The 144,179-nt window shown below is 42.0% G+C and overlaps 2 protein-coding genes across 10 annotated transcripts in view; both read right to left on the minus strand.

The window, feature by feature from the left end:
• Positions 1–36,088: 36,088 nt before the first annotated feature.
• On the minus strand, positions 36,089–90,867 carry stxbp6 (syntaxin binding protein 6 (amisyn)). Of its 4 annotated transcripts, none has more exons than XM_069152505.1 (7): positions 90,439–90,867; positions 81,602–81,817; positions 49,410–49,540; positions 49,020–49,185; positions 46,196–46,294; positions 40,186–40,343; positions 36,089–38,375 (listed from the first exon to the last, which is right to left on the minus strand). In XM_069152505.1, exons 2-7 carry the CDS (start codon positions 81,753–81,755, stop codon positions 38,352–38,354), a joined length of 732 nt encoding a protein of 243 aa, XP_069008606.1. In that variant the 5' UTR covers positions 81,756–81,817; positions 90,439–90,867; the 3' UTR covers positions 36,089–38,351. The 4 variants fall into 4 exon arrangements, with proteins under 4 accessions (XP_069008606.1, XP_069008605.1, XP_069008607.1 ...); XM_069152504.1 differs by having other exon boundaries at positions 90,420–90,866; XM_069152506.1 differs by lacking the exon at positions 90,439–90,867 and adding an exon at positions 82,106–83,541.
• A 15,612-nt stretch (positions 90,868–106,479) lies between these two features.
• fermt2 (FERM domain containing kindlin 2) overlaps positions 106,480–144,179 on the minus strand; it is a 38,400-nt gene continuing 700 nt past the window's right edge. Inside the window, exons 1-18 of one of the 6 annotated variants that reach the window (XM_069152510.1) lie at positions 143,675–143,712; positions 143,503–143,565; positions 142,191–142,348; positions 128,843–129,076; positions 122,000–122,128; positions 118,041–118,073; positions 116,141–116,366; positions 115,931–116,033; positions 115,540–115,647; positions 112,930–113,064; positions 112,309–112,358; positions 111,542–111,666; positions 111,293–111,399; positions 110,990–111,208; positions 108,409–108,429; positions 107,220–107,344; positions 106,919–107,060; positions 106,480–106,703 (exon numbers count right to left, since the gene is read on the minus strand). In XM_069152510.1, coding sequence (XP_069008611.1) covers positions 106,530–106,703; positions 106,919–107,060; positions 107,220–107,344; positions 108,409–108,429; positions 110,990–111,208; positions 111,293–111,399; positions 111,542–111,666; positions 112,309–112,358; positions 112,930–113,064; positions 115,540–115,647; positions 115,931–116,033; positions 116,141–116,366; positions 118,041–118,073; positions 122,000–122,128; positions 128,843–129,076; positions 142,191–142,347 — 2,088 coding nt within the window. In that variant the 5' untranslated portion in view covers position 142,348; positions 143,503–143,565; positions 143,675–143,712 and the 3' untranslated portion in view covers positions 106,480–106,529. Of the gene's footprint in view, positions 106,704–106,918; positions 107,061–107,219; positions 107,345–108,408; positions 108,430–110,989; positions 111,209–111,292; positions 111,400–111,541; positions 111,667–112,308; positions 112,359–112,929; positions 113,065–115,539; positions 115,648–115,930; positions 116,034–116,140; positions 116,367–118,040; positions 118,074–121,999; positions 122,129–128,842; positions 129,077–131,591; positions 131,712–142,190; positions 142,349–143,502; positions 143,566–143,674; positions 143,713–144,179 lie in introns of those variants that run through there. The other 5 variants (XM_069152509.1, XM_069152515.1, XM_069152512.1 and 2 more) reach the window with 5 other exon arrangements.

Consider the following 144,179-nt stretch of genomic DNA (forward strand, 5'->3'; position numbering starts at 1 on the left):
ACTGAGAACCTCGCTGGGCCTGTCAGCTATCTTCCCCATATAGGCTTCAGAGGCTTACAGTCAGAAAAAGGAGAGCGCGAGCGAGACAGACAGAGAGGGCAAGATACAGAGAGATGGAAACATAGATACAAAGGCAAAGACAGTAACTGAGGGGTGTGAGCAAAGGAAAAAAGAGAATAAAATAATTCCAAAAAAAAACATCTGAGTCATGCAAGAGTGGGTAGATAAGCCAGTAAATGTACAAGCATCAGCACAAGTACAAAGTTAAGAATTTTTGTTGTAGCAGCAATTAATAAGCACTATCTCTTTGGGCTTGGGTGGGAGGACAAGATAGCTCCTGATCATTTCAAGTTTGTGGTGGTTCTGGTGGATTTGAGAGCTCAAGAAAAGGATCCGATTCAATCCTCTCGTCAAACCTCATAATTATTTCACACGTCAAACTGAAGTTTGCATTACAAACTGAGTTACATTACTATGTGCATAATGAAAGCCTGTGAGAGCCTGTTTTCTTTCTTCAGCAGTTTTATATTTTCTACCAACTTTAGACAATGGGAGGAGTAAAAACTTGGGTTTAATTTGATTTTTTTTGTTTTTTGTTATCCCAGCTCCTTCGAGTAAACACCTGTGGACTACATAACACTTAATAATTAAGCTAATGAGATAAAAAGATATAATGAGTTTAACAATTATCAAGCATATAATTAGGCTTGCTGGAAATAACAGCGTTCTGTCTCTGCAGCTGCTGACACTTGACAGATAATACAGGAAATAATAAAAGAGTACTGATCTTAGAGCATAACCAGATTAATGCTAATGTTTTCCTGATATTTGACATTATATTTAACAGTCTGATTTTATTGTTTATTTATTATCTGGACAAGCTTTTTTCATACTCCCATTGATTTGTTGCATATTAGTTTATGGGCTAACCCATTGATGTTTTTGAAAGGTCAGTTGATTAATGTATATCACCTCTTATAATTAAACAGAGTGAGACACAATGGAAAAAAGAAGATACATTTTTCAAGTTGTAACGCTGCTTTCATGTGTTACCTATCCAGTTAACTCTTGATATAGTGGCAAATTGTTTCTCTCCTTCTATAAACCAGAAGATATTTCCATTGACTTGTGGGGCATACTCATAAATGTGTCCAATTAATTGTGATTTGGGGCTTGACCAATAGCTGCTGAGACGTAGTAACAGCGAGGAGTGTGTTTGGATTTCATTATGTCTTCAGTAAGCTTTCCACTTTTGTGTAAGCAGAGCTTTACATTGGACTAAAATGAATAGCTCCCAAACCACATTCAATCCTCATGAACGAAAGGAGCCTGTGGGGATTTTGGGTGGAATGACGGTGACCTTTTACCAGGTCAACTCAAGGACCAGGCTGCTAAATACTTCCTGATTCAAGGAATGTCCCCCTACTGGAACACATGATTCTCGTATTACCCTGCTGTAAACAGAATGATAGATACTTTGTCAGCACTTTTGTCACATCATACTTTATTACAAGGTTAGCCGAAATGTCAGCTGTTCTCGCAGCCGCTGCATTCAGTTTTATAGCTACACTGTACTTTGCACACAAAATGTCGCTTCCCAAGAAATGGAAGGAACTTAGTATTTTATCTTCAAAGACTCAAGAATGGAGGAATATGTGAAATAAATAAAAAGAAGTTTATAACTTTGCTTTATGTCTATTACAGATGATAATAATCAAGTAAAAGCTCCATGGGAATAATTTAATGGTTTAGATTGAACTAATTTAAGAAGTCAAGCAAGGTTGGTATGAGCAACACAACCTGCAATAAAACAAACATAATTTGGAAGTTACAAAATGTTTCTGAGGAAATCTCTGGGGAAAAAAACAACAATATAAATATATATTAGGGTGTACAGTGCGGCAGGTTTTAAGCACCATTGACCCTCTGTATAGATCCACAGGTTACTTTATGGGTCTTGTTGGCAGAATACTTTCTATGAGGGTGATTTTTCAAGGGCCCTATCAATAACTATAAGGTCTGAGGGCAGAGTGGTGAGTGATGAGCGCAGCGCTGTCATCAGGCAGGGAAGGCTAATGCGAAGACAGTTCCAGCGCCTGCTCCTGCATTGCATATATGATTACAGATATGCGGTGGGAAGAGAGGTTGTGTTGAATGACAGTTGAAGACAAGAATACGAATTCTCGGGCTATGATGCATCGCCTCAGCAGTATACATGCTGTAATCTGTAGCCTGGTGGTTTTTCATGGAGCTGTAAAAGAGTAGATTGAGTTACGGTGACCTGCCGTTTCCCTGATCTGGCTTACAGTGTGGGTGGGTGGTGTGGTGGGTGGAGGAAGACGAGTGCATATGGGGTTGAAGGAGTCAAGGTTCCCCAGAGAGGGGACTAGATGGTAATGTGGAAACAGGCGTAATTAATCTCCAGATGGGTGAGGGGGCGCTGGGCAACCGAGTGTCTACGTTGCACCTCTCTGTACTGGGGTGTTTCGTGCTGGCCCGCACACCCTCCTTGCCCTGGGCTCCTGGGGCCATCCTTCATTCTTATTTATGAGCTTTCACATGGCCACTCAGCGCTGCTGTACCACCTCTGCATCGATCCCTCAAGGTCGACAAGGAGTTAAGCTGCTGCTGGTGAGCTGTATGCACGAACAGCTCCAGTATAAGAGGAGGGTTTTGTGTTTGTGTGTGGCTTCTGACAATATATCCGTCTGTCCTGTTTAAGAGGGGGTATACCGTCGAGCAGCCGTGCAGCAAAGCCCCGGGGTGCCACACCCAACCTGATGCAGAACCACATCAGGACAAGGGATCTTCACTGGAAACAGTGACACACCCTGCAAAACAGTATGCAGGATTATTTAAAGTATTCTTCTATAGAGGTACCACGGTTTGATAACCTGGTACAAGTTAACAAAGGGTTTCAACATAGGTATCTCTCTTTGATAGATTATCATCCCACTGAAAGGTAATTATGTTGCTGCTAGACTATGAGTGTAGATTCCAGTGCAGCAACTTTATATTACTCCCTGAAATGCCAGATTTGGTATCAAATCATAGATAATGGGTGCATATTTGAATCAGAGGATGGTGGATTGGTTATGGCAGAAAATTAAAGTATGTCAAGCCTAATGACCTTTGCCCCCACCGGCTCCAGCCTCTCTCCATCTTACAACTTTATTTTGCTTGTGTCAGAACTGCAGCCTTGAGCCTGTTTCATCCTTCTGCAACTCAAATGACTAATCTTCCAAAACTTGGTCCTTCTCAGCATTTGCCACACATGCCCGCCTGGTACACAGTGACTTAGGCAGCAAAGTTTTCAGTCGAGCTGTGAGCAAAAGTCTTCAGCATCAGCATCCCCCCTCCCCCTCCCCCTCCCCCAATACAACTTTGTGACCTTTGTACATAACTGAGCTGCTCAAGGTTAGAAGTTAGCAGGATAAGCAGCAGTATTCAAGTCGGGGGAAAATGTCATGACTGTATCCAGGCAGGGAGATTTGAGCTCGGGGTAAGGGACTTCCTGCTCTCCCCTGAGGAGTGGACAGGCACTGGGTGGGTGAATGACGCAGAGCTTATGAAACTCCCTGCAGATGGAGGCGCTTCATTTCATGAACTTACTCACGTTGCTCTGGAGCATCTCCTGTGACCGTCAATCTGTGAGTCACACCTGGCGTTTCCATTTGTCTCAATCTTTGACTTTCATAAAGAGAGATCATCATCTGTTCTTTATTATAAAGCCTCCATTCAAGTGGCCGGAGCTATCACTTCAATGACGATATCTTATAGTAAAATAATTCAGGGTTGAGAATAAAATAAAGATGTTCAGCTGTCAAAACAGAAGAAATACTTAATCTGTAGAAACACGTGGAGGTAATGACCGACAGCAGGCAACAAATATCGCTGGCTTCTTTTCTCACCCTATAAAAATGCACTCGCATGTCCTCTCTTACTATCCCGTACAAGTCTGCTTCCTTTGCCGTTCATCGAGTACTGTAGCCATTTCCTGTATTTTCATTACGTTGCCCACCTTTTTGATTTATAGTGCATCTCAGCTAGAATTGATACTTCAATAGAAAACCATAAATTTGGTCATTACTCTCCCAGCTTACATGAACATGGCTGAGTGGGGCTGAATTATATTGTGTCTTGTACAAAACCTGCACAGCTTTACTGCCTTCCAATGGACTAGCCTGGTGGTTTTAACCCCAGAAAAAAGAAAGAAAAATTGTTTATGGCATATTCTGTATCTAACCTTGCAAAATGTTTCCAAATGAGTGTTCAAAATAAAATGTTGAGCCCTTTAAAAAAAAAAATTAAAATCTTGTCTCTTACTCCTTCACTATGACCATTTGAGGGAAAAAGGATGACACATTTTGGAGATTGATATTTTTTCTTTAGGGTTCTGTAAATACCAACATAAGAGACACACAATGAAGGCTTGTAATTGCCTCACATCATTTTTTTTTTTTTTGAATCATTCATAACCTACTATGCATTTCCCCCCACATTACCAGCATCTGCCTCTCGATGTAAAAACATGACATGTCGTAAGGGGTTTTTAAAAAATGTTTCTGCGGCTCTGATATGGTTGTCATGGTGAGCCTAATTAAACGCAGCTAATTTAAGTCATTCCACATAATTACATTATTGTCCCAGTTCATAATATACAAGGCGGATGAAAAATTCATGACCAAACCACATGAAGGAAATCATCAACCTTGATATTGCCTCCTTCCCCCCACTCCCCACACACACACACACACACACCACAGCGCCAATGGGCCGTTGCTGATGATGTTGCTATTGCTTTAATTCCATTTGCAAATTATCTAGCAGGCACGAAAGCATGAATACCATTAGGTTGCAATTCATGAATCACAACCGTGAAAGGAAATTCTGGACAGAATAAGTTTGGTAGATGGAGGAGCGTGTGCAATCTTACATTTTTGGTGCCTAATTTTGGCAACGGCGTTACTAAAGAATAGAAATAGCCATTGTGTAACAGTAAAAGGTGGCAAAAAGGTGCGATATATCGACAACAACAAGACAAAAAGACAGAGGTTCATAAATGGTAAATATGTGTGGATGCAAGTTAAATTTCAGCCAACATTTTTTTAAAGTGTAAATTTTTTTTTAAATACAGCCTTTAAAAAAGCTGCATTTTTTTATTTGATTTTGGTTCAAATTGAACCCGTCAGGCGAGAAGTATCAATTCCCAGAACTACCATGGGTCAGTGCTCTTTGTCTGAGGCTGACCAAATTAAGACCTTCAGGGGACACATTGTGAAATACATGACTAAATACATGAATCCTGTCCATTCATACACAATACTGTCCATGCCTGCATGTATTCAGTTACACCAATATACCCTCTCAGCAGTATCTGAACAGATCACAATATAACAGCAACCAAAACCAATATGGCCGGCACATTGCATAGTGAAAAGGCTAAGCATGGAGCTTGAAAAGAGCTTTGTGAGGGAAATTGAAGAATGCTGAGAAGAAATGTTTGCGCTATAGGATGTGCCGGCCACAGTGTGCTGTGTTGGTGAATAAATGATGAAGAGGAAGAAGGCCCTGTCCTGCTGAGCTTGTCAGCTTTGGACAGCTTTCTTTGTGTGTGTGTGTGTGTGTGTGTGTGTGTGTGTGTGTGTGTGTGTGTGTGTGTAAAGCTGACAGGATGGCTGGACCTTGGCCCACTTAGATTTGTATACGGGCACGTTTCAGTGTCAACATTTTATGAGGGCTAAAATAATTTCTCTACATATTTGCCAAGTTTCTAAGATTTAAACACTGACTAGCTTGTCCATCCCGTTTTACAATAATTAAGCATCTTATTACGTTTCCTCGTCTCGCTCTATCATTGGGCCATTCATAAAGCAGGGTTGTTTCACATGGTCTGTACAAATGCTCAATTCATTCAACATAACATTGCTTTAGTTTGGAAGTAAAAATATAAAACAGGACTGACAATGCAATGTTTAGCAGGTAACTAGTTCACTAGTTTTTCAGGTATTTGCCCAGAAACAAAAGCTCTGGACAAATTTGAACTTTCTTTGTGTCAAATTCAATACAATTCAAACTGAGGGGGATATTAATGTCTGTGCTAAAGTCCATGGAACATTCATTCAAGTGAAACATTTCATTCGAAATCACAAACAGTAGCGTTAGAGGAAAATCAGGTATACAGGCAAGTTAGTGGGGTTTGTCTGAGAGCAATCAACCTGATGGTCGAGATATTTCATTGAGGACCAAAGTGGTAAACTGACAGGCCAACATAGTCAACCATAGAGCCAAAATCATCAAAACCGTGACAAATAAATAAAACTAATTTTGTTTTTTGTGTTACATTATTATTAAAGACTTTTGACACCAAATTTGTACATGCTCATATCTCCTTGCTGCGATAAAAAGTCTTTGCCACAGAGACAATTGCATATTAGCATGGTTCAGTAATGGGATCAAAGTAGACTCACCAGTTATACATTCAGTGCTTATCTCTTTGCTTATCGTGAAGCATGACAACAGGAACTAGTCAGAGATTTTCTATTCATGTATCTAAAATTCCAAAGAAATCAATTGTTCCAGGACCAAAGTTGGAGATGCTGCCCACCTGTAAATCTCTGATCTGAATATCTGTTATTTCCTTCAAAGTTTCATTACTGAAAGCTGCATTAGACACCATCCTGCTAAGTATTTGTTGCACACATGTGAGGACAGCAGCAACTGTGTTAAACACACATGCTGCAGTTGCTGGTAGTCCACCAGCATCATTAATGCTGCATGGAAACAGAGGAGCTTCTCAAGTGCCTGTCAAGAAGTACAAGGCCACTTAATGTCCTTAATTTATATTCTGAGTCTCTGGAAGCTCTTTACTGTTCAGTCCATGCACATACGAGTCAGGCACATGGTGGTATGTCTTCAAGCCATCAGAGATTCAGTCTGGTGCTCCCTCTGCAGCACATGAAGCAAAGATGCCAGGAAGTCAAGGGCAACATTTCTGAGGTACTGTATGTAGCCTAAACATGCTGCTGATGTCTTCCTATGGCACTAATAAGATGATATCAGAAATGCAAAGGTGACATGCATTAAACACCAAAGAAGTTTTGAACTCTATGAACAGACAAGCACTCAAGTACATTCATACTATGTCACATGCGAAATGCGATTTGATTTTTGCCAAAGACATGATGCACTTGCACCCGCAAGGACATCCGCGTGTACCTACAAAACTGGTGATGTGAATATGTGTGTGTTTGTAGACGTGCAGTGCTGTCATGAGTCATGGAGGCGTCACCTGCTACTGCATGTGGCTGCGTTCCTCTGGTGTTGACAGGGAGAGGGAGGTTATGGGATATGAGTGGCGACAGCGGTCTTTCAGACTGCAGCAGGTGCTGTCAGCCCATTGTGTTCCCTCTGTCTACCCCTTCATCTTTATTGTTCCATACTCCCCATGTCTTTGTCACTTTTCTCTACTTTGCACACCTCACTTCTAAAATATTTTTAGTCTCTCCACCAACATGCATATCAAATTACAGGTGCAGGAACCCTCCAGTGGATAGACAGATTTGTAAGATCTGTGATTGAAGAGTATTTTTTTTTTTTTTTTTTTTACTTATAAATAAATATACTAAAGTGAAGAAACTCAAACAAAATAGGTCCTCAAGTTATTTCTTAAAATGAAATAAAGGAAAAGACTAGCAAGCACAGAACGCACCAAAGTTGAAATCCTGAATGTAATCAAGCAACAGCTGTATAGTGTTATTTCAAGTCAAGCAAGACAGCTGGAAAATGCATGAGATCGTGACGTCCAATGAAAAACAGGCTTTCACCATAATGGCCGAGCAAATGGAAAGCCAGTTGGACCACATGTAACATGTTTAGTACCAGTCGATAAATAAACGAACATGCCTAAGCCTGAATAATCTGCAGTGCTGTGATTTTAAGTAAACAACACACAGGATGCATAATCAGTTTTACACAGTTCTTATGTAAATAAATACTAAACATACCAAAGACCGTGACTTGTGGTGAAAAAGCTGTATGGGGAATAACAGTAAACAGACGATATCAAGATGACAGCTGTCTGTCAGTGTTTTATGCTGCACAAAGGATTAGTTGGTGCATTAACAAACACCTAATTACCCTCAACTGCTTTTCACTCCGATTATATGAATATTTAATGCCAGTATGTAATGACATTGTGTAAAAGTAAATTTAGCAGTTTGGGACTAAACAACTATGCAGAGTAAAAACTGTAATTATCGAACCACGCAGGCCATCGCAATGTGAGACCCTTTAATGCTAGAGTCATTAAAACTTGGCAAAAAATAACAATGCAATAACGGTGGAGGGATTTAAAACATGATGTAGAGTTCTTATCATAAATTTGCTCACTAATTACATTCCTAAACTGCAGTAAACACCAATAAAAAGTGGATGGTAAACACATTATCGGTATGCTAAAACCCTGTGCCGGTTAGTGAAGGAGCTCTTGATGACTAAACTATGCTAACGCTTCACGGAGATGGTATCTTTCAATTGAAAACACGGAAGCCAATACAAGACAATGCGCTTAATGTGAGACGCCAATTAGTGTCTTTTTCTCGTGAAACCAAGAAAAAAAAGGACATCAAAGGGCTTGTTCCCTGATTTTCAGCTGTGTGTTCACATACATTGTCCTGGACAGGTATTGATCCACTGAGAAATGAAGAGGAGGAAAATCAATAGCTTTTACATGAATGCACAACAAGCAGTTTTAGTACGTGTGTGTGTGGCCGTATAAGCCTAAAGAACACTGAAAATGCACATACTGTACACCCAAACACACATTGTATGTGTCAATATGCATACATTCACATGACCGCAAGCTTGGATATGCACATTCATACTCATCGACACATACAACACTTCACTCACTCGTGTGTTGAAGACAGTGACAATAGTGGTTGTTTGGGCCAGAACCTGTAACCTGCTCCAGCACTCATTACCTCTGTGAGGGTGAGAAGTTGGGGAGAGCTGGTCAAGCTCCTCTGGAGAGATTTAAAAGGTTTCTGGATTAAAGCCAGGGATTTCATTTCTCTGGAGAATCAGGGCTGACAGCGGCTTATAGGTTCCAAGTGATACACACATTAAAACCATCAAAATGCATCTCTCACTTTCTGTCTCTCCCCACTTGCTTTCTTCTGTCTAGCTCCCTCCCTGTCTCTCTCTCTTTCTCTCCTCTTTGCGAATTGAGAGACATGCAGAGCAGTCATAGCGCTGTGACAGATTAGGTCTAAATGACTCGTCATTATATTTGACCGATGGCCAATCAAAGGGGGAGAGGGGCAGACAGGCAGACGCCTGTGTAGAGCTAAATCTACAAACCAATATGCCGCCATGGCAAAAAAAAGAGACCAGATCATCCAAAACACCCATTGCATCAGCCATCAGCTGCAGGGCATGACAGTAATTATTCTTCATCACAGATCCTAAATCTCGCTCATCAATCAGATATAAGGGTCAGCAGCTACAATTAAGTGGGTTTAAAATGAAACTATGTCTCCGTATTAATACAAGCAGATTTTGGTTAATAACTACGGTAACAAGGATTACAGCAGAAACATGCGGGCTAAGGGTTTGGTAAAACAAGGGCTTGAATCATCGTGTTTTATCTAGTGTCAACAATCCTTTCTATTACACTTTTTAACAGCTGTAGGTATGGCAACGTTTGGTCACCCACCAGAGAGACATATCTCAACAAGAACATTCATGTTGTCCAGAGGATGAACACGATTGATTTTGTTGAATGACTGACTTATCTGCTCACACCACTATGAGGCTTTTAGTAAAATGCCTAACCAACTATTGGTTGGTTTGGCAAAAACTGTTGTACAGACATTCATGCTTTCCCAGATGATGAATCCCGATGTCTTTGGTAATCTGACGTTTCCTCTAATGCCGTCATGAGGCTGTCATTTTCTCTTATCAGGTAAAATAATCTTGTTATACTATCGACCTACTTGATAAGTTCTGGGCCAAACAGCCAAATTTAGAACAAATTTCCAGGATGTAATTTAAGCAGTTCATCCAACATATTTCTTTCTATGGTTTTATTTTTTTTACTTTGTGGTGCCGGGAGCTGAGCATATATTTGTGGTGAAGGCATGTGCACAGCCAACAAAGTGACACATCAAAAGCTCCTCTGAGTTACAGTAATCGTGAGAGAGCCTCGAATCTGGCAGAGTGTGATTCAGTGAGTAATTAAGCTTTGCTGGCATAGAAAATGGGTGGACAAATGTTTGATTTGACTAATTCCTTCTCTTCATCAGTGTAAACTTGTCAAAATACATGTTGGCCGTTTCTTTAAGAAGTTACATGTCTTCTCTTGCCTGTAGTCTGTGGCTTTATTCTCCCTTTTCTGCACATATAAATGCATTAAAGTGTAGTAATTGTGTGCGTTTAAGTGTGTGTGTGTGTGTGTGTGTGTGTGTGTGTGTGTGTGTGTGTGTGTGTGTGTGTGTGTGTGTGTGTGTGCGCGTGTGTGTGTGTGTGCGTGTGTGTATGTGGTTGGGAGAATGGGTAGTCACTCCAGTTATATTAAGCTGATAAACACATACACACAGCTGTCAGTGTTGAGCGTCTTGCAGCTGAAACGGAGGCTGTCATAGGGACCCAACGTCAAGCAGAGCTGAAGTCAGAGTGTAACCTGAAGGCAAAACCAAAGTCCCTTTCAATCCTGCTTCATCTCTGGTTTCCATCACTTCATTCTCTCCCTCTCTCTCGTGATGACAAAATAAATTTCAACTCGTGCTTGTATTTCCACGATCTGTTTTACATTATAAATCGTTATGATTGGTGTCAGTGCCTGTCCAACTAACAATCTTAAAAAGCAGCTGGTCTGATGAGGGATGTGACAGCGGGGACCATTGCTAAATGTTTCTGGGGGATTGGAGTCTTTTCCTTGGATGTCACGCATCTCAAAACCAATGACCCCCACAGCTTAGTGCTCACAGGGACATTAGTCACTATCGGCACATAAAGCCTGTCTTTCCCCTGCTTTATCAGCTTGGGGAGCAGGATTACATCATATCTGAATCAGATGATTCTTCCCTGACCTTCATGTTCATCTAAATCAAACCAACAACAAGGGTTCAAATAGACATAATTGGAAACACTTGACATACATTGGCTTATTTAATTTAGTTTTAATCTGTTAACTTCTTGAGCAATAATGTGTCTTCCTAAACCACTTTGTTTTGTAAATGCGCTGTACCGTATTTGCCAGTATATGTTACTTATTTATCCCTTCACTACTCTTTCTTTCTCTTAAGAAACACTTTGTCTCCTTTAAAAATATTGACTTTTGGAGGATTTCAATGCACAATTTCATTAAATGAATTTGAAAACTAAAACTGAAGGTTATTTGATCTTACCTATATATTAAATTTAACAGTTTACAGACTACATTGAAAACACAGGCCACAATGTACAACCTCAATGCAACTAAAGTAAGTACACCTATGTAATTTCCAAATTACCACACCTTTCTTGAGTTGTGTCTAATACAACATGGCTCCATGTGCCCTGAACTGTTGCCTGAACCTGTATGAAACCAGATTATAAAACGATGAGAAAGGCTACAAAAGCAGGCTACTGAACCCAACCCAGACACAATTGCAGAAGTTGTTCAGAGGTACATGTGGGGAGCCGTACTACCAATAACAGAAGGTGAGACCATCCTCAAAGAATTGCGCCAAACACAACAGCAAATTGTGTAATGAAACATTGTGCTTTTGACGCAGAACAAAGATGATCTGTTCAACAGGTATATCAGTGACTGTTCATGAAGTTTTTTCACTTCCAGCATTCGGACAATCAACTACAATAAGTTTGTCAGAAATGTGTAAGTTGAATGGCAATATATATATATGAATGAAAGAGAAAACAAATATTAGTGAGTAAAGTTGATCAAATAATTAATGTAGGGAAAGGTTAAGAGGGTTTCACTTATTTGTTGCACTGGAGAATTAAAAATTCATCCTATTATTAAAAACGACATAGTTTTCGTGCTATTATTTAAAAAAAATAATTAAGATAGTTAGACTGTAGCAGCATTACAGGTCAACAGAGACATGTTGGATTAAGTGCCTTGCTCAAGGACACAGCGGACATAGTTAAGATAAAACAGTTAAACCTGCTGACTGTGTGTTTGTATCTACAACCTTGGTGTTGACAAGGACATTAGAACAAAGAACAACCGAGTGAAGATGATCCACGCAAACAATCAGAAGCAGGTGTGACAGGGTGAGGGCAGGGGACAGTGAGATGGATACATGAACCCAACAACTGTTGCCACACTATATTTTAAAGTAGAAAGCTACAAGTAGAGGGTCAGAGAGTCCTTGAGTAGGTTTATAGTCCTGATCTAATCCACACAACTAATGAGGAACAATCATCTTATACTCAAGCCTACAGTACCTGGTCCTGTGTACACACACACACACACACAGTTTTAAATGAAACAACTACAGGAATATTGGCTCAGGAAGAAAAACTCAGAATCTGTTTAAAAAAAATAAAATAAAAAAAAAAGAGTGTGTACATTAACTATCATAATGAAGCCTGACCAGTGACACTGACACTGCAGAGACGTTTCTCCTGCTGACCTTGCAATACAAGTATCTGTCTGATAATTAAGCTTCCAGGATGAAGGCAACCTCCTCTGCTCTCTCCATCTGTACCATGATTATCAGCGGCTTAACAAAAAAAAAAAACATAATTATATCCCTTCCCTCCTGGTCACTGTATTATTTTTCTGCCTGTCACTGAATCCCTCTCTGCTCCATCAAATCCATCTCAGCTCCTTAGCGGTGTGATGAAGTTTCTCACTTCACTACACCTGCTGCTATGATTAAAGGGACATGGGACGCTCTTGTGTGACCTATCCGTCCTACATGTTTCACGCTGTATGCGTGTGGGTGGGGGAGGGGGTGGATTATGTCACATCAATGTATGGTCAACTTCATTTGCAATTTAAAATATCTGTGGAGGGCACAGTAGCATGTGACCCTTTATTAACTCTGTTTTTTATATGTTTGAATATGCACGCGTCATATTTTTTAATGCAAACCTGTGCACACATGCCCTTTGTGTGTGTCAAGCTTTAATCACTGTCAGACAGTTCGAGGTCTTCAGAGGTGACACATGACAAGTGGTCTCTTGTGTAACATCATTTACATCACCACTGATGTAACTTCTCAAATTTTTACATCTGTGTGCCTCAAAATAGTATGTTGTATTTCCCCCACTCCACACTCATAAACCATATTTCTTAATTAGACATTAAACATGGGCACTTCATGCATTAATGGACTTTCCGTGTGGTAAATCTGTCTGAATTCTGTTCTGAGAATTGGACAGAAATAAATCTGCCATTTCCACTCTCTTCCCTGAAATGTCTACCTCAGTCTACTTTCTCTCCGCTTCCTAACTCTGCACGTCTCCCCATCTGGCTGGATGCTTCATTATCATTCTTTGCATCTCTTTTAATTTTCATTTCTATCTGCTTCGTCTCTTTCATTTTTTCTTCTTTTTTTTTTTTTTCCCTCTTGAATCCCTTTTCGTTCACCTTGAGAAGTCTCTTATTCTCTCCTCCTCCCCCTCCTTCCTGTTTGTGAGAGTATCTGTTTCAAGCTAGGAACACATCGAAATGCAGCTAGTGAACTGAACAGAAACATCACCAACACAACCCCCCACCCCACCCCGCCCACCTCTACCCCCTTCCTCCTCTTCACAGGGATCTATGCTGTCGAGATGGATGTGAATGAAGGTCATCTAGTCGCTGACTAAGAGCCAAACGCAGTCCTAGTCCTCCTCAGCAATTCAAATACCAGCTCTGTTTTCTCTGTTTAAGCTATGTATACAGCTGTGTGGACAAACAGCATTGACAGTTACTGAAGTTAAGTGATACAGAGTGTGCATTTGTATGTACATACAGTACATATCTGTTTGCAGTATGTGGTTTCTATGTAAACTGCATAGACCTGTGGTTGCAGAAGGGCAAATCATAATTAACTGCTTAATAGTTGATGTCAAGCAATCACAAAATGGTGGTAGCTACAGGATAGCACGACCCTTATTGATCGTCAGCAGGTAACACCCACCTACGTATGCACAAGGTGGGGATAACATTGGTCCCAGAAACATAAGTGGCAAGTGACTGCAAATTTTGGAAACTGTGAAATGAATCAGTAGCAGTATTGGTGCTGCAAAGCTCCCAATTTGCCTCTCAGCACTAACTATAATGCAACTGTAAAAAGTAAATCCCCAAGTGCAAGTACAGTGAATAATTCTTTCATTTCTATGCATTACTTCGATTTCTTTGCGTCCATGCTGCCACTCCACTGTGGCTGTTGGACATCTTTGCCTTGCCTAATAGGAAAGAAAATTAATGGGGCAAATCGGTCTTAATGAGTCTAAATCCACTAATAAAGAAAATGAGCCCTCAATCAGTCAACCAGTCCGTTTTTATTTCACCCTCTCCTTCCCAAATGCTCTGAAGTAATGTAACAGAAGGCCTCGGGGAGGACTTAGCAGATATAGAGCTTGCTGTATGTGTTCATTCACTTTCATAAGCCCTCTCCTATTTCATACATTTCCGCAGAGGCGTAAAATAGTGCATGTGCTCCACAGGATGTGTTGTAACTCTGTTCTGATATGGATGTTCTACATATCTTGTACCAAAGAACTGCACAGGCTCGGATTGTAACTGCTGCTATGTGAAAATTGGATTTCACAGATCATACAGATTTGTCTCTTTTTCCTTCGTTCATAAAAGGAACATCTACTGACACATCAAAAGGTCCTCTGTACAGCGACACTGCAACCAAGTACTGGACAAGAAATGTGAATTATTTCTCAAACGGGTTCAAACACATCAGATATATACTAACTATTATAACCTAAACACTTTAGACATCTCTAGTGCTCCAAGACTCCACAGGCATGCATTTTGTGGTTGATTAAATCATTAAATGATAATAACAAGGTTATGTATTGATGTGCATTTATGCAACGGGGTCATGTATTGATCTGCCTTTGATTATCATGAGGGTCATTTATTGACGCCTTCCAACCACGATCAATCTGCGCCCTTTAAATGGGTCAATAGTACACTGCATCTGCCTCAACCTCCTGCACCTCTTCATCTTAGTTACTGTACCAAAAACAAAATGAGGATGGGAGGACTGAAAATGTTGGAATTGGTCTAAGTGCTGGAAAAAGAAAAGATTCAATTAGTTATTGAAATGTTGCCAATACAATAACTAAAGATGTTTTCATTTTTTACTGCCTTTAAGATATATGAATATGCTTTTCAACACAACAGTTATTGTTTTATTATTTTAGTAAAATATGACAAACTTTCTCAGTGCATCCGTGTTTACTGTTACATAAGAGCAGAATTCTTTCCTAAATAAAAAAAAATAAAAAAAATGTTATAATTTGGATCAGGAAAAATCTGATCAAAGAATATGTAAAAAGAAAAATCAGACCGTGCATTTGATGTCAGCGTTTGTAACTTGACAGTTTTGTCTCCTTGAATCTAGACACATTTTTGTTCATAATCAAAACATATTAAAGTTTGATACCAAGCCCAAGACAATGTGTGAAAGAGCTGTCGAAGATTTCAAATGCACAAGTAAACTGTGGAGGAAATGTACAGAAATTGTAGTATAACTTTATGAACTATGGCCTACAAAAAATGATCAAGAGTGTGTCTGTGTGTGAGCGAGTTTACTGTATGTCTGAAATGCAGCCTCAGCGCCCGGCTGATGTGTCGCTAATAGGATCCCTGTGGGATTCCACAGCAGCTTTTCACAGGGAACCTGCACACTGTCAGCAGTCAGAGCTGACAGAGCCGGAGCCTACAACTAAAGATGGGACATACTACTCTCCGCATTTTTCTGCCTCCTTCTCTCCTGACACTCATACACAAAAGCTTCAATTGAGTACACACGAATCAGTCATCAAAATGCATGTCAGCTTCCAGAGCAATGTTTTGGAGTGTTGAGATGAGTCAGGGAGTCATAATTATTGTAACTTGCCTGAATGTTTATACCTTTGTCTATCTTGCAGAATAATTGGATGCGTTTTCCTTCCTGTATTCCCAAATCTGTGCTTCTAATGTGATACCTTATTGTTGCCTTATTTTTCCTCTGACACAAACCTGGAAATGGACAGCTATTTAACAAGCTCTGTATATCAGAGATGTATGTGAGTGTTGGTTTCCTTGAAAGGTAAGACGCTGTCAGAATTAGTGAGATTCTTAAAGTTACTAATTGGTGTTTGTGGTCCTAAATAAAGGCAGCCTTGAGGAAAGTAAAAATCTTGTTGGAGGGCTTATTATTTATTCAAATTATAATTTTACCAGGACACATTATTCAACTTTATATTGTGTAAAAGAGAACCATACATACACTTCACCAGGTACCTTTAACCACCTGTTCTTTGGCACAATAAAATGTTGACTATTACATGACTGAAACTAAAATAGGTCCACACAGAGCATTTCTGTGGGCCATTCAGGAAAAAATAGACACATTAGCTGACAGAATCACCCTCCCAGTGTAATATAATATATCTCAGAGCCCGAAGGACTGGCTGGTGCACATCATAAGAAGTAATTAACCAGCTCCTCTCTTTAGCTAATTGGTGATTGGAAGTGTGATAGTCATTAGCTGCTAACATTTTCTTGTCATGACTGTGCAGCACAAGAATAAGAGAAAGGGTGAACACTTTGTGAAAGCATATGCAATTCACTTGTAAATTTCTGGATGCTAACTGAAGACACGAATATAGAGGACAAATTTAGAGGGCATAATAGAGTAGTAATGTATAAATACCATTTTTCTATTGAGTCCTTCAGAGATTGCTGTCTCTGGCAGCTGGATTTCATCCTCACTCACCCTCCACTATAGACCTAATTCAGTCAAGACATTTAGGGTAAAAGTTCAAGTCTTTCAGTGACTGACTGAATGGAGGATAATGGGAAAAATCTAATTAACTCATTTCTGCTTTAAGGTATAGTACATATCATCATGTGTAACATTTTAGAGACTGGTCCTGGTGTACTGATAAGAAAGTGCAAAGTGTTTTGTTAAAGTCAGTTTGTGAATCACAAGCCCTAATATTTATGCTCACTTTTTCAAATTAAGGAGGGTTCCTGGTCCTGGTTAGAAGCATTTTTGACAATCTATATGGTGAATATTAAGTCATAAGACTCGCAGCTTTGAGAATCAACTGCTCCAAAAGGTACAGATAAAGGACGCATCATCCTGCTAAAAATGACTTGGCATGATATCAATGCTACCCAGCTAAAAAAGGCTGCCGCAATGCCTGGGATGATTTCAATAAGGTGCAAATGTTCTACTTATGGAAGGCTTGAGCTGCTTGGAAGTAAAAGTTAAACCATGCCTCCTGTTGCAGTCTTTCTGCCAGACTCTCTCTCTCTGGAGCGGTCAAAAGAGTTTGACTTTTAACTACTAACTAATAATAACCATAATAATAATCATAATAGTCATAAAGTGTATCTGTGTGGCACTTTTTAAACACAGTTACAGTGCTACACAATTGCTCTTACTGTACGATTATATCATAAAATAAACTGATAAAATTAAAGAGAGAAAGATTATAACTGTATATAAAAATACAACAATGAGATTTGGTACCAGTAAAGTAAATATGCATTAAGCAATACACACAACTACAAAATGCAGATCTGCAAATAAGCTCACGAGACCATTACATGAATACAAACACACACACACACACACACACACACACAACAAGGGTAGAGGACTCGCATATCTTAAAAAGTTCGGAAAGCAACCTCACCTTTGTAAACCGTATTAGCAGGATTACAAATAAATTCAAGTGTCATCGAAAATAAATAACTCATAATATAGATATGTAGTTAAACATTCACACGTATGTACTGAACACACAAGAACAAGCAAAAAAACCACATTATCCAAGCCTACATTATACATATTATATTATCCACAAAATACAGTAGCTGTCACTGCATTAGTCCGGGTGCTGTCACATTAAACGAACCTGTATTTCTACTCAAGGAATTTAACATCATTATGTATTCAACATATACCACTATGGATAAAAGCATCAACCTAAAGTAAAAATATTTTGTGCCATGTCTGCACCTGTCTGTGCAGACTGTCCAGTTACATCCTGGAGTCTGACTGTCTCTGGCGGTTTACATCGGTTGCTTCCTTATGACAAATTACTCCTTACACCTTCCATCTTTATTTGGTGACATCCCAGGTCCCTCACTTTTTCAGGTTGTGTGCGTCTTTGTGAAAGTGTGCTTACGGCCCAAGGACATCCATGCGACAAACACACGTCTTGTCAGATGCCTGAATGTATGTGAGCGTGTGAGTACGTGCGTGCACACGCTGAGAGTGCGAGCATATGAAGTGTGTGCTTGTGTGTGTGTGCGCGCGCATTTGTGACATCCTGCTGGTCCTCCTAGCATCAGACACACATCCTCAAGGTCACAAATCAGGCCAGGTGGCCATTTGGAAAGATTAAGGACACATTCCTGAAGAAGACACACATTTGATTTATCATATTATATCTCAACTATAGAAGAGGTTACGGAGCTGGGCTTCAACGGCATCCAAGAGGTTTCAGGCAAGACTCACAATCTCTCCTAAACCCTTCTAAATGTTACACCCCAAAATGACAGTAGTGAAATGGGAGGAGGCGGTATGACGAGGAAAAGTGGGAGAGGGAAAGAGAAGGAAGAGGGAGAAAAAAAGGAAAAAGGCAGAGTGTAAGCAAGACAGAGATATTAAACCGCCACTACCCCCCTATGACAGATGCTAGCTAGGGCGGCTTGCCAGGGAGGCGCAGTCTTAAGGTGACAGGCTCTGCCAATGGTGAACAAAATTGATAATGCCATATGGCTACGAGGGCATCTGTGGATTCCAGTCGCAAAGCCATGAACGAGGAATAATCCTCCTGCTGCTGTTGTAGGACATGGTTTTACTGCCCTGTAAGACTGGAAGGAGGGAAGAGGAGAAGGGAAGGGGATGAAGGTGGAGGAGACAGAAGGGGGAGGGGCATGCTGCAGGAAAGGCCACACTCATGACCCCTCCCCTCCTGTTGTCGAGTGCATCCTTCTCTTATTCTATCTCTCTTATCTTCTCACTCAGTCAGGTTTCTAGATAGTTACACAAGAGCTGACATAACTATTCCTGTGCTACTAAAATCCGATAACACGTGCTTGGATTTCACAGGGAAAGGAAGGCGCCACTGAGCAATCCCTTATGCAGCCGCACTGCAGAGCGGGGATTGTGGTTTTTCACAGTTGACACAGAAGATTTAAAGAGATGGCGATAGCGAGGAATGCAGACTCACATTTACCTTTTCCCCAGGTGCACCGAGGGGCCCGACCCGACCAGGGGAAGTGGTGCGCCTGTTCCGTGGCAAGAAGCAATTAATTTGGAATGTGCAGCACCAGGAGCTGGGAGGTTAGACTTAAATGGAGCACGGCCAGCAACAGAGGCTGGGCTTAATTGTTTGATTGATTGGCCGCGACTGCAAGGCATATTTCTGAAGCCCCTCTGCGCCGATCAATGAGTCAATGAAAGCCTCGCCAAACCTCGCAGCTTCCCGGCCTCGCAATTCAATTAATGTGGAGGCCTTGGTGGCCCCTGCCTGCAATCATGTTACAGACACTGGAGACAAGACTCCCCCCCCCCCCCCCCCCCCCCTTTTCTTTCTCATTGAACTGGGAGCTTATTGCGGCAAGATAGGGGACAGGGTGTGTGTGGATGAGGGGACGGGTTAAGAGGAAGCAAAGTGGGCGGGGAGGTCGGCTTTATTAGATTGGTAACAGACACTACATACTGTATTGGACCCAAATCAAGTTACCCTCCTAATCTGTCATTTAAACAAATTATCTTGGGTGGTGATGCATCAGCAGTATCACTCCTCTCTTGGGAGTTGAGGCAAGGGGGAGGGATGGAGGAATGGTAAGGGGGAGGGACAGTGACGGAGGGCTGAGTCTAATAGAGACACGGGAGAGACTGACACTTGGTCAGGGAAGCAATGGAGGAAGGAAGACATGGTGAATGGTGACATGGGGCAACACTTGAGGAATTCAGGATACAAGCTAAGGTCATTTTTAGACTGATGTCTAAATTCACCTAAGGACTGATAACAAATATCATCACTAAAAAGCCAAATTTCCCAAACAATGGAAGCTTAAAACTTTGCAGTATGCACTGGTGGCATGTGACAAATGCTTGCTTACTAACAATCCAAATACATCGCTCAATAACAAGTGGAAAAAGGAAAGGGCGAGAAATTAAGAATTTATGCAAGACATGTGGAGGAGCAGAATCGCCAATCATTTCCCTTTCTCCAAATGAAGTGAGTCCTAAGGTGGAGAGAGGGAGAGAGACTGGAGATAGAGGGAACACGAGTTGGCTTTTAAAATGGCTGACAGGTCTGACACCACAGTTGTTGTGGAAAAACGCTAATTACTAATTTACTGATTCCTAATTTATGATTTCATACTCACATCGTTACATTATTATTTTTGATACATTTCAATGTACAGTCTGTATTAATGTGTGCAAAATGTGCAAAATATAGTAAATATGTGCCTTGTCTTTATTAATACCAGCAACTCAATGGTTAAATTACTTGGACCTGGAGCTAAATCTCTGATGGCTACACCAATATACTCACCCCGCACTATATTTTCAAATCGTCTAGTGTTGCAAAACATTTCATCCCCTGCACCAAGAGTAAAAAAAAAAAAAAAAAAAAAAACTCTGAAGCCAAAGAGCAAAAATTTTAAATTGCATTTGGTGGTTAAATTGAATTATATTAACTGTTCATTCTGATCTAATCTTTGTTACAGCAATGCCAGACCCCTGTAGCTCAAGGGAGCAGATGGGGCATCAGTGGTGAGGGAGTAATGTGTAAATTGAAGCGAGTTGTTACATAATTTCCACCTGGTTGCTCATAAAGGTCATAAATTACTTAATGCTCCTTAATAAAGTGTCATTACAAAATACAAATGCATTAATACATATTTGTAGGTCTTGCAGTTGTCAAGGTGAGTGACATTCAAATGCCCAGTGCAAATGATGAACATTAATAATCTGCTTCAACTGATTGCATTACTGCCATTCAAGTAATGACCTGCCTTGTAAGATTTTAACATCTGCATGACCATTTCTTTGCGATAACACCCGCCTTACTATACAAGTTATCAAATACGCTCAGGAATGTTTAATGGATCTTGCCAAAATCCAAAAGAAAATGTTCTCATCTGAAAAATACATAAACAAATACAAGAAATACGAAAGCCTATCAAAAAAAAGATTCATATACCTGCAGGGTTATTTACTGTGTATAACAGGCTTTGCAGTTGCTGGTTTCAATATGACTGACTGTAGAATATAAAGAGTGGGTGTTTGCATAAGTTAGTGATTTATGCATATCTGCAAGCAATAGGTGAACAGTGCAAAATAAATCTGAATCAACTGGCATGTGGTATTAATCTGACGAGATGTTTTGGTGGATGAGCTGCATCACTGATTGTTCTAATGCTTCTATAGTGTATCCCCATCAATTTCTTTTACTAAAGCCATATCCCAGTGCATTGTAAAAAAATGCTAAAACGCATCAAACTGCTGACCAGAGAAGAACATGCATATTACATCACAAAGTGAGGCAGTGTGGAAGCATTGACCAGCAGATCGAGACCGGTCTCCGAGTCTCAGCGCCTCCCTTTGACCTCCAACCTCTAGAGCTCCACTTAAAGAGTCCCAACTCCTCCCACCTCCTACATCTTTTGCCCCTTCAGCTCCCTCTGTATGCAGCCACGGGCTGCTGAGTGCACACTATCCAGCTTTGCCAACTCAGCGATGCAAAGGTCAAGGTACAAAGGTCAGCTTTAAATCTACGACCCCTGCGATTTATACATGACACCAGTTTTCTCGGCAGAGCTCGTGTCCTGCTGGGTTCACTGGTTTTTCATGAAATATTAATTGAAACAGCTCACTGTATGTATTCTTCTCAGCATGGTACACGTGCTGTAATGTGCATTCAAAGGATATGACTCAGAAAACACAAACTCAAAAACAGAGGCTTCAAAGCCGTCTTCATTGGGCTTATACAGCTCCATAAAATGAGTGTATACAGCATACAATTGCACACACATTCATGCACACAATAGCTGACTTCTTCCACAGGATTCTTTAAGCTGAGTCATGAGCAAAATTTTGTAAAAGTTATTTAGAGTAAACACACGTGTACACTATGGTTCTGGGATTTATTCCAAAACCAAAGTATTGACCATAAATAATAAATGTTTATTTTTTTTCTTGAAAAACAAGGTACTAGGTACAGGCTACCAAGCTATACATGATGATATGTTTCAGTATAAGAAATTACACCAATACTGGCCTGTAATTATTGAACCGATCTAAAATATAGTAACACAGCGGCGGCAAAATGTTGGGTCATTAAATAGACAAGTAAAACCTAATAATTTCTTTATAATAGCAATTTGATGTAGATGCGTCAGCTTTTAGTAAAGTACCCATTTCCTTGTTTTGTTTAGAGGATGTTAATTGGTTCTTAATGTGAGGTTAATCTCAGGTTAATGGGCATAAATAATGGTAAATAATAGCATGTCAATTGAGAAGGTTACTGAGTTCAATGCAGTTTCTTTTCCAAATAGGTAAACAATTTCTCTGTATTTTTAATTCTACACAGCTTTTAAATCTTTTTCTGGCATAATGTAATCCAAGTGTCTGGAAGTTTCTTTTGATACCAGGGCAGGTGTTTCTAATTATTATTTATCAAACTTGATCCACTGCAAAAGTGCCACGAAAGAATTATTTAAATTAATGAGTACTACAAACTGATACACAACCAGACAGTAGCATGAGTCACACCTTTTCTCTGTAAATGTTACTCACCTCTATTTCTGGAAACACACGTGTAATGGTTGATGGAAGTAACCAGCTGAACATGCTACGTCATCCCTCAGTGATGTCAATACAAATGTTTACTGCAGGAGACTGATTCTTTCCAGCACTAATTTCCAGGCTTGAAACACCCAACAAGACATTAACATCTCAGTTCACAGATACTAGAGTGAGAAAAACGGATTATTCTCCTGATGATATTTGACGCTTGGGACCTGATTTTTTTTTTTCCTTTGGTAATATGGGTGCCACCACTCGAAAATAATCAGCTCCCAAGCCAGAGCAATAAACATCAACTCCTGTTCACAAATGCAGAGATTTCATTTTCTCCTAATTGCTTCTGAGCATTGAATAAATCGGTAGTTTTTAAGCGTCCTGTGGCAGAGTGCAACTCAATCTCGAAATATCATCTTCAGTTTTTTGGTGTGTTTGTGTTTGATGCAGCAGGACTTGTTTTCTAAGTGCTATGGTTAGTATTTATGTGTGTGCATGAGCATGTGTGCTCCTCTCCAAAGAATCTCAGCCCAAGTGGCTGTTGAAATATGAATGCAGCGTGTAACTGCCCTGCTATCCCACTTGCAGTGCTTCTGCAGTCGCAATGTTATCGCAATGAGCTGTGACAAGGGAATTCAGTGGGAATGGGTCTACTTCAAAAGCCATTTCTACTGCCACTAATTGTCTGTCATCCCAAGCTGATAGGCAACAGGCCACTGACAGACAGCGCTGATCGCCGAGATGGGACACAATTGGATTCTGCAAAAAAAGGAGCCCATATAAATGCCTGAGCAGAGTGAAAAGGAGGTGCATTACACTAAGTGTATCTAAACTTACAAATTATTGACAAGTGTGGAACAATTCAGATATTTTATTGCGGTACCAGGACAACCGTATTCTTACCATCAAAAAACTTTGCCTAAAAAGGAGTCATTTATATACAATATTACCCTTGTGGATGATATATCAGTGTTTATAACATTATTAGATTGTTAACAACTCATAAGTAGCAAAGCTACTGTTGCCAGTGGTCAATGTGGAGCTAGTTTTACATATTTCTATTAAAATTAGTTAACTTTGTCCTTTGTGGCAAGATGTCGCCAATCTAGAGGTCAGGCCCTACTGAAGATTAATCGGGTTGTGAGATGATAAAAAGATGAAAAATTAAGTTGTGTTACAAAAATGGATCTTATTTATAAACATTTCACAGTTTCATTTTGTTATTGGAGAATTTCATCTCTTTGAGCCTCAAACACTCACTTAAATAAAACCATATGAGAACTTTAAGTGGGAAATTACTTTTTGGCAAATCTGCTAACAACACTTAGATATCTGAAACGTGACAAGAACCCCTAACTAAGTCACAAGCAAAAAAGGTAGAGGACCAGGGGACCGATCTTTAATAATGTACGATATTTTCAACCTTATTTTGTTTTATGCAAAGTAAGTCTGGAAAGTAATGCCATCTGTTAGATAGATGTAGTAGAAGAAAAATTGTTTCAAAGCACAGTACTTGATTAATGTACTTAGTGGTACTTTCAGCCACTGGTTACCAGACTAAAAAATAAAATATCTACAAATCGTAACAGTGTACAAATTGACTCTTTGTCTCGGTGTGGACACGAGGTCGCGATTGAAGAAACACAACCATTGCATTGTCCCTTTACTACCCATAAAATAATCAGTCATGGATAATCAATTAAGGGTTATTTTTCAAGCAAATGTGCCAAAGATTTTCTGGCTCCAGATGGCCAGAGGTGAAGATTTACTGCGTTTCTGTTTTTAGCTTTGTAAAATGAAAAGGCTTTTGAACCGTTGATTGACGAAAACAAGAAACTTTAAGTCCTTAGCTACTGTTTGTGGAAATTGGGATGCGCCTTTATAGAGCAAACAAGTAGTCAATTAATCAAGTTACTAGCTTACCGATAGTATTATATAATGAATTATTTAATAATAATAAGAAAAAAAAAAAAGCCCTGATTAGATCTCTGGATTCTGAGTAAATACATATTTTGTCGATTGGAGACAACAAAATGCTGTTGCCTGAAGCTTTTTTGTGGAGTCAAACTACCATTAATATGCTCTCATATGCTTTGTTGTCAAGTCATTCAGCCCTCTATATAACTTTAGATATAGGACGCAGAATTCTCCATACGGCATATAAATTATTACATTACATTTCATTTAGCTGACACTTTTATCCAAAGCGACTTACAATAAGTGCATTTCAACCATGAGGGTGCAAACCCAGAACAACAGGAATCAAGAAAAGAGTGAAATTAACTCTAAAGCCCCAACGTCAGTGTTATATTTACACTCGCTGACGCATTGTGGCCATTGGATGACACCGATTCACCTGCTGTGTTGGCGTGGCGCCTGGCTGAGGTGTGAGAGCAATACTGAACAAAAGGATAACGCAGAATGGAAAACACCTGTCTGGCTTGCTTACACAGACCGTAGGAGGCCGAGTATGCACCAAGAGACGCTCAGGTCAGTGTCTGAAAATACCGCAAATATGCCTAATGATAGCAAGTTGGTGTGCTGTGTCTGAAAAGGATGTTATATGTGCGATCAGTATCATGAATATTTCTTTTGGTGAAAGTCTGAAAGTCTAACTTTAGAATGACTTCAAGGTATATCACTTTTATGTTCTTTACTTTCCTCACTTTTTTTTTTGGTTCTATCTTTTTTATTTCTCAGTCTCTCTGTCCGGTTCTTTTCATCTCTTGTTTTATCTCTGTCTCTCTGTAGTGGTGTACCCATGCTGAGACAGGAGTGTGTTTCTCTTCTTCATTTCTTTGAAGGATCTGTTGGTTGGGCAGCTCAGCTGACCCAGTCCAATTCAGATTCTGAAAGCACAGAGGCTTTTTAAAACCCCTCTACACAGGCCTGGATGACAGGCCACCCTCCCTTTGGTCGGATCTGAGAGGAAGACCGTTGCTATCGTTTCAGCTGCATTGCAGTCATCGCGAACACGTCCTTATTTCACTGGGGAGAGCAAGATAGATCGAAGCAGAGAAGGCAGCTCAGGACAGTGCCAGAGCTACAAAAAAATAAAAAATAAAAAGATGTAGGCAAGGAACTATTATAGACATAAAATAAAAATAAAAAAACACTAATAAAGAAACTCGTATTTAATAGGGTTTTGATGTGCCTCATTCATCCCTAATTCAGTAGCCAAGCCACTATTTGTCTTAATTCCCTTTAGACAGAGTCCTGAGAGGGGACACGTGTTGCTCCTATCAACCCTTACGAATGAAACAATCTATGAACTTAAATTTCCCTACCATTCACTTTATTCCTGTTTTCATTTGACTCATCCTGGACACCTCCATTTAACTATTCATGACATTCAGAAAGCAGAACAGCACAGATTCCTGCAGTCTATAATTCGAGTAGACAGCAGGCAGCAACTTCCAGTATTTCTGAGAACTGAGCTGCACCAGGTATCTCATTTTTTCTGACACCCACTGGGAGAGAATTAAACAAGACAGACCTGAAATCGCCAGACAGTTGACCTATAAATCCACAAGTGGGCCACGGGTGGCAAGGGGGGAGGACAGAGAGAAACAGCTGAAGGAAGAGTGAGATAGAGAGGTATGATCAAAAGAGAAGTCCACAGGGATGGGGGGTGGGGGGGTAGAAAGTGACAAAAAAATACAAGAATACAAGAATATTATGTTCTTTTTCCTTTCAGCTGTCAGGCAGGACAAACACCCAGACGGTGAGATATGACACAAGGGTGTGTCCCGTTCGGCCCACTTTCAGTTCCTGTGAATGTCTGGTTGGCCCGGCCCTAATCCCCTCTCCGAGACTGACACCATTCCTGTCCCCCCCCGACACAAGCTGGATTTTTGTTGTCTCTCCTTTGTACTTTTACGTGATAACAGGTTAAAGGAGGACATGCAAAGAATGGGATTTTTCACGGGGATAAAACGTTTTCATTCTTTTGACAATTACTGCAGAGATTTGCCGCAGCCAGGAGCCACAGACAGATGAGGGAAAGTGAGGGCGACAAAGTACAGAGTGGCAGCAGAGAAGCATGATGAAAGAAGTGGTATTTGGATGTTGTGTGCGCAAGTGTTAAAATGGATGCAAGACGCAAATAACACTGAGCTCATCTGTGAATGAGATTAAAAAGTGAATGCTGGGACACATTATGTTTAACCTACATACCCTATCTCCAGTGATTTCCACTGAGAAAGTCCCTCTTATCTGCTAATAGACCTTGGTAATCCCTCAAACACGCATGTACTGCACACTAGCATCTTCTAATAAATACTGAATGAGAGACTGGTCGGCCAGAAACCAAGACATAGTTCTTACGATGTGGAGCTATGTAAAGAAAGTCAATCACTGAGAGACAAGTTCCAGGTTTGTTCACACCTACTGGAACTCATGATAGCAAACCTTCTGGTTTATCAATGACTCGTTGTCACTGAATAACCATGACAACACAGATTGCAAGACAATCTGACCTTCCTTTGCATTGATTAAATACTAAATAAAAACCCAGCTGTTTAAGTCGATGCAAAATTTTCAAACTGAAATATACCATAGTGCCCTATATTACTGCAAGCTTGAATCAGATTTAAATGAATTAAACAAATCATGCCCTCTGTGGCATAAACTGCCCCTGACAAAGACAGCTGACTTGCAAAATAGTGATTTCATCATTAATAATCAGCAGACAATGCAAGCGATATAAAGATTAAACACGCATGGCTTGGTGCCGATCACTGACAAGTCACACATGATGCTACATCAACATAACATACAGTGCTCAGCTTTGCTACATACATTTCACTTGATGGTGCATATACCAGAAAATATTGAATTATATATCCTGGAGTAAATTTCCCTCTTCAAACAAACCAGTGGTATTTGTTGTGCCTTGTAAACTCTCTCCACATCAAATTAGTGTCAATAACTTTATAAGTAATGTGGTGAGGAAGAGAGAAAGTCAACGCTCTGGGGATTTGGGAACAAAATCAGCATGCAGAGAGGGAGATTGTAGAAAACCAGTAGTGGAGATCAGCAGTGTGACCATACCCAGAAAATTAGATTATCTGAATTAGAGGGATTAGATTGACCACTGCTGGATTGGACCTGATGCCTCTAAGAAAAGAGGATGGTAGAGTAAGAAGCACTCGAGTGGGAGAGGGAACAAGGAAAGGGAACAAGGAAAGGGGGATAACCAAGATATAAAGAACTTTCTTTAGGAGTTGGGTGGAAAAGTCATATTGCGGTAGAGAGAGGAGCAGTAGGAGGAGACAGCTCAGCAGATTTAGGTATCCTGGGTAACTTTTAGGGGTTGGCACTGAAGTGAGCAGCTGACGCTGTCTCGGCTGGTGTGTTCTCCTAAAGGTTCAGTCGGGTTCTTCAGCTCCACAGGACTCCGCTTAAGCTGCAGTGCCCCTCAGTGGTTGATTGTGGGGAGAGGTTGAATCTCAGAGCGAGGACGGTCAAAAGAAGAGAGTCTTGAAAAGGATATGAAAGTGCTACACGAATAAACCAACCTCTCGAAAATCAATACTATAATGCTCGGGCTCAGAACCCAAAATCTACAATATGATTATTTCCCTGCGAAACCATACATATCACTCCACACGTAGGAATTTGAATTATGATCATTTGAATGTTTTGGTAGTTATGTGCCATTCCCTTCTCTATGTTATTCTGTCCTCTTGGACACAAGATGATACATCTCAAGGGGGGCCTGTGCTGAGATTGTAAACGTGAACTAAATTTGACCTCCTTTTCTCAAGTCTAACAAAAAAAAAGATGGTACCTTCACTATTTGCTCAGGGCCCCCCATGAGATAAGAAGCCATTATCAGCCCATTATTCTGGGCAGAACTAATGTCACGTACGACTAACAGGCCAGGGTGTGTTTGTCTATGAGTGTATCCCAGAGTAAGAATGGGCAGCGAAGGAAGACGGCACTATAACCAGAGGTGGTGAAGCCTAAATCAATGTGATTAATTCATGTTAATTGCCGCCCCCTGGCGTTTAGCGCCACGGTTGTCGTTACTTTGCTGATACACGCGGTTTCAGGCGCCACCTCTTTGTCCAGAAGATAAATCTCCGAAGTCGATAGAGAGACAGATACAAACTCCTGCTGCTTCACAAGCTTCACGCTGCAGCTCCATCCGGACAAGACACGCAGCAAAAAAAAAAAAAAAGAAAGAAAAAGGAAAAACCCTAGATCCACGCTAACCTCGTCTTACTCCCCCTTCCCAATCCTCTGGTGGAATTTGGAGAATATTAACAAGGCTACGGTGATGTATCACAGACAAACAGGAAGTGATGGGTTTTGTTGTGAATTCTTCCTCCTGCATATTCCACCTTAAATTTAGAGGCTTCGCGCAGCCCGCGCTGCAAAACTGCAGGGCGTTGTCTGCACGCTGATGTCCTGCTCACTCTGAGAAGCGACTCACAGGATCTCTTGATCGTTTCCTTTCCGGTGAGAAGGACAGTCCAGTTACTGCAGAGATATTAAAGGCACTTCTGAAGGCATCACTTCAAAAGGAAACCGAGCTCGATAACGGAGCGTGAGACAAGGATTCAGGCAAATGGAAAATTGGGGGGTGACCATGTCTGAGCCCACGCCTTTCAAAACACTCTCCGCCTTCCTTGTCAAAACTTTTATCGGCCTCTACCCTGCTCTGGTCCATAGATCAGTGTAATCAGAGACAAGCCCGGAGCTGATAAATATATAAGGATGATTAATAGCCTGCAATCAGTCAGTGACATGATTCGGAGGTGCAAGTGTGGCTGCGCATGTGAATCTTATTACACGTCTTCAATCGGGTGAAGGTTAACTTAAGATTGTTTTTTTTAATCAGAGCGTATCTATGAGGCCTAGTACAAATACTTTTTTTTTAATTTTTTTTTTAGATATGGCACAATTACAGTGGGTTGGCAAGCAGATCAACATAAAAAAAAACTTATTAAATCTTTTTTTGGGACACAAGTACAAATATTCTTGCTACTTACTGCAAAATTGTAAAAATGCAAAAACATATGCATTATTTGAAAGTGAAATGTCCTGAATTTCAACTAGGTTTAGTCTAAAAGTTGCATAATTTTGGTCACGAAACAGCTGCATGTGCCCTGAAGCAGATATTTGACATCTGTCTTAAACAGGGGCTGACTGACTCACACAATCACTTCATCCCAACGACAGAGCAGAAGCACTGAGTGCTCCCAGAAGAGGAAAAGATTGCATGTATGTGCTTGTTTAAAGCCAATCCGTTTGTTCAGTCAAGTTAATATTACAACAGCTGGATAAACTAAAAGAGTGGGCTTTTCTATCAATAAGGATGCCACATCATACCACAGACACACAACTGCAACTACTGTACATATAAGATACATTATTTTTTTTTTTCTACAAGGTACGTCCCAAAGGTGGGATGGCCATGAAGAGAAACTGTTCTTGTATTTCACACAAAATGGGCATTTCTTTTCTGTGCTCCTTGTATAGTAACAATAATGCTGCACATGTGAACATAAATGGCATAAAAAGTCCACAAGGAAGTGGGTCACTGCAGATATTTTCCTTCCACCCCCATTTGTCTTCTGAAGCTCATTTCTAGCAGAAGCTTAGGGTGATATTTATACTCAGAAGGGATGTACTCTATGTTTTTCACTTCAGCTCAAAAATGTCCCTTCGGGTTTATCAATAAACAAAACCAATGATATTAGGTATCTTTTCCTAGTCCAGTGCAGAATTACACAGAACAAAGAATTAAAAAAAAATAAAAACTCTGAATACAAAAAGAAGTAAAGTGAGAGAGAACCTTAACAACAATAGGACCAGTAATTGAAAAAAATATAAGTGTTAAGAGTAAAAGTATGTGAGGCAGGCGCACATCAGCATAATGAATGATGATTCCAGCACGGCTGACATTGCACTCCACAGGAGCTCAAAGGCAGAGGGGAGAATTGGGAGGATAGGCTGCTCGATTTAGAGCAAGCAGCTGTTGTGCACCTCGCCTCGCTACACATCTGCCAAGTCACTGTGGGCAAGCACTGAAGTGACCCAAGCTGCACCAGTCTCTGCCTCATCCTTTAATAAAATCCAATTTCTCCCTGTTAAAGATTCAGTGTGTAGGATTTATGCGTATCTATTGGCAGAGGTAGGATATAATATATAATAATTATGCTTTCGTTAGTGTATAATTCCCTTAAACTAAGACTCACTTAGAGTTAGCCCTTCATATCTATATAGGGGTTGAATCTAAATGTCCAACATCTGGACTGGTAGACTTCAGTCATATGTACTATGACGTGTACACCATCATCACTGGCAGAACACTGCAAGGCTATATAAGGTGTTGTAAGACAAACCGTTAGACTACAAGAATAAAAAGCTTTTTGATCACCAATACTTCTTCATATTTCTATATAACGTGATGTGGTTAAATATTATTTCTGACCTGAATCAACCAAGTAATGTTTTGATAAAGTAACTGTTATACACATTTATAATAAGTTGTTTTTTAAAAAAAAAATGTAGGCAACAATCAGAAAAAAAACCCACAGTGCCATGTTCTTACTGCAATGAATTCTGGGTAATATAAATCAGTAGCCTGGTGAAGTCCGCACCCCAAATGAACTCTCTGGACGACTGTAGAAAGCCCTTGAAGACTGGGTGAATTGTGGGTCTGGACAGGCCTCAGCTCTAGCGGCCGCTACACACACGTTCCTGGGATCTCTGCGAGTGCTCAGGGTTTTCTGAAAGATCGCAAGTCCTGACGTTTAGCAACCTCACCACGAGATACCACTGAAACCAACACACTGCTCCTTTAACACACTTTTTTTTTTTTTTTTTTTTCCCCCCACGGTACTCCCCAGTTGAGAATATATATATTCCTGTAGTTAATTGAACAGTTGACAAGGAGCACTATCAATTATCGGGCGAGGACTGCAGTATTGATAGTGTGAATTCCTCCCTCCTCTTTCAGCTTGTTCATGAAGCTGCATCAGATGCCGACTCTGTCCGTCTGTGAGAGCAGCTCCTTTAATTTGGTGCCATGTGACTACGTGTAGCTCAACTTAGCCAAAGCAATCAGTGTGTCTTTGCTGTTGTGTGTGTAGGTGACTGGTTACCCCGTAGATCTCTTGTACAAAGTTATTATGATCCACAGGCACGTCTAAAAGTTAAGACACTTCTAGCGGTTATAAAGTTAATGACAATCCGGTGTCCCAGAGAAGCCACAGTTCAAATGACATCTACGTAAAGTGAGTTGTTAGGATCTGTTGGGATCGATTCAACGGCCGACTTGGCCGAGCAGATCCAACTGTGGACACAGCACTACACCGCACACCCACTTCACAGTGGTCAGGGTTTGAAATGTCCAATCACCGCGTACAGTAGGGTGTGCTCCCTCCGGCTGATCCAACTTAGCACCGACCTTATCAACCTATCCGTTTCTAACCATAAGTGCAGTGTGTTTCCTGTACTGTTGCTATGACTACAAAGCTTACAGAAAGAGTTAGTACTGCACCGCAAACTCAAAAACCGAAAGCATAAAAGCATCGTAATGCACATGCCAAACAACAACTCAAGAAAAAAAAAAAAGACAGCCACTATAAGAAATTCTGAAACTGCTATTTAAGAACATAAACCATGAAATGTGAGGACGTGACAGATCATTTATAAGTCTTTATTTATTTCTGACAAACAGAAATATGAAATTGTCAAATGTTACTGGCTCATTATTAATTCTACTACAGTAGAGTTTCATGCCTGGGTAGTGTTATACAGTAGTTTGAATACATTACTCATTTTAAATACACTTGTTAAGTCAAGCACACAATGGAAAAGTTTTGCAGCACTTTTTTTTTTATTTTTTGGTGCAACCAGTTTGTAAAACTCATGTCTAGACAGATTTCTCTGAATCCCACTTTCCAGAATACCTGAGGGACACGGGCAATATCCTGCTGCAGTTACTAAACTTTGACTTTGAGGTAAAATCCAGTCTCTACTAATAGCACTACTCAGGAATCATTGCAGAGATTTGTATGTGATAATGAGAAATAGAGGTGCAGTCCCAATTCATCCGTCCTCCTAACCTCTGGGTGTAACTTGTAATTACTCCTGTGGAGCTTTGGGAAGGCTTGCAGATTAAAAAAAGAGTTGCCCCGAGGCCTGTTGGTCAGCCAGTTAGTCAGGCAGCCACAGAGGCCCTGCTGAAGTGACACTAACTCCCTGGCTGACAGGAATGTCAATGCACTGATCAAGGTGACATCCCACCAGCCGAGCTGCCCAGTCTTTTGCCAAGATCACCCAATAAATACATTTGTACAGTATGTCACGCGCACAAATGCTCCTTCAGCATGTGAAAATAAATTTGCATCAGCATGAGTCTACATTAAAAGTTTCTTTACTTGAGTAAATCCATTTATTTTCTTTATACTTCCAAGTTTCAATAGGAAATATTCTACTTTTTACTCCACTACATGCATTTAATGTAGTAAGATGCACACTAAAGAAATATGATTCGTAAATATGATTGTCATAGATTAACCTACCCAACAGCAAATCAAATGAATTCAATTTGATCACATTAAAAATTGAATTTGTGCATCAGAAATAACAATTCAAAATGTGATATAATATGTATACAGCAAAAGAGGCCACACACCTGTATATCTCTTTTACATAAATTGTACTGATAATACTTATGTACATTTCTAAGTAGAACTTTGGATATGGTACTTTTACATTTGAAGGAGAGCCGTTATAATGTGGCACTGCTACATTTCCTTTAATAATAAATCTAAGTACACTTCCACGACGTATAATGAGCAACAGTCCTGCATTCAATTCACAACATTTCTCTGTCTGACATTTAGAACTATTAAATAAAATGATAATTTGGACCTAATATAACGAAATACATCAGACAACAGTGAGCTATTTCTATATATATATATATAAAAAAAGGCACTTTTAAAATGTGAATAATGTACTTTTGAGAGCAAATTTGGACTTATTCCTTACAAATTTGAGACATAATGTATCAGATGTTTAAGACTCTTTACTATAATGGGTTGTGGTCAGTCTGCTGGTCAGGAAGATGTTTGATGGCTTAACTGCCCACTTGCTCTACTCTGCCATTAACTGTAGCAATTACCGATATTGAACAGTTATTAATCAGCCTGTAATTCACGCCTTAGATCCCACCCGCAATCAATGTACACATTAAAGTGAAATTACACACTAAAAATCAGTAATCAATAATGAGCCGTGATGCCCAACAGACAGAGTTGATGGTTCTTTCAACAAGACTAATGCACCCTCCTGTGGCGTACAGAGGAAATGACTTTAGACAGCATTCAAACGCACTCGGTATCTGCAAAGAATTTTAAAAGCACGTCTTCACTTTGCATAGAACTTATTTAAAAGCTAAATCTACAACATAATAAAGTGTGCAAAAATTGGAAGGCTCTTCCTATTTTGGAAAATAAATGTAAGTGGTTGAATTCTATTTAAGTGCTCCAATAAACCAGATTCTAATCTCAGAGCAAAAAAAAAATCTTCATTTTCAGGTCCCGTGCCACAGGAGATTGTGTGCGAGTGCCAAATTTGAGGTAAAAACTAATGCATGAACCTCTCTAGAGGAGGAAAGGAGAGATGATGATTTTTTTTTTATTTTTTTTTAAGACAGAGCCAGGAATGATTCACAGGAGTTGGCAGAGTGAGTTATGCTAGCAGAACCCTGTGCAGGGGCTTTAATGAGGTGCTTACTTCCCGCTCTCCGGCACTAAAAGCTATAGATCATGCATTCCAGCTCTGCTACTGCACTAACTGCCATTCTGCATGTCACATCGATCTGCCTCATTAATTGGAGGATTAAAATACTATTAAGCGGGGCGAGGAGGTGGGGAAGGTAACGTAGATGTTTTGATAAGATTCATTCCCGCTTACTTGAGGTCTATATCGGCGATTTGGCTCTGCAGTTTCTTTCCTCATACTGTGAACACAGTAAATGGGTTTAAAGCTCCAAGTCTTTTAATACAAATGAAATGATATGAAAGATATGATTGAAGTTCCACAAATATAAAAATGTTATTAGCTCTATGCTGGTCTGCACTGGATGTACATTATTTTTAATTGTTTTTTGTTTTTTAATTGTCAGGACATGTGAGCATCGTAAGTGTATTTCCGTGGGTATCATAAATTCTCTGTCTATATATTCAAACTTTGCCAACTACATGAACTTGCGTGGAGCCTAAAATATTACCAGTAGATGTGTTCTGTCAGTATTTGATGACAGCACTTCACTCAGTGGTACCGCCACAAGAACTGTGAACCTGAACTCCACCCGACTTCAAACAAATGAGAAGTTGTTCAAAAGCTAAAGCTGTGTCGTGGTTGTATTTTGTGTCTGCTCGTCATGGCGTATAGTGGGGTTTCCTGGGATTTGTCGACTACATATTTTGAACAGAAAGCCTGAATTACCGAGTGGGAACCAGCAGTTTGAAGGATGTGAGCCTCGACCAAGTACGGATCGTCTAAACAAGAGTCGTAACCGTATACCGCAGTGGATTAACTGTAGAAGGCCAACATTTTGGGTAGACAGCTATATAAAAATAATATTTGTCCAAAAAAAAAAAAAAAAATCTTATAGAAACAGCATATTTGATCACACAATCAGTGTTACTAAATTTGCAAGCATTAAACATTACTGGGGTGGGGCCTGGTGTTGGAGTTGGGACACAGATCGTCTTTTTAAACTACACCACATGAGGGCAGTCTTTATACTGCAGTAAACACACACACACACACACACACACAAATTGCAGTCTTGTCGGTAATGAGCTGTCAACACTTGCTGCCTTATATTGTGCTCAAACTGCCCTCTGCAGGTGAAACAGGACAATTTCATGTCGGCCACTTGAAGACACCCCTTAATTTGACTGCAGTGCAGCTGAATCATATAATGTTATCTAAATAGTTGAATCAATGGAACTCAAAAAAAAGTCTTAGTAGTAGCAACAAATTCTATAATGTACTCAACAAACATCACCAGCATTGATCCATAGAAGAAACATCACCAGTCCAGAGGAATCAATTTGCACATGAAGTATTATGTTTATTACTTTTTAAGCAATAAGCTCAAATTAAATTGCAATGTCCCTACTTTCTAAAACATTTTCTTTTTCCACAATAATGTAAATACACACACATTGTAGAACTAGTATCAGAGTTTAAACCTGGTGAAACAAGAAAGGAAATTTTAGCATGCACATAAAATTGAACTACAGAAACGGCTAAAATTACATCAAAGTTGGCATATTTAAAGGTGCAAAATTTGACCAAGAATGAGCCTCACCGTTTTACCTCAACATGCAGTTACTTCTGCATACAGTAACTTTCTTCTGTAAACATTGTACCGATTTCATTCAATTGTAACCAAAACCTAAAGAAAACGTTCTTCATTGAACCTTGGAGGCAGTTTTTTTTTTACCCTGGATTGCTGCATAAAACAAAACAATAGTGACACTAATTTGCGGACTGAAGAGAGACGCTGACATACAAAGGCACTAATAAAGAACCATTCTGTCGTGATTGTGAACTGGACTTTATTTGACATCTTACAGTATTATAGAGAGTTGTGATCAATGTGATGAGATCAGCGTTGAAGCATGAAGTGAATCTGAGCACATCAGACAGAGAGAGTGGCACAATGACCCTCGAGACACTTTAAGCTTTTGGCAGCTTACCGTTTATGAGTAGGGAACATCAATGCGAGTAATACACAAATGCAATAATCAACAAAATAAATGTACAACTTTGGATTCCATTGTTTGATGGAATTGTTAAAGCTGGCTATAAAAAGGACACTGAGAATTCTATAAATTCATCTTCATATATAGATATTTTTTTTTTATTAAAACAATAAACATCCAAAGTGTTAAAGAGAGGAATAAAAGCACACTAAGAGTTAGGCAACTGGAACGTTTCACTGTGAACTCAGCAGTGCTCTGCAAGATAAGGTTATCAGTGCATTGTAACATCATGAATTAAAAAAAAAAAAAAAATCAAAATATAAAAAGAATCAAATACATCTCAAGTGTGAGCGAGGTCTCTTGCCAGTGAGGAAGCCAAAGTTACAGTCAGTGTGAGCGAAAGAGAAAAAACGACCACACTGGCGCAGCTAATTCAGACATTATGTCCTCTATCAGCATACACGTCATTATAATGATAAGCACAACGTAAGACTACAAAGTGTTTAAAGTTGAAATACAGCCAGGATTAATTTCAAAACATCCCGTGTTAAGGGACAAATTAGCTCTACAGACATTGAGATAATAGTACGAGAAGAATTACATGTTGCTTTTTTACAATGCAGAAGCTGGTTTACTGAATTGTTCTCCTTTAACATAAATCATTATACTGAATAATTAATATGCTCAAAAAGCTCATTCTTACAATAAAGTTCAAGTACACTTCCAAGAAATGTTAGCGTCTGTATTTTATGTAGTTTTGGTTGTTTTTGAATTATAGGCATGTCTAACAAGGAACTAAAACACGTCATAACTATTTATGTTATACGGTCACGCAAACCATTCTATTCAGCCTCACCAGCAGCTTATTAATTGGTAGGTTGGGAATATTTTGACGAACACTGTTTTGATACATATTGAAATTGTGGACGGATCAACGTACGAAAAGAGGTCAACGCAACAAAACTCAGAGTTTACTATTTTCTCCACAGATGTGATCATCGCTTTCATCTGACAAAAGTTATGGCCAAAATACCCAGGCACAACCTCAAATCTAGGCTCTTCAACACAAGTTATGTGTTGTATGTTTATGTGGTATACTATCACCCAAACCCATGAGGCTCTTTAACCCATAAATCAGACTGCATAACCCCCCCCCTGCAGTGCTCATAAATAACTCTGAACAATTAATACCTTGCGAGACAAAGCGGTTCGTTGTCTGCTAGTGATTGCTGATAATGACTTGTCAGCACGTGTACAGTCTCATTAGTGTCTGAGCATGTGAAAAGAGGAAGTGTATTGAGTGACTGACGTTATCAAGTACAGTCATAGCTGTGGCTTGTAACTTTCTTTTTGGCAAGGGACACGCGAAACATTCTGTTGACAGCCTGAAGTTGTGTTGTTTACCGCCCCTCCGCTCGATGCTTCACCATCATGAGGAACGAGGTGCACCAGTACAATAACCCAAAACATTAAAATGTTAACATCGTTAACAAATATTAATCATATTAAAACCTTTAAAAAGAATCAAATCTGGAATCCTTCTCCCGTACAGCGACTGGCGATTGCCGAACCCCCCCCAGCCCAGTTGGTTTTTGGCAGTGGTCTAACACTTGTGCTTCATGGCAAGCTGTAGAAAAATTGGGGTGGGGGGAGGGGGTGGGAATTGCAAGACAACACAGTGAGAAAACTGATGAAAGTGGCATCATCGGGTGTAATAACAACTAAATGTACCAAACACTTCACTAAAACTCAGCGGTGAGCAAGTGGGATGATTAAATGAGGAAACAGGATAGAAAGTTGACCACTTCAAAGCTCATGCACAAAGAAGAAAAAGCTGTAAAGCAAGCCAGCGGGGCCCGAAGGTTTTTTCGATTAGGTAATGACAAGGGTTTCTGCAACTTTATTTACTCTGTCTCATTAACAAGGGTATTGGTGAGCTTGACTGGAGACTCACTGAAGAGATGACCACGGCCACAAATCTAATGCAAAGCTACGGGGTGTGAAGACGTGGGGATGGGAGACACACACACACACACACACACACACACACACACACAGATTACAGAGTGAGTATGGAGTATGTTGCTGTAGCATGAGGAGAACTGAAGTCTGCAGATCGATCAAGTGGGGGCAGTAGAGCAGCACGCAGAAATTAGTGGTTTTGATTCAAACCGAGTCAGTGCAGCTGAACTGTCTGCTGTCACAAAGCAAGGCGCAGAAATAGGATTGCAGAAGTGGACAAAGAGGGAAAAAAAAGAATCAAGGTGACCCAATCGCGGTACTGCAGACACTTAAATTAAAATCAGCGGTCCAAAGGTCTACTTGCACGACATGCAGATGAGTTGAAAGTAGGGAAACTCAAATCCTTCACAATACATCTTGTCAAGCCACTCTCAAAGTCATCCTCAAACAGAATGAGGAATTACTTCCTTTATCCATCTCTAAGACTGCGAACTACTTTTGACAGGGAGCTCCAGACAAGCAACAGCATGACTCTTGATAATAAAGTGCAAGACTAATGTCGGTTATGAAGCAAATAATATAAAAGCTAATAGCGTCAAGTGAACTGAGAAACGCAAATAAATGAGCAGCTCTTTGCAGGGTGATGCAGTCATTTTCTCCTGAAACCACCAACGTCAGGGCTTTTTTTCTTTGCTTATCACAGTTTTTGTAATTCATCACAGCGGGGAAGCTCATCTGCGAGCAATGAGAGGGCCATGAAAGGCTCTTCAAATGTCTTTCAATTATCCCACCATCTCTAGTATGGTATTATGCATCATTCAAAACAGTCATTTCAGTAGGCAGTGCATGGCTTGACTATTAAAGCCAATGACATCCAACTTTTTTTTTCCAGGCATACGTCTGTCAGTGAAGGCTATAGCGGGGCTGCCTCATTTTACATGACAAGAATTCAAGCTGCAAACCCCGGAGGATGTAATGCTATACGGCGCTAATAGAAAGACAGCCACTGTATGATGATCACGATCAGGTGTGCTCATTACATAGCAATTGATTTTTTTTTTCCTTAAGTCTAGCAGTAAAAACAATATTGTGCTGATAGTCTCATTAAACAGCATGCAATTAGATTTCCTGACAAACAGGAGATATGGGATTGATGGAGGATGAGGGAACACCCTATAGAGAACTACAACAGTGAGAGTAAATGAGGGAAGGAGGAGGAAACTATTATCTTCCCAGTGCAGAGAGCCCCACTGTTAACGAAGAGGCTGGGGTCAGTGAAGCAACTCTTACACATATCCTTAGGTTAAAGAAACACGTTTCACCTTTTGGCTCCACTTAGGATTTTTGAATTCATGACTGGATGTTCTATAACACACGGGACGGTACTCTGTCAGAATTTCAACGTGCTCTGTCGAAATACGTACAGAAAGCCCACCTCGAGGTTACGCATGCATCTCGCTGACCTATCGCCTCACCTTGTGCGCGGTGACAGAAAACTGTTCGGCACTATTCATCATGTCTGCGGTCCTCTCCTCGGCCCGACCTAATCGCTCGCCGCGCTCGTTCAGAGCCTGGCTGGCCTTCTGTACAGCACTCGTCACGCTGTCTGCGGCTGAGTGTAGTATGCTGTTACCTGCAGATAAGGATGGGAGAGAAGAAGCGAGCCAGACGGAGCAAAGAGAGGCAAGAGAGAGAAAAGACAAAGGGGGGTGGGGGGGGAAAAAAAAGAAATTGTGATTCTTTGGTAAACAGCATATTGTGAGAGACCAATTGTCATGAAACAACCTGTGACATGAGACGCTTGTGGTGCAATCAGTGACCACGAGCATTATTGTTAATGGTGGAAAACAAAATCATGAGAAACAAAATGGCTTACGACAGGTGCGACGTGGGAAGATGGCTAATGGCTTTTTTCTTCAAAGCTGATTTACTTCAAGTAAAGATCAAGTGAAATTAACCTTTCCAAACTTGAAAGTATGCAACAGCCACACAAGTAAGTCTGGATTTAATGCCTCCGTGAGGAAAGCATGTCATTCCTGGAGACTTTCAGCACTGACTTTATTTTTTATTTTTTTACTTTCGGAGTCAGCTCTTCCCTAAACTGTAGAGTAATAAAGGAAGGATATGTGCTTGGCTGCATGGGCCGCCCTGAAGACCCAATAGTGGAGATCAGACCGAGTACACATCTTCAGATAGCTGTGGCAGCCCTGCGGATGTTTCCTCTGACAAGCCATTAATCTACCACACATTGGGAGCGCTGCCATTATGCACTTTGCTAACAACTAGCCTAGGAACAACAATCTTCCCGCTGCTTTCTCTTTGTTTGCAATACAGTCGCATTGCACTGTGGGGGTATAATCTCTCATTTTATAGAGATGTACCTCAGGGCAGAATGCCAGTTTAGGAAATTATCACCTCCTTTTAAACAATATTGTCACGAACTACTCATTTGACCGCATACCTTTGGCTGCCCAAAGTGTCCAATAGAACTTTGTGTCTGCGGATACAAGGTCCTGACCAGTCCGTTTTAATGACAGCCGTGTAGGAGCAGCACAGAGTAAACAATTTTGCTAAAAGACACTATAAAACGTGACTAGAATGACAACTGCACTGTAGCACAACACATTATGCCAATGGAATCATTTGTTCTCCTTTAGGTATTGATTTGGTAATGACCACTACGGCAAATACAAGGACCTTCTTTTAATATCAGACGATACACTACAATCTCTACTCCTTTATTCAGCTGTGAACAAGAGAAAAATAATTTCAAAAAACACCAGAAATACCCAGTGAGAAGATAAACTAGATTTGATTTTCCGAGGTCCATATCCTCAGATACACATTTATTGAGTTTGCGGAAAAGGTACAGACAGAGTAAACCTTAAAGGCACTGAGAGTATCAAGACCTGACAAGCCTGATTCTATCTTTTCCCACAGGAAACTGCAATATAGTAAGTGTATGTCCCCTGGCATCAAGGCAGGTAGGCTGAGTGACAGATAATTGGGAGAGCTCTGCTGCAGTGGATTATATGACAGCCCAAAAGCAGACGGCAAGACCAGCTGGTATTCCTTCAAAAGAAGTTAACTTGATAAAGTCACAGTAATTTATGTAGAGACACACCCGTGCTGCAGACACACAGGCGGATGTATGCATGGATGGTCATACCCACACCTACGCACACAAAAGGAAATGGAAACAATTTTCCACAGATTACATTAAATGAACTACGCTGCACACGGCAAACACATCGGGACCAAAGATAAAACAAGATTCACTTCCTGTTTCATGAAGTCAAAAGTGTAAAAACAACAGAATTTGTCCACAGTCGGACTGTTTCCAAGACAACGAAGGGAACTTAGTATTTACTTTCATTCGCATTAGCAAAGTTCTCGTGTTGTGATCCTGTATTGCCAGTGTGCTTCTGGTTTACACAAGCTAAAACACTTTCCTGAAAATATACTTTGTCTTAGAGGCATTAGGTCCTCAATGCAAAGGACAAGACCTCTTCACCGTCAGACAGATTTCTCTTAATCCTCCTCCTCCAGGGAAGCCCGAGGAGTAAAACTCCCTATCATCCTCGATATAACCCCAACACTCAGAGCCACACCACGCCATACACTCAGAGAACATCTCCATCTATTTGTCTGCCCACCATTTTCCCTTCTCTTGTGCCCCTCCTCTTCTCGTCTCAAAGATCAGTGGCAGGCTGCAACATGGGCTCCCCCAGTGTTGAATGTAATTCGAGAAAAGGCAGGGTGGAGACATTGTACAGGGTTTGTGAGGGAGGTGCAGCATCACAAGCTGAATGGAAAGTGTGGAGGAGTAGATTATGTTATGCGATGCCACTGCTGCTCAGAGGTTTCGATTCAAAGAGGAAGCTGATCAGCCAACACTGTTATCAGAGGGGATAGCAACAGATCTGTACTTTGGATGAGACAGGAGTTGAAGTTTTATGACACTGATGTTGTATCTTAAAGAGGGGCTTTTTGTGAAGCTACGTTGACATTTTTTTTTATCTACTAAACCCATGACACACCTCTCTTAACAATGGAGAAGGAATTCTCCAAAGATACCCAAAGATATCAACATAATCAGCCTCGTTTTCCCAAACAATGGAGTCTGAACAAAGAGGCAAGTGGTTTTCTGGCAACAAAATATTCCAGATAATAGAAACTACGAGCATAGACCAGCATAACAAGGAAGTGGGAGAAAAAAAATAAATAAAAAAAACCCCACTCCACGTCAACCCCTTTTCCAATTCTGCTGTAAGCAGTAAGTTACAGGCTGCACTGCCATGATGCCAAGAAAACAATCTGATGGTTATCAACAGGAACATGTCAGATACAGTTCACAAGAGGCTGACAGCCAAGTCCCATTTAGTATCACAGTGTATGGGATTTATAAGATTGGACGGTTAACTTCAAAAACAAACACCCTGACAGCAAAAATGCATCCAAACAATACATGCTGTAGTGCATTTAATATTCTCATTCTGGCAGCGAATGTGATCATATAATCACTGTGCTGGGATAATGCTGTGGGGTATATTATGTGTGGGTGTTTCAAGGGAGCGAGTGTCTAACAATGATTTATGTCGTACTGTGCACTTATCTGCACTTGAGCAAGTTCCATCAAAAAATGTCCCTTAATACCAAGATATCACGAATTAGGATGGTGTTATTTATCGAAAGACACTCGTGAAACATTCTGTCAAGGATTTTGGTAAAGGATCCCAATCCTATTCATAATTCCCTATATATCCAGAGCCTCATCACTGTGAAGCACACGGCGTTGCACTTATTTTTAAGCAGAATCTTCTTATCCCAGTTTCTGCTATAATGAAAGAGGCCATATCAAAACATTTTATCACTTATTTTACAGCAGATTCATATACTTCCTGTTCAGAGAGGCCACACAACATGATTGGATTTTGCTAATGTTAACTGCAAATCCAAAACGCACGTCAAAGCAGTTATTAGCAGAGAAAAACACAAATGTAAGATTAACCTATCCCATCTATTTACACGAATACAGTCAGCTGTATTTGCAAATAATAAATATTTCTTACAAATTCTTGGTTGATTTTAAATTTATAGTAAACATGTATGTAAAAATGTGGGTGTTCAACATTATGAATATTTTCAACCTAAACCAAACAAATCCTATTTTCCTGATGACAGAAATGAGCCGAAATGGAGGATAAGCAGAGAGTAAACAAGGCTTTGTGATGGCAATATTAAAACATAATCAAATAAATGTCTGTATAATAACTGCTGCTTTCCTAATACCTTTTTCACCCAAGCCACAAATGTATCGGCAATTCATTTTTCGATTCAACTGGTTGTTGTTTTTAAGCGTGACAGCAGCACATTGTGAGAATTGGAGGGAAGAAGCTCTACAGTTAATCAGTAATGTAAATTAAAACATTCTTGTAATACAGCTAGTTTTGCTTTTCTGGTTCAGAGGAAATGATTAACCAAAATCTTTGAGGATATTATATACTTTACATCCTTCTGGATAGGGTACTTACATACTTGAAGTTCATAGTTCATTCGATGCTGTTTGTATACATGTTAGTGTATTTTGCGCAATGGTTAGGTTTCTACAGTATAAAAACCACGATGGCAGGTAAAGCTCTGGTACTTTCAGTAACATTACTGCTACTTTACAATTCCAAAGGGATTACACATAAAAGAATAATGTATAAAATGGGTGGAAAATTCATCAAGAAACAGCTATTAGACATCATAGGGGCCTAAAGGCACAGCTATGATGCTCCAGCTGCAGGATAAAACCCTGCTGCAGTTTAATTAATGCAAATCTTGACATTACCCAAAGCAGTGTAATGAAACTATAGCAGAGGTTCAAACAGAAAGGGCACCACCCCCTGGCTCCTGACACACATCTATTACTTCTCTATAGCCCGTTATCCAGTTACATTTTTTAATCCAATCATTTTTCTACACTTTTCCTGCAGTTTTTTTTTTTTTTTTCAGTGCAGTCAATTCACTTTCCTCTCTTTCACAAGTCACACCAAAATCTCCATTTCATTGCTCCGTCTCCTTTCTGTACATTTCCCTCTTTTTTCTGAGACCACTTGTTACCATGAAATACACAGTATAATCAATTGTTGCACATTAACTCATTAAATCTAACACGGTGCATCAAATTAACATAATTATTCCTTGTATTATTACGCTTGAACATAGCGCATACTGCTCATAAATTCGTTCTCAAACACATTTTTGCACTTATTCTTTCACGTAAATTTTGTATTAATACATTCTTAGCTTTTGTGGTAGTTGCATTTTTCATACTTAGTAAGAGAAAAAAACAAGCATCCATACAATCTATTTTCTAATCATCATGCACTACTACACCAAGGCAAATTCCTTGCGTGCAAAAAGTTACTTGGCAATAAATCTGATTCTGAATCTTTGGCCTTACATAAACTCAATTGCACTCCCGTTTAATTGTAAATGTAAAATGTGTGATCCAGTGCTGGAGTTAACCGCAAACAAACAGTTACTAAGCAATTAATCTATATTGTCTTGAAAACCATCCTGTAGTGAGAAGGATGTGTAGTTAGAACGACTATTCCAATGCCTTTATTAACAACTCAGAGAAAAGCATGACATTGTTCAGCCCCCCAACATTTTATCATGAAGGAAAAGGCTTGACCTTGCTTGCTCATTTGGCCTTTAGTTTAGTCACTGTCACGCTGTTTGAAAATGCTTCAACGAGGCTCTAAAACACTATTGGGGACAAGCATGGAACATTATGTCCTAAATACACCATAGAGCTGTGCCAACAGTGACAGAAAAATAGCTACTAGGTATTCATGAACAGCCTACTCCCAGTGGCTTTAATCAGCAGATAAATGTCAGCGTCACACAATGCATTAAAAAACATAATTTCCATCATTATAGTCAGATGTTACGCAGAAGTACAGAATACTGAGGACATCATTAGCGACGAATCTCTCCATCATTGTATTGCACTCGTACAACAAAATGTGATTTACGTCTGTGCAGTATTTGTCGGTGGCTCTGTAAGCAGTATGACAGTGAGGGGTCAGGTAAGTGAATGTAACTCGTAAGCTTTGGATGTAAACTAAAAATCCCCTTCAGCACGTACTCAACCCCACGGTGACACATGAAAAATGTATGCACGTGTTCACTGGGAAAATATACTTGTTTGCATTCTTGCTGCTGTTAAAGGTAAAATGACCGATTTGCAGATAGTACGGGAAACATCTTTCTAATATCCTTGATTTGGTTGTAATACAAGACAAGAGTTCAAATTAAGTGAAAATTAAGTTTCTGCAAGATCATTTATCTCATCAAATTGAATACTAATGAAACCATTACAGGTTAGTAGGGGATATATATGTTTAATTTAGTCCCAGAAACTGCATTCCACATGGAACTCATCATGTTTTTAGTAAAGGGTATAACATCTCTTTCTTATTTTGCTCTTACCTTGTCTTAATAGATGACCAAGATGTGAAACAAATTCTTTCCTCATTCTGTTCAAAAAGACCTGGCAACGGAAAATGACTGAATCTACTGCTTGGCCTTCTGCGATGAGAAAATATCAGAAATCAAGGTCAGCTTTGATGCTCAAAACTTGATTTTGAAATTGGTTACTTAGTTTTGAAATTAGTCGAAAGGGGTTAAAGTTTTTGGGTAATTAAATCACGAGTTAAGCACTGTCAGGCAGCCATAAAAATAATTATTTTTATTATTATGCATTTATCGAGTAAACCAGGTCACACAATTAATACTGAATTGTTTTATTTATTTTGGATTAAGAAAATAACTGGTTTGTTGTGTTAGTGAAAACATTTCAAGACTTAGCCCACTTTAATACAAGCTGCTTGTTTTTACCTTAATAGAAGTCTTCAGGAAGGAAAATTCACACAAAACTTTGTTTTGTTAGATTTGAATCTAAATGAAATTTGTCTCCGCCTAGTTTACACAAACACATCAGTTGGACAGAAAGGGTCAGGTGGGAATTGGGTTAGAACAGGGTATAACAGTGAGGGCAGTAGCCCAAGTCGGCACTGATAACAAGGCAATTAGTAAAGTAGCTGCTTTTATTTCTAGACCCATTACATGCCTCATCAAGGATCAAAAACACGGGCCTGTGCATCTACCCCATACCGCCCGGGCAGAAATCTTTGTAAACAGGATACAGTAACACAGCTACCATGAATATGAACGAGGGGGTGGGGTAAGAAGCCATTTACGATATTAAAATCATACAAATAAAGTGTTTTTTTTCCCCCATCACAATATTGAGTCCTCCCCATGCGTTGCATGGATAAGACAGCCTCTGTCTAAAGTCTGTTATTGTTTTGAAGATCGACAGGACCTTTGGTAGTAACCTGATCAAGATCGGGGATGGAGCATGAAGAACAAACCTGCTCGTACCCTCAGACCACTGATAACACTATCATGACATCCAAAGTCCATGCAGCAAACTTTGCTTTGTCGTGTCAATGTCGTGTCTAAGTTTACTATCTTCCAAGCAAAACATACTTGTCTTACAGAAGTGCTTTATAAAATGATTTTATTGCACAGATTCACTCGTCTCGACTCCTTGCGATGGGAAACCGGCTTTATGTGCATTCATTGTCTATTCTGTGTTTTTCAGGGGACTGCCATCTTGGGTATTTCTGCAGATAGAGACTCCCACAGTTATGGTCCCACACCTGAGCAGCGTCATGATTTTTGTTTTGCACTGGTGTGAGACTTAAACTGGAGGGGACAGAAGTGGCAGCAGGGTGGGCATCCTCTCTACTACTCCTCTCACAATGTGCGTGGTAAACAGTCAGCTTTTTCATCTATCACGCGAAGCTTCCTCCATGCATTGAGCGATGAAAGTTCATTATTACTCGTAGAAAACCACTGCTTTGGCACGAGAAAAGTGTCATTTAAATAAGAAATATAGCTTTGTGTGTGAATTTATCCATATTACAAGCATTTGGTGTACATCAGGGGCAGTACTACGATCCACAAGTTTCTTGGACTGCAGTTGAGTTAAAACAATGCTACAGGACCCCTCCGTATAATTTTCAGATGTACTGGAGGCGTGAGGTTGATATGCAACATCTGTGCTGCATAATGCATCCTACTTTAAAGCGTCTCGGGTGCAGTGCTCTCTGGGACGCCGCTACCTTCCCACCTACACATACCGAGCATGCACCAAGGTCAAGGTTGAAAAAAGTTCAATGTGGAAAAGTTTTTTTCAGAGTAGGAGGGGTGTCAAGGTAACGTAACATGATGTTGGACGTACTGGCAGCGTTATCAATGAAAAGATAGTGGGGTTTCCACACAGAGTAAGAAAAACAGGCACAAAGTAAATTTGAAAGCACCTTGTGTCTTCATATATATATATATATATATATATATATATATATATATATATATATATTAAATCTCGGTATGAGAAAATACAAAAATTTCCGAGATTTAATTAATAGTTTAACAGATGAATTTTTGGTTTTTATGCATATCTATTTCTGGTAATCGATTCTTGTATACTCCATGCGGGGCAGAAGGACACCACGCAGGGGGCGGGTTGGGGGTGTGTTTCTAGAAATGATACCATGAATAATACAACAGGTGGAATGGTTCTCAAAGACGAGGCTTGGGAGTAAACAGATCAATATCCGATTAAGCCGCCCAGGATGCTGCATTCTCACCATCACCTTAACCCTCCTACAGGAAACAAACTATTGCAGCAAGCAAATGATGTCATGTTATGTTCACATTTTACAAGGCTGAAATGTTTGACAATTGATTGTGTTATGACTTGTTTGATCAGCTTGTCTTTATTATTAGTGTCAAACAGAACCTCAGTGGCTGTTACAGCTTTTACGGTTATGTATAATGTTATTTAGAAGGGTGGAAATCAATCAAAAAATATTGAGTCTCACACTTCAGGCACATTCAAATGTGTCAACATCATCAATTAAGGAAAATCATTACTTAGTGTTATGGTGAGTATTTCTATGTGCTGTAAAACCAGTTGATGTGTGTCTGATGCTTTGAGTCAGAGCTGATGCATTTTCTTGGACATCCTCTTTGACTTCATTTCAGCACACAACAGATGCTCTGTGCAACGAATAAGCATACATTTTCATACACACCAGGTGCTGGTTGTCATCATACATAATTCGGTTCAGGCTGGATTACAGCACAGTTTGACAGCAGTGAGTCTGGCACTGTGGACTCACTGGGTACCGAGTAGAAACATTAACAAAGGACAGTCAGCAGTGAATTCTTTTTATGGTCTTACCCCCCAGCAGTTTGGACTGACAGTTGACGAACTCGGGTTTCCGCGCTGCGCTGTAGCGCTGGCAGGTGTGGTGAAGAATCTGGATAAAGGTGCACTTCTCTCCCGCTGAGCCAGCAACCCACTGGTCGAAAGCATTTTCGAACATCAGGTCAAACTCTGGACAGTCCTTGGAAAGACCAGCAGTGAAAGGGAGACATGAGTCAGGGGCTGAGAGAGTGTAGTGAGGGAAAAGATGCATCTCAACTATCAGGCAGAGCAATTCTGAAATTTGGACACAGCAAAATGTTGTTTTGTATGAGCAGTACTTGTGTACCCCTAAAGATTAAAGATGCCCCTCGCTATATTTACTTAATTTATAGCACCGGTTGACGTGAAGTGAAAATGACATACTTTGCTGGGGTCAATGCCGTTGACCTGCCGCAGCTGGTCAATTGTCCACTGTGATCTTTTTATGAAGGCGGATGATCCTTGGAACTGCTTCACCTTAGTGATGGATAAATGGGACGGTTTCTTATTTGTCACTGTGGAAACAAAAACAACAAAACACGTTGGTTGAGCCCGATGCAGCAATAAGCAGCACTGACATTAAAACCCAGAAAATGAGGTTTCTGTAACTTGTAGACACCGTTTAGGTGCTATACTAAAAAGTTTGGATTGGGATAACTAGACAGTTCAGGAAACCACGTGAGAAATATCAGTCATGCAAAAGTCACAAGCTTCCTTCAGTGGGTGGAAACAAAGGGATCTATTAACAATGAACATTTCCCTTTTGGAGCCAACAGCAACAGAGACCTTGATAAAAAAAAAAAATTTGCGATGAGAAGAAAAAGCCTCCCAATGAACATACAAGCCCTGTAAACATGGGTCTGGCTTTTATATTCATCCTACCACTATTTGTGCAGCAATCTTATATACAGTATACTGTGTGATACATTTCTGTTGTGTAACATTTTCCACACTAATCGTTTGAGGAATACCAGCTTCACTCATCCAAGCATTACAGTACAACTGTTTACATTCCCCGGCATTTCTGTGTTTGACTCTTGCCGCACAGAGATCAGCACGACCACATTTTTCCAGATCATCGAGGCTTTGAGTTCCAATCATTTGCCTGAACTGTTTTATATCCGTGTGGCTGAAATCGGAATCTCTTTGTCATTCTCAGGGGTAACATGCTCCTGTTTTGCTTTTTTTTTAACCCCAGCAGCAAACTTCTGCTTCCCCTCTTCCACATTCGCCATTGCGTCATCTTAGAGAGATGGGAAGTGTTCGGGTCACTTTCTCTGCTGATCCTCTTCACTCCACCACAATCCCTGCTGGCTGCCATGTCCCATTCTCCCCGATTGTTGAGGTTTACTTTGCGAAAGAACTACTACACCCTTTTCTGGAAATGATTTTGAAAATATACTGTAGGTAGGGCTGGTTGTTACATCAGGTGATACGTTCAGTAAGCCAACTCCCACGAGGCGTGGGATGTTTGGATATGTTTTGTGTGTCCATTTAGACAGCTGCAGTTAATACTGGAGGTGCTGGCCTGAGGTTGCAGGGTGGAACAGGCAGACAGAGGAAGACAGATGCAATACAAGCAGGCAGACATTTCTCTTTCATCTTTTCTTTGAGAATGTATCCTGATTCAAACAGACAAGTACTACCATGAAAAACAGATGAAGTGAGTGATCAGATCTGTCCGGGGTCACATTGAAGGCTAATAAGAGATCTAGCAAACTCCAAAAAAAAATCATAAAGAGAATGACAGCTGGATGTAATGAAGCGGTGTGTCGAGGAGTAAAGGTCTAGAAGCTAAGGTCATCCAATTCACTGCAAGAATATTTTCTGAGTTACATTGGTGTCAGATGATACACTATAGCACAGAAGCACTGCTTTCCCCAAACTGATAAGGTAGAAATTGGGTTTTTGTTACAATTATAGTGAAGGACTGGTAGCTGAGAGATAATAGTAAAACAAATTAAAAAACAAATTTCAAACTGACATAAGTTCAGTGTAAATTCAGATTTCTTATAAGCAAGCTTCACCATCTTATCCAACCAAAAATGTCCCACACTGCATGGGGCTGCAATTAATTTTTTTCACTATCAATGAATCTGACAATCATTTTTTCAATAAACTGAAAAAGCTTGGTCTATAAAGTGCCACAAAATAATGGTAAATGCTCATCACAAGTTCCCAGAGGCCAAGGCTAAGTCTTAAAATTGAATTTTTTTATATATTACATTTTATATTATACTAAATCAGAGAAAAGCATGACATTCAAAGGTTTCAGCTAAAATGAGTGAACGTTTAAACATTTTTCTTCAGTCATTACTAATCTATTTATTATTTCAGGACAGTGCTGTGTCATGTCACAAGTGTGACCTGCCTGCCAGTTTGCTTATTGGAAAAGGTACCGTGACTCAAAGCAGAACAGTCAGCCACAGCAGGCGAATGCAACATACTGGAAATGCACCAACAGCACTTTTACAATATGCGGTCGTAACCTCTGATCTCATGTCTCAGCGGCTGTAAATATTTACACCTACAACATGAAAGATGATGAAAATAAAATCATGATTATGAATGAATACAACCCTTAAGCCCGAGCGGCTCTGACTGACACATTGGTTCATTTGCATACACACTGTCAGATCGCAGGCTTTGTGGTGAAGCTGCTTTCAAAACAATCACACTTGACGCCACGATTAGAATAGCGGTTTCATAACTCAGCAAAAACTGTATGACACACAAGAAATGCATAGTGAATGATCAATTGCTCACACAAGAAGGAAAAAAAATACAGCGCATTCAACCTGGTAGCACTGTTTCACTATTTATCTTCCTTTTTTTTTTTTCAAACTATGACATTACAATGAGACCTGACAAGTGAAATGCACCAGCAGATATGTTAAGGAGACCCAATGTCTCAAGGCCACGGAGCTAAATCATCAACACATCAAAACAGAGGCTTTAATCAAACTGCCAGACACCTTTGTGCCTCTCAAATCAATTTCATATTCAACTGTTGACTCCCACTTTGTCTGAGTAGCTCCCTTGAATATTAGAACAATTACTGAAAGTTAGTAGAGCTGGCTTCACTGAAACAGCAATCAAGGAAGAAAAATATGTATACTCAAGCTCTTCTGCAAAAATGAAACTTCCAAGTCCCTCGTCCTGATGCATTTAAATCACAGTGATACTGTGAGGGTGGAGAAAACCCAAATAACAATAGAGTCAATCAGAGATCATGATAAAGTCATAGTGACATTATTAAGCATGTTGTTGAGCCACATTTAATCAATACTTGATATCCAGTGTCACAGTAAACTCATCTTTTGGATTACATCTTTTAAAACCACTTTCGAATGTTGAACTGTGAATATGAAACTATAATGTGTCATTTTCTTCACTCTCGCAGAGGCAATCCTTGAGCACTATTAAAGTGTAATAAACTGAGAATGAGCAGAGAACACCCGGCTAACTAATATATCTAGAAGCGAAGAGAGACCGCGACCACTGAAAGGCTGCCAGACGCATTGTTTCCATGAGGACTCGCTGTCAGAGGAAGGCCATGCTGGGGTTCCTGTGCTGCTCCTTTCACATGCTCTGGTGGTGACATGCTATCGCTTCCTCCAGTGGATCAGTCCCTTGTTGTGCTTGGCTATGTGTGAGGGCTGCAGCCTGAAGGGAAACCCGTACTGTACCCTTTACAGAACTGCGGACACCACAGTGGAAACATTCTTAGGATCGGCTTACCCGCAAGGAAATATCGCCGTGGTTGTGGTTGTTAACATAGAAACGCGAGCACCGGGATGAGTTTAAGCACCCGCTGTAGTGACATAACTGAACATGCAAGAAGCCTGTATGTTGTCGATCGTGAATGCGAACTGGTGTTTTTTTTTGTGGAAATGTTCCAATATACTGTAGCTCTATTGAAACAAATATGATCCAGAACAACCATCGAAGTACAGAACAACTATGGAAAGCAAAAATGTTTGAGCTAACAAATGACACCATAAAAGCCAAGAGAATATGACGGACCACCCACATGGCATAACATTAAAAACGTCCTTTCACTTATATAACACAACGTAATCCTTCTGTCAGCAATGATTCTTATCAAAACTCCTCATCCAAAAAAACAGAAATATGATAAGCATCAACATTTTGGTCCAACTAAGAAAAAAAAAAAAAAAACCACAGAATAATAAATCAGATTTTGATGATAAAGTGAAACTGTCCAGTCTGGGAGACGCCGTTGCCTTCGGATTCACCCACTGAGAAGAATACAAAGTGTTACTACACAAGACATTTTAGCCGTTTGTACAAACACAAATTTCTGTCTACTTTGTTTTGTATTGACAATTTGTGATTATGCTGCTGCACAGATCTTTGTTTATATTACAAATTCTGATTAAACTTTGAGGACACTTTATCCGTCAGACGGAAAAAATGAAAGTGTGTTTTTAATTATTTGACTCCTTTCTACCCGACATCAAAGAGGCATTTCACAGCCTCTATGGGCTGGACATCTCTTGACAAATCAAGCCCCTTCTGTCTGTAGTAAATTGTTTCTATGCTCCGACATTAAGTAGGGACATTTGCCATGGCAATCTCATTTGCACGGCACAAATTAAAAAAAAAAAAAAAAAATCTCAGAAGCAGGGCCTTTCACCTGGTCAGGTTCATACAGGGACAGCAAGGTACAATGCTCCACATGCGAGCTTGACTCTATAAATCCATTTGACTAGGATTACAACAGTAGGAAATGCTAATGAGTGATAAGTGCTGTACTACAAAGAGGTGTAGTTTGTTTGGTTTGGCTGAGGACCTTTCTCCGTTTGTAATACAGGAATGCTCTCAAGGGATACATCATGTGCTTAAACAAACTAAACAAATGAGTTCATGAGTTAAGAGCCCAATGCAGCAAATGATGCTTAGAAAAAAGAAGAAAAAAAAAATAAAAATCAGGAAATAGTTCAAAACTCAATTGCTGCTGTTTAAACAAAACACAGTATTCATTTGTCAGTTTTTGACATTTGGAAGTCATGTTCTAATGGGTCTTCAGATCATTACATAACAAGTGAGCAGCTGAAAGCTCACAGCTTGTGTGAGGAAACATAATGCTTTCCACTCAAGCAAATCATTTGTTTTACACTCTGTGAATTCATTGAACTAAAGAGTTATTATCAGATGAGTGAAGTAACCTATGAAGACATACTGTATATTTTATGGCCCCATAAAACCTCGAGGTCAATTTGCAATACTTATGGATTGCAGAATAGTTCCTTCCTTGAAACAGCTATCTTGTTACAAAGAGCACCATTTTGAAAGGTAAAACCGTTTATAGTTCGCCTAGCAGGTTGAATGTTGTGGTTTGTTATTAGAGCTGTCGTCTGAGGGCACGTCTGACACTTTTCTCCGTCTGGGTCTATGATTACAGCTCTATTTTAAAGCTGCCCCCACTCTGCTTGAGCTGGAACACACTGTTATCTTCAGAAAGAAGCTGTCACCGAATGAACCACAGCACAGACTGGATTGGCAACAACACCCTGAAACAAAGGCCTCTACAGTCTATTCATGGGCCCCAAAACACAGCTACCGCTGTTCACAAGGGCTCTCAGGCAGGATGGTACACATGCAGTGACAAGGCACCAATAGTGAAAGGGAGTGCATTTACCACAGTGAACAACAGCTAAAGAATAGAGGTCAGCTTCTTGCAACCGTTGGGAGTGACAAGTTACTAACACAACAGATTCAAACACCATGAGCTTAACATAACACAACGAAGCACTTTCTACTTTTATAACAATAATATCTTTACGAAAGGCAGTAGCCACGCAGTTTCAAATGCGAGTTACTATAAAAAAAAAAAGTGTTTTAATGCAAATGTGTAATATTTCAACTTCTTGTTTAAATTTCCATTGATTTTAAATAACAATTTCATGAAAAGATTTCTAATCAGTGAGCAAAAAAAAAATCTTAACTATCTAAATTTCATTTTGATTAAGACTAAATAACAAGGATCCTTTAAGAAAATGCTTAGCATTTTACATATTCTTTAGGTAAAAAAAATCCTTCCAAATATTTAAGAAATCCACGTCATATGTGACGGATTTTTTTTGTATTTTGCCATCTTGGAATGTGTTTGAACTTTTAAGATAATCTATCTTGAATTCAACAACTAAAACCCTTTGAGACACGTGACAACGTCGCCACTGTGGTAAAAAAAAACTTATTTCCAATGGTTTGCATGGAATCAGGACGCACACGCGTGCCCAAAATTCAATTAGTTTAAAGTTTGGCCGAGAATAGCTTCGCGGCAAAGAGAAACAGGTCCAGCCAGGCATGGAAAGTAAAATAGAGGAAAAGATGATATTGTGTGTTTGAATTCCCTGAGTAGTACAGCATAAGTTTGTGTTCTGAGAAACTTGGGAGGAAAGCCTTAGTTTGGAAACATGTTTCCAACATCCGGTGTGTTTTAAATGTAAGTAGCTCGGTAGGCGATGTGTGTACTGCTGGATTGGATTAGGATTACCATATGGTTCTAACTATTCCTCATCAATGCCTCCTACAATCTTGGAGTTCTGAAAACTCTGCCTTGCTTTGTCCTCTTCGACTTACTTGAGCATCTTGTCAGAAACTCGCCGTGAGTGCAGCGCAAATCAAGCTGTGTCTGAAAGGGCCTGAACTCTACAAGAATCCTGCACCACTTGCTAAAACCTGTAAACCTCCACAGTAGCTAATACTGATTGCTGTTACAAAGACTACAACTCCAGGAGGCCAAGGTTAATTGTTGAAAAGGAATAAAATATGATCTCATAATTGTATCAGATCGAACTGAGTGGCCATGTTTGTTTGTTTTAATTACAATGGAGGTGACATTTATATATAACCTTGTGTTTCAATCATGCTCAAACAATATGTTCAGATTAAAACTAGTTCGTGTCAGGTTTGATCTTTTAAAATTTAAGTCAATCCTTTCATCTGAGCTGCTTTAAAAACACAAGAATTCCAAAGCCAAATGAGCTTTTTAGAACGTAGAGTTGTTGAGGCTGCCTTATGCCTCCAGTCACATCTGTTATCCATCCAATTATAGCATTCACCCAAGGACAGCACATTAAAAGGATTCTGGAGGCTTGACAAATCGTGTGCGTCAGCCATTCAAAACCAAAACTCTTTTAAGGCACTAAAGCGTCTATGGGTTCATCTCAAATCAAGACAAAATGAAAATATATTATATTAAAAATGCGGTTGAGATGAAATGTTCAACAAATTTCATGTTTTGTTTTCATGCTTAGTTGGGGTTTTTTTAATAAACGTGTATGGGATGTAAATTATTTGCAATGTGCTATATATGAGCATTCATAACACAATTTGGCAATTCTTTAATTCACTTTCTGTACAGTGTCAAATTTCTCCTTTGACTTTTTAAGATACGAATTCAAGTGGACCCAAATTGGGGATTTTAGAGTGATAAATGGTTTCAGACCAACATGTCAGGCAAAGACTGTATTTAATCACAATGAAGAAGCAATATGCTCTGTTGGACTCTAATGAAGAGAAACAAGCAAGAATATTATCAGAAAATACAGAAGAAACTAATCTCACTTTGCAGAGGCAGGTCATAGTATTTCTCTTTTTCATCTTGCCTCCTGCTCCTGAGCACATCCAGGGAGAAAAGACGAGGTCTCTTGTGAGACCAATATTCTACATTATGACCCCCTAAAATCATCCATCACCCAGTGCTCCATAGACCACTTAATAATCTGGCTATTCAGCCTAGGCCCCGGCCCACATAGAGACATTCTTCTAGAGCCAGAGACCACGGATACAAGGAAATATTTAATTACAATGGGGCACCGACCTCCGACTTCCCTGCTGTGATGCTGTGGGATGGATTCAATGCCAATCTGTCTGTCTAGGAACCCTACCGGTCACGTAAAACCTGGATTGATCGCGTTTCTGCATGACTTCACACAGTTCAATGGTAAATTACACGTTTTACTCTATTAAATGTTTATTGGTAACTGATTGGTATTTGTAAAAAATAAATCTATATTCCACCTCACTGGACAAAAAGCAAGAACTGAACAGAGAGAGAGTGGGGCATAGACGCCAAAAAGAAGCAAAGACATTGAGACATTGTGATTATCGCACATTTAGCAGTACAATCTCAAAGCCAGGTGTCGAAACACATGTACAAAATGCGTTGAGTGAGCCAAAGCTCTGGTGCACATTAATACACAAAGACCTCATATCAACCTCATCTGGATAACATCACACAATAGCATGCACTGGTATCTCAAACAGTCAAAACAAGGTGCATTCCTTAACACTTACTTCTTCAGGATGACCTAAACTGATGTGCCTGGAACAGATATCCTCACAGCAGAGCCAACCTCCGTGTCAAGCCTGGGTTACATTGCGTTTGACAGATCGTATTAATAACCAGTTTGTGAACCCAAATGGACGGTGAATTCAGCTGATGTCAAAGAGGTTCTTCATCAGAGCAGCATACACTAACTTGTCTTGACATAATCCTGAGACACCACTTTAGGAAATACTGTTTAGTATGTCATTTTATCTTTTAAAAGAAATCCAATTTGCAGTAACTGTATCCCCGAAACGATCCACCATTATGCATGATCACTTCAGAGATACAGGAGTGTTTACCTCTTGTCTCAGTGGTCTGACTTTTGGTTCTAGGACATTAGAAATCTAGTAATATAAACCTACTGCGTTAATGCTAATTTATCCATCATCTGATTTTAAGTTGTTCACAGCCATTAATGAATTCGCTTAGTGGAGTTGGATTGAATACCGTGTCATCCCAGCAAATTCTCCCTTAGGCTCTGAAAAGTGAAATCAAATGATGAATCAAAGCATTACTTTTCAGGCTTTTTGCCAGATTTCATTTCCTGGCCCATCTGTTCTCTTTTAGACGTTTAGTGAAGCACTGTCTGTAGTTAACATTGGAAAGACGGAGATTATTATTGCGCTCTTTTCCAATATCCAAGAACACACACTGCTCTGAGAGTTGCAGGAAGCCTTAAGAAAACAAGCTATTCACGGTGTCATTGCTGTGATGGGTAAATTCAGAGCAAGATATTTTTGGGGTCTAAAACAGCAGAAGACATTTTTTTGAATGGCAAAGAAAATGACTGAGCCATGCAGGATTATGCCGCAGGGCACCTTATTTTTTTTTTTTTACTTTCAGTTTTGACAACCTGTCTACTTTTCATAAGATGAAAGCAAAAAAAAAAAAGCTTTGCCATTCATTTGTTGTTCCTGATTTACAGGATGTGCTGTAGCCAAGAGAAAAATATCTTGTGTAAAAAAAAAAAAAAAACGGTAATATCTAACAGTTGTACGTGAATCTGTGTGCATGTATCAACTGTACAAGGCTTTAATATGTCAGAGACAAGGTAACCGCTACGTTCACAATTCCCTTCACGTACAGTATACAGGCAGGATTACATCCCCGCCTGACATGCGCCCTCAGGATTATAGAATGTGGTCAATATTTCATGTGAAGTAAATAAATTACACAGTAGTAAATCTTTATGACCTCTTCGAATTGTATTACACACTTTATAATGGATAGGTCAAACTCCTTCTCCAGGACCAGCAGGGATTAGGGTGATAAACTGAACACTCAAAAAACGCACACCGATTCACTCGTAACAGACACCACAAGCTAAAAACAGGAGAGTTCAGCTACTCCTAACAGAAGAACTTGCTGCACTCAGCAAATTTCTCAGCAACAGATACCGTTACATTTTTGAGTCATTGAAGTGTTCGGGGTACCCGACAGAATGACTGTGTGGGGCTCCATGAAGACTCCTCATCAAGAGTTACAGACTAGAGTATGATCAAGGTCAAGCACAAAGTCAACTGAGCCCACAAATTACATTTAGCAAATGGTGCCGTTGCATGGAACAGAAGGCTCCGTTATGTATGCTTCCTAAGGGACAAAACAAAACCCAGGAGTTATTAAAATAGTATTTTAAATTCAGGAAAACTGGATTAATTCCTCAACACCAACTGCAGCTTTAAAGCTAAAACAATTATGATTGTAATAGGAGCCGAAGGGCTATCATTTAGTCTCTGCTGGATAGATTTTGTCCTCCCAACAGCCCCTTATTTGCTGTCTACATTAACAACAGTCTCCAAGATAATACAGATGACCTAACCGTACCTTAAATATGACACAATGGTGACAGATGCGTGCAATTAAAAGGGTTTGTAAGACAAATACCATCTGTACCAAATGAAACTGGAACGTGATTTGCAAAGAGGTCATTATCAAAATGATTTGTTCAATGGTTTAAAGTCGACCGAATAGTGAAAGGTTATCCAAAACACGGGTCACAAAAATTCCCTTAATTTAAATTGTTGGCTTTACTCTTCCGATTCATTAGTCCAGTTCAGAAGAACATTTGGTCAAAGCAGGAGTGGAGAGGGTGATGAATAATTCAGTAATCATAACAGTGGGGTGATGGGAGAAAACAAAGAGAGTGTGATCTGGCCACATAAACATATACAGTTGTATATTGAGGACATATTTTTGCACCGATATATTTAACAGTGATTCAATCCAAGACATGGCTTTGTGGAACAGCCTGGATCTGTCAGACATATTTAAAGAATAAACTAAGTCACCGGCTTGTATCCATGGTGAAACCGTATTGTAAATCTAAAAGAAGACATCTGGGAAATGGGTCTTTATCTGTACATTGATTAATGTATGATGTGGTCTTGTGTGATGTTGTGAGGAATATTAATGAGAGTATGAAAATCAGGAGGTAAACAGCATCACTGTCTTGCTGCAAGTGCAATAAGGTAGATTCAATGAATGGCCCTCAAGGGGTGAAACATCACCAGTGTCAACAATAGCAAACCTAAAAACCAGATCAATACTCTCTTCAAGTATCCAATTAAGCTTGCTAGCCGCCCCACTCAATATTTATATTGGTTTTTAGTCACTTCCCTTATTAGGGACATTTGTGTGGCTGATTTACTAAACTTCCAATTTGCCATGAAGAACGTCTGCAGAAAGTAGCAGGAAGAGCATGAATAATTATTGCCGATGTTTTGCTAAACTCGCACTTTGAAGACGATATCCAATCAAAGCCCACAAGAATACAGTGCAGGAATCAGATACAGCACAACAGTCACAAACTTACCAACATTACATGTAAATAAAGTTTGCTGTTGTGGCAGGTTGACAAAGCTTAACTTCCGAACTGATATGCAGTTTAGGATTTGCTCAGAAGCTGGCTTTGCCCGTGCTCAGAGTCCTCGTGCTAAGCGTGCACAGACGTGAAACCGAAACTCAATCAACATCTGCCCGAGGCACTCAGAGCAAACACGCGTATTTCCTAAAAACACAGTTTTCCTGTAATCTACAACACCTTGGGTTCAAACCCATCTCCATCTGAACAGAAGGAGTTACAGTGTAATGACTGTATGACTGCACACCAGAGCACAGACTGAAAAGAGACCGTGAATATATCCCCTGGGGCCCTATCTCACACACACACACACACACACACACACACACACACACACACACACACACACACACACACACAGAGTAAGAGCCGTGTCACCGAAGGGCACAGATTGCTACTCTGCCAGGATGGATCATAAACATGCAGGAAAAGTTGCATTTGTTCCCTCAGTTGATGGGTTTCCATCTGGTCTTTCCATGAATGATGTCCCATGCAGCAGGAAAACAGCTGGGGGTTCTGAGATTGATTTTAAACTGTGATATCATTCTTCCCTTCCTTCCGTCTTTAGCACCGTGTCAGACCCAAGTGGAAAAAAAACAAGACCCTGTGCTGTTTCAGTTCTTTTTTTTTTAACACGCACAAGAACTAAAAAGAAAAAAACGTTTTTTTTTAAATACCCACGGTGGTTCTAAAATCATCTTCCACGGACAAAATGTCCAACAAATATACATTTTCTTCTGTATCACGTGTAATGTGCGTGTTCTTGGCATCCCACTGGTACACTGTGTGCATTGCTACAGCGCTGTCAGGGAGCCCCCGGGGATGCTAAGCCGTGCCCTTAATGTAAAATACCAGAGCAAAGCCCACCCAGGGACTGACAGAGGAAGTCTCAACAGAAGACCATCAGAGTCCCTGCGGGCTGCTGTCACCAGACCTGTTCAGCCACACAGCTGCCCGGAGAGAGAGAGAGAGAGAAGACGAGATGCCAAAAGGTGCCAGTCCGTATCCCACCTAACCTTTAAACCGTGACAAATGCTAAACTTCAAGTTGCCTGACTGCCTGGTGTTGGCCTGAACCCCTGCTACGAAAAAGTGATAGTTAGAAGATTTTTTTTATTTATATCCTTACCGCAGCACGTCTGTCAAGTTTTAATAAAAAAAACAAAAGAGCTCTTAAGGCCGCAACCAATGCCACGTTTGAACACAATGCCAACTTGACGAATGAGCAACAACTGTACGCATCCTCAAAACAGTCATCTAACAACATCTCAATCCATGTATGCGATACACTTGTATCCGATACATGGATTGGATATTCCTTCGCAGGACGGATATTCTCAATCAGCTTCACTGATCTTTCTCTTCGGCCAAAACGCGGCTGAGCTACAACCCAGACAGACATTTATATCAAGTTTTACACACTCATTGTCCGGTAAATCCATGCACCGCAGAGTTTCATGTTGTTGCGTTTACAAATAAGTAATAAAGTCGAAGAAAAAAAAAAAACACCCATTCAAAAAAAAAAAAAAAAATATGAACATATCATGAAACAACATTCTTTTACATTTCTCAAGAATGCCTCGTCACCATGCTTTACTTGTGAAAAGTTGGCTTTCCGAAGATAAATGGTTTTCAACTGGTCAGCAAAAAGAGGCAAACTATAATTGGTGTGCACATCACCGTTACACCGCCTGCTTTGTGGTCTTGAGAAAACCGTACGAGGTCAGACTGAAATGCGGCCTGAGAGAAGTTGTTGATCTTTGGGTGAAAACTGAAGCTTTGATGTTCACTTTCCACCAAAGGTTGACCTCAGACAATGGCAGCATGGACCACAATGCTCAGCATGAAAGGGATGAAAATAACAAACACATTTCTTAGTCCTATTTGTTTTTTTTGATATGCGGGATGAAAATGTGCACAGAAACAGGTAGATGTGGCACAAATTACAACTGCAAATTTCTTTATCAGATGGCCAGAAACGACTTCCCGAGGATGTTTATGTTCCACTCTGTTTGCTGGATAGCGATTTATTGCTGAAATTATTGCAGCCAAATATGCCTGACAACAACGTGAGTACCGCAGGGTTGTGTTTCTTTGGGAGATTGTTCTTTTTATCGTTTCTTCCCCTTCTCGGCTAAAAAAAAAAAAAAAAAAATCTCAATACATTAAACTACATCTTTAAATTGCAACAGCTGCAACTTTAATTAGAGGGTAGCTTCTGGAGTTAATTTCAGTCCCGAGAGCTCGGTCTCATTTGACTCTAGTTTGGATAGCAGATCTTTACAGTGTCTCGCATTGGCTTTGGGACTTGTGATTGAATTTCTCAGTGGCAGGCCTGAGAAAGGTGTGAGGTGGTGGGTGGGGACCATATGGTGTTGTTCAATGTCTTGGTGAGGTTCACACCAGGCAGCTCCTTCCCTACAGGGAGTGTTGTAGATACAGAGAGGGACTCCAGCTGCTCCTCTGGGTGACCTTCATTACCGCAATTAACATGCATGCCACTCAGAGGCACACAAGGCTGCGGTGAATGCTGCACTTTAAGCATGGCCAGAGACGAGCTGGACGAAGGGCCGGACACAGTTGGTCAGTCAGAAAACAACGAGGACAAAATATTCAAGAAATGGATCCATCAAACCAACAGTGAACCTGCGAAGCCGCGTTTAGACCAAACGAAGCGCACGTTTTCTTCACGTTACTCGCTCAAGTTAAATATTTTCAACTTGCCGTGAATTCGAGCCCTTTCGCACAAATTCACGTCTTCGCATTGACTTTGTATGGAATCGCTCTGCGTTTGGTCTGAACACGGCTTAAGACGGGAATTTATATTTCCTACTTACTTACATTAGCTTTCAGGGTGAGTGAGTCATTTGGGTTATCGGGTCTCTTATCAGTGTTTTATTGCATAAAATCCATAAAATCTCTGACATCCCATGAAGGCAGAACTGTATTGTCTCTAGTCTTACTGAAATATGAATTTTCACAACAACACTCTGCAAAGGGCCGTATGCACAATTCATAAAGCTGGTGGCTCCTGGTCCCCCTCTGGTTTGCTCTGTTGGAGTTTTTACCAATAAAGTCCAGCACTCACTCTCAAACTTAATTGCCAACAAAAAAAAAAGAACACAGAGATGTAATACTATAGACCAACAAGAAAAAAAAACTTCCTTATTTCAGGAAAAAGAAAGACATGAATCACAAAGGTACAGCTCAGAGCAGAAAGATTTCTAGTGCAAGTTGACAAGTGTCCCACAATGCAGTCCATCACTTAGAAGCACTCACAGTCATTGAAATGGATGTTCACTCTTCTAGATATGGAGCTGCTAAGCCATTATACATATGCACTGACTTCATTGACATTAGGCTTAAATGTCTCCTCACCACCGTCATCACCATTGAACAGTCTGATGGAGCCCAGATTTAAATGCCAAAAGCTAGGTTAGATCATCTAAGAGGCCGAAAATCTTCGTTACAAACATTCAGCTTTTTCTCAAAATTCTTGACAGTAAAAAAAAAATCAATATGAAAAAACGATCGGCTTATTGCGCAACAGCTAATGGGCACTTTATTCAGGAGCTTTTGTTTGTTATTCTCAAAGCAATCGATCAAAGGACACAGGCCAAACAAGGGGAACACAGAAACCATTACCTCTTATTTTCCACTGCTTTCCCAACACAGACTCATTCATTTCCATACCTGATCAGATCCCTTGGTACAGCGGCAAAGCAAACAATAACAATGCTTAATTGGTCAGAGAGAGGATCAGATTTGCAACGACACGAGAACAGAGCAGCACTCGGCTGTTTTGTTGTTTAGACAAAAGACTTTCCACACGTATTGATCTGCGTCGCTGATTGTTTGACATTATGGAGGAAGCGAATGACGACAAGTTCATCTGGTGACCTAACATTAAATTAATACTGTTCACAGCGTTGCGCTTCAGAAAAACAAGGATCTGAAGAAAATATCAGAGATTGGGGATGCTATTGGGATCGTTATCAAAATCAGGGCGTGTACTTTGAAAACATTATGTAAACGTCATGGAATAAAATACAAATAGCTTGCTCACAGTGTCATTTTTTTAATTGATTATGGCAAAACATTGATTTGCAATTGATTGAGCACATTTAAATAGTGAACTCAAAGTCAGATGACACTCTTTAAACATGCTTCTAGTTTAGAGTCTGCTGTCCTTTGCAGTAAGCCTGTAGACTTTTATTGACATGCAACTGGCAGCCGAGCAAAAGTGAAACTGCCGTGGTGTTGTTGCTGATGTGAGCTTTGGCTTCCTGTCAACAAGAGCACTTACAAATCTTCAGGACTTTCAACATTAAGCTGTAAGTGACAAAGACACATGAACTAGCACGTCAGGTCCCACTATTAGTAAAATATAAGGCATGAACCCTGCAGTAGTTCTTTCTGAATGATGACCAAAAGAGCACGCTCACACGCGCAAACCCATAAAAAAGTTTTTTTTTTTTTTGGTTTAAAACATAGCTACTGTCTTGCTATAAAAAAAAAAAAATACTCCTGTCTATGATAGGGATGCAAATTCTGAACCCTGACCAGTAGTAAGCCACAGCCTCATCAACGAGCAACACTGTTTTAATCGTAAAAAATGTATTAAATGCAACGGACATTATTGCTGTTAGAGCAGCGACTCAGTTGGAACACTGTTGTACCGACTTTACCCGTCCTGGAAATCTGTCATTATTTACTTTCACAGCTAAAATGTATTTAACACTCAAAGCAAGGGAGCATTGCTGACACAGCTCATCAGTTTTGTTTTAATTTTGTTGGAACCATGTGTAATTAGAGTCCTGCTGGTCCTGAATGGTTCGCAGCTAGGAAAAAAAAAAAAAAAAAAGCAGCTAGGAAAAAAAAAAAAAAAGCTGCCACTCGGCTCCCGGCCTGTATTTTCACAACTTTATGCTGCAGTGCTCATCAACCCAACTGCCACACTTAGCAGGGCCAGCCAGGCAGCAACTTTTCTCTTCCTTACGCCGTGTTGACAGAAAGCATTCAAGTCTCATTTTTCATTTTCTCCTCTGAAGAGCATCCGGACATGGTTCCATTTCTAATCTGTCCAGCTGTTCACATTGGTATCATAACGGCTCCCGTTTTACTCACGATATATACCTAGAAAAACAAGTTGAAGCATTTCTTTCCACCGACCGAGCACTGGAGCTGCGACTCTTAACATGCCACCCACGCTACAACGTCCGAGTAGACGCCGCGTTCGATGGCGTTCTACAATTTGTGCGGCTCGTACGGGCAGCTGGCAAACGCGCCCGTTTCTCCATCTCGTGATATAGCGAGAAGCTCCGCCTGGTGGTGCAATGACGTACTACAGCAGATCTTCACAACATTTTCTGACAGCTGCACCACATATCATCCCTTGTCTTCTGCATTATCTGTTAATAATTTAAACCATTTCATGTATATGAATGGTTTTAATCAATTAAGGATTAATCATTAACATAATGATATGCATTTCATAAAGTAATTTCAAGTGTCAAACATGCACACACATGTAAGACACGTATTCAACTGGGCCTCTCAGGGAGGCCTGTATTTTTCTTTCTTAGCTTCAACTCCAAATACTCCAGCTGGTCATTGTGAAAGATAAAAAAAAATTAAAAAAAAATTGAGACGTGAGAGATGAAGACCAACATATTAATATAACAAGAAGGTCAAAGATATCAAAGTGAAGAAAGTGAGAGTGAATGGGCGGGGGAGTAAAGGAGCAGATCAAATAGCCTTCACAGCGAAGGACATGAAAAGATGAACAGATCAAACATGTGGAGGGAAAGTTCTCTCTTTAGCCTCCAGTTGTCCAGTTAAAGAGTTATGGGTTTCATGGGAGGAGACACTAATGCAACTTGTAACGATGTATTGAAAGGTCACAGAGTAGCAAAATGTATTCGGAGTAAAGCCTCATAACATCTGGATTCAGGGTGAGGTTGAAGTCACCTCCATCTTTAGTTGAAGTGTTATCACAATTCCGCCAAATTATTCATCGACTCTGAATGAGCACATACAAAAACGATGTCATAAACTTGTTGATTAAAAGGCATTTGTGTAGCATTATTATTTAGGAGAGTAGACCTACGTTTGATACAGAACAGCCTTCTTGTCAGTTTTTCCTGGGATTATAATCAAACAGCCTTGTTTTGATTATCTTCTCTATCTCATTCCACAATTCTGATAAGTTGTTTTTTTTTTGGTTGTTTTTATGAAACAAAAGCCAAATTCAATGTCATGCTCTTTGTTTTGGCATGAACATTATCAAAAGCCTTCATTAAAGAACATCATGTTCAAAAACCAGTTTAGCATAAACGGCCATGTTAAACTGACACGGTAACGCTTGCCAATCATGAGGAGGAGAGCAGATCAAAATGTGTTTCCCTTTTTTACACTTGTAAGTTTGAAATGTTATTATTATTTGTATTATTATCAAAATATGCCGATAAAATAAACAGACACCATGCCCGATCCTTTGCACTCAATAGCACCTTGAACTATTTAGTTCGAAGAAACAAGGAGGGGTCAATGCAGGCGTTTAGAATCAGCAGAAGTTTCTGACCTGAGAAGTGTGACAAACAAATGGGTCTGAGAAACTAGGCGTTGCCACAATGTGTCGTAGGAACCACAATCCCCCTGAAGCTACTGCAGAACAGATTTACAGGGAGGCCTCTCATAATGAACACCAGTTAATATAGTGCGTCTCTATTTTTGACTGTCTCTGCATCATGGAGACGCACCCATTGATAGAGTGAGAAGCTAATTAACAAACCAAACAACTGTATTCAATACGAGTTGACCCAGCGCTCGTCTATGCCTCAAATACTTCCAATTAACGATCTATCCAACCATCAATAGTGATAACGAGCGGAATGTAAATGTTTTTAATTCGGCTAGTCCATCAGGGAGAGGACTTTTAGGAAAACGGCAACAAATGCTCAAGTGTACAAAATAAATTTGAACCAGTATATGAAGGAAATAAGAAGCATATATAAAGCTTTCTAAAAAAAAAAAATACAGATCCTCTTTTCTTGAAAAAGTTGGTTTGAAGTTTTTGGGCCATCTAACATGTTTCTGTAAAATGTTTTACTGGGGTGAAAGCTCCCAGCGGAAGCTTCTTGCTAGATGTTGCGTCCCCGTCCGTTACAACAAAGCACTCCTTAAACTAACTTGTTATCCCATTGACTTCACTTCAGATTAACCTGACCCCGGCAATGCACAAGATTTGCTACTGGCACAGACAAATATCTTCGTCCAAAAAAAAGCAATTTATTCTAATCTCACTGCAGACTGACTTTTATCTGATAATTGTGACAAAGTGATATTATGGGAAGCAGTGTGTTTATGTGTGCGTGCCCGTGCTGTTGTGAGTGTATCCATTTTCTAGAAGTCGGTCTGATGTTCCCCACAAGGTCCAATTACTAAAGCTCAGTAGATTCAGTGCTGTCTGTTTGCATCATAGCTGATCCACATCTAATGGCCTGATCTAACTAAACACACGAGGCAGCATTCATAAAAAAAAAAAGCAAACAAAGAGAGCCTCGCCACCCAAATATAACAGCAATATGAACATCAGCGCAGGACCACTGTGGGGGTGGTTCACATATGCATCTCGTGGAGGAGGTCTGGCCAACCTGCCAGACATGAAACCAGCAGCACTGTGGACAAGTATCCTGCACAGCTGTGCACATGTCTCTTGGCACTGCCTGAATGCTGCAACAGCTCTCCATCGTCACTCGTTCTCTCCAGCTTTTAATTTTAGTTCTCACTCGTGCTCTTTTACTCAGTCTGCTGCTTGCTTTTGGCCTTTGAGAAGGAAAGGATTAGAAAAACAGAAAAAAGAAATATATGTGCAAAAAAAAGAAAAGAAAGGTGAGTATGAATAGATATGGTGCCGCATCAAATCCAACTCTGCATCTTCTTGGAGACAGCAGCTGGACTCAGATCTGCTTGGAAGGCAGATTTCTTCTCCATTTTGGGGCCACAGATAAATCCACCCTCCCTTCACAGAGACTGATAGAGTTAACTCCAGATGCACTGGCTCAGCAAATCCATGTGCCTCACTTCAAAATCAATACGAGTGGCTTTAAAATGATATAAGAATGATCAGGCCCAGCCAGCGTATGACCGTGGAATCAGATACACCTTTGAATTCATTACATCTGATGGTATCAATCCTGCCATGCTTCATTTGAGCCCCTCAGAGAAAAGCTTTTCTCGTTATAGTCCTTTTAAATCTTCTTTGTCCTTTCTCAGACAACTATAGGCTCATCGAATACCAAATGGAGGCAGAGAGCATTTCTGCAGTGTAAGAAGCAAAAAAAACTGAAAATTGTTGACAGTACACAAAAATAATAGAGCGATGAATGGAGTTTTACAAAAGGCTCACCTGCTGTTGACTTTGTGAAATAAAGTCTAATAAAGTGTATTTCCTTTAGGAACCCTGGAAGTATCACTACTGACCAGTGCAATACAGACATTTAACCAAGTTACTACACATCATGTGTCTTCAGTGCGTCATGATGTCCGTTGACAATCTATAACAAATAAATACCGCTGGCCTTCTGCATGCATTGTGTTTAACTGTCCCATTAGAAATAAGCTCTGCTCAAAGCCTGCAGGATAAAAGCAGGATGCAGCTTTAATTCATCATCCACTGAGAAGATTTTGGAAGGTAAAGCCATTGGGAGGCTGCATTCGAGGAAATGCACCTCAGATATGTGTACAAAACTCCGCATTAGGGTCAACTTGGAATTCCTGTATTGAATGCAAAGTTTTCAAAGATTAATAATAAAAAGAAATAACACAAATGAAGGAGATGAACCTTGAAATTCATGAGAAATGGGGGCATGCGAGCCTCTGGATTCTTTAAAAACTGCCATGGCAGCCGTTTGACTTGGCTCGGAAATTGAGAAAAAACAAATGTTGAATTGATAGGTAAGCCTCGGGCCGGTCAAACAACGATTATAATTCACAAAGATGGAATGGATGAATCAGCACTTCAATTTAGTCTGTTTATTTATGAATGGAGGCAGGAAGAAAGACTCAATGTTAAATATTTGCTTTTCCAAAGTATAATTCAGCATATGCTGCCAACGCTGTTCTCTCACCTCATGGCTGATGTAAGAGAGCCAACTAAATATTTACTCAGAGCTGAAAGGTCTTCTCTGCAAACGAAAAGCCTAATCGATAATTTGGAGTCCTTGCCTCAATCACTTACAGGCAGTTAACAAACCAGCTCGTCTCCCTGAGCAGTGGAAACACATTTATATAACCGCAAGTTGGTGATTTAAAAAAAAGATGATAATGCCATTACTCTGCTTTACACATTCCATGGGGAATAACAAGGAGAAGACTGGGTGCAACAATAACTCTAGTTGATCTGTTGGCAGCAGGAAGATACACTCAGGGTTTCCCCCAGTGAGGGAAAACATTCGGCACAAGCACCCTGAATTGTGGCGCGATGCACTTCGGTTCTCTAACTTGGCAACATGCCTCCTCACGGAGTCGGACCCTGAGCAAGAAGAGGCTCTTGAGCAAGTTTAAGTGTGCAATTACCTAAAGTTTTATATTGCAGCTGTTTTGTGGCGACTGGATGAAGCACCCTCACTCAATCCTAAACAAATTTCAAACACTGTCATCCCCATTGTTCAGATAAGATTCCAAATGATGGGAAAACAGTGTGCCGGTGAAAAGATGCCAACACTTTACCTACCAAACAGTTAATATAATCAAACAGGAGATAACTGGACAGCTAAAGAGTCGGGCCTGCTAAAGCGCAATAAAACTAGCACGATTCTTGTTAAGAGTCCCCAATGTCACTGCAGGGCAATTTCAGTCTTGTAGCTTTTTGTATGTTTGTGTTTGCCTGTGGTGCTGACTCGAACAAAACATGCTCTCAGGTTTATTAACCCCCCCCCCCCCATACAGGCTTCTGCTGAGCTGACAAGAAGCATTTCAAAAATGGATGAGTGAAGACGAATGTAGACCATATAAAGAGTATTGAGAACGCATCGTAAACTACAGTACCCGTTTTCATGGTTCTCCCTGATGCTCTCTCTCTCTCTCTCTCTCTCTCTCTCTCTCTCTGGAGAATGTTTTGGGAAATCAAGAAGATATTGAGCACTGAGATACATAAATGTCTGTGAGCAGACATGGTCAAAGAAGAAGGTGACAGTTTATGAAGGACATGCATAAATTGAAATGCTCCTTTGGCACAAGCAGATATTTTATGTATGCAGCACTTGAGGTATTAAGATACCTTTGTGGCCACCAAGGAATAAATCAAGGCAAGACACATGAACAGCAGAAGAATAAATGTGTCTCTTATTCTCCAGTCATTTTTGTTGGGGTTAAGAGATAGATAGACGATAACTTCATCAAAGGGAATACACTTCAACTGTGTTACACATGCATGTTGCAACTTTGACTTTACACTGAATATGTTTAGGTAATACCAGATCATTTCAATATCAAACTGGAAGAATTAAGTGAAACAATCAAACAGAATCAATGTGGGAAGCACTGCAGATACAGCCGTTCAGCAAAGTAAGCTCCTTTTCAGAAGGACCAATACTTTCTGGCCAGTAAATAAGAAAACCATCAACGTGAATTTCCATTCCACTGAACAAGAAAAAACCATTTCTGACTCAGTAACAGCGCTCCAGCTTTTACTTTCCATTTTAAACCATTCCTCTTTCCAGTAAAGAGTGTAAGAGGTTAGGACCCTTGAGAGCTCACTCTCCGTTTCCTCTCCCACGTCTCACTGTCTCACTACTATCCACGGCTCCCTCCCTGCCTCTTCCTCTCCCAGCCTGAGCAATTTTATATATTGCACAAAACAGTCCTTATTTTCCTCTGATTAATGGTGTCATGTATCTCTGATAGTCTCTAATAACCAGACAAGTATTTCATGGCAGGCAGCGTCACAAGGGGACTCTTGCCTGCACAGATTTACTGGTTGCACCTGTAGATTAACACAGAGAAGATCCAGCCAAGCTCAAACCTGTCATTCACATCCATAAAATTAGTCTTATTTATGGATACTTGGTCGATTTCGAGCTTTTGGCTGCTGCCAAAACAAATCTTTCCTTTCAATGGGGCTGTAGGGAGTGTTGATGTCCGTTACCATTAACATGTCTAACAGAAAGAAATGTCCAAGTTAAGTTTTGGATAAAAAAAAAAGTAGTCATTTGTTTTTACTCAAGCACACATCGCATTTCAAACACTGTCAAGTAATAAATGCAACTTATACCTGCGGCTCTAAAATATACCATCTGGCTGGATTTAAGCCATATGGGGTTTTTTTTACAGCCGGATACTTTTTCCAGATATACAAGATTTTTCAGCCAAACACATAAATTGTACTGGATGCTTGAAGCCAGGATGATATCATATGCGTTAAGATAACAGACGCTCTGCTAAGTCCATCTATGATGGAGGTTAAACTGTGACGGGAAGATAAACAACTGAACCCAGACTTAACAGCACAGATGCCCCTGAGGGACACGAGAGCTCTCCAGTCCTCTTCACATTAAGTGCGTTCGCAGGATTCCTCAGAACTCCATTATGAAGTGATCTGATGATACTGCCATTCTTGGCTTATTACACACGGACAGTGACGCATCATCCAACCACTCTACAGCTGTGCAATCGTGCAACATTCATCACCTTATAATAAACGTGAGGTAAACTGAAAAGATGTCATATGTTCCGAGTCATGTGACGACAGTCCAGGAGTCATTCACAGCACCCCCCCCCCCCCCCCCCCCCCCGTTAATCAGGCGTGATCCGACGAATACCTTGGTGTGCATACTGATAACACTGCCATGTACGTGTTGAAAGCTCTTAAAGATCTTACTTTTTAAGAAGGCTCAAGTTGTGTGGGAAAAATGTCTGAACTTCAGCACTTTGTGAACTTTGGCACTAATGCATTGATCATTGCGAAGGTGCAAATAAGTTCCTGTGTGGCAGTAACTCTGACACCAAGACAAATTTCCCCAAGGGATAGGAAAATATATCTTGACCTTCATCTTTAGATCTTAGGAAAAGCACTCAACACAGACCAGGTTCATTGCATTAATTATCTTCTTCCCGTGCTTTCAAAAAAACAAATGAACCAATTAAGAGAGTCATTGTAGTCACACAGAGACATGTATAAATTACTCGAGTACCTGTTCCTGCGTTGTTGCAACCTTGATGGGAAAACCTTATCACACTCTTTTTTTTGTCTGTATTGTCATCAGTGAGTGCAGTGGCTAATGTAATGTTTTCTTTCTGAACTTTAATTAAAGGCCTGAAGAAATGGTGAGGACAATCTATGTGTAGTGTTTTACACATTAAGCCTTTTATTTTGTTTTTGTTTTTTTTCCTTCCCTTTCCTGTAGGTTTCCTAAAATTTGCTTTTGACAAACTATAGAGTGATCATATTGTTTAAAAACATATCTTTGAAATGTCTGTACTTCCGCTTCTTCTAATATATTGGTTGACTTGCTGATACCAATACATCTGCAATGAGCTAATATTGACCGAGTTGATTTATTAGACAGGATTTACTGAAAACAAAAAGACAGCGCCTCATTTCCTGGGTGTCTACAACTTATTCGAAGGCTGATTACATGACACTGACCTATGATGCATTTGACTATCCAAAGTTACACTCGTGATCTGGCCCTGAAAGGATAAAAAAAATAATGTGATCCACAAAAACACTTCCTCTTACCTCTGACAGCGTCTGGCTACTTTTTCATTTGATCTCGCAACTCCCTCCCCTACAACAGGACTGTTATTACTTCCAATCTGTGGTGACAGATTGAAAAACAAAGCTTTGTGAAATGTGTTGAATCATAATGCACTGGCAGGACTTTTTGTAACCAAGGAATGTCAATACGCTGTGCAATGAAAAAGAATTCTACTGAAACGAGCCCTGTTGTTCAGCCCAGAAACACATCATAAAAATGTTTTTTTCTTCATGTGAGCCATTTCTATTTGCAATATCTTCAGAGGCAGTTTAAATACAGCCAAATCAATATGTTGGAAAGTCAACTGGGTTGAGTAACTAAAGTTGGTTATTCAACATTTAGTTGTGGAGGCTCTCAGTTTGACAAGAACAGCACATCAGCTAATTATATGGATGGGTGACTTTTATGAGGCCAGGCTCTTCACTCTTGTATTACAGCTATTTTCTCTCCCCCTTTTTTTCCCTTCATTTCACACTGCACCAGTGAAAGGAAGGATGTGGGGTACAAGCCTTGTTTGCACTAAACAAAAGCTGAGAACACCATGAAGATTACTCTTTTTCCACGTACACGGGGAATTGCATTGACACGGTCTTTGCTCCGTTAGTGAGCCAATGCATATGCTCAGAGTACACCGCACCAAAAAACATGTGCTGTCTGGGTCTCTTCTCAAATAATGGCCACATAACCTCATCTCCCAGGGCCATTCCCTGCTGTATGTGTGCCATCAACACTTCAACAACAGAGGAAAAACAACGATACACCCCAGCAAAGAAGCCAGAAACAAACCCTGTTCACTCTAAACAACAGAAGTCATAAGGTCTTCAAGTTAAGAACCATATCTACCAATGGATTTAACATTTTCTCCACTCCTGTTTATGAACTAGTGTATGATTGAAAAAGATATATATATATCTTGCCCTTTATGTACTGTGGCACATAAACAAACTGAAAACATTCCCTCAGGATGATCTAATTTTAGAGGGTTAGAAATCCAGTGCTGCAACACAGCAAACTCTTCTCAACTGTATATGAAGTGTTTCAAACTACACCTACCCACAAATAACATCCTGAGGTGAAATATATAGTGTAAGCATACACGGTCCAATGAAAGAATAACCAAGACTACACAAGTCCCTTGTTTTGTCTTTTTCAGTTGTACTTCCTATCTCCTCTCTGCTTCTAATGTAAGCAGGAACACCTCCTGTCCTCAACAAAACAAATCCTAAAAAAAAAGAAGAGAGGCACGATAACAACAGCAGCCACAGAGAGAAGAGTTAGGGGAAGCTAGTGAGCCTTCCAGACTGAAAACAGTGCACTGCTTCCACCAGCAATCAGCAAATTCCCGTTAAAAAGAAAGCACCCTACCGTTTCTCCTGGAAAGTAAGACACAAACACAGCAGCAGCAGCAGAACAGCACACAGATGGATGACTAGCGCACAGTTGAATTGGGAGGAGGATCAGGGTGTAAAATTATAGGTGTGCAATAGGAACTAAAGTGCTGTCTGGATAGAAGGTAAGCAGAATGAGTTGGGACAGTAATGGCCAGGAGGACAAGCTGATGGAGGATGATGTTAGACAGTTTAGCTTTTGTATATAGGAAAGTAGTGTGAAGAGAGCTGTCAGAGCTACTGGAGCATGTAGTGTTTTCCCAACATGCACACGCCGCACACACGCCGCACACACACCATGCAAATTCTCTGTAGGCGGCATAAAACAGGCTGGCCATCTTTACAGAGAGAGGCTTTGTATGCACAACATCACTCACAGCACAGTCCACCTGCAGAGCACCTGAGCCTTTCATCTATCAGCTCCACCTGCTGCGTGCACGTGTGTGCTGTATGAGTGAGCGGGTGAAAGAGATAGCAGAGACTGAGCCTTACTGCATGTCATTGGGTTTCCTGTTGTCCTTCAAAGACTTGGATATGTGCAGTAAAATAAAAAAAAAAATAACTAAAGCTAAATGAGAAACCCAAGTTGATTAATCCAGTATTATTCCAAAACTGTGACCCAACAAATACATTTTTGTGATATATCGGGCCTCGTGTTGAGGCGCCAGGAGAGGACACAGTTCCTGGGTAACTGATATGGATGAGTGCACTGAATCCATAACTGGAGGCTGAAGTGCCATTTGAGAGTGATAGGACTGGATAACAACCTGACATCTGCTGGCACTCAAGCGTCAAGGTCAGGTGTGTTGTAGCAATCCCAATCATTTCTGTGAATATGTTTTTTTCGAGTCAACCGAAACTGAAGGGCAGCAATACCAAACAGATAGTCAAACTGATCATGCTCTCATTTCTGTCTTACCAACAAACAGTTAGTAAGTGAGAAATGACCAAAGAATGACTCTTATTTGTGTGAAGTCACAAAATAAATATTAATCTAATGTGGTTCGATGTCCATTTTTTTAACACTTAGTCAAAACATGCATACTTATTTCAAAGCTACCAAAAAAGATTTCCATTCAATCCTAATAATCTTCTCACTCTGTTATCTGCCCTTCACTTCTACTACCGGTTACATTCTGCTCAGGTCACTCAAGCACTGAAACCATTCTTAAAACTTTTAAGGACCTTCATCTGGGCCAAGGGCAGATTTGAGGCAGAGGGGATGAGGGGGAGTTTGACATCATTAGGAAGGCAAGAGTGAGGGCAGTCCATGTTTTCCAGAGAAGTCAACCTCCCATAAAAATGAGCTGAGCCGCCAAGAACCTAATTAGTTTAGACGAAGACTGCCGTAGCCACTGAGACGCAGCAGTTTTGGTATGTGCGGCACGCAAATGTATGCACATAAACACACGTACTTAAAGAGGGTATGCGGTATTAGTGTCATGCTGATGTATCTGGTCCTGTGTGAGTGGGCTGTATGTCTCTGCTCTCAGTAAACACTGGGAGGCCAGCATCAGTCACTGCTGCTTCCCTGATAAGCCACAAATGGCAACGATCTTCACAACCGAACACAGACCACCCACAGCTGGCTAAACCTCATTAACAAACATTTGTCCAGACTCCCTGACATGTTGAAAAAAAAAAAAAAAAAGTTCTACTGGCTAATGTAAACGCTAACGCCAACTAGAAATGTGAAGCGCAGCACATGGTGCGGTACCGTGCTGCAGTTCCTACCATCTTCTGTTGCACCATTTTCATGTCCACTACAATTAAAAATGAATAAGCACAGAAGTCCTCAGCTGCGGAGTGTAAAACACTGAACGATTATTAAAAGTTTGTTTTGTCACCATGTAGCAGTTTCCGTTTAAGTTACATGCAAGCCGCCTACATTTAAAGTATAAATTATATAACTGCTACTATGTCGAAAAGTTTTGTTTAAAGTGCAAAGCCAAAGACAATTTTTTTACTTATGGGAAAAGAAAAAAAAAAGTTTTACCTAACAATTAAAAAAAACAAAAGCACTCTGAATCTATGTTACGATGTTAAAGTAAAAAAGAATTTGATCAAAGCTTAATTTTTCAAGAATTTTCTTATCTCGACCTATATTGCCCAAAAACATTAAATCTGTTTAATGGTGCGGTCTGTGTTAACACCTTTGAAATGCTTATGAATATGCATTTATGCTTTCTCATTTGTTTTTCAGTCTCGACATGTAAGGTTGGAGGAACCTTGGCACACAACTCCAAAACCTAAAATGTATGTATATGAATACAGAATGTTACCCTGATGTGTTTTTGAACAGAATAACCAAGGTTATAACTGATCTTACATTCTGATTGGCCTAAAGCATCTTAATATACCAGTGAGCGATAATCTGATTGCTCATCCATAATCTTGAGGATGCTGATGATGAATGGAGGACAGTTGGAAGTGCACAATTGCAGTACACAAAGTGGTGTGGTAAGTGGAATTTTCACTCTATGAGGGCTTGGAGGAAATACTGATATTGGGGGCTGTGAATGTGAATGTGTGGACGGAAATGGACGAAACCTTTGTCCCTTCAACAAAGAGGACTCACTAATGACACATTGGTGCATTTGTCATAAATCACTGACTCCAGTGAAAGGTATTCAAATTAAATAATCCCTGCGCATCATGTGGTTGAGTGGATCGTTTCTGCATTACATTCTTCAACTTTCAGTTAATCGAGTGGGATAAGACGACGCCTGAACATGCAAAACAAACACCACAAAAAAAAAAGATGCACTCTAAACAGGATGCCGGCATGAGGCTCCCACTACATCACACGCACAAGAGAGCCTACGCATGACATTAAACATTTAAACCGACCCGCAAAATAACATGCCTGCATAAACACAAAACAAATGCACCCAAAACCATGGATGCCCACATGCTTCCCACATGGAAATTCACATATTTACATAAAGCATCAGTGTAGCAAAATGCACAAAAGCATGTGTCAGAGACAGAAAACTGCAGGTTGTTTACGTCAAGCCAGGAAAGTTAGGTACTGGTAATCAAAAGAATGGGATTCCCAGATGTGATTTAACCAACAGATGGCTTCTCATCTCCTTCACTAACCCCCTCAGGCTGCCAACCTGTAGCAGTTACAAACACAAGTACGAAAAAAAGGTAGTGAAAATTATAAGGTGTTTTTCTCAAAGAAACGGGGAGGGAGAGGAACCAAAATATGGTTTCCTCTCGGATCAGATGAAATGAAAAGAAAACCATGTAGACTAATAGGCTACCTCCAGTGAACCTTCACAGTGTCTTATCTAGCTCAACGAGCCTCACATCTCTCCTGCCAAACATTCTGTGCGTGGTCCAGTGTTTCAGCCCTTAGGTCCAGCCACAAAGGCACCGCGTGAAGCCCAGTGATCAAAGAGAAAGCTCACTAACCAACTTGGGCCACGTTGAGCTTCTGGCATCGCTCCAATACACTCCTATGTCATCAAGACCCCTGATGTTGTTGTTGAAGTGTTAACATATGTTTCTGTGTGTAGTTGAGCAACTCTGTGTGAATGTGAATGTGTATGTGTATAGCAGATCAAAGACATCTTAGAAATGTCATCACAAAACAGGCGAGGCAGAGTGTTTAGTTTTGAACTGTATTTGATATACGTCACTTGTGATAAAGTCAAATTGGTATTAAAAAAAAAAAAAAAATCAATTCCAATTTATACACAAACCATTTAAATCCTTTCGATTGTGTGAAACTCGTTTACTTCCTTTGGTCTGTATAAAGAATTTAAGGAAAAAAAAAAAAAATCTAAAATTTCTACAATTTAGCTCTCTGGTCTAATCAGTCCTGATGAGCGTCGGTGTGCTTGAAGGAATCAGAAAACCCTGTATATTTTAGATTTACCTTGAATGACATGCATCTTATACTCTTGCAAACGGTCTGTGTTGTGTTCTTACCACAATCACCTGACTCATTCAGAAGCAGATTTGTTTCCAAACCCAAAGTGGACAAATGCCTGAACAACATCAAACAGATTAGGACATGAACTTAAACATGCACCCAAAAAAAACAGAAGTATTGTCTTAAAAAAAAAGGCTGAGTTAGACATTGTGGATGAAATTGGAAATCGGTTTATTGTACAGGGAATTTAAGAATATTATTGGTCTGCTTTGCTAACATAGAACTGACTTCCAAGCTCTCACCCTGAAGCCAAACAACAATTACCGAAGTGAGCCGAAACAGTCCTGTTTTCCTGGAGCCACATGTAATTTTCAACAAGCGCTGCTCTAAAAGTGGCAGCTGTCCAGGCTTTCTTGTTCCACTGATAAATCGCTCTATCTAAGACAAACAGCCATGTGTTCAACAGACATATGATTCAAAGCCTCAGTCTCCCCCACAATAAAAAAAAAGACAGCTCAAACTGAATGCTGGGGTTACGAGGTCAACTGCATGACATCCATATTCAAGCATGTGACAGCAGTGATGTGTTCCAAACAAACAAGAAACGGTCACCACTTTAAAAACGGCAAGGAACGGTCTTTTCATTCATATTACTTGAAAATGTTATGGTTCTTCTCATATTCAGTCAGATCTTATGACTACAGCATGTGATCCTGGAATTAAGAGCAGCAGTGACGGCCTGGTGTTTCATCCTGGCACCCTGCTCAGCTTGAGAGTCAAGTGCCTGCGGTTGTCTCTACAGTACAGCTCTGCATACTGTAGAGGCTTCCTGTAGCAGTGACAAGCCACAGATTACATAACTCCCACCACTGCATGGCCCTGAGGCCTTAACTATCTGCTACTGTCGCCACGGAAATGTCAGTGACCTCCACTCCCTGCCCTCATATACAGACACAATCCTTTCACATAGTTGCACACAGGCTGAACACTCAAAGTCACACAAGTCGCCTTGTATCTCAAATGTGTTGTGAGGCGTGCGCTGGCTGGTTTCACACTCATGGTTTGCCACTACAGCGCAGCAGCAGTAACCCACATAAAACTCTGAACAATGCTTTGCTGGCTTAAAGACATGCCACATGGTAACGTGAACGACTGTACATAATAGTGCCTTTCTCTACTTCTGCGCTCCCACGTGATGCAAAACATCAGCGTGGTCAAGAGTCTGTTAACAAGGACGAGACAGCAAAACATCTCAGGCACACTGTGGCAGGGATACATCAACTTGGGCAGTGATGGTAGTGATAGGACAGACCATAAACGCCGCACTTTCTCAATTTGTTTTAGAAAATTTGATTTGTCTGAAGTCGATTCCTACATATATAGATAATGTGGTGGCAAAATGTTTCTTCTTTTAAAAAAAATATATCAACATTGAATCAAGAAGTCGTTTCATTACATGTTTAAATCAGCCTGGTGTCTCGACTCATAACACAAAGATGTCAGCAGATGAGTAGCAGTTAGTTCTCGGTCCTATGTAGAAGACAGAGCCTTGGCACCTTCATACATGCTCTGCAGACAAAAAAATCAGAAAACGTACCTATGCAGCGGAGTTATATATATAAAGTACATGAAGTGAGAATTCACCAGCCCACAGTTCCTCTAATCACACACACTCTGAGATTAGGCCCTTTCCGTTCTTACAGCGAGGTCGGAGCCACTGACTGTAGCAAATCTCCATAAAAGTAAATCTCTACAAATCCTCCACTGATAGCAACTTTCAGGCAGTTTAAATTGCCCCCCCCATCCTCCCCCATGCGTCAGCGGGGATTTAAGACTGGACCTGCCTCTGACAGTCTGTCTTCCCGTCCGGGTGACACTGATATATACACAGGCTTTCAGTGTATTAGAACAAACAGTCGTACTGACACATTCTGTATTCAGTAACTGAACACTATCAGTTGGGAAATTGTGTTCAGTTACTGAATACAGAATGGCAAATAATAGACTGGTGTCATTTTCCTTAAGTTTTTTTGTAACATAATTTCTATATGATACAAAACCAACAACAAGATGGAGGACGCCATGATTCGAGCTGAGAAATGTTTTGTTTTTTTAAACTATCATAAGGCACTGTTTTTAAAACTATGAACGTTTAACATTGATTTCTTATTAATAGTGGTTGCCAGTGCTGCTCTGACTCATTTATTCGACCAATCACTGTACACGTACGTCACTCAAAGTTCGCTTGTGCCGGGAAAGTATCTACCTTGAAGTGGGAGCAAAAATAACACAAATACAAATTGAATTCAAATGTGTAAATTCTGAAGTGGAAGACTCAGAGGTCTGAAGAAATATTTGCTAATTTCCCAATTTTCCAACTACAGGGACATAAACCAACTACTTTCCACTCAATACAAATCTGTAATCTATCCATATGTCATATATTCTGCTATAATTATGAATAAATAAATAAAAAAAACTCAAGTTACAAGATCAGATGATTAATGAATTTCCATTGTGTCATGCAGACGAAGCAGTCAAAAATATCTAGTGCCTTAAATAGATTTAAGAGCATAGAAGCTCAAACGAGACACAGGGGTGAAGGCTGTTGCTGGGGAAGTGATCGGACTGGCATTTCAAAGAGTGAACATCAAGCAATACTTATTTCCACATGAAAGGAGAAATGACTCATCATGCACCCTTTGGAAAACAGTGTCCGTTAATTTGTGACTTGCGCTTGACACAATTGGCTTTAATGTGTGTGCACCTGAGAGTGTAAACAGAGGCTCAGTGTCGAGTGTCTTGACGACTGTAAAGCAAGCTTGAATTTGAGACCAACACGGATAAAGCTCTGGTGGCATTTGTACTCTATCAATACATTTCTCCTTGTCACCGTTAAGTAACTTTGAATCCTTGGTGATGCAATCTGCTGCTGCCGAAGCACAATTTAATACATTAAAATGGCAGAATTAAGAAATGTCATTGATCTTCATAAGCAGTTCTGCTCATGAATAATAGCCATGGCTAATTCAATTGACAGGCAATATATCAGCTAATGCTCCAATAGCAACAACAAAAAAATAATAACTGAAACCTCAAGTTTCTGGTGAAACAATTATGAAATTTCAGCTTAAAGCCCAGCAGTAAATTGATTCAGCGTGGCATTCTATTGGCAGAGGAAACGTAAACATGCTCATCAGTGTGAACGTCAGTGGGAGACGTGTTGAAATGTCATTTGTGTTGCAAGATCACAACTGACACACACGAGTCATTTAAACTCAGAAAAACTACCGAGAGAGAAAGAGGTTTTCGTTTGTTCTGACCTGAGAGGCAGATGAAGGTCATGTAATCTCCCTGACCGCCAGTAGCCAGGAAAGGGATCTTCTTCTTTGTCCTCCGTTTCACCTGCACAGCAACAAGCATCTTCTCATCGTGGGGTATGAAGACCTCCTTGTTGATGGCTGTCTTGGCACTCATCTCCAAATTCGGCAGGAGGAAACAGCTGGGCAACAGTTAAAAGTGGAGAGGCCCAATCCTCACTGTAGAGGAGAACAGAGTCAAGAGAAATAGCAATTGACATTAAGTTGAAAAAGCAGAACAGGCCAACTACTTATCAGACACAAGAGTCTCCTATTTGGCAAATTAGATTGAAAAATAAACACACAAACACTTTCTGACTTACATCTGCTGAATATCTGGCTATTCAGATTGTTTGGGTTTTATTTACAACTATAGTCCAGTGAATCAGGCGACGCATACTGTTGACAGTGTAAAAATTAAAAGATACCTTAGCAGATAAAAAAAAAAAAAAAAAAGATTATACTTACAATTCAGGAGTAGTAAGAGGTTAAATGCCTGATGAGGTAAAACTATGCAAATATTAGAAGATAGTATTAAAAATAAACAAAATCAGGAGTCGAACTGAGTCCTTCTTTACCCAAGTAATCATGACATGAGGAAGAGGAATAATTCTGTGTTGATCAGTTTGTCCGTTCACAACCTCAGTGTTGAGTCAATCACGACCCTCGGTCTCTGGCAGACACACAACCACACAAACAATCTGAGCTGTCTGCTCACACCGCATAGCATGCTGAAGTAATGACAGAGGGGGGTGAAGGGTTTCCAAACAAAAAATAGTTGCATCTCTGTGTTTTGCCGCCAGCCTCCACATTCCGTATCTCTAAGTGTTTTGGCCAATGTTCTCCCTGGAAGCGCTGCCACTCACAGAGATGAAATGACTTCAGCTGAAGCTGTTACGAATACGGGCAAGTCTCACTGATACAGAACAGCAATCATGTTTCTATTATTACAAAGCCAACGTCTACAAGTGATTTTATTTCTTGGAGACAGCAAACACACCGTGAGAGGCACGGTGATGTGTCTGATGGTGTCAGGGAAAACTGTGTTTACTTGGATCAAGTGTGCTCAAGTGCAGGATACGGTCATAAAGCAGCGAGTTAATTAGGTCCAAATGCCCTCATGGGGACTGTGGAAGTTAATCATTTTCACAGGCTCACACATTCATTTGAGAAACAAAAGCTCTCACAAGCACATACTGCACAAGCCACCCTGCTGCTGATGAACCAATCTGTCAGCATCAACCAGTGGAAGAATTACTCCACTGCAAGGCAAAGCACGGCAGACTGCAAAACTATGTCTTCATCAAACTGACTTGCTAATAACCGACTGCCTACAAAACACCAAGTTGTCCTCTAACAGCGCACCGAGCTTTAAAATCCGTGCTCAGCGGTTAAGCGAAACAGAAACCCCGTTTTATTGACCGTTTGTTACGTAAGAAAAACCTGCAGGAGAATAAAGTTGAAATGAGCAGCAGAAAGCCAACTTCCCCATTCCCAAACTTAGTGGCTGAAAGCCTGCCATTGTTGACTGGTGGTCATTGTTAAAGTAGGGTTACGTCAGGCCAGAAGGAACACTTTGAACAACAGTAGCACCTAAAAGCTTTGGACACGATAAGATTGCTACAATATTATGCAAACTAATAACTAGTCCAGCAGTTAACACTACATCCGTGAAGCTATTGTTGTTCAATTATTCTCGAGTGTGTGAGCTCTACGGCAGTTTCATAATGAAATGCATTACAGGTGTACAGATGGGCTACAAAGTAAGATGAATCACCACCTCTCTGACACAATCGCCCACAAACTGTAACATAAGAGGTTTCATAAAGGCAATGTAAGGCCACCGTATCATTCAGCATTTATTTGAACAGATGTCCCACGTGTAAATCTCCTATAAAAACCCTCTCAGACAAATGAAAGACTCACTGCATGACATTGAGTGAAATGAAAATATCCCATCAAGAAACTTAATCTATAAAAATGACAATATATCTGTTACTAGATTTGCAATAAAACCGCAGTGTATTTTTTTTTTTTTTGCGGTAAATATAGAAATTGTAGTCATAGTAGTTCTACATGTACAAACTTTTCACGCTCGTGTCTGTGCGAGACAGTTACAGCCTTAATGAATACGCTCTCCTTCTATCCATCTCCCATCTTCCTTCCAGCTTTTTCAGCAACACAAGCCTTCCCAGTAAACAAGAAGCAGGCCAAGAGTTTGTGGAGAGTAATTAGAAAGGCTAATAAATATGCCTTTTCTTTGGCATTTAAAAGACATCCAACATCCAAACACTTCAGTGAAGAAACAGACCTAAAGTTTCCTATAAAAATAGGCAGAGAGTTGTTTTGCATTCGACCCTCTGTCAACATCAGGACAGCGCTTTCAACTGAGGCCTTTCAAGTAAGTCAGACACCATGCAAATGCTGTGCCAAACTGTGTTTGAGCTGTATGTGCGCGTCATACTGAGCTCCGATATGGAACGAAAGACCTGTACCGTGCCAGTCCGACTTCAAAGAGCACAGGAGAGCTTTTGCATTGTTATTTTTGAGCTTTTTCAATATTCTGAGGTCAGCTCTGAATTTTGAATTCTGCATTTACATGTTTATCAACGATGGCAGTTAATGTATTGTGTGTATCAGAGCACGGAGCGTTTCTGTACAATTTGAAGACAGATTTGTTTGTTTATTTATATTTACTTTTTATTTGTTGAGGGGAAATGTACTTTTACAACAGCCTGCACATACTTAACACTGCATAGAACTGTATGAGGTCCAAATGAAGTCACCCCTTCTCCTTGCTTTCATTTATTCTACATTTTACTCCAAACTTAAAAAAAAATACTGCTTTCTTTTATTTTAATGTTATTTTTTTTTAATCGGTTATCTGCCGTGAAAAACTGCAAAGATGCTTAAACTTCGACATATGTGGCTTAATAACTTGACAAAGGAGCTCTGTTAGTTTTTGTAGAAGAAAAGGAAAGCATGACAGGAAGGAGGGATGAGGAGACGGGGGATGCGAGGAAGAACACAAGAAGGAATAGGAGGAGGAAGCAGACAGGAGCCTCTCGGCAGTGAAATGTAGCCAGCTACAGTGTACAGCTTATGGGTTGACTTTGAGCAATGCTAACAGTACAGGACTGAACAGTTGTAGCCGAGGAGCCGCTGTGGAAGTGAAAACGACGCACGTATATTTAACGGCTGCTCATCACCCCATTTATAAGCAAAGCCCCTTTCAAACACACTTCGTTAAGTGTGGCCGGGAATTGCCGAGCAGCCAAAGGAGCAGCACTGTTCCTGCTCATTCCCCCTGCTGCCCTCTTGCCTCGTGTGTTAATGTGAAATGTGTTCAGTCAGTGCTCAATGCTCGCCCGGGACCTCACTAGAGTGGGGTCTTTTGAGTTGGCCCGTACCAGCCACTTCTTTAAGCATCAACACAGTTCTGCCCTCCAGCCTGTGCTCATAAGCAAATGGGAATCTGCCACAGTACCAGGAGCAACAGAGGCAGGATCAGAGGAAATGAGCCCAAAACACAGGCGGGAGGTGACCTGAAGGTGCCCCTTTCATTTCATTTAGAAAGACATATAAACACAGAGCCAAACCAGCAGCTGGCACAGGCTGAAAAAAAAAAAAAAAAATCTGTCAAAGTCCATCTGTTCCCAAATGTATTTACTCTGCTACTTGTGCAATTAAGTCTGGTAGCTGGTGTGACAATTACTTAGTTAGCCATTAGAATTCAATCATATAGATATGAAATAGTGAGCTACAGGATGCTGTGGATGCGGACTAGTGAGCCAAGGCAGACTGAGGGACAACTGAAACCTACTGACTGTAGATTTTGTACGTGCACACACTTTGTCCTATCTTTTGGAGGAGGTGTTAGTTGTGGATCAAGAGAGTGAGAAGAACACTTTCTGGTAAGTGAGGACTGTACGAGGGTTAAGAGTCGGTCGCAGGAAAAAAATGTGTCGATTTAAGTTTAGGTTAAAGTAAGGGCAGGGCTTAGTTATACAAATGTGTGTGCGCACACGCGTCAGAAAAAAGTAAGATAAGAATGGGAAAACCCATTTTTGTGTCTTATCTTTACTCTTTAGAGAACACCAACAGCTGAATGGGAATTAGAAGAACTTCTCCTTACCTCAGTATTTTCCATTTAGACTCTGGCAGCTATAACCTGTGTATGTTTACGGTACTCCGTTAGATACAGGGAAACTTTAAAATTCCATTTCTGTAAATAGACAGCAATGCAGAGCCAAGCACAAGCAAAAAAAAAAATATTTTTTTTTGAGTAATGCTAACAGAATATTCTGTTTAAAAAAAAAAAAAAAAAAGTAAATTTAATACATTAATATATCTTACAGAATAAAATGAAGAATAATCAATGACTAATATGTTAAAACATTCTAAACATTTGCAGTGTAGTGTATTTTAGGAGTCCCATGTGCAGTGTTTGCGCATGGGACTTAAATGGTGTCCTTGAAGCACGTTCAGCAAACATACTGCACCGGTGTGTCAACAAGCACTTCTTTTCATTTTTTTCTTCCTGGTGAAGCAGCAAAAGACGTCCAATTACAGCGTGTCTACCAACAGTGGGAAATAAGAAGGAAAGTAACAAGAGATATCACTTGCAGTTGGAGTACAGATTCACATTTTGTTGAATTAATATGATTTACTGATTAAGTACATATATACAGAAAATATAGAGCATAATGATATGGCAAGATAACCAACTAAATAAGCGACAAATCCTGCTCTCTAGAAGCACTTCCAATCTCCTCCTCCCACTCACATTTGACTGGCTTTGGGAACTTTAAGACAAAATAGTTTCTTTCATTCCATACCGCACTCTCAAAGTATGAAAGAAATGAAACACTTTGCCTCATCGGCAGCCTCTCATGCACATCTTTCATGGTGACTCATGGCTCTGCAGAAGGCCTTGATTTTAAAGTACAAAAACCTCCCACAGTGCTCCCGTCCTCAAAGAGGAAATCTTTACAGAGTGATGTCATTCAACAATGTCACCGAGTGAGCAGTATATATTAGCAGATGGTAAATGTTACCTCTCGTGGAACTATTGAGAGATTACACGACCTACCCTGTTGATTGTGTGGCGTCAACGCCAGCCTGGGTTGTATTACAATTTAATCCTACATTAGTGCAGCACCGCACTATAAATAACAGAATAAACTCAAGTCTTGACAGACAGTGAAGATGTTTCACTTACTTACAAGTATCAATATTTGCTGATAAGTGCCAATAACACCAACAATTATTATGTTTTAGAGCTACATGTCCCAGTTCATGCCTCGGAAAAACTCTCTGGTATTTCATAAGACAAGACCTGAAAGTCAGTAAAACACCCGTATTGGATACCTTCAGCAGTATTTCTACAATGTACCACCTTAAAGCTGCTCTTGGGAAATCAAACCGCTCTCTCGCGCCGTGGTAGCTTCACTTTGAAACTGGATTGGTAAATATCAAGCAAAACCATTCTTCTATGAAATAGCCTTTCATTAATACCAAGTCAAAACGAGCACAACAGCAGGACGGCTTATTCAAGCGCGGTATGACTACAAGCCTGATTTAGCTGTCCAAGTTTTGCGATCTCGGATCAAATCCCTCCACCAGAACCAACTCGTGCCAGTCAGAAACGCTCATTAATACAATTCATCTGCCATCTTAGACGTCCGGAGATCTTCAAATGGGCTTGATTTTGTCAAATGTACTTGAAAAAAAAGTTAAGAATGAGGGTGAAGGAGTACAAACGACAATACTAAACAATCTCTCTCTCCAGGCTCAAACCCAGCAGATACATAAAATAGCCACTTGTTCCTGTTTGTTTTTTGTTTTTGAGACAGCAGGGCAGCTGTATTCCTCACAACCAAATCCAAATGCAGAGTTGTTTCATGTGACTCCAAGCCTGAACCACCCTGTTTATTGTGTGGATGACAACGTCCGCAAGGCAAGAAATTATTCCACAGAGATTCTCGGTTTCCCATCGCTGGAAAGTTTGTGCTCAGTAGAGGAATCCCACCTATCGTCAGAAAATGAACAGTGAAATCTATTCCAATGTTTATAATTGACTATTCTGAGAGTTGCCCCTCCTGTAATTTGTGGGTCACTTCATTCTTTAGGGAGTAATGCAGCAGTTTCCCCGAAATGCTCTGATTGGATCAAAACCGTCTTTTGCCTCAGGATCCTTCTCATAATTGCATTATTCTTTTTTTTTTTTTCATCATGTTGCGATAATTTATGTCTAAAACAGAAGCTGGATGTTTTTTTTATGACAATACGCAGGGCGACCAATACACACTGTGTGCTGTAGGTCAAACGGTAGACGACACTGTACATGACAATAGATAGTCCACATCCCACTGATGTCTATTTCATGTTATGAAATAAGAGAAACTGTAGATCAAGAGAACCAATAACTCTCCATCAAAGCAGCCCACCGAGCAGGACTTTAGTCTTTTCCCACAAAAAGGAAAGATATTGAAGGACCCATCCATTTCTCTGGCTGACACCGTTGCTAGTGAAGGTTATTTAGTGCCGGGGAGGCACGGGCTAACCGTGAATCAATGAATGACATGTCTGGCCCCCCCCCAAATGAGCTCGCTCTTTATAGCCCAGCCCCTTATAACGATACAATATTTGAGAGGGACTGGGTAAACGGCAGAATAGCAAACAGAGCACACTCACCAATAGATGTCTCGAACACTGCAGCGATCATTACCACCACGACTCAATTATATGCTGGGGAAATGGCATGAGGCATTAACAATACAAAAGTGAATGCACAAAATAATAGGTGACGCACGTCGCGCAACAATCAGCAAGAATTCTGAGGTAAACACACAAAAAAAAACGGTCTACATCAATCTTCATCTGACTTCAGTTTTAATTGTGTTACTTTTTCATGAAATATATTACAAACGGAGGTGTCGCTTAATATCATAGCACAGCATAGCACTTCTGTATTGCAGCGCCAGCGACTAGAGCCCGAGTGATTTAAAACTCCTCAGGGAGTCCAAATTCTAGTGTCACTGTGTCCGAAACAGCGACAGGTTGGTTTTGTTCTTCTTTTCACTACATGACCCACTAAAGAAACAAGGAACCGTTACGTTTCTATGTCTGTCTGCAAGGAGACGTCCTGTCGAGCAACAGAGCAGGCCGAGGTGGTGGAGACACAGGCAGGGCGCCAAGCTCAGCAGTTTACCTTATGCCGACCGTAATTTAAAACACAGCTCGCTTTTTTTTTCTACCTTTGGAATAGTACCTGGCAAAGAGCCACCCCAGGAATTTTTGGATTGATAATAAAAGCTTTGTTATATCCCATTAAACCAGAGCGAGCACATTTTCTTGACTAGGAACACCCATTTATCACTTGCTCGTTTGAAGGACCTGTAGGTGGCCCCATGGAGGCTCTAAAATGCTTAGTTTTGACAGATTTGCATCATCGCACACAAGAAGAGCTTCACTTAGGGGAGCGCACCAATCAATTAGCAGTACAGAAATTACACACCAAATATTTCGTTAATTGATCATTTTCTTTAAATGGGAAATCGCTAACGTGGTCTAATTCAGCTTCGTAAAAGTGAATATCTTTTGGTTGTGGAGTGATGGTAGAGGGGAAAAAAAAAAAAAAAAAAAGACATTTTAGGCAGCACCTTGGGCTTTGGGAAACATAGGTCAACATCTTTCAAGATTTTCTGACTTTTTCAGACCAAACAGATATTCAACCAACGAGAAAATAATAATTGATGATGAAAACAATCATATTTGCAGCCCTACACACAAATATACCAAACATTTAATTAAAAAAATTATCAAAAAATGCTTTCAGCCTGTTTGACTGCTAAATGTTTTTGCACAGATGATCCAAATGTTTGCATTGAACATTTAAGGTTTAACATGAACACATTTTCTACCCGTGGTTCATTTTTCATCAGCTAAATCCAGCAATATTGTTTTGTTGGGTTTTTTTTGCGCTCTCAAAACGTGGTCGTAAGGTGCCAAGGCATGAAGAGTGGATTATAATGATCTGATAACTCTGCGATCGCGCCGTTTTATGAGCAAGCGGACCGACGATACAGAAGTACTGCCGACTATCACAACACCACCCAGCTATTCAAGTTGGACGACACCCAAACGCACTTTGGGTTGACAGGAATTTCACTGGAATTATTTGCACTTCCAGGTCAACACATTGGACAAAGACACGTGTTCTGATCAAACATTTGGGACCATTTAAGACTGAACACAATTTGTAATCTTCTTTTCAACACGGCGGGGCAGCTGAATCGGTTCACAATCGATGCCCCCCCCCCCCCCCCCCCCCACCGAAACAAGTAGGAGCCGTTTATCTACGCGGACGCCATACACACAAAAAAACAACAACACAAATGCCCCATTAAATGAGCTGGAATTATTATCAAAGCAAAAGGACAGACTTCGCAAACAAGAGTTTACCTTCTGAAACCGCAGTAGACGTTATTTACAAAGCTTAGTTCAGAAAACCATTAAAACGTCACGTTGAGATAAGTTTAACAGAGCAACAAACATCACGCGCATTAAAAGTTAATGAGCTACAGCCGCGCGCGCGCACTTTGCGCCGATTTCTCCGCAAAGTGGCTGAAAAGCTCGTTGACGCAGTCTGTGCCAAAGTGTGTCCTATCAATAGCGCGGAAAAAAAAACAAAAAAAAACCGCGTATATTGAGCCAAAACATCAATTAAACTTTTTTTTTTTTCCCGTGCGACAAAACGTAAATATTGACATGGAGTTACCGTAGACGGGAGTACTCGCCGAAATGTTTGCGAGCTTCTTTTTTGTTTGTTTTTTTTTCCCCCCCCCCCACGTGCAGCCGCCGCAAATCCCTCGGTTAATGTCTCCAGCTGTCACACTTCTACCGCTTCTGCCCGCAGCTCCTTCCCGGTCGCTCGCCGTCTTCTCAAGCCGAACGGGAGCATTTCGCGTCTGGCATCGCGTCGACGTCACTTCTGCGGTAAGTTGTTGGTTTCTACGCGGCGGGAGAGAGTTTTTCTCTTTCACTTGCTGCCGTTTTCTGCGCGGAGAGGCTGTGGTCCGTTCTTGTCTTGTCTTGTCTGTCTGTCTGACTGACTGAGGCTGTGGGTGTGTGCGCGCGTGTGTGTGTGTGTGTGCGCGCGCGCGCGCGTGTGTGGATGGGGAAACCAAGTAGCAGGTTCCCAGACGCTGCAAACCCGCGCGCCGATCACGTACGGTGTGACGCTACCGCCGTAGCCCGCTCCTCGAGTCTGCGCGTTATTTGGGGAGTCTCTTTAGTGAAGAGATAAAAGAAGAAAACTCCCAGGCAAAAAAAAAAACCCATTAATGGAGCCTCTAGTCTAGCTGGTCCGCTTTATTGCCCGTAAGTCGTAAAGCACAATCCATCTAGGATGTTTTATCGCCAATTTTTTTTTTTTTTTTTTTTTTTTTTTTTACACCCCAAAACTCAATACTACTAAAAGAGGCTGTTTCAGATGATTTGAGCGGCCTGACTTTTTCCACTTTTCTTTTTTTTTTGGAAAAGTATCCGGATTTTTACAATGACACCGTACAAAACATTGCAGCTCGCATTACACTGTGATGGTGTTAAATATTAAAGTTCTCCTTTCAAATTAAAAAGCCCTCCAGCGTCTTGTTACTCTAATAACTGACGGGGTTGTGCCCTTGATTAAATAAATGTATGCTGTGAGCACAAGCAATATTCCTGAGTATCTTTTAATCATAATAGGATGTTATAATTCATAATTCACAGGTGGGCTAGTGGCTGATGTACAAGCCAACATGTAGCTAAATAAGGAGTCATAAACTAGCATTTCTTTTTTTTTTTTTCTACTCTTAAAACAACAGGTTGGCTATTTGACAAGAAAAGGAGATAACTTTTTTTTATTTTTTTATTTTATTTTTAAACACCCTTTACAGGACTCGGTGACATTTTAAACATCTAGTACAGTACAGTGACGAGGACATATCCTAAAGTCACCATTGTCAACCTTGTGTTGTATTAGTACAACCCTACTTATCTGCCGACTAGACTCAAGCATTGAGTTTAAGTTATCATTATTAGAGACAATAAGACTGGGAAACATCCGGCGACCTCTCTGTGTCTCAGACTTTAGAGTATGGGGGGGGGAGACACTATTTTCTGGGTCTCAAAAATCAAAAATTGATTCCAGCAGGTGTCGCGCACAATAACTTCAACAGTAAATAGATTATTTACTCATTCACCATAAAAAATGAAAGCAGCTTGACCTCTTTAAATGATTTGTTTGGACCAGCATACAGTGCCTGAGGAATTACTGGCCTCACAACGGAGACTTTAAGTCCTTCTGATGATATACTGTACAACAGTATGACTGCAATTATGGCACAAAATAGTATGACTCAAACTTTAAATATATCCGATTACAGGCCTCCCCGCAGTAAGACTGACTAGTAGCTCTGACATTCTCCGAGGGCATCATAAAAAACAAAAGCCTGCTTAACTACCTTTAAGCGCTCCGACATGCCCCCGCTGCCCAAACGGGTTGAAAATAAAATTCTATAGCCTTCATTGCCCTTTCACTGAGGTTCAAACGTTACAAATCTCTCGTTACGCGAAGCCTCCCACACTATGACAGAATAAAAAGAAACTAGGGCATTCCCCAAGAGCACTATAACAAAAACAAGCTTGACTTCGTTGAGTCACTTGTTCAGACAGGCCTACGCTACCTGAACATTTTCCAACCGCTCGCTGCTGGATGTGTAGGAGGTGTCAGTGTTCAGGACTGCCTGCTTTTGACCACCATCTTTTGTTTCTACAGCCATGCCAACAGAAATCTGTTCCACGGGAATTCTCTCTCTCTCACACACACACACACACACACACACACACACACACACACACACTGTGTGTGCATTGTGCGAGTGTTTTGTCTAATGTTTTGCTTCACTGGTTGTGAGTCAGACAAATTCCCCACAGAGCATTAATTCCTCTCCTGATAGATTTTGCTTCTTTTACTTTTTTGAACAGACTTGGACACTGCGGCTTCATCTGTTCATGTTTTATTTGCTTCTGTTTTTTTTTTTTTTTTTTTTTTTTTGCCTCCGGGTTGCTGCAGCTGATCATTAACGTGTTGCAAAGGGAGCTACTGAGCATTTAAGCTGTCATTATTTTGTCATGATGAGCGCAGGACCTTGTACTGTACAGCAGATGTCCTTGGGTCCTTTGAAAAAAAGCCATGATAACTAATGCACGATGACAAATCCACTCGTGGCTGACAAACGGCAATCTTGTAATCAAATATAAATGTTGCTTTCTGCAACCTTCAGACTTTCAGTGAAAACACTTTGCAAGGGGTTTGCCTGGCTCTACATTTCTGTGCCAAAGGAAAATACTGCGTTCATATACTTCATTTTTCATTTATTCACTCCACTTAAATACAATTTATTTACTTTCACACTGACAACAAATACATCTAATAGTTGTGTCTCTGATCCAGGCAGAAAACAAAACTCCACTTTCACACCAGTAATCAAATATGAATGTTCCTTAAACTTCCTCTTGATCATATTACAGTTTATCTGGCTTTCTGATTTCATGCGAGCTGCTCAGCCATCTGGTACAGCATACGGAAATAGTTCATTTCAAGAATTGAATCCTCTGAGACTACCTGAGACAGCGCTTACCTTCAGACAATCCACTTTGATTTAAGCTGGCTCTCCTATCGAGTGTTAATTTGGATCTGGAGAAGAATGTTTTACTGTTTTGGCCGCGAGGCCTCCGGGACAGCAACAAGAAGAAACTGTGACACTGTTGTTCTGAACTGTACCTCCGTGCTCCCCCTATGAGCAAACACTTTCGCAGTAATGACTCACTCTTTCCAGGTGGAGGGAAAAGGAGACCGTGACCAAAAGGGGGGGTGGGGCATGATGCATACATGAAAACCCACAAGCTGAGAGGGTGAAAAGGGCATTAGCTGTTTCCCGCTGGTGAGTCTGGGATTTCGGTCAGTTGAGTCTCTCCAGGGAGAGCCCGGTCGGTGATTCGCTCCGACGAGAGAGGCAAAAACAAGGGACCAAGTTAAGGTTTTGTGCGGCCACCACCAGTCTCAATAACTGTCTGAAGACTGATTGCCCAACCAATATGTTGAAAGCTTGGCTCTGCTCATTGCTCAATTCAATGCAGAGGTTGGGTTTTTGGATGCATGACACACCACAGAGACTGAGACATCCTCCAGGTTTCGCATGTGTGGTTTGAAGTTTCCAACGCGTGTTACAGGACTGGAATCCTCGGAAAGGAAACGGCGGTGGAAAAGTAACCAATCACAATCCTTTCCGGTGGAGTGCAGCCTCTCTTATAAAGAAATATACCAATACTAATTACTGATCCACTAACTTTCAGGATCATACTAAATTTCAATGTTTGCAGGAGAATAATAAGAGTGAGGTATTAATGCAGTTTCATCAACTGAGTTTGAAGAGTCTTTTGGGATTCTGGAAAAACTTTTTTTTTTTTTTTTTATAAATATCAGTAAGTCTACATTTTTAGGACAATAGGACACCTACCGCTGTGATTCTGATGTAATGGTAATACACGAGAGGCAACGAATGGAGCGAGTTCTATTACATTGCTCCATCAAAGCTTTTCCACCCTCACAGAAACTAATATTCAAAACACAGTTCCCTCTTTTCAGCTGCTCCATTATGTTAGACAGGGAAAAAAAAAATATATTATTCAACCAGCACAACAGATTTTATAATATTTCCCCGTAGTCAGTGAAATATATAAATCTCTTTTAATAGCCTCCTTTTACATGAAATGGAAACTTACAGATGTCTTCTGCATCTGTGCGTCATTTTATTTCCTTGTAATTCTGTACGATGCATTTGTCACCAGTAAGAAGAACTTGTCTGGGCTACAATACAAATGTGTCCTCATGACACGAGCTTGTAACGATGGACCTGCCAGCGGATCCAGAGAGTTGAGAGTTCATCGCTGACGTTCCCTCTACTTGAGCACAGTCAGTCCTTTTTCCATTATTAAAGTGCTCCCAGAAGAGGCCGGAGCTACTTTCAGAGCTCTACCTGGCACTTCTCTGCCAGCCCCATCTTTCCTCCCCCCCCCCCCCTCTTTTCACTCCCTCCCGCCAAAATCCTGGAAAACAGAAACATCCCCTGCAGGCCCGTGACGTCACACCGGGACGCTGCGCGGCCTGGCGGGGACTAGGGAGAACGAGGTGCCTCGAGTCCACGTGGCGAGCAGGGTAAACACGGAGACCTGAGAAAAGGGGAATGGACCGGTGCGAGGGACCTTCCGCTCCAACCACCGGCTGCCTCTCATCCCCCCCAAAAATGGCCAGATGGCTTTCTTACATTTAGACACTCCGTCCCCACCCTCCCTGTCTCTCCGCTGCGCTAATCAAACGCTGGATTCATGCGGGATTGTTGCTTACTCTGCACAGTGTGAGGCATGAAACACACACACACACACACACACACACCAGACACACACACACACACACACACACCAGACACACCGGTACTCAATGGGAGCTCCCTAGAGAGAAAAACGTATTGTGGTCACGCTGACACGCCTTCCTACACAGCAGTGTGAATCTGCAGTGTGTGAGCTGTTGCGTGTCTTGAATTGTGATTTCATTGTGTAGGTCTTTGCCTTCCAGGCAGAGAACATCAAAGAGTGGGTGTTTTATTTTCCTTCATCAGAGTTGTTTTGGGGGTTCTTGGTAACTTCAGGAAACTTGGCAGTGAAATATGTTGTCGGGAGGGGGAGGCGACTCAAACCCTTTGTTTGGATTCCACTGATCTAGCAAATGAAATAAGCGTGTGTGTGCGCGTGTGTGTGTGTGTGTGCGTGTGTGTGTGTGTGTGTGTGTGTGTACTCTTTATTGCTCTCCTCATGCACTCTTCACATCACTGAACCAGATCAAGTGTAACAATCGGCTTTGATAATCTTTAAGTAGTGTGAAATAAGAAAACTGTAGACTTCAGTTCTGGTGTTGATTTTAGCTGCCAGCGCCTGATAAAATATCTCCTACATGTGGCCGAACTCATCACATTAGATCCACAACCGAGGTCACGCTGACCTCTGTGTTGTTTCTCAGGTATTTTCTTGCATTATTGTTTTGCCTTTCCACTTGAATATTGCCTGTTCTCGTGTTCAGTTACAGTTCTTCGCCCGAGTGTGTTTTAGTTTAAATCGTCTGGTAATCATCATCACTTTTAATACACCTATACCAATCGAGCTCCTTTGTTGCAGGCACAATTGTGTTCGGTGTGGCGTGGAAATACAAATAAGCTTCCACAGAGAGAACGTCGTGTCGAGCCGAACTACTTTTCGACGGCTGTTGCACACTTTCCAAGGCACGTATACAGTGAGTCACGCTGTCAAAAATGCTTCATCTGATTTGTCCAGAAGATCTGTCAGATTATGGGAATCTTCCACGTGACCCTTCGGGCCCCTGCTGGAACAGAAAGAGCTGTCACTCCTTTAAAAAAAAACAAAAAAAAAACGACCCCAGCAGCCATTCTTATAACTTGACATAACTTTTGACAGCAGTTTTGCCGAGTGTTGGGTCCAGTCATATAGTCCTGTGCCAGAGACAGCCACTTTAATTAGATTTGAAACAAGAAATTAAGCATCCATCATCTGTGCGCTCGGCCAACCGCGTGTAATGGCTTTCATTCGCAGATCAATCATCGCGGCTTTGTCTCTTTATTTTTATGGAAATTGTATTTGCTTTGAATCTCTCTTTTGAATTCTGTATTTCTAATATAAAGCTGGTTGTTCAATCAATTACACATTTTAATATGAAGGGAAAAAAAAAATCAATATTTAATTAAATTCAGACGGTTGGAAAAAAAATGAGGGGAAAAAAGGGGAGGTCTCACCAATTTTACAATAATATTCTATTAACTGGTTGGATGAGATTACACTTTTGAGGTGCCTGGTCTCCAACTGAACAATATTTCCTTCCTCAATGTATAAGCCAATTAAAAACATACTGAATGACTTCAACCGTGAAACCTTTGAAGATCAGTGAAAAGAAAGAGAAATTGTGTTAGATGTGCAAAAGATTGAACATGCGTGAGCACATGGAGTTATCTCGTATTTTTTTCCCCCACACATTTCAGATTTGCATTATAACATGAAAGCAGTGCCAATGCAATCACTGTACTGGTTGTAATTGCTATTTTTCTTCATTTGGGATGTTCTGAAAAAGAAAGTTGTTAAAGTGGAAACGGTAAATATGAACCGTGCAACCTCTCATTGTGAGACTACTGCTGTACTACAAAGGAAATATAATGTGGTATGCAAAACACTTCATAACTGTAAAATGTGTTTCAGTCCTTTCTGTTTTGCCCTGCCTGCCATCATGCATCGCAGCACCCCTTTAGAAACTAATTTTGCCCACAGGCAGCCGCTTAATGCGGGAGGGGAGGGGTGGGGGGGATAAAAAGGATTTTCAAAAGGAGAACCCATCCTGAATCAAAGTTAATACACTAGGGTGAGCTGAAGTCAGATTTCAGAGCCACTCGCTGGGCAAAAGACTCTAATGGAGCCACACATCATTGAACACCGCAAACTAAATCCATTTCTGTCATGGCAGCAAGACAGCTGAACGATGAGGGTGGGTGTGTGTGTGTGTGTGTGTGTGTGTGTGTGTGTGTGTGTGTGTGTGTGCTATTCCTCAAAACAACAAGTCACCTTGGTCATCATAGAGAACTCAGGCACCTGTAATCCTGATTGGAGCCTCTTGGTCTAATACACTGAACACATCCTTCAGTATAACCCTTTACGGCCCTCACACTGCTAATATCTTTAATCGCCCCCAGCATCACTACAAAGAGTGAAATAGACACGCCCATCCACTACGGCAAAGCATTTGATAGCCACGCTTTTGGGCTGTCCAGGCGTGAAAGTTGCAAGTTTTGCTGTAATGGACGAAAAATGACACTTATTGCATGCTTTGAGCCATGTGATTTACAGGAAAATTCTTTTTTTGTTGTTGCAAAAACACATTGTTGGGGTTACTAAATAAGCACGTGAGTGACGAAAACCATGGTTGGGGTTTGGAAAAAGAACACGGCCGGGGTGAGGAAACAAAACAAAAACCAACTCAAGAAAAATGCTGTCGTCGCTTGGATTCGAACCTCATTGTTCTGCAAAACCTCTTTTGCGGTACCTTGGTCATGTGATCCCACATCACATGACATTTATGTGCGTGCGAGTTTCATGCTTACAATAACTCTTTCATAGCTAGACAGCCCCAAAGTGTTTCGATTTCACGCTCTGATACCGGGTTGCTTTACAATACTGTAAACTTTGGGACCTGGTACCACACCATTGTATCGCATTGGATAGTGCTATTTCTTTAAAGCAGCACATGCATCGCGAGTCATTTCACTTTTTGCCTTTATTGATCCAGCTTTAGGTTTCAGTCTGTATTGTTGAGTCTTTGTTGCCATGTCTTGTGTCTTCTTTGTCTTCCGTCCCTGCCTGCCAGTAACCCATTCACTCTCCACCCATTACCGTTTCATTGCCAGATAACAAAGGCGGCTCATTTAGCCAATCGATGAGCAGAGCCCTCCGGGTATCAACAAAGAGCCAAGATTCATATTTTATTTTGCACATTCAATTTGGTCGTTATTGTCCACAGGACAAGTCGGAGACACTGCCATATCCATTACACCAAAGGGAGGTAGGGGTGGCGATACAGAGATGGACATGGGGGGCACCGAGGCTTCAACATTAATACAAGACTTATTAACAAACAGGTAATAAAAAGAGGATGAAACTGGGAGAGAAAGCACCAGTGGTGCCGTAAAAGGTGGTGGCTGAAAATGCCTTTTTAATACTATTGATCCAAAGGGATTGATTCATAAACACCTAAATTATCTCAGTAGTAGTTCATACTAAATGAAATTTAAAAAAAAAGAGCGGTTCTCCTAAATTGACTTTTTTTTTTTTTTCCCCAAAAGTACAATTCCTATTGATTCTTGCAGTGTTAAGATTTTGACAAAATATCTTCCAGGATAAATCTGTTTTCTCCTTGTGAGACAAGTCAACAGACGCACACTCCCATCATAACCCAGGCAAAGACAGGGTCTGCCACCACCAAGAAAGAAAACAAAAAATGAGGCAACCTGACACTAGTCTGTTTGCTCCAAATGTATTCTCTAACAACAACAGCCCTTTAAATTGCATCAACTCAGCTGAAAAACACGATTTAGCCATACAAAACGGGTTTCAGTGAGTGAGGTGATGCAAATTACCCAAGTTTGTGCAACAGTGCTTAAAGCCAAAAGGTCCCTGGGGGGAAAAGCGGATTACTTCAGAAAAAAAACAACCTCTCACAGCAAAAAAAAAAAAAAGCCAGAGAGAAGATTCAACTTGAAGTGTTTTGTGAGCTGAAATGCACAACATCTTTAGCTTGAGCTATAATTTCTCACACAAAAGCCTGTTTCACTTATACTTGTGTATGCATTGCGTGACCGTGCAACATTGCGTGCTGCATAAAGTGATGAAGCAAGCATCTTGGCTCGCAACAGGCACATCTCATCTCAATAAACACCATGTGACGTGACCTCATCAGCCCAGAGGACACCCTCTGGGGCAACTCTGAGACTTTAATGACATACTTACAGTATATTCCTGCGAATGCGTGTCCCGGACTTCAAGGCAAGACTAACAAGGTGGAGGACCTCAGGCTTCCAGTACTCGTCCAGTAGATGTAGTACTACCAAATGTTGTTTGGACACTGTCTTCATGTTTAAATTAAGAAGGGCGAGGGAGAATCTTTTTTTTGTTGTTTTGTTTTGTTTTTTTAATCTCATTAATGAGACAATTTTGTCTGTATGGAAACAAAGACTTTAATACAATGACCAATATGAAAACTTCCATCTACAGAGTCCTCCAAAAATGTAATCCACTTGTTAAATCTGTAAACAGCTTGAATACATCATTTCCCATCTGACCGACCTCAAGTGAATTTTATTTACGAAGAAAAAAACAAACATGATTTTTGGGTTTACTGAATTGTTGTTTTAGCCTAGGAACAAAACAAAAAAAAAAGACCTTGGACCAGAATGCATGTTTTCATCGTTTAAACTGTGCTTAGCAGCTCCAAAGAGTAGCTGATGACATCAAGATAAGAGTCTTGGAATTCCTTGGTCTTTAGCCCAGACTGAACCTTTTCCACACAAATATCTGGACTCGTGTATCCAATATAATGGGAATAACACATGGGTTATTTCAAGGGGGGAAATCTTCTGATTCGATATGTGAAACGAGGTGAAACTCACAGACTGTGGGCCTGATTTACTAAGATCTCAAATAAAGGGTACTAAATTGCGTGTTCCCTCCAAAAGTTTGCACTTTTTTTATTTTTTTTTTTTTTTGCACCCTTTTTTGTGGGTGATTTACTTAAGTGTTGGACAATCGAAGATTTTTTTTTTTTTTTTTTTTTACCTGAAGGTGCTGGAGACAAAATGAAGAGCCCGATCTTCAAATGCCGTGGCAATCTATCCGATAAAGATATCATAGACAAAATCTCATGGTGTCTGCAGAGGAAAAGTCAGTGGTTAACCAAAGCCGTACGGACACATCATATTAGGACTGTGAACGTCTGTGCAAAATTTGGAGGCCATCCACTGAGCAGTTGTTGAAATGTTGGACAGTGGACCGACCACCACACCAACATTGACGTCTCTAAAAACTTCCTCATGTTAAATGAGCGGTCTCTAGGACTTAGTGGCATCTAGTGGTGAACACCCATCACCTCACTCTCCCCTACCGAGCTTCACGAGAGAGAGGACCTGCTCCATTTGAAGATGTCACGAGATCCTTCTAAGGTAATGGAAACACAATGATTCTTAGTTTTAGAAGATTCTTACACTCATGAAAACATAATAATAACTATCATGCTCTATTTCTGCCAACGGATCCTCATAAATCTTGAATACTGAACCTTCAACGGTTGATGACATCGGTTTGAGAAACAGGTTAAAAAAAACCCAATAGATCCAGACGAGGGTCAAAGCACCGAAGAGAAAAGAAAACTATTTCTTCGAAGAAAATCTCACGGGTGACTTGAAACCGGCTCATCAGCACATCTGCTGTCAAGCCTGACATTATCTATAGCGCTCTGTGCACCGCAGGCACAAGGGGTTAGTGTCAGAAACACTTTCCCAGACGGAGAGCTCCACGACATTAACGTTGACATTAACCGGGGTGAACCGCAGGAAAGCAGAGCGGTACTTCCTTGTAATTTGAACTCCGCACTTGGCTCAAGCAGGAAGCTGCTGCGCTGAATGGCAACAGGTGCTACTTACCCTGCTCCCTGTATTGTGTTACGTCTTTTATGTTTTCACTTCCTGCGATATGCGGGGAATGTTCGTAAGCGGCACAATCTATAAATGTCATCTCCGAGTCTCCTCCCGCATGTTCTCCTGTCACGTGAAGGCCGTCATCCACCCCATCCTCCCGAGGGGTCCGAGAAATTCCTCGTCAATGGGTGGAGCCACCACGGAGACTTCTTTACTTCCCATGCACACGCTGCGGACACAATGGGCCATATCCCACTGGATTATGAGCTATATAGGGAACATCAGATGCTGCAGGAATAGTTTGTATGCTTCCACAGCAAGATCCCGTCTATAAATGCGTCTTCATCAGCTGATGTCAAACCTGCCAGTTTAAAGTGTCGGGCCGAGACCCATTTTCCACAAGAACGCGATGTTCTCTCAGACTTCGATTCAGCATTCCCACTGCGATGCTGCTCACCTCATCTGATCCCACATCCGACTGCAGGGCGGGCGCGAGCTCGCGGGCCGTCGAGCTGCTCTGTAAAGACTTTTAATGATGCGATGCTTTAGGCCCCGTAGCAAGAGCCTACTGTAAAACTAAATCCTTAGATAAAATGCGCAATATACCGAACTGGAAAGAACGTTGTCATCAAGACTGACGTGTCTGCAGGTTTTCGTCTCACCAACCTCGACTTACAATAAAAACATTCTTTTCACCCATGATTCTTCTTAAAGCAGTTTTTTTTTGTTGTTGTTTTTTTTAGTTGGACCTCATTTAACGCACTAATTGTCCAACCTGTAAACCGTCACCTCTGCTCATGGACGTATAATGAAATAATGTGTGTAAAAGGCCCCTCGCTCGTCCCACAGAGGAGCAAGTCACCCAGAGAGAAAGTCGCATATGTGGGTTTTGTGTCTCAAACTCTGCATCGAGCAGATGTTTCGCATCTATTCACGGCTATTTTCTTGGTTGCTTTGCATCTCTTTGTGATCATTTGATGGCCCAATGTTTTGTGTCATGTTCTGCTCATTTTGTGTCACAGTATTTCATCTCTTTATGGTTGTTTTGTGTCTCTTTGTGGTCTTTTAGTGTCTCTTTGTGGTCCTGTTATGCATGTCTTTGTGGTAGTTTGTGTTTAATTTTGGTCATAGTGTCACATTCTGGCATTTTTATAAGCATTTATGGTTGTTTTGTGTCTGAACTGGTCATTTTACATATTTGTGTGGTTGTTTTCCATCACATTTGACTTCTTTTGCATCTGTTTGTATCAAATATTTGTCTCCGTGGTCTTTATGCCTCTTTATTTCATGTCTTAATTTATGCCTCGTTTGAATCTCATTATAGTTGTTTGGTGTCTCTTTCTGGGATATATAGTATCTGTGGGATAAGTCCAGGCCCCCCCCCCCCCCCCCTGACATCCCCTGGGGTCTGGGCCTGGTAGGACCTTCAGTGTTCTGTCCACGGCTGTGATCACAATCATCATCGTCCGTAACGTCTTTCCGAAACCTCCCTTTATCCCCCTGCTGCCGTTCCAGATGACACCGCTGTGGACATCGGGTGGCGTGAGAAGCTCCCTGCTTATCAATGCCACCGACAGCCTCCACATCCCAGCTGCTCAGCAGGTGACAGACGGACATGTGTCGTGTCCACTGTAGGGAATGGACGGGAACCTGCAAATGGGACAGACCGCCTGCAGGCGCTCTTGTGATCTAATCTCTTCCTCAATCTGGCACTTGGTTTCTGCCGGGTTGCCAGGTAAACATGTCAGATTCGGGCAAACGCCGTTCCGGAGAAGTTTGGAAACGCAGCGAGCGGCGAGACTGCAGCAGAAAGACGGGCGCGTACGGACGGTTGTACGCTGCTCTCTGGTGGGGAAACATAACCGGTGCAAATGTTGCGGGCATCTGTGGCCATACCATCGAGTATTGCGAAAGATAATGTGATGATGTAACATTGTATTTATAACAAATGCTTCAGATACAATTTGAGGCAAATGATTACAACAAATTTGACATTTTAAACATAAACTCGGGATAATTCCACAAACCCGGTGCTTACACACTTTTTTTTTTTTTTTTTTTTTTTTACAAAGAAAGCATCGTTCTCTAAAGGTTCCCTTCGGTTTAAAATACACAAGTTTACAATTTACATTCATAAGATAACAGTATAAAATGAGCTTCAAGGAAATGGGATTGTACTTACTTGGTTTTCCCAAAGGCACACTTTTTAGTGTTCAACAATGAATGAGAAACAGCTGATGTCATTCCCACATCTGCCACTGCTTCACAGACAACACTTTCGCCACACTGCGGCGCTCCTGTGGACAGTTTCGTCCATCACGTCACTAACATCAACCCACACACGAGGTTCAGCGGGCACACCGGGCCGCCATCCTTACACGGACCGCGTTCACGTGATCGCTGGCAAGAACTAAAAAAAAAAAAAAAAAGATCACAAAGACAGACCGACAAATAATAACACGAATTTACACTGACACGAACAGAACTTCGGACATAAAAAGAGGACAATAACGTTTAAAAAGGCCCAACAGGCACAAAGAGTGCCAAGCCAAACACGGAACCGAGATCTCGATGCCAGCTCAACCAGGACCACCGGCAGGACCACCGGCAGGACCACCGGCAGTGCCAACGGCGTCACAAGGAGTCAGCACTTAAAACAAACCACTGAACAGCTGAAGATCTCGGGCGGTACGTCTTCCAAAACAAGACCCCCCCCCCCACCAGGACAAGTGAATGAGCACGACGAACCTCAGATCGGTAAGCGGCCGCAGCATCGACTGGTCGTCGACCAGGAGTCAGAAGATCTACGTCAAAGACTGTTGGTTGAAAGCTCGGGGAGAAAATCAGTCAGTGGATATTGCGAACCGTTTTTGTTGTCGTTTGTGCTTGCAGCTATTTAAAAGGATTTAAGAGTTGCACTATGTTGAACTGTAGGGAGCTTTTTTTTTTAAAATTTTTTTTTAATTAGTCTTGATCAAGCCTCTCAGCAGAGACATTAAAAAGTGTTCAAGATCACACAGCAAGCATCCTCTGACTTATAAATACACCTCGACTTCGTCGACGTCCTTTAATTAAACGACGCGGAATCAAGGGCAGATTACATACTGTTTAAATAAAAATTACTTTATTATTTTTTTTTAAAATAAATGCATTTTTACAGTCAGAAAACAGAGCAGCAGGACATGCACCGCTGCTCCTGACGCTGGAGGCAAACAAAAACAACATCAGAGGAAAAAAAACAAAAAAAACAGACGAGGCTTAGTTTTTTTTATTTCTTACCTCTGTTCATTTTTTTTTTTTTTGCCGTTTTGTCTCAAACTCCAGGGTCTCCTTCATATGGACATTATTAAATGGCACACTTCAGTTGTGACAAAAAAAAAAAAATAGACAGATAAGTGAAATATTTTAAAAAGGTGATGAGCGAGTCAAATTTGCAGCAAAAAAAAAAAAATAAATGCACATAAAGTATCATTGTCGGTTTAAAAAAAATAAAATAAAAAAGAGCTAAAATGCAACTCGGCCACAAATGGACATTATCTGCGCGTGGTAGAAGAAAAAGCAGAAGAATTGATAACTCTTAGCACAAATGCAAGAAAAACAGGGCACGTTGAAAAGGCACGTGTATCTTAAAATATGTACTCGACAAACATCTTAACCAGGCCTGGAGTTTGAGACTAGTGTTATCTTCATATATATTCATATATATATATATCTTCATCTGAAAACTCAGTAAGACCACAACGTAAGCAGGCACAAATCTGAATACTACACATGTTGACAGATGGCTTTACCCCCCTTTTAGTTTTTTTCTGAAAGGAAAAAAAAAAAAACCCTCCAACCCCCCCCCCCAAAAAAAAAGCAGGCGAAAAAAAAACAACTGTACAATTCTATAAAACGTTTGTGTTTTTACATTAGTTACAAAAAATAATACTTCATTCACTGATCCTTCATACTGAGGACAGAACAAAAAACAAAAAAAAGTTTGCATATTCATTCTTTAAACTCTGTGACCTTCTGCTGGTGTGTACTGATACAAATGATAATAATAATAATAATAATAATAATAATAATACTATACGGTGTGAGAAACAGAATAGCATTAATGGCAAACGTAGCACGAGGGAATTGTGACAAGTGTCCCTCCCGTTTCAACGAGACGCCGGTGGTTTCAAATCTGTGGACACGATACGGTCAAAAAGCACGACGTTGACATACGCCGACTTAAAAGCGGCGTCGGGAAAAAGCAGCCACAAACAAGACACGTTCGGCAGAAATACCAATGCCGTTTTGGGCACGCCATCGGCGCACTTGGGATGTCGCGCAATGAAACAAGACATTTTGACAAAAATGCGCGGTCGCGTTTTCTTAAAAAGTCACTTCCGTTTGTTTTAAGACCGAACGTCAAAAACCGGCGCCAACGGCCGCCGACGGAATGAGACATTTTTAAATTTAGCCCGACATGCCGACTGGCAACGGGTTTTTTTTTTAACGCTTTAATTTGACTAGAAGACGAGACTCGATGACTTTTTGAGATGAACATTTTTTTGCGGCAAAGGACACTTTCACCAGCCGGAGACCAGATCCCCCCCCCCCCCCCCGGGGACGCTCATCCCAGTGCACTGAACTGTGAACTGTGTTTTCAGACCGCCGTCAGCGGTCTGTTAAATACAAAGCAAGCCTCACAATGTCGCACCCGTCCGCTGACACACATTCAACGGAGAGGACAAGGCGTCCTGAAGACGACGGACGCCAGAAGCGAAAAGGAGATTTAAACAACAGTTTGTTCATAAACAGGACCGTACGCTGCACAAGTGCTTTACGCGTGACTTCGAAGAGACTAAACCTCCCGCAGAGCGGACAGGGTGGACATGCGGAGCTGCAGCGGGTGGCCGCGGGTGATACGGAAACCCTTTCAATTGGGACTCTTTGATGAAAGTCTGTCTTTTAGGATAAATAATTCGATACGACTGCAGGTATCTATAACCGTAATGTGTTTTAATGGCAGTCTGATGTCAGCTCTTTTAGTCCAGTTCTAGAAGAGAGAGAGAGAGAGAAGACAGAGGACAGTCAAGAGGGAGGGGGGGGGGGGGGGGATTCTTTGGGATTAAATCTGATGTCTGATTGGTTTAAAGGGTTGTCGCGGACGTAAATTGGCGGCCATCGGTCCGAGAGGAGGGGAGACAGCTGGCTGCAGGACAACTGACAAACTTCCCGGTCGGTGTAAAGGCATCATCTTCTCGACCTCAGGAGTTCATCTGGACTGCGCACCCCCCCCCCCCCGCAATGTTAGTGTTGCGACCTCGTCGGCATTAACGCAAAGAAACTTTAACAACAGAAATAGTGTCGGCTGCGGCCGTAGTCGTGCCGCCCCGGGGGCTCTGCAGCGCGGCTCCAAACAATGAAAAAGACCGAGACATAGTAGAATAAAATAACCCCCCCCCCCATATGTTGCGGTTCCGCCTCCCACTGCCCCTCCCCACCTCCCCACCTCCCCTCCTGGCCCCCCTGACCTACAATCATCGACCCCCTGGTGGTCTGCGACGGCCTCACACCCAGCCGCTGGTCAGCTTATAGAACATTTCCTCGTCGAGAGACTCGTTCTGGTCCTTGGCGCGCGTGGACAGGAAGATGTAGCCGCCGATGAACTCGTGCACCACCTTGCAGTCCACCTCGGCACAGATGAAGGACAGACTGGGCTCGTCCGCAAACTCCACGGTCACCTGAGCACAGCACGGCAAAAACGGAATCTTGATCCGGCAGACAAACATTGACGGCCAGCGTTGTAAATTGATTATAACTGATAACCCGTTACACTGAATAACTTTTGATAATGTCCAGAAGAAGATAGGTTATTAAAAAAAATAAATAAATAAATAAATAAAAAAAAGGTAGGACTACCGTAATGTACGTTAAATCACTTCATAAGGTCTCCTACCATCTTGATCTCCCAGTTGACGTTCCACTGTTTCATGTTGCTGAAGCGCCAGGTCTTGATAGCATCTCCAGTGCTGGCATCCATCCGGATCAAACGGTTGTAAGTGATGCCGATCAGCTCCTCCCGCTTTCCCCCCTGGAACCTGAAGAAAAAGAGAGAGAGAGGATCGGCTGTGAAAATCAAACGACCAAATGAGGTCGCTGTCGGCACACAAATCTCACAGATTGGGGCGACGGAGACGGAAGTCGAAGCGTGCATCAAGTAGTTCAACAAACTTTTCGTCAGTTGTCACAAAACCTACTTCGCAAGGAAATGAGTCATTCCAAACTCGGGCAGGGACTGCCACGCCTGGATGAAGCGCATCTTGGCCTCGATGAGACTCATCTGGGCCACATTCTGGTGGGCTTCGAGAATCCGGGCTGAAATCTGACAAATACACAATCGCGCGCGTTAAACACGTGATTTTTTTTTTTTTTTTTTTAATATGCTCGTGACATTTAAGCAATCATAAACACTTTAACACTCCCCACAGTAAAACAAATGCATCCCATCACCAGAGTCAAACCAACCCGATGCACTCAAATCCACACACACACACACACACACACACAATGAGTAAACAAGCTGTGGCCAATTCCAAAAAGCCAACAGAGCTAAAAATCAGAGAATCCAGAAACCAGTGAATGTCTATGTCACACACAGTTAGAAAACAGACAAATGTAAATCTATGAGCCCGTCCCCCCCCCCCCCCTGAGGAGTCCGACTAAAGGTTAATGAGCCAAGAGAAGCTTTCAACCTGTGTGAGTTTGCATGCGTCGGTCTATCAACGTGTTATCCCCCTGATCCGTTTTACGGCTGCAGCCCAACGCTCATCAGCTAACTCAACAACTTGACCGAAACGACCGTCCCGTCCAAAGATAGCGATTCTACTACTTGCGTTCACATACTTGGTTTACTTTAGGCCCGTAGAACAGTTATGAGTGGCTTTATCTTACATTTCATGTTGTCAACGGTTTTAGTTCATATGAGTGTAGAATTCAAACGAGCAAAAGACTTAAAAGTAAAAAGTAAAAAGTAAAAGTAAAGCATCACAGAGACAGTGATTGATAATTTTGTGCGTTTAAAAAAAGTTGCAACAAGTCTTGAACGTCACAGCTTCTCTTCAGCGGTCTCTGCCCAACTGCATTGCAATAAAAATAATAACAACAACAACAACAACTGAAAAATACTGTGATGGATCACTTACTGGACCTTCAGCAGTCTCTAGTTTATGCTTTTCATATACAGACAAGCAAAATCAGTGTCTGTCTACCAACGTAAACACAAGCTATCAAGAGGGAGGCTTTCTGCTCTACTGGGACAACTACTATGACCTGTTATAGTTACTTATAGTTAGGGGAGACAACCTGGACACGAAAGGTGTTCCGAGTTTACACAATCATGCAAATAGGTCTGAAGCTTAAAAGGCACCCAGTGGACACGTGACTTACCAAGTCCCTGATATAGCCTGGCTGAAGAGGGGAGGTGGGTATGGGAGGACACAGAGGAATGAAGGAGACGCATACGAGAGAGAAAAGGAACGTTTGGAGAAAAGAGAACAAGCAAGTAAGATCACTGGCGAAGGTGGAAAGATCCGAACAACAACGCAGGAGGCCATAACTGTAAGAAAAGAAACAAGAGTGAGGAGATGGGGCTGTGGAGCGCAGGGTGGAGGGAGAGGGAGGGGGTGGGGGTGTCATGCAGTATTCAGCCACAAGGAGAGTCCAGCAGCAATCAGTGAGGGTTAAGGAACAATTGTGTGGTTGTATATAAAGCAAGTGGGCACAGGAAGTGTATTTTCAAGTGTAGAAAACGTCACCGTGATTCCTCTTTCATCCACAAGATGGCGATATGTACAAGCAGCAGCTCGAAGCGGACCGTTTCAGGAGTTCATTCCCGGGTTTTTAAATGTTTGTTTTCTGTGTAAAATGTATAGATTTCGCCTGAAACCACTTTCAAAAATCCCTGCGTGCGTATCCGCTCGGAGCCGCAGCACAGCGGAAGTCCCCTCGGACAAATCTAAAACAGGAAGTTCCAGTTTGAGGGAGCCGGGGAGGGGCTGCAGCCGACTGGAGAGTTAACGGGACTTTTCCCAGGCAGTTTTCCCGCGCAGCCTTCCCGGGCACGGCCCGTTTCCTGACGCCCCACGCCCGCCACACAAGTACACATCGTGTGTGTAAAAGCAAGGGTTACGGACTCATGCCGTACAGAAACACTATGCCATTATTCTTTGACGCTGTCAAAACTGGGTTGGAGTGCGAGTCTGGAGCCGGGCCAGAAAGAACAACAGACAGGCACACATCCGGCTGAGCTACAACTAATAATACTCCCACTGCCTCCGGTTCGGAGTTCAGCCTCTGGTCCAGGTAATTCATTTGTTTTTTTTGCCACAAAAGGTCATTTGTTCGTATTGTACAGAACGTATCTTAACAAAGATAAAAAAAAAAAAAAAACACAGTGACTTTGTTAGGGTTTAACAAGAAAAGCCCCCCCGTGAAGTTTGATACCACGCGTGCGGCTCATTGGAGCTGTAGTTCTTTAATGCTCTTTTACTGTAGAACGCGGTCAGAAAACGTCTGTATAATGTTTCAGGAAATGATGAAAAGGACAAAACAAAGACGGAATCGAAGGGTGATCGAACAAAAGCTGTCCAAGAGGTGGACGATGAAAAAATACACTGAAAAATGAAACCGGCCAGGTTGACCACTTAAATTGGGTTCATTTACGTCACGCGAACCGGACTCGTGAATGAATGTCTTTTACACTTTGGTTTCACAGGCCTTTCTATGAGAACGAGGGAATTCTCTTCATGTCACTGACCCCCCCGAGTATGTTTAAGGGATTTTCTCATTAATCTAAAAAGAGAGAAAGTGAGAAATAAAGAGACAGAACTGAAACTTTATTCTTTACTTCTATATTTCTGGGTCAGCGCAGACTTTTAGCTGCGCCGAGTTTTCAGAAGCACTACGTACGTCACGTGCAGATTTCCTGCAAGAAAACAGCATTAAAAGAGAAAGAGTGGTTTGTGCTAGGGGCATTCAGTATTCACATTCAACCGGGCGACGCTGTGGCTCATTTACAAGACCTGAATCATCTCCTGTTGTGTCTGTCGCGTCAATGACTTCCGATCGTATTTAATGGCGCTCGTTCTTCGCGGCGTTGTGTCACATCCTTTCTCACTCGAGGATTAACCGTAATCCTTCACCTCAAGTCTACGTCTCCTCCTAGACATCCATCTAAATGTCCGCCTTTGACGTTGCACACCATTTTCTGAGTCATCACTTACTGTACCAGCAGCCTCCCGACATCCTTCCAGACCTTGAGCTACGTTCCGCTTTCCTGCTACAACTTAAAGGAATCCAGACTGAGTGAGTAAGCTGTGGGGGAGGCAGGCGCCTCCTTCACCCATCCCCAACTAACACGGCCATGGCAGCTGTGTGCTCAGCTGTTCCAGTGTACACACAAACCAGCCTGTTGCTTACATGCAAATCTGCCGGGCACGTCGTTGAAGCTTACGAAAGCTGACGAGAATACAGATTCATTCTGTGATTAAACATTGCACCTGGTTAATAAGATGTTTTTGCTCGTGCTGCGCTTTCATTCATCAAAAATGTCAACTCCATGTTATAGTGTTTCAAGTCAATAGATTCGGACTTGTTGCAGCTGATATGTGTCCATGTGACTGTGACTGAGATCTCTGCGCTTTTCGTCCAGCCCTTTTGTCTACCAGCAGAAAAAACTGAAACGCTGTAACATAAGCATGTCCAGTGGTTTGGACTTCTGCTGTCCTGGTTTCCCCTCGGACAGACGGGAGGGGGTAAATGGAGGGAGGAGGAGGAAGAGTAAAGAAGGGGGAGGAGAGGGAGGTTACATTCCAATGCGAGACAATTCTGATGCCAGGAGGCGCCCATTTACTCATTACCCTTCATTACCCGTCTCTTATTATTTTTAACCTCCCGTGTTGCTGTGAACAGAGCTTCCAAGTGCGTTCAGATGCTGTGTGCTAGAGCTCCCTACACATGTATGGCTTACCTGCTTGTTCTTGTACTTCTTCAGATAGCGTGGGGACACCAGGCACTCTGGGTTGATGTCAGTGGTGATCGGTTCAATGAACTGAGGGTCGGGATTCATGTGCTGCATCTTGAGGAAGGACAGAATGTTCTGGACCTCCAAGTTGTACGAGCTGTCGGCCATGGTCTTCCCTTTGGACGCCAAGCGGCACGCAGCCATCCAGTGGGCGTACTGTTTCTCCTGCAGATGAAAAGTCAACCTTAATTAAATGCCACTAAGGGGATGTGAAATCGCAGCAAAAGGGTGAACTAACTTCGGCCTTACCATGTCGCACCGAAGCCAGATCTCGTTCATGCCATCGGCCACGGGGATTAGCAACTTGATGTTGAATTTCTGACCCGAGATGTTAACATCTGGCGTTACCTCACAACCTAGACACAAGAAGCCAAAGTGCAGACAGGAAGAGGAGGTCAAAGATCACAGCCATTCTACAGACACGCACCTAAGACAACGTACTCGCAGGAGAAAAATGAAGCATTGCATTCCAGTTTGTATGCAAATGATCGTCTGCACCTCTAAGATTCATTTGGTGAGCAGGTGTCCCGTGTGCCTCCTCTTTACTCTTGTAACAGGAAATTGTGATGTCCTTGAACGTGCACCAGTACTGCTTATAGCCCTTCAGTGTCAGTTTCTTGGGTCTAGAAAATATAAAACAGATAAAGGAAGACAAGTCAGATTTCAGAAGGTACAAAAAAAACCCACCCATTTTGTTAATTGGTGGTCAAGAGGAAGAGCGGGGGATGGAGGCGGCGGGGGGGGGGGGGGGGGGGGGGGGGGTCCCTAAATCAGTACAAAGGAGGGAGGGGGGGGGGCTTCAAAAGTGCAAAGTCAGCGAGGTGAACAGGAAAGGATCCAGCAACTGTTGAAAACCATTAAAGAGGAAATGCCCCTTGATACCATGCCCCCCCTCCCAGTTTATACATTTTACGAGACAACCACCCTCGGGTCCACCTGCTTGTCAGCAAAGGCTTCAAGCCAAGAATGAATATGATTTAAAATATGCTCAGTCCAACTCTAATCACTCTGAAGAGCCAAACTGAAAGCTCAGCCTGAAAAATGTTCTTTGGCGAACAACCCAACCTATTAGACTGATGCAAAACAGGCAACAAATCTCTTAGTCAGCCAGAAAATGTTGCTTCGTGGTTCTCTGATCGACTAAACCATCCTTTGTGTAAATATACAGTCTTTGCGTGAACTCGCAAACAGTTGTTAAGAGATGTCGATAAGAGAGAAAGTTCATGCGGTCTTGTGGGATCAGGTATTTCTGGACGTGAACTTACTTGAAGACTTTGACATAGTCCGCTAGCTCGGGAATAGATGTGATGTCACCCTGAGAGGAAAGGGGGGGGAAAAAAACAACAAAAAAAAACTGTTTGTATAACCCTGATAGATTTTAATTTACAAGAATAAGAACATGGTTAAAACAATAACCCCATGTACGACTTTTGTACATTTTTAATGCCGTTGCTCAGCAGAGCATGCCCGAGATAACACTTCTTATGTAATATTTCCATGCCGAGTTTCCTCTGATAAGCTGTGTAAACTGAACAACTGCTGTTGTAACAGCACAGACATATTTTTTTCCAGTGCAACTGTATGTAATGCAACCACAGCCTTTTGTCAAACGCAGGCCTTATAAATAACTGTGTGAAATGTTGCACTTCCAGTGAACTGAGCTGTTTATTGTGTATGCCGAATTCCCCTCCTGTTAAATACCGCTGATGAAAAGAGACTTCATCAGAGCGAGGAACAAAGGAGCAAAAACAATGCCAAGCCTTCACGAGTGGGAGAACACATTCACACAATGATGCCAATTTGGACAAAAGAACTCCAGCATTCCCTCGCGATCCCCACCCAAAAAAATAAACGTGGTGATGGTGGAGACGTCGGCGTTGTCCTACCAGTGTGTTGGATGTCTTCCCTCCCTCCAAAGTAATCTCCAGGTCTGACAGGGCTGCGTCCACCTCATCCACCTCCTTCTCACTGTTATTCATGTGGTTGTCTGAAGACATGATTGACAGCTTGTTGATGTGGTACTGAGAAAGAAAGAAAAAAAAAAGAGAGACGCCCCCCCCCCCCCGGTCAGGTCAAATTATAGGTTTCAGGTTGTTGTTTTTTTAGGATGATGAGTTTTGCTAGATATTTTTCATCATTTTGATATTTCGAAACCGAAACCTTTTTTTTATCAACAGCAGATATCTACAAACTACAAGACCTGTACACAACAAGTGGTTCAGTGTTCTATGTTCAAAGCATAGAGATGAAACGTACAATCGGAGATGATGTTTCTGACTAGTAGAAGATTCCAGCTGATAGACAAACACTTGAGACTTGGGAGTGTAAAGAAATCGTGAGATTGAGTTTGCTGCTCCCAACAGTTTTTCTGATTTCTATAAAAGTTCCCTGGTATGTGCTACTGGTGCACAAACGCTCCAACTTCTTATAAAAAGGGAATGGGTCTGTGATAATTGCCATATAAATACTTTAAGATGTGTTGGCGCTTATGTTAGCAAGTGCAAGTAGTGGTAGCGAGTATGCACCATTGAGTTTACCAGCGATGTTCTTTATTTTCTAACGAGATGGCGACGATGAGACTGCGAGGAAGATGGGATGAAGTGATAGGTGACAACGATCCGCTCAGGTTACTAAGCAGTTATTAGAATGTCTTTGAACCGTTACATGTAATAAAAATGGTTTCCCAAGGGGTACGTGTGTGGTGTAAGAGACCGTGCGTTCACGTAACAATGGAAACACCATTTCATTAGTATGGAGCCTCATTACCGAAAACCCGACCGTGAGTCACAGACACTAAATACAGCTTGTTGACAAATGGTATTTATAATGTCAACCCATCACCAACCCCCCCACCAATATATGAATGAACAGCTGCTGAGAGAGAGAGAGATACAGAAAGAGTTTGAAAGGGATACGTGAGGCTTCCGGTGGCTACGGTTACAAAATGTGGGACAAAGGGCTCGCCATGACAGTCCAACCCTCCACCTCTTCACTCCGTTCAACACAATGCAAATAAAAACTGCAACCGGTGGGCGCTTGTTTCCCGTTTGTATTCCATCTGCTGAAGTACAACCTGTGCCCAAAAGTCCATGACTATGAGGTCAGTTACTGTTCTTCACTCCTTATTACCTCATTCCTGCGGAGACATCCAGGTGATAGGACGCCAACACCAGCCAGCAGCAATGCTGAATCCGGACAATTGCGGCTCTTTATTTAGACCCTCGCATTCCTCAACGGTGAAACCTTAGCCAAAAACCCTGAGCTCATACTACCAAACTGAAACATAGTCGTAGCTACCGAAGCGCTAACAGACAGGTAGCGACAGAGCGGCCGCCGGCCTAAACACCGTGCTTTGGATCAGCATCTCTCCCGGGGAAGAGCGACAGGAAACCATTTAAGCGGAATTGTAACCGGTCTGATAAAACACACCTAACACCTCGGGAGTGTATGAGGGCTTTCAGAGGAATGCGAGCAGGTCTACGAGACTGCATCTCGCTGGGGTGGGTGGTCTGGGCTGAGACACGGGGTCCCGTGGCCCAAGATGCACTATAATTACCATGGGGGTGAGGACAGGGTGGCGTCCTCAGGTCTTGGCACCCACAGTTTATGACGGTCAGAAATAGCAGGGCCACCAACCCCACAGACTACATGTGGTAACCTGAGGGAGCAAAAGGGGTTCACATCTGTACATCGCTTCCACGGTTCCCCTTTATGTCTACTCTTGTAACTTCCCCGTCTTGTAATCTTCCTTTAAAACTCGTCTCCACAGAGAAACTCGTGGGTCCGGTGCTGCTTGTGTCTTTAAAGTCCGGCGCAGACCAACTTTATGAGCGGCTGCAGCGACGAACCTCGGGGTGTAAAGAAATGACTCGCGTGAAGCTGCGGTCCAAACGACAAATATGCACGAAATACCTTCGAATTAAAATGTTGGAACAATATACTGCTGCAGATTTTTAAATGTTTCTATAAATAAATTTAAAAAAAAAACCTGTATTAAAAATAATATTAATTCATCAGCTTTTCATGTCTTTGTCATGATGACTCACTAGAGCGGATTTCCTGGCAAGCAAGGAGACACTTCATCCTGTTTCTCCATCTGACATAACTGTTTTTAATTATTCAAAAAAGGATTTCTTTGTTCAAAAGCCTCCCTTTAATTGCTACGAACCGAGTCAGAAATAAAAGGAACCTGATTGATTTTAAAGCCTACCGAGAAGCCCAGTGGGAATATTCGCGATGATGCCCCTATTAACTCGTTCTGCAGCAATATACAACAGCCAAGTTTTAGTATGCGTGCCGCAGCAGAACTGGCAGCCACATGGCTCGGCTCTGGGCTGCAATCCCATCCAATTCATTAGCTTGCGGTTCGGAAAGCAATGTGCCCGCTGCACAATGAAAAGAGGACTGCAGGCCTTCAAATTTCAGACCCTGACGAAACAATGCTGAAACCGGGAAGATTAAGTGCAGGCACGAGCAGAGAAACATCGTCTTCTTACCTGCAGGGCAGCAAACATCATCATTTCCTCCTCCGTGCACTCAATTTCCTCCAGCAGGATGGCCCACTTGGACTGCTCATAGAGCTGGTTCACTCGGATGGCATCATACTGTGGACACATACCAGCACAAAACTGAACACATGGGACAGGACTACACCTGGTGGAGCAGTAGTTAAAGGTTGTATGTGGTTAATGACACCCTGTAACGAGAGAACCAAGCAGGCTGACTTTCAGATGTTCCAGTTAGGTGGTCCGTATAATATCATATTTGGCCAACTGTGCAGAATAAAACATTACATCATAGCATAGTAGCCATCTAGTACAGCATGTTCTCAATAAATGTCTCGGCTGACTATATTGTGAAGTTGTTGTTGTTGTCTGTGGGATGTACCTTTGGGTTGAGGTCAAAGAAACTGTGGTATTTAAACCTCAGCAGCAGCACCTCGTTCTCCTTTACATCCTGCTCCATGAGAGACCTGGATGAGTCCAACCACCTATGCAGACATTAATTATAGCAAGTTAGAAACAGACAATATTTGCAATTGTTTCCATCAACTGCACAGATTTAAACGATTCTACAAGCAACCAAAGTTAATCTCACCCCTGATTGATTTTGGCTTTGTCGAGCAGGGACTGGGGCTTGTAGAGCTTGACCAGGATGTCTGGTGAGGAGATTGGCTGGCTGACAGCAAGGATGCTGGGATTGCCCTCGGACAGGGGGCTGTCTCCGAACCAGGCGGAGGTGGGCGACAGAGGACTGCCGTCCCTGGAGTCGTAGGTGGGGGTCATGGTCTTACTGTACAAGCCTGGACTCGAGTAGATGCTCCCTGAAAAAACACAGCCATCGGTTAGTCCCTTGTAGTCCAAAGAAAAAGACACGTACAGTTTAATTCATCAAATAAACATTACTTACCTTCATTTTGATATATTTGTTGCCTTATATTGACACAATTGAAATCAAGTGCACATTCACAAATACGCCACTAAAACAGCACCAAAGGCAAAATGAGTGAGAACACTTCTTAAAAAGCACACACACTTGCAGCCTAGCCAGACCAGCTAGCGCTAAACAACACCATGTGACCACTACCAGCCCATACATTGCAGACGAGTGACTTCAACCATGTCCTCCTGCGGGATGGTGGAACTGATGTGGATCAGCATGCAGATGATGCACACCAAGATCAGGGTCACCCATTTACTCACAGTCAAAAAAAAACCTGGAGGAATGCATTGCACACAGCAAACGATTGCACAATTAGCCCACAGGAGAGGGGGAGTACCAAGAAAATGGAAGGAAAAAAAAAAAAAGAAAAAAAAAAAAAAGCACAATTGTAAATCCAAATGTTTGCGTCTACATAATCCAAATTTTGATTCATGTGCATATTTATTCTTTTGAATTTTGGCTACAAACATAAGCCACCAAAGTGAAGCTGTTTGCATTTCCTGTTGGCTAAACTTGTGGACTATTTTTGGCCACACTCCCCTCCATTCCTTCTCTCCCTCTGTGGGGGCCTAGGTCAAGAAGCAACACTGGCTAAACCACCAGATCCCTTTTCAAATCAGGAAGTGGGCTTGGTTTGTGTTTATGAGTGTGTGTGTGTGTGTGTGTGTGTGTGTGTGTTTGTGTTTGCGAGCTTAGGTCATGAGAACAGAGTGCAGGCTAAGCGATGGCCACCCATCCCTTGTGGGGGAGGGTGTTACTCAGTGGTTCCTTCAAGATTTTCCCCGCTAACGCCAAGTTCATCAGGGCAGGGAGAGTACTCCCATCTCCCATAGGGTCTCTTGAGGAATGCCAAATATCCAGAGAACCCGTGCGTAAGGTGAAAGTTGGCAGTCCACTAACAACACAACTGGGCCTCCTCCATCCTGTTTACTGACTCTCCAATGTTGACGAAAAGTCATAAAGAATGTGAGCATGACTTTACTCCCCGATGCTCCCACACTGGGGATTCATTGAGGGAGCTGGACCACCATCAGATGTTAAGAGTTGTGATAAACCTTGAGAGCGCCGTCAAATGAATGAAAGTATCTCTTGTGGATTTTAACTGTTAAATTAAGCATGTTGTATGATAAGCATATGATTCTGAACACCACCGTATAGCAAAGGCACAGTTTATCCTACATTTAAGTTGCCTACTTGTATGTCTACCTGCTGTTACCTCAAGCAAAACTTTCAAAGGCTAAAAAAAAAAAAGTGTTCCTGCGCATCAGTCAGCACGCACCGTGAGCAAGCCTCAAGTAGCTGTAAGAAAAGTGAGCTTGGAGCTAATTTCTAATAGGACGCAAAGCCTTTGTCATGAGACCTCCCGAATCAGCTGACTTCCTCTGGAGGAAGCAGTCAGGTGACTCGGCTGCAAAGTCCCAAAGGTTACAGATGTCAGGTGACCTTATCAATCCAGCTGTGGGGAGGGGGGGGGGGGGATAAGGAGTAAGAGGGAGGCGAGGGTGAGGAAGCAGTGCTGAAGAGAAAAAAAGGACAGAGGAAGAGGAGAGCTTACCTTTGACAGGTCCGATGTATATTATCTCAGAGGCTAGGATGAAACGAGAAAGAGTAAGAAAAAGAAAGGCAGGAAAAAAGTGGAGGGAAGAAGTGGAATGGAAGAAAAACAACATAGAGTGGATAGATTTAGGATATTGAAACACTGGAGAGAAGGAAACAGAGGAGAAAAAAAGACAAAAGTTGAAGAATACAAGAATGAGGAGATCCGTGGCATTTCCACAGACGACGCCAACTGCTATCCTCAGAGTGGGTGACTCAGTTTGCCCTCTTCGCAGAGGGAGATCACCCTGGCATGACAAGCGAGGTTCTGTCGTTTCCATCCACTCATTCATAACCATCCGACACAGCATGACTGATTGAAAACCCAGGCAAGGCGTTGGTCAATATGAATATGACCCAGCCCTGCAGCACAAATGTAGAGAACTGGCATGAACTGTCCACGCTGACAGGAAGGACAATTAGATGCGACAGGCACGTCAAGATGTGGTGGGCCCGGGGGTGCTTGATGGACTGGCATCATGGGCAACATCATGGGTCAGTCTGAGTCACAACTACAGCAAATGATTAGTCACATAATTCTTTTCTCTTTTTTTTTTTTTCATACCAAAATGACCAAGTCTGTGGGGCACTTGACATGAATGTGCAGACGTACAGGGGACATGGAGTTTCCTAAATGGTACAGTTAAAGATAGAGATTGAGGTTTTGGAAAAGGTTTGCCAGCCAGCAAGTGGAAATAAACGGCCATGTAACTCTGGTGACCGCAAGTGTTTACCATCCACCCATGTTGTTTGCTTCTGAGGTCAGTGCGGACCTCCATGTATCGTATACATACTCTATACTGTAGGTATTAACTAATCCCTACAGCTCTAAATGTGACCGCAGTCTTTCTGAAAGAGGACAGGGACAAAGGAGAAGGCTATGGGTCTGATTGCATCTCTGGCTCTCTGCAATACCTTGTGATTTCTATCAGAAGACCCGGGCTCAGGGGCCAGCTCTTCCCCCACGAGGGACGGGATAACGTCTTACAACTTGGCCTTGAAGCACACTCCCTGACTGCAGCATGTCACCTGACAGGGAGGATGGGAGGATGGCAGGAAGCGCTTGTGTGTGTGTGTGTGTGTGTGTGTGTGTGTGTGTGTGTGTGTGTGTGTGTGTGTGTGTGTGTGTGCGTGCGCTCAGTCACACAAAACACCACAGGGAGACTGGTGACAGTAAACAGATGCTGCACATTCCTGTTGAAACTCTGCTTCTCTGCACGACCCAATAGTGTGACCACATTCACCCACTAGGAACAGAATGTATCTGTACCGGAGGCATCAGTGTCGCACACCCTTAAAATGTTCTGATGCAATTCTGGGTGGGATCATTATATGCTGCTGGGAATTGTTTGCTTTTTGCCTTTTCCATCACTCATTTTATTTCGGTATGTGGGCAAATAAGATAAATCACCTGTGGATGATTTTTACTGTGATCCAAATCTGCACGTTAGGAGAATTTGTTTCTCTTGCCCGCAAGAAGCACGATGGTTCAAGTTCACGCTGGTTGCCCATGGAGATCCCCTCCCAATGCGAGTATATAAATGTATAGTTATGCAGTGCACATTGAGCTAACTCTGCAGAGCACAAGAGACGCTGTTTACACAAAAGAGTCCCAGTCACCCTGTCTCATAGCGTTAGCAGTTTTGCTTCATGCTAATTCTGTGACAGCGGTCCGGTCTGTTTTGTTCTGCCCCTCCCTGCTCAGATGGTTGTAACGCTCCCATCACTCGCCGAAGGAGGGAGGAGGGCCATTATGACTGCACTCGTGTTGCCTGGTTTGGGTTTAAAATGGCAGCGTGACCAACTATGTGTGGAATCTCAACCATTCTTCATCCTCCCTGCCAAGGAATTGAGAGCCATGGCTGTAGATCCCATGCAGGCCTCAAACTCACACATGCATATTTGGTCAGTAGGAGTAGGCTGCAGCAATCTGGAGTTATCTTAGTGGTTTCTGAACCACAAGTGTAATCAGACACAAAACAAGGATGGGAGATGCTCCACTGGAGCTAACTGAACCTGCTGTTCAACCTGCTATAGAAATACAGTGGGTACGGAAAGTATTCAGACCCCTTTAAATTTTTCACTCTTTGTTTCATTGCAGCCATTTGCTAAAATCAAAAAAGTAAACAACACTAAGCACCCCATCTTTACAGAAAAAAAACAGAAATGTAGAAATTTGTGCAAATTTATTAAAAAAGAAAAACTGAAATATCACATGGTCATAAGTATTCAGACCCTTTGCTCAGTATTGAGTAGAAGCACCCTTTTGAGCTAGTACGGCCATGAGTCTTCTTGGGAATGATGCAACAAGCTTTTCACACCTGGATTTGGGGATCCTCTGCCATTCTTCCTTGCAGATCCTCTCCAGTTCTGTCAGGTTGGATGATGAACGTTGCTGGACAGCCATTTTCAGGTCTCTCCAGAGATGCTTAATTGGGTTTAGGTCAGGGCTCTGGCTGGGCCAGTCAAGGATGGTCACAGAGTTGTTCCGAAGCCACTCCTTTGTTATTTTAGCTGTGTGCTTAGGGTCATTGTCTTGTTGGAAGGTGAACCTTCGGCCCAGTCTGAGGTCCAGAGCACTCTGGAAGAGGTTTTCTTCCAGGATATCTCTGTACTTGGCCGCATTCATCTTTCCTTCAATTGCAACCAGTCGTCCCGTCCCTGCAGCTGAAAAACACCCCCATAGCATGATGCTGCCACCACCATGTTTCACTGTTGGGATTGTATTGGGCAGGTGATGAGCAGTGCCTGGTTTTCTCCACACATACCGCTTAGAATTAACGCCAAAAAGTTCAATCTTGGTCTCATCAGACCAGAGAATCTTATTTCTCATAGTCTGGGAGTCCTTCATGTGTTTTTTGGCAAACTCTATGCGGGCTTTCATATGTTCATATGTTGCACTGAGGAGAGGCTTCCGTCGGGCCACTCTGCCATAAAGCCCCGACTGGTGGAGGGCTGCAGTGATAGTTGACTTTGTGGAACTTTCTCCCATCTCCCTACTGCACCTCTGGAGCTCAGCCGCAGTGATCTTTGGGTTCTTCTTTACCTCTCTCACCAAGGCTCTTCTCCCACGGTTGCTCAGTTTGGCTGGACGGCCAGGTCTAGGAAGAGTTCTGGTCATCCCAAACTTCTTCCATTTAAGGATTATGGAGGCCACTGTGCTCTTAGGAACCTTGAGTGCTGCAGAAATTATTTTGTAACCTTGGCCAGATCTGTGCCTTGCCACAATTCTGTCTCTGAGCTCCTTGGACAGTTCCTTCGACCTCATGATTCTCATTTGCTCTGACATGCACTGTGAGCTGTAAGGTTTTATATAGACAGGTGTGTGCCTTTCCTAATCAAGTCCAATCAGTTTAATTAAACACAGCTGGACTCCAATGAAGGAGTAGAACCATCTCAAGGAGGATCAGAAGAAATGGACAGCATGCGAGTTAAATATGAGTGTCACAGCAAAGGGTCTGAATACTTATGACCATGTGATATTTCAGTTTTTCTTTTTTAATAAATTTGCACAAATTTCTACATTTCTGTTTTTTTCTGTCAAGATGGGGTGCTGAGTGTACATTAATGAGAAATAAAATGAACTTTTTTGATTTTAGCAAATGGCTGCAATGAAACAAAGAGTGAAAAATTTAAAGGGGTCTGAATACTTTCCGTACCCACTGTAAGAGGACAACAATCCACTTTTAAGAAATTACACAACACTGGGTGTATAGATTTAGGATTTTACACACACACACACACACACACACACACACACACACACACACTACTTCTTGCACTCTTCTCATTTTCTAATTCAGGGAAGATTATTTCCATCGCTGGCTGTAAATTTCAAGCTTCCATCCTACTAAACCTGAACAGGGCGGCTGTTAATTCTTGCAGCAAACACCGTAACAGGCCGTGAATGCAGCTCACCTGATCCAGGGGTTAACAGTGGACCCTCCAACTCCAGATCGTCCTCCTCTGCCTCCTCCAACTTTTTCTTCTTCTTTTTGGGGTCACGGGGTTTGCGCAGTAAAGATAGCTCCTCCGGGTGGCGGATGTCTAGGGGGGACGGGGGGGAAAGACAGCGAGAGAGTTAATTTGATGTCATGTAAACATAACCTTGAGTGGCAACAAAGCCAGGCCAATCTGGACACTAAGATAGGCAGGGTTTTGATGTCACAAAGTCCCCAGAAACATACAGTAATCTTTTTGTCAACTACAGGCTTGAAATAAACCACATGACCTCGGATGCAAAGTCAACTTAAACTGCAAAAACGGCGGCAGAAAGGGAGAAGGACTGAGAGAAAGCAAAGAGACACATGTAGATGGGTAAGAACTGTAGACAGCTGTGCACACGAGGGGTGGAAAATTGCAAATCCCTTTACTCAGGGCCCCAACAAATCTCGCTTTAACTGTAATCCCCAACTGAGACAGGGCAGACACAACCTCTATCCCTCTTACCCTTCTTCCTCCAACTACTCCTTTTTTTTTCCCCTGGTTTTTTTCAAAGATGATTTCTCTTCTTTTTGTTTTGTTTTTATTAGATAGGTGCCGTAGAGACAGACAGGAAATGTGGGGAAAGAAAGCAGGGACATGCAGTACGGCTCCGTGCTTCCGTCCGGCAATCGAACCATGGACTCTTCCCTTGTGAAATGCCTCCTAACCACTCGGCTACCAGGTCGCCCCCTCCCACACATAAAACAGAATCCATCTGCTACTGGTGTGTAGTAGAACAGCACGCCAAATATTCATCAATGTCAACAAACTATACAGAATACAATACAGTAAAAGACAAACAACCAAAATCCCAATCAGACAGTAAGACACCACGCTGAATGTAATGACTAAAACAGAGCAGTATCTATCCCATGGCCTCTTTCTCCTCTTTTCTCTCCATCCCTGGGGCTCAGAGGCCAGGGAACCATCACTCAGCAGCAGCCATGACGTTTTAAGATGGGCTTGGGATGGTTCTGGTGTAGGGGGGGGTGAGACGGCCAGAATATGTCAGGAGTACGATAGATGGAGCAAGTCTAGAGGAGAACACATCTGGACCCTCAGCTGGATTTGGTTTTCTCAGATTAGATATAAATGAAGGAGCGAGCTGACATTTGAGAGCATTGTTTTATTATTTTCACTCTGTCATGCGCGTAACTATTTTTTTTTTTTTTTTCTTATATCCATTGAAATAAATCACGTCATTTTTTTTCTTTTTTTTTTTTTTTCCAGAGATGAAGAATTGGAGCGGCGCTGCATACTGATTGAAGAGGTTGCGGAGGGTGTCGAGGAAAGCACGAGCAGAAGGGTCGAGAGAACGTTTTGGCTTGGTGAGAAAGCTTGTTTGGTTTGTGTAACTAAAGCAAAAGCATTCCAGGAGTTTTAAGAACTACCAGATGGGAGCTCACCCATCCCGCCGCCTCGCGCCTCCCTCATTCTCGCTCTGCTGTAGCAGCGGAGCACAGTCCCTGTGCCCTTATACAGCCATGTGAGCTACAGGCGTGCTGCTGGACTTTAGCCCCGCTGAGCTGTGTGGGGAGGCCAACACACACACACACACACACACACACACACACACACACACACACAGTAAAGTGTGTATCGAAACTGTGCGTACGTGGATGGGACCGTGTCTCCTGGTGAGGTAGTGCAGACACACGAGGTATTTTACTACAAAGTCACTTTAACCGTTTGATTCTTGTGATCTCATCGTCAACACTGGTTGATTTATCCGTGTGGCAAATATTAGCCGTCTACTGGGAAAAAGGAATCCGATAGGAGTTGACACATCTGATTGAGCTGTGTTTTAGAGATTTCCGTTACAAAATCTGGTAAAAAAATGAATTTTCAGCAACAGAGGCAGGATCAATTACCAGAGGAGAAAATAGAAATATGAATGCTCCTGTAAAAGTAATATTTCCAGCAGACCAATTGTTTGACTGCAAGTGGGAAATGGGTGGGTGGGAGAAGTAAACCGACAGATATGCCTTTTCAATCACTCATGAGTCGGCGTAGTTGACATGGAGAATTAATGTCTGCTAAAGGATCAACAAGAGACACTTGCGTTATGTCTCAACTCATTATTGCTATAATAAAAAAAAATATATGTCCGCAGTATTAATCGTTTGTCTTCCTGAATGGAAAAATGTAATCCATTTGAAAAAAAAAAAAATTATTTAATACCTTTAATATGTAAATTTAAGCAGCACCGCCCACCAAAATCTAATCAGATCATCATCTTCAAATGGTGAATGTTACGTTTCTACTATGTATTGCTGTCACAAGAAAATTCGTGTTACCTCCTAATTAAGTTAATCAGTTTGAATTTGTAAGATTAACATGTTAAGGAGTTGCAGCAATTTCTGGGAAAACAGTGTTCCCTCATTAACATGCACATTTATTCAAGTAAGGTGCACCAACATCTAATCAGATCATCTCGACTTTTTAAGGTGTATGTTTTGTACGTATGACGCTTCTACGATGCATCTTTTTTGAGCTAATGTATTAATAAGAATGTATTTGCAGAAAGCACAACAACGACATAATGTCCCTCACACAGCGTACCACGATGGCAAGGACTTAAAAACACAGCTTTAAAGACGACCAAAGGAGACTCAGAGAAAAATACTAAAAATGTTCCACTAGACTTTTTTAGACAGGCAAGTGTTATACTTATATTTCTGCTGACATAGCTGACATGAGTGTTGAATTGTATGTTATAATGACAATTTAGGAAGCGTAATCTTTGGGAATGATAGCTCCTACTTTCACCACATACCACATCGGCAGAGGAGGAGGAGGAGGAGGAGGAAGGGTGAGTGATGCTCAGAGTGCTTACAAAGGCTTGGCTGATTTCCTTTAGCAGAAATGACACCTAGACAATAAGTCCCCGATCTTCCATCCTGCAGGCCTGTGGCAGTAACCAGGCCCGCAGCCAGAAGAGAGGGGTTGACTGAGAGCCAGCTGGGCTTGCAAGATCTACTCCTTGGAACAGATGATTCACTGCAGTGAGTAAGTCCAGCCACAGAAGAATCACAAACACAGTCACAGTCTAATTTTACAGCACTGAAGTTTACCGTAGAAACAGATAGAGACCCTACATGGACAAAAAAACAATTAAAGGGGAGTGATTTCATGTTCTGTTTGCCCCTTGCATACTTCTAAATGGTCTGACTGATCGATACTTGGGAACAATAATTCAAACATTTATTCCACGGAAAGTTACATAAAGTGAGCGGTAAAAGATTGCGAACATAGTCTGAAAGGAAACTGATACGAACACACATGGTGTGGACATTTTATGTCTAAAGAATTTAGCTGATGCAAAGTACAATGAAGTTAAATTTGTTGGCACTTGTAGTAAGATAAATCATACTATCTGAACTGTCAATCATAAACAGTGTGGTGCACAAATCCCTTTCTACTACCTCTCACTCGAATTTTGAGGATAAACAACATCAACCAGCCTTAATGACGTGCGAAGAGTGACAGAATTTCTCCTTATCTGTCAGACATAAAGCTAAAAATGTGCTGAAAGGATAATAATGCAGTTTAATTTCAGAGTCGGAGCTGAGGCCATACCACGGCCCTCCCGGTGTTTTGACAACAGCAGCCAGCACACTTGGGCTCAGTGAAGCAGCCCGCAGGTTGATGGGCGATAAATCTGCTGGACCAGAACGGCAGAGCAACAGTCCCCACAAATTCACGAAGGTTTCTGAAGGAAAAAACACACTTTTCCTTCAAGAGACCTTCTCATCTGTCAACGTCCTACATATCAAACTCGTCCTCCTGCGCTACTTCCGTCGGGCGACACTGACGCATTTGGCCTCGGTCTCCCTCCTTTCCCGCCTGGTCATCCGTTTATTTGACTCACCGTGATGTTACAGTGTTGGGTCGGTCTGCTGAGTCGGTGTTCCAGAGAACGCCACTCTGTGTCTGTTTTCCCACACATGGTAGTAAAAGAGTTCTTGCACACTGAAGTTAAGTGTAGCAGCCTGACTCTTGTTACCCTGAAGTGGCGCTTTGCTGAGAGAAGCAGCTTCTTCTTTTTTTTTTTGCACCACCTCGGCCTCCCGGGTCCACAGTCATGTGTTAGTCAGTGGTGAAGAGAACATTTTGTGTGCTGGCTCAGAGGAAGAGTTTAACCACCTCCTGTCAGAGGGAGGAGGTGTATGCCTGCATTTAATGTGTTGGAAGTGAGTCCAGGTTGTCTAGACGGGACAAATTCTGAGGAACCAATTCAGTGCTACTCACTTTTTCCTCAACTGTACACCTTGCCTTTTGCATTTCATACAAGATTTTATAGCTGAAACAATTAGATTAGATAATCTGTTGATGACAGAAAAATATTTGGTGACAATTTCGACGATCCATTAACCATTTAAATTATTTATCAAGCAAAAAAATACGTTTCTTTGTGGCAGCATCGTTAATGTGAGGATTTGATCATTTTTTCTGTTCTGTATCACGTTAAACTGAATATCTTTTAAGTTCTACTACAATAGTTTAATCAACGATACAAATAATTGTTAGTTGCATCCCTTTTAGAATAACACAACAAATATCCAATTTGTCAGACTTATAAAACCACACAAACATGGTATCAGGAAGTTCGCAGAATTGTTGACAGAGTTCAAAAATGTTATCTTGAACCTAAAAGTAGAAAATCCCAAATGCCTTTCTTCATTAATCAACGAAGCAGCGCAGGATGCGAGAGCTGCCAAATAGCGACAAAGGTCAAAACAGGAGTGAAACTGAGCGATTTTCATGTTACAGTACATCAGCCTTTAGCAGAGTTGCTTCTCTCCGAGTCGGCCCAGATGGACAGTGTCCGTGTCAGGACACAGCTGCCTTGGACATGGGAGAAGTACAGCGGTGATAATTGGTTTTATACGTTTAATTTGTTGTGTTGACTTCCTCTGCTGGACGGGGACTGTTCGCTGTCAAAATTTACTTGTGCTAAAAGGACTGAAAGTCAGACAAAATATTTTGACAAAGCCAACATGATTTTTGTTTATATTGCTGAATAAAAGACAGACTTTTGACAGCATACAGTTATTCTAAGGTTGTGGAACGTAGTAACCAAAATAAACAATAATTGCAACACTAAAAGCCAAACAAGGACTCAACTTAGAAATTGTTTTGGAACAGGAAGTAGCTTCTGTGTGGCCAACTGACCATAGAGGAGCAGAGAAAAGCCCCTTTAAAGAAATTAGTATGATAATAAGAACTGGAACCAATGGTGAGCTGCTCATCTCTGGGGAGAAAAAAAACAAAACTTCTCCTCTAGCTTTCTCTCTCTGTTTCTATCTTCCAGTATCTCTGCCCCTCCCTTTCTGCTGTCTGGAGCGAAGGCCAGTTGGACAAACCTCGTCTCTTCCTGTCCCCTCTGATTCTCTCTGCTTTGCAGCTCTCAGGCAGTCAGCAGAAAATATGCACAGGAAATTGTCAAACTCAAAGTTGCCGAGATAACAAAAAAGGCTTCCAGGCCAGAGCAGCTGCAATTCAGCTCAATCTGCCGTCACACAGTGAAGAACTTTCCCACTCTCGGTTAACAGTAACGTACAGTGAATAAAACAGCACGCACACGTCACACCGAGGACCCTTTACAATCACCGTACTAAATCTTTCCACATCCTGACATGTGCCAAGTCAGCTAAAATCAATTTGGCCGGAATTTCTGTGGAGCTGAAACAGATTTATTACAGAAGCTGCAGTCGCATTTCCCATCAGGCCCCGGCAGTCACAAAGACTACTGTCCTGTTTCTGTCCCACCTCCTTCCCTCTTTTCAAAAACAGCCTGTATATTTACACTCAATAAAATGTGCCATTTGTTCTTGCATTTCATACAAGTCCTCTGCGGACCCAAAATTAAAACCAAGGCCCAGTGCTACCTGGAGAAGCCAATAAAACAGAGGAAAGCTGCTACTGGAGCCAGCGACCCTGCCCACTGGACACAGTCCAGTGACAAAGACACAACAGGTGCATTTTGACCCTGTCTGACGGAAGGATCTATATGGGTGGAGGGTTCTCCAGACCTGCAGACCCTACTGGAGATAGTGACTAAGAGGTAGGGGCTAGAGGGGCGAGGTCTGGGCTGAGGAAAAGTGGGTGTTAGCGGGTCAGGGGTTGTTGGAGTCCAGCATGTGACCTCTGACACGTCTCTGACTGGACAGCGTGGAGCCAGTGGTGGAGGATATCCATAGTGTGTGTGCGTGACCCTTACTACTTACACCGTGGGGGGGAAACTTAAATTTGGATCTGATATTTGTGGAAGAGATAGTAGGTAAACAAGACAGAGAGCTGCACTATGAGTTATTTATGTGCCCAAGAATTAGTGCTCTGCCTTTGTTTTAAGCCAGGGACAGATTGATAATCTCTATTTACTAAACATTACTGTGAGACCGATGGAGCCCTGGTTCCAAGGACACGGCTTCAGACTGGACTGCCAGTCGGGGGGGACGAGACTTCGGCATACAGAGCTTAAGAGTCTGTTTAATAAACACAACAAATTGCCAGGGATACAAACTGAGAGGAAGGACATGATTAGCTCAGTGTGATGCAGAGCATTTCCAGAACTTTTCCAAAAATACCATCATCGGGAAGTTTTCAGTTAAGGGTGGGCACTTAGAGTAGACTGAACTCTACACTTCAATTTGAATTCCCTTAAATCTCTGCAAATCAAACACACCTCATCTCACAATGGTTTTATGACTGTTTTCCACATTAAAATGAAACCATTCTGAACCACCTCTCCAATGAGTCAAAGGTTCCACTCACTGAAAGTTTTGCAGATGTCGGACACGGCCTTGAAGACGCGGTCCGAGAAGTTGACCTTGACCTTCATGTGCTTCATGTTGGGCAGCTGGAGGCGCAGCAGCTTGTGTTGCGGCGTGAAGAGCAGCCTGGCGTCAGCTTGGATGCCGTACTTGTCCAACGTCCAGTGGGTTTTCAACAGCCATGTCTTCTTCTTCTCCCACCACAGAGCGTGATCCGACCAATCCTTCTTGACATCTAAAATACGGAAGAAAAGATTGGAATGGGTGAGTTTCAGTAATTGTATGATGACCGATGTTAAAACAGAAACGCTACGTAGGACAACACAGCAAAGAACTGAGCATTTGTTTTGTTTTACATACTTCATCTTTGAGCCTTTCCCTAAATGGATATGTTGCAAAGGGAGAGTGTAAGTGGAACGATCAGTCCGCATCCTTCACACTGTAATGACCTAAGCTCTCCAAATATGTCCCCTCCAGGGCAGAGGTCACAGTTGTGGTGAATGGGGGCTGCAGAAAAGGTTTGCATGGGGGCGGTGAAGTCAAAGTGAGAGGGAGGAGAGGACTGAGTGTGTGAAAGACGTAGCTGTTTGTGCGACGCAGTGGGAATATCAGGTTCATACCTCCCTCTTTGTAGCAAAGTCACACTGTGATCCCTTTAAGCAGACACAAGGCACCCAAAACCCCACATAGCTTCCAGGCTTTTGCTGCGCAGGGGCTCAGCACAATGGGGACGGACCTGTGGTCTCATGGTGTATGTGTCTGACTTCAAGGGACAAAGTAAAAGCCACAGGGATTTGAGGGAACTCAAAGCATCTGTTTTGCAGATCACTTTGTTCTGGTTTCTATACGAGCAGCGCACTGATGGTCTGACGTCGAGTCTGAATTGCAAATCACTTCATAGTAAAAGGTAAAAGTGAAAAAGACAACATCTCAGAGAGTGAGAAATCCATTTTTTTTTTTTTTTTTATCAGTTTATTAATGGGATACATTCAAATCGCTGAGAAAGCTGAGCAGCCACCTTAAGGACTTACTTTTTAGAGTGTTTAAAACCTCCTACCAACTGTTTATGTACCCCACACTGTGCATACATATGTTACTTTATGCTCAAATACAGCATATGACTGTCTTGTTGCAGACTATGATAGTATAATGTAGTGTTGTAGTGATGTCATTACTCCGGCATTATTCCAGGAAGGCACTTCCCAGAGTGGTGTCTCATTTCCTCCACCCACGTAGCCCTTCACTGCTTCTCCAGCTTCATCTCCGGCTCTCTCTACTCTCACGAGTCGCTCTGCCCAGACGGAGACGTCGGCTTGCTCGGTCATCCTTTAAATCCAACAATTCGATCTGAAGCGGTTCAACTGGTACGCTGCTGCGTCAGTGATGTCAGCGTGTTTAGAAAGGCATATACACTGATCAAAAACAAGTTCGTGCTAAACATATTTTCGGTGTGCATTACCTTTGCGTTTAATTGTTGTTCTGCAACAAATCAATAATCAATTAATCTTCCAGTCTGTACACGATGAAGCACATCTGTTATATATGCCCACACGGACGCCCGTCTACTCTGTATTCAAGGCTGGTAGCACAATATCTAATGCGGCAATATTACATGCTGCGCACCTATTACAGGAGAAAGGACACAGCTACTAATGGACAAACCGGAGCCATAATGGATTACAATTACTTTCGGGTACACGGCGGGCAAACAGCAGTTAAAAGTTCACAACACAGACGTCACATCAACCCGACAGTTCTGATGTTTCCATCATATTTCAACACTGCAGATGCTTGTTGCTCACTCAGGCTATAAACGGAGTATTGTACCATTATTAAAGATAAGGGACCTGATCTTGAATGTTGCTCAGTGCAGATCTTCCCCATCTGTCAATCAAGCAGCTTGGTGCCGTGGCAACCTAAACCTCGAGTGGCCTTCTGTTTTCATGCGCTGCTGTTCTTTTCCCTGACCTTTCCTTTGCATAGGGGCACCTATGTGCATTGTCGACACTCTCCTGCAGACCCCGTTCAAGAGCTAAATGAAGAGGATTAGCGGGCGAGTAGCTGAAGCAACAGATTGGCCGTTTAGACCAAGGAAATAAAACCGCTGTGCTGTGAGTAAAGCAAACAGGACCGAGGAAGAGATTAAAATAATAATCAAGATGGGGAGCACGAGTTAAAGAGGAAGAGTGGCCACTAGCATCTCAATGCAGACGTCATTGTGAATGCCCAGGTCTTTGTGAATTGTCTTGGGGAGGGGTTGTTTGTCAAGCTGTTGTTTTTTTTTGTTTTTTTTTACCGTTTACTCCATCGGGCAAACACTTGGTAGTTAAGTGAAAACATTCCAAGCTTTCTGAAACCCTGTGTGAGTTACTCCAGCAGCATGGGGTCCGGCTGTCATCGCTCCGTTCTGATGCCTCAGCTGTGCCGAACACAGCTTCATCGCTACCACCAAGAGAAACTGCTCCCTTAAGTTTTCTTCAGCTATTAAAGGCTGGAATAATGAGAGGGAGTACGCAGAGAAAAACTGAAAATAATCCCGAATGTATTTTCATAACTGCTCACAGTTTTTCCTCTTACAACCTTGTAATTTCTGGTGTCTGGGAGCAATGCAGAACAGCTAGCATTAACATTTGGCACTCAGGTCTTCACCACAGACCACGTTATGTAGAAACGTCCTCATGCGCAGCACATATAGCTGCCATACAATCTGTGGCAAGACATGAATGCGCATCTTGGATGGTCTCAGTTACCTTCAACACGTTCCCTACGGCCCCGCTTCTCTTTTAGCTGCCCACCGCCAAAACCTTACTAGACACAGTCTTTCCCCTTTCCTTCCGTGTGTCATTGCGCAGTGGTTCGATGTGTTGTGATTGGATGAGGCCAGCTCGGGTAGGCTCCCATTGGGCTCCTTCACCAATAAGGTGGTAACTCAATCCACAGAGAGAGGGAGAGAGGGCCAATGGCATCTACCAGCTAAAAATACAGCCTGCCAAGCCTGACGTAATGCAGCGGCCAGAGGAGCAGGGGGCCTAAGTAATTGGGTGCATTAAATGTGGACCCACAGCCTCTTAGTGGCGTGATGTGTGTGTGTGTGTATGCAAGGTTTGAAAGACAAGGGGAGGGGAAACAGAATGGGAAAACCATGTTTTATGACCTCTGCAGGACATGAAAGATGATACAGAGATTGTGTTTTGTGTGTGTGTGTGTGTTGGGTACTTGTCAAGGGGAGGGTGTTCTTCTTATCCATCCATTAACCACATTAGCTTTCTCTGTTGTGTGTGTCTGTGCTTTAACGAGCAAAATTAATTCAGAAATTCTGCCAAACCGAGTTCTTTTCATTCACCACCATCACTGCCGCAGCTTCCAACCAAGACCACTTCCCCCTGCTCTGTGCACAAGTTACCACAGCTAGAAATACTGCTTTAAAGAACAGAAATGGATTATTACTGCTATACCTCAGGAGGCAATTAAGCCCAAAAAAAACCAGAAACAAAGACAGCAAACACTAAAAGAAGATGTTTCACCGAAGGCTCAAAAGTACTCAGTCTCAAGAGCATTCATTGGGATAATAGAGGAGACCGAGTTGTCCCTCCTTACCTCTCCTCCACATCACTCCCTCCATCTCCTTACTAGTATCTGTGGTGTTTACATGAGGAGGCAGCTATGTTTATGGAGCCCTGTCTGTGAGGGGGAGGGGGCAGGACAACAGAGGAGAGCATGAAGAAAAAGAAGAAAAAAAAAAAAAAAAAGGATGAGAGAAAGGGCATGAAAAGGAAAGATGAGGAGGACGAGCAGAGGACGGGGGAGGAGCTCGGACTGGGGACGCAACAATATGTGACACGCAATAGCCAGCGTGAGGAAGAGGAAATTCAAAATGAAAGTCTACTACATGCAAGAAGCATTGCTTATATACAAAAAGCATCTTCAGTTTTATATCTTCCATAAAAATTTTAAAATGTCTTCATGCCTAGGAGAACAAAAAGTAGGTACATAACAGGTGTGACACATCATCAGTTTTTCAGTAAAAAGCTATTTCTGTATTACGGTCTCACACTGTGCGTTCTGTTGACAGGTGGCATGTTTCCATCTGTTGCTGAACAACATCATACTTTGACATTTGACAGTCGAATCATAATGTAGAGATGGTTATGTCGATTGCATTGTGTAAAACACCAGCTGACTTGTGAGTGCTCTGATCAATTGAAATGCTAGTAATGAAAATGCTGACGAGAAATTGAACACCGCAGTGCTGAAATGGTCTGAGTAGGGTTGCAATTGAAGGTTGCTTTTTTTTTTTTCCTTCTCTCCATCGATTGGTCTTCTGATTATTTTTTTTTAATTAATTGCTCTATAAAATGTCAGTAAACTGTGAAAACTGTCCATACCAGTTTCTTAAGGCTCAATGTGAAATTATCAGTGTCAATTTTCTTCAATTAACTTTCCAAAATCAAAATACATATTTAATTTACGAATACATTTGACGAAAAACAGCAGTGAATCCACACAAAAGTCTTGATGAAACTGCAAAATGTTTTTGCTCTAAAAACCTTAACAGATGCTGATTATCAACTGCAACGACTTGCTGCAGCTTTGCAGTAGATGTGACTCTGGGCTTTTAGGCTCAAAGGAAAACAATCCTTGCTCTTGCATGTGCACTCACTGACTCATCTTTTCTCTTTATCAGGGTTCACCCAGCACAGCAGTGACAGTCAGCTGACGCCTGAAGCAAAATCCAGGCTCATTTCGGATCACTGATGGAGATAATTTCAAAGAAGACCCACTTACAAGTCTGGACTTTTTGCTGTGTTTGTACTGTGAGCCTTCTCTCTAAAAACGTGTTGTTTTTTTTCTCCCCTTTAGCTATCACAGCAAATCTGCTCGCCGTCAGTCAAGCTTTTGTCATTTTTTTTAGCCATCAGCTGATAAAAACGTTATAGCTGGGTGAAGCTGGTCATGCCGTTTCCTTGGCGACTCTGGGCTGACGCCACGGGGGCAGCGGTGCAAAGCGACAACTTGTTTTCACACACAACAAAGACGCACAGCAGAAGGTTTGTCAGACCTATTATCGCTCTGACATATACACACACACACACACACACACACACACACACACACACACACACACACACGCTGACAAAAACACACACACATTTTATCCCCCTCTTAAACATGAAAGCTATTCTCTTTCTAAATATACTCCACGTCTGAAGCAGGGTGAAGGTCGGTATTGACGAGCAAAGATGCAGCAGGCAACTGTTCTGCGCTGTCCTTAAATTAGAGCGACTGTAAATGTCCTTCAGGCACTTCGTAGCTCGTGCAGTCACGCCAGATACCATCAACATCAGATACCCAACGGGTTCGATACGCACAGGTGATGACAGTATCTGCACGGCAGACACGAGACGGAGAGCCACAGTGGATTACAGTGGGAGATTGAAGCGATACGGTGGATTCAAAAGCACCTAAACTCGTGTTCAAGACAATGGGCGACGCTCGAACTAGTCATAATCCCGACGCAAGTGACAAGGAGGGCAAAGGAGAAGACGAACTCATTTCAGGACTCGTGACACAAGGTCGACAGATGTTAAGATAAATGCAGGACAGCCTTCTTGGCAAATAACTTGCACATGTTCTAACTAATACACAGCTGAGAGTGTGTCATACCGGCAACACACGAGGAGTTCACGAGTCAAATGCCCGGGCTGTTCTCAACCCCACAAAACTGTTCAAGACACAGTATTCAAGTCGGGTGACTCAAAAATGGCAGCAACTACGTTCACCCGGAGATGTGCCGTCGTATCGTTTAGACGAAACTTTACACACAAAGGGTTGTTATAGCTTTGAGGGAAATGTGCCGTCCAGCGGCTGTAAACACAACGCGGAGGACGTTTGTTCAGTGCCTGAACTGTTTCTAATCAGGAACTGACCGAGATCACCCGAGTGCTTTATTCTACACCTCACGAATACTTAAACAAGTAAACACTGAATCGATGAAAACAATCAAACTGTGGCATAATGAATAGTCTACTGAGTTACATATGGGGGGGGGGGGCTAAGGAATTTGAAAACTGTGAAAAATACTTAGAGCAACAAATGATACTGGTTTTGACTAAATAATAAATGAAGGAATGCAATATATTTACTGCATGTGTTTCCAGTTTAGTGCATTTCTCAAAGAAGCTGAAAAAAAATGGAGGCAAATTTTAGGCAAAATATGAGTCAGGTCTACAGTGAGCTTATCTGGTGGCTCTTCAAATATGAAAGCTGAGGTCTCTCACGAATGTCTGCAGGTTAAAACACAGGCTTTTTGCCAATGAACTCTTCATGTCATTAAAACTAAAGTGCCAGCGAAGGTGAAATCCTTGACATCTGTGTTGATCTATTCCAGCCATGTCCCTCGAGTATTCTCGAACCAATACCATCAAAACTCGAGTGCTTTGCATCGACAGGCTAAGTTGAATGAGGTTAGCCGAGACTATTCCGGGCCGTTATTATACAACAGCTCAGCATCCTGCCAATAATCCATCAAACGTGCCATTTATCACAAGCATTAAATATGCAATACGCACGAAGAGGAGTAAGGAGCCATTCTAATGTGTTATTGATCGTAACGCGACCTTCTCCCACAGGCAGCCACACACACACACGACTAAATCTACATAACTTCCTTTCACTCAAAACACAAGAACACTCTATTTCCAGTAAGACGAGTCAGAACTTGACTCTCAAACGAAATAAAATCCAGCTGGACGTAGCTGGTCTGACTCCTGTAATCTACAAGATGGACAGTGTCTCATTCCGCCTCTCACTGCAGCCTATCGGATCAGGTTTAACTACTCGGCTCTTTCCACAGACATCATGTCCTAATGACATCTTTTCAAGCGCAAAAAGGCCCTCCGGGTTTCCAATAGCGACTGACAGGCACCTGAGCGTCAGTGCATCCCCAGTCTCCTGAGGTAGAGATCAAACAGATTTGCTGTAGTTGAAGTAGACAGGCAGAGAGTTGGATACAAATATGGAGATCTATATGTAAGACGGTGGAGGCTAAACCGAGCTCTGACACCACCGGAAGACCAAAAAGCTATTATTGCTGGAGTGAATCTGAAATCTGAACAGGACATTTAGGCGCATCTAGCCTTTTGAGTAAAAAAAAGGAGGCAACAGTGACGCATTAAGAAAGACCAGAGGGCTATTAAAGGAAACCTCCTTAGAGACAGATCGTTTGTTTTCATTTGTGTCATAAGGCAAACAAAGCAAACCAGTGGGGGCAACTCCCCCTCCGCCCTGACACAGCTTTATGCAATTAAATGTTCGGGGACTTGGTGGAATAACGACATTACAAAGAAATTCTTTGACTAAGATCAATGGCGCAGATATACAATATTCATCTGTCTCTCTATCCATGCATGCATGCTGCCAGACCGATGCCTCTGTGAGTTGGACGACGGGAAACTGTGTTGCGGCATCGGTAGAACCGCTGAGGAGGACACGCATGGGAAATTGAAATGCTAAGACACTTAACGCAGCTCAGTCGATCTGCTTTTAAAGAAATTTAATTAAATGCATTAAGAGCGGCCCGGCTTTATTCAATCATTTCCTCAATCTCTCTAATACTAAGTGATCGTTAGTTATGAAAACAAACATCTCCCACGCTGCTTTGCTTTGTAAAAAAAAAAAAAGGAGAGCGCAGAGACATTTCATTCATGTCGAAACTGCCCCCGCCCCTCCGTCTGAGGAGCTAAACAAAAACCGCAGATCGGTTTACTCCATTGACACGCAGGTGTGTGGTGTTACAACAACAATGCGGTGCTCTAAAGTTTCCTTCCACTGGATCCACTGTGCTGTTTGCACCACAGGAAGGCGAGAGGGACAAAAAGCGGTTGGCTGAGGAGATAACGCGTCGAAGATACCAAAAACAACGAATTAAATCATCGTTAAGAGCGCAGCAGTTTGTCCATTGAGGTGATTGGAGAGAGTTAAAGCAATGGAAAACAAAAATGTTTAAATCTTAAAAGTGGCAAAAACTTCCAGACTATCCTGTTCTGAATAATAGCGGAGTAATACCTGGGGCATTAAATACCTGATACCCCTCTCACGGGACCCTTCATGGAGGGAACACATCAAAACCAGTGAGTCAAAGTCAAGTTCAACAGAAACTCTTCATCGTACGACGTGTCCCTGATTACCTCGGTATCGTAGCGCAGATTCACCACAAGCTGGTTTCTGTACTTCACACCTTGTCCTGTACATGCTCTTTGATGGCGACATGTTGTAAACAAAATATAACAGTATTGTTGTCCTTTAACAGGTCGGGTCATATTGTTATGCTTATCGTTATTCCTGCTGGGTACGCAATCAAAATTTGATTATTCATTTGGGCTACAAAATGACCGAAAATGGTTTACACATCCTTAACCACCTAAACTGATCTCTTCAAATAGCTTTGAGTTCTCTGATCAACAGTCTAAAATCCCAAACTGATAAATTTACTGTAAAATAAAACAACAAAATAGTTTCAGCTTTAAGCCAAGCAGAATATATCAAAAAAAAAAACCCAGACCTTAAACAGATTTGAGTGGGCTGCCCAAACTGTCTATGTATGGGGAACACCGAGTATGCATGCAGTTACACAGGCCAGTGGTCTACGTCGGACCACATCTGCATGCGTGAGTACAGAGCAGCACAATCACTGCAGCATCTCGCTGGTGAAACAGGAAAGCTCTGGCCTGGGCTGGACCGCCACTTAGGTTAACTACTTCCTGTCAGAGAGATTAGACAGCAAGATGGTTGCCACTGGCTGCCGGGCCATTTCTCACTTCATCATGTCAGACCTTTACCGCGGCTGCACGGGTCACAATCGATGAGTCTCATTACACACAGTGATACGTCTGAACCGCGTGTCGTGGGCGAGATGATACAAGGAAGGAGAAGGGAACGCGCTCACAGCCGCCGATCAGCACTCTCCTTCCGCACAATAATGACGGTAAAATATGCGAGCAGAAAGATGCGCGGCTCCGCTCTTGCGTCATCGGGGAAGATCGGACTGTGATAATCTCAGGTCGATCTCTCCCCTCGGCCCCAACAGATTCATAACCCTGAAAAATGCCAGAAACACTACGGAGGCAGGAAGGCGGGAACGCGAAGCAGACAGAAGGAAGAAGGAGCATTAAAAAAAGCTCAAAGGAAGTTAAGCATCCTGTGTTAAATAGCGTCCATTTCCTAATGAAACCTGCTCTCCATTGTCAAACCAAAGCCATCTGCCTCTGGTCACCAGAACCTCCAGCAGAAAGCAGCTTGGCGTTATAAAAAAAAAAGGACGCAGAATTATATTGAAAACCAAAGTTACCGAGAAGAAACATCACAGTCAGTTGTGATTGAACAATGTAACAACAACTGATGTTTGACTGCTTTTCCCGTACGATTTGCTCCGATAAGATTGAAATGACTGCGGGATGATGACGTTCATCAAATTACTTGCAGTGTGAATATGTAGGTCATCGAAAATACAGAAGTACATTTTCTCTGACACGCAGGGAAACTTCTCTGCGGCGGGCCGGCGGTGCAGCGGCCAAAAACTCTGCCGGCCCCTCAGCTCACTGGAAACAACCACATGAACTATCGGGAGTCACACCAGACCAATTAGTTTGCTCAAGTTCTATTTCTGGAACGTTGAACAGTCAGCGTGCACGGACCCGAGTCCGAAACCGAGAGAAAATGAACCAAGCGCACTTCGGCGTTTCCCACCGGCTACCGCGTCTCGCTGCGCGGCTAAAAGGAGCGGGCGGGTGTCGAATGCTGAGACGTAGCTGCCAGCGCTCGCCGCAAAATATATATTCAGATGAAGCGGGAGCGACACGGAGAGAAGAGGGGAGACGGGAAAAAGAGGGAGGGTTGACAGAGGGAGTGGGAGGTGGATGAAGCAGACAGCAGAGACTCCAACGATGACGGCAGCGACCGGAGCACAACATGCCAAACCTTGGAAGTCATTTCCTGCTTCATGGAAGACTTTTATGGAATTCTAGCAGCGTGGCTAACGTCACAATGAGGAGGAGAGACAGCAAGAAGAGAGAAAGTTCAGGCCTCTCTCTCTCTCTCTCTCTCTCTTTTTCTCTCTCTCGACCCTCAGCTGTTTTTGTGAGACTAGGCGCAGCCACGAATGTAAGCGCGACAACATTTTCAGCCATCATGTCGGTTTGCAGCTTACTCCTTTTCAAGGTTTGTTTCCTCTGTGGTTTGTACAGTTACCCGAAATCCGTCGTTCCCACCTCCCGGCCTCTCTCCACCTCCATTTCTGTGAAACATTAATATCCGAGGCACTCACTGTAAGCCGGTTTACCGGACCTAAAAGCTACGTGGCTTGGGAACCATCCCTTTAAATCCAATAAAACTCCTTCCGGCTAATGTTGTTTGTTTTATATTTGTTTCCCCCCCCGCCCCTAAATGGCACAATATTAGGTTTTAGAGAGGAGCGCGGCGCATTGGGAAAACATCAACAAAGTCGGAGAAAGCGCCAGCGCCGGAAAGCAACGGCGGGATGACAGGATTACAGGAGCGAGGAACCGGAAGGGTGGTTCGTCAGCTGGCCTTAAATACTGCTCTCCTGGAGGTTTGCGGGGAAATGGAAGCAGTGCCCGCCGCTGTGATCAATAGCTAAGTGCCTTCCTGGCATTTGTCTATTTAATCCATTATCGAAGGCCGTCTGAGCCCCGCAACGTGGACGGGAGAAACCTGCGGCTCGCAGGAAAGAGTCGCGCGACGAAAGCAGGATTACGTGTGGAGGAGGCGCGCCTCGGGGGGGGGGGGGGGGGGGGGGGACACGTGCGCCGGCACCACCGATGAGAGCCATCGGCCGTCGTACCGAAGACGGCCGAGGTCGACACATTTTCACACCGACGGCGCACATACCGAGAGACGTTATACACGCAGCAACAAATGTTCATTACAGGGGGGGGGGGGGGAAACAACCCAAAAAAACAGCTGTCAGCCTTGTGGAAGTCTACTGACAAATCTGTAAACACAGGAGTTCCTTCAAGAGATGAATATTTGTCATTGAACCCCGGATGTCCCGCCGATGGGACAGTGAGGCGCTGCTGGCCAAAACTCTGTTGTATCTACGTGACCTTTCTCACAGCACCGTGTGTGTGTGTGCGCACTTGTGCGTTTGCTCATGCACAGTGTTCTATGTATAGCTAGCCCCGGATCAAAGCCATCAGTGCATCCAACAGCGAGCACGCGATAACGCTTAAGAGGCGTTCGGAGGGAACTGCGCAGCACTGTCACCTGCGAGCGCTGAAAGGCGTTGAAAACAGGTTCCTGACAACCGGAGAGACAGCCGAGGAGTTTACGAGAAGGTCTCCACTGAAAATAATGTTTAAAAAAAAAAAAAAAGGTCAAACGTGATACAAATATTCATCAGAAAAGCTTCATCTAAAACTCTCCCAACCGACTTAAAAACCCTGAAGGACAAAATACTACGCGCAAACGGGACAGCGTAGAGTCTCCCGTAATGTGTGGCCATGTGGTAAACCCACACTGTGGATGGGTTAATGATTATAATGGGAAGCGACCTGTTGACTCAGGGTAGCAGAAAAGTCCCCGCACTCACCGTGGAACCAGTTGAGAGAAACAAATACAATCTGAACGCTCGCAGAACAAATTTAGTGTCACAGCACAAGTTCTGCTTTACGGTAAGAGGGTCCATTACCTTCAAGCGTACTTCAATAAGCTCAATCAGTGGCATTAACGGAGGCAGTAGTACGACCGCGTGACGGGGATTTAAATGCGGCGATGAATCGTAACCAAGTCTGGGACCGAGGTATTCTCAACGACCTGTTACCGTATGACTCGGCAACATCCCAACAAATCAAAACTATTGTCAGACATGGACATAAAGACCTGAGCGGTCAGCTCCCATCACTCATTGGCGTCCCCAATAAAACTTCCTTTAATCAACACAGTTTCAAACACATCATTTAAAACGGCAAAAACCCTCCGACAAAACAAAGCTCTCTCATCAAACTGGCCAGCCGGCGGGAGAAAGCGCTTCCGCCACATCGACGCCAACAGAGGAGGCGTCCTCCGAAGAAAAGCCAGACCCTTTCGAATCGCAGCTTCCCCAAAAAAAAAAAAAACGCACCGGCGCGACTCGAAACAAACGGACGAGGCCGAGCCTCGAGCGGAGTCGGCGCCGGACGGCCGATGAAACCGCGTCATCCCGCGCCCACCCGGCGCAGACGCCGCTCGGCGCGGACGGGGACGGGGGGAACAAAGGCCTCAATTATGTCGAGCTCTAACGGGGGAGCTAAAAAAAAAAAAAGCAGGGGGATGAAACCTGCAGGAATTCTGAGCATTCACGCGCCGTCAACGCACAACAAACTGTCACTCCCGAAATCGCGCCGCCGCCGCCGCCGCCGCCGCCGCCCTTTCCCCTCCAGACTCCGTGAAACGGGGCAGTGTTCAAGTGGCTGGAACAGCGGACTCTTGTGCTTCCTTGCGCCCAAACTTGTCAAATGCATAACTGCAGTTGCAGAACAGTGCATGATAGAGTCGGGCGGGACGGGGGGGAGGGAGGGAGGGGGGGGCTGTGTATGGGTTCTTTATACCTCAAGTTACGGGCCCATATGCGCTGCGGTAACAAAGGGGTACATTAAGCCTTGTTTGAGCTGGTTGGAAGAAACAAATAGCAACTTTCTTACTCCGATACATTTCCATCTCTGCGAATTATTTACAAAGATACAGGTTACCTTCTATTTAAAAAAAAAACCAAATATACAAAACAAAACAAACACAAAACAAATATATATATATATGTTGTGGCTTGTTCCTAAACTGAGCCTCTTGCTCTGATTTCATCCATTTTCTCTCTGTATTCTGGTGAAATGTTTAGCTACTTCTGAGCCGTGACAAAGTTGGGAGATTGTGTATTCTTGACTTTGGCAAGAATACAGAAACAGTTTGTACTTTTGCAAAGAAGAGTGGTGTTTATCTAATTTCTCAGAATGGTACCTACTTTGAAAAAAAAAAAAAAAAAAAAAAAGAAGAAGTATTTATAGGCCAACAAATATGAACAGATAAAACAAGTCAGCCATTGACTCAGAAATTCTTGTACAGCAGGATGAAACAAGGAAAGGTTGTTGTTTTTTTTTTTCCATTTTGACTCTATTACAAATACGAATGCATTTCCAATCTTCAGACCCATGGTGGACTGCCTTTTTTTTTTTTTTTATATCTATCATGTGTCCAAATTAAGCCGGTTAAGACCGTGCGTACGCGGCCTGTTTATTACATTTTAGATAAGCTGCTTTGGAAAGGTGCCGCGGTCCTCGTGCGACAGCACCATGCACACATACCTAGTTTCTCCACGAGTTTGAGCATGACTCCGCCGATGTGGATCTCCCCGGTGACCCTCAGCGACACGTCCCTGTGGAGGTCGGTGACGTGCATCTTCAGCTCCCACGTCCCGTCGGCGTAGCAGCCATCGGGCATTCGGATCCCGTCCAGCGCCATCCTGCCAAACAGAGCCAAAGTCAGAGGGGGGGGGGGGGCGAAGGTCTGATCGAACTTGTGTCACGCCGGCGTGAAAAGAAAAGATTTGCTCATAAAACGATGCCCTGCTCTGGATTATGAAATGGACCTGGACACAATGTGACACGACATGCCGTGGAAGATGATCGCAGCTCGCCTATCAACTGGGCTTTCACATCGTGATTTCGCACATCAAAAGTTTACGAGCCATCACCGTGGCTACTCGGCCTGAGAAAGCCGCCCCGTACGGTCTTCCGTTGCCGCGGGAGTGTTTTCTGAATTGGGGAATAGTAACGGTGATGTCATCGGGGGGGGACACCGTTTTACGAAACAATGTCGCACTGTGGGAACTGAAGGATCTGGTGTTCTCTCGCAAACGTCCCAACGTTGGAAGTTTCTGGAATGAAATCGACATGTTATGTTCCCGTATGCAGCGGCGGATAAAACATTCAGTTCCTTCACCGGTTAAAAAAAAATAAATAAATAAATATCAATACATCATTGTAAAAACACTCCGTTAGTCCTCCAAGAAAAATCATACCGGTAAAAGTATATAAATATTAGCAGCAGAATATAGTTAAAGTATCTAAATAAAAGTTCTGGTTCGGTCCCTGTGACCGATATATTATTACACATGACATCATTTGATCGTTATTAGTGACGCATCACTGCGCAAGCAGCTTGTCGTAGCTGCTCCATACAGGGACAGCAGATAAATCCCAGTGTCGTCAGGTGATGGCTGGGAGAGGAAAGAAGAAATCAACAAATCTGTTTTCGGCGTTTGGACCTCATCTCTAATCTTTTGATTCTCTGCGAGATTCGGAATCATTTGAGCATATATGGAAACGAAACCATGTGAGGAAATGAAAAAGAGGGGTGGTGGGGTGGGGGGGGATCACTATTTGGTGGAGGTGTTAACAACTCGTACAGATTTGAAACGTGACCGTGACTACACACTATTTCTAAAGGCGTGAGAATCCCCCCCCCCCCCCAAAAAAAAAAAGGTTGTAAAGCTTTCGAGTCAAATCATCTTCCGTCTGAAAAGTAACTGAATGTAAGGAAGCAGGAAAGTAGAGCGTTTCTCCGTGAAACGAAGCGATGTGGAAGTGTGAAGGAAAAGCTTAAAAGTAAAAGCACCTCAAAATGGTACTCCCCGAGTGCGTGGTACGTAGCTGCTTTCCACTATTGGTAGTAGGGTCGCTGCAGGAGAGGCAAGTAAATCACGGAAAGATTGATTTAACACTCGATTTCACACACACAAAAAAAAAACAGGCAACTCAATTTGGTTACTTTACGCATAAACACGAACCAGTCCTTTTCCCGCGGATGTATTGCCAGCTGTTGAATCGATAAGATTTTGAATGCAGATCTTGTGGTTAACGATGGGAGTTATTATTATTATTATTATTTGATTTCTTTCTCGTTATGGAATCATTCTCCTTCAATCGAACCGCAGCCCCCCCCCCCCCCCAAAACACTCGGCGCGCTCCCGCGATGGCGACAGTTGCGTTAACTTGACCCGCCGATGGAACATTTTAACCCTGAAGAACGATTAACGGGGAAGGGACGAGACGAAGGAGGACGAGACGAACGTGTCCCCCGTCTCGGTGCCTCTCTTCCGTTACGCGCTCCTTTAAAAGTGCGAGGTCACCGCCGAAAACAAAAACAACAACAAAAAAGTTACATTGTAGCCAGTCTGTCATTCTTTGATTCGAAGAAGAAGAAGAAGAAGAAGAAGAAGAAGAAGAAGAAGAAGAAGAGTGGCCTGACGACCGAAACCGGTCGTCTAATCAGTAAGCGGCGGCGGAACAAAA

This window comes from Embiotoca jacksoni, unplaced genomic scaffold (genome assembly GCF_022577435.1).
Source record: "Embiotoca jacksoni isolate LCO1_2020_lvr unplaced genomic scaffold, fEmbJac1.0.p SCAF_18, whole genome shotgun sequence".
In the NCBI taxonomy this organism is placed as follows: domain Eukaryota; kingdom Metazoa; phylum Chordata; class Actinopteri; family Embiotocidae; genus Embiotoca; species Embiotoca jacksoni.

Bases quoted from the DNA above. Each gene is read 5' to 3' on its own strand.
- stxbp6 (XM_069152505.1), bottom strand. From the start codon at position 81,755: ATGAGTGCCAAGACAGCCATCAACAAGGAGGTCTTCATACCCCACGAT. The intron at 49,541-81,601 runs GTCAGAACAAAC...TTGTTTCCACAG, and splicing joins GACCTTCATCTGCCTCTCAG to TGACAAATAAGAAACCGTCC. The intron at 38,376-40,185 runs GTGAGGCGATAG...ATTTTTCTACAG, and splicing joins TTTCTGTCACCGCGCACAAG to CTTGCCATGAAGCACAAGTG.